Raw genomic sequence first — 144,179 nt, 5'->3', positions numbered from 1 at the left:
AGGAAGATCGCCAGGCATTCCAGCATCTGCTCGCATCGGCGGAGGCCTCAAGTGCCACTGCAGTGGACCCTCCCCACATCACCCTCATGAAGATGGGTCCACATGATTATCTGGAAGCTTTTATCGCTCTCTTTGAGCAAGCAGCTGAAGCATAGGGGTGGCTGCTCAAGCAGCGCATGGTGCACCTACTCCCGCTCCTGACTGGTGAGGCACAGCTAGCAGTGCAGCAGCTCCCCGCTGACAGCTGGTTTGTATACGCTGACCTGAAGAGAGCCATCCTGCAGCGTGTTGCCGCTTCCCAGAACCACATTGCCAGTGCTTCCGGACACTGACGTTGGAGGAGGTCGGCTGGCCATTCGCATTCGGCCAACAGTTCAAAGCATTGTTCTTGCTCCTTCCGGAGAGCTATCAGTGCTTGATGCTGGTTCTGCTGGGTGGTAGTGAGGGCATGGATGAGATCCTTAAATGGGGAGGACTCCATGTGGTGGTTCCCTTCTATACTCCCAGCTTTCTGCACCACTGTAATATGTCCCTGATGTGGGTCGAGTACAGAAGCATGGCAGGCAAGAGATGATGTTCACACACCTGCTGGTGGTGGCTGAGGGTGGATGACCGGAACTCCAATGGGATCATTGATCTGGTGACATTGGAACAGTTTATTGCTCGACTTCCAGAAGTAACAGCAGAGTGGATCCAGTGTCATCTCCCGGCATTGCTGGAGCAAGCCATCGAGTTGGTGGAGGGCCATCTGGCAGTGGTTCTGATGGCAGGCGGACAGGTCACTGCTTTTTGTTTCTTCTCTCTCCCCCCCCTTCCCCTCCACTGCCCTTCCCTGCCCCTTTCCCCCACCATGGAGGTAGGGGCCAGCTCATCCCCAGCTGGCTTGTCACACCCGTGATGTCCTCCCATCTACCTCTTCCATGTCTGTGTCTTCTCCCCCTCAAGTGAGTGACACCCATAATGCAGGTGCAGAGGGGAAGCCTGGGCTGGTGTGCTGGCACTGCAGGAAGCCGGGGCATCTCTAGAGTCAGTGCTCTGCGATGGAGGTGGGAGCTGTGGTTCAGATCCCCAATGTGCCAGAGACTGCCCCCAATCAGGCCGGAGCATATTGTATACCGGTAAGTGTCCAAGGGGAAATGTATCAAGCATTGGTGGATTCCGGTTCTACAGCCCCGATTCCAAAAAAGTTGGGACAAAGTACAAATTGTAAATAAAAACAGAATGCAATGATGTGGAAGTTTCAAAATTCCATATTTTATTCAGAATAGAACATAGATGACATATCAAATGTTTAAACTGAGAAAATGTATCATTTAAAGAGAAAAATTAGGTGATTTTAAATTTCATGACAACAACACATCTCAAAAAAGTTGGGACAAGGCCATGTTTCCCACTGTGAGACATCCCCTTTTCTCTTTACAACAATCTGTAAATGTCTGGGGACTGAGGAGACAAGTTGCTCAAGTTTAGGGATAGGAATGTTAACCCATTCTTGTCTAATGTAGGATTCTAGTTGCTCAACTGTCTTGGGTCTTTTTTGTCGTATCTTCCATTTTATGATGCGCCAAATGTTTTCTATGGGTGAAAGATCTGGACTGCAGGCTGGCCAGTTCAGTACCCGGACCCTTCTTCTACGCAGCCATGATGCTGTAATTGATGCAGTATGTGGTTTGGCATTGTCATGTTGGAAAATGCAAGGTCTTCCCTGAAAGAGACGTCGTCTGGATGGGAGCATATGTTGCTCTAGAACCTGGATATACCTTTTAGCATTCATGGTGTCTTTCCAGATGTGTAAGCTGCCCATGCCACACGCACTAATGCAACCCCATACCATCAGAGATGCAGGCTTCTGAACTAAGCGCTGATAACAACTTGGGTCGTCCTTCTTCTCTTTAGTCCGAATGACACGGCGTCCCTGATTTCCATAAAGAACTTCAAATTTTGATTTGTCTGACCACAGAACAGTTTTCCACTTTGCCACAGTCCATTTTAAATGAGCCTTGGCCCAGAGAAGACGTCTGCGCATCTGGATCATGTTTAGATACAGCTTCTTCTTTGAACTATAGAGTTTTAGCTGGCAATGGCGGATGGCACGGTGAATTGTGTTCACAGATAATGTTCTCTGGAAATATTCCTGAGCCTATTTTGTGATTTCCAATACAGAAGCATGCCTGTATGTGATGCAGTGCCATCTAAGGGCCTGAAGATCATGGGCACCCAGTATGGTTTTCCGGCCTTGACCCTTACGCACAGAGATTCTTCCAGATTCTCTGAATCTTTTTTTTTTTTTAAAGATATTTTTTTGGGCTTTTTGCACCTTTATTGGATAGGACAATGTAGAGACAGGAAATGAGCAAGAGAGAGAGAGAGAGAGAGAGACGGGAAGGGATCGGGAAATGACCTCGGGCCGGAATCGAACTCGGGTCGCCCGCATTCATGGTATGGCGCCTTAACCACCTGAGCCACGACGCCCCCGATTCTCTGAATCTTTTGATGATATTGTAGGTATCATGCGCCATCTTGTGTCTAAGAACTACAACTCCCAGCCAACTTCCGCGTTGACTACGTCACGCCTGGGCGGGATCACTTACATTCCATCTTTCAGCATTCTAAGAAAAGGAGTTGGAACCCAACCATCTTTGCTCTTTCGTGTCCGACTCTCAGCAAGACGGGCTGAATGAAGAGTACTCACCATCAGACGTCTAAACAGCGTGTTTCCTTTCTTATCTACTTCTGATCAAAGTAGATCTCGGAAACATGCGATCATCAACTCAAGCGAGTTATTAAACCAGTTCGCAAGTATTATTTTTCTTTTAAAGCGTATGCAACTGCAAGCAAAAGGCAGTTTTCTAAAAAGTGGCTGGCCTTCTCTTCTTTTCTTTTCTTTCTTTTAAATCCATGCACGGTGTTGAACAAAGACTTTTCGTCTTATCAACTATGAAGATCACCAAAGAAAGCTTCAGAACTTCTCTCTTTCTCTCCGATGCGCAGCCTTCCGCCTTGAATTTCTTCAGACAGAAGACGAGACTTTTTGCAGTAAGAACAGGCATTGGGCAAACAGAAGTTTAAGTCTTAGGAATTAGTTATTCACTTAATGTGAAGTTATATGAAGTTAAATGAAGTGTATACACTGAAGTTTGGTTCTCTATTATTTGTTTGTTGATTTAAAATTGGTTAATCCATAAGTTTTGCATGTTCTCTCTCCTTTTAACATTTTAATTTTACTACTCACCCATATTTTGACCTCATTAAGACTTCAGCAAATTTAATAATACTAAAACTAGGGGGTTAGCTGTTTGGAAAATCTTTGTCTCCAAGGAGGGCTTTCAACACGTGTTCACAGGCCCAAACAGGCCCTGACCACATGCTTAAGCTAGCAAGGCAGAGCTAACTGTTTGTTCTAGAAAGGAAACACGTGGCAAACCCCTCCTCCTCCCCCTTGTTCCAAGAGATCCTTATCTCAACTTTAGATATCATCCTGAGTCCTGATTCAATTCAACCTTTATAGCAAATTCTCCTGTGCCTACATTTAAAGCCATATATATATATATATATATATATATATATATATATATATATATATATATATATATATATATATATCTATATATATATATATCACGGATGACCATTTGAATGTATTTTAATTGTTAACTTTAATTTTATCACACACACTAGGCGGGAAAGGCACATGCTAGATAGCATCCTTTTGTCCAGCTAGCCTACAAGCTAACCACTAGGCTGGAAGCACATGGCTAGCTAGAAATTCTTTTGTTCAGTTAGCTCACAAGCTAAAACTGCTTACACACACACACACACACACACTCTGTTTACAGACGATTTCAATTCTGCTGCTATTAAATTGTTCAATTTTTCCTTTTCTTTTTATTTAAATTGTTATTATCTTTGTTATAATAAACTCCATTATTATTGAAATTGTGTGTGGTGTCTATCTGCTGTTTCGATACTTTGAAGTTGCCCAATCGCAAAGAATTCAAGGAAAGGTGTAGACAATTTATGTAATATGGTAAGTGATCAATAATGATATACCATAATTTAGCTGTTTGGTAATTTAACCAGGATTAATGGTATGATTCACTAAATGATTCACTGATTCACTAAATGATTCACTGATTCGATTCACTGAATGATTCACTTCAAACGATTCAAATCAGACTGATTCTATGGTATGATTCAATTCAAATGAGTCAAATTAAACGATTCAATAGGATTGATTCATTTTAATTATTAACCTTCAAATTTAATGAGACTGATTTCATGTAATTATTAAAGATTGATCACTTATCCAATCCTAAATACACAAAATCATTAATTACACCTACAATATTATGCACTGTAGATGATGATATGTTCAAACTCTTTGCAATTTTACACTGTCGACCTCCTTTCTGATATTGCTCCTCTATTTGTCAGTGCAGAATTAGGGGGATTGGTGATCCTCTTTCCATCTTTACTTCTGAGAGCCGCTGCCACTTCAAGATGCTCTTTTTATACCCAGTCATGTTAATGACCTATTGCCAACTGACCTAATGAGTTGTAATTTGGTCCTCCAGCTGTTCCTTTTTTGTACCTTTAACTTTTCCAGCCTCTTATTGCCCCTGTCCCAACTTTTTTGAGATGTGTTGCTGTCATGAAATTTCAAATGAGCCAATATTTGGCATGAAATTTCAAAATGTCTCACTTTCGACATTTGATATGTTGTCTATGTTCTATTGTGAATACAATATCATTTTTTGAGATTTGTAAATTATTGCATTTCATTTTTATTTACAATTTGTACTTTGTCCCAATTTTTTTGGAATCGGGGTTGTAATCAGACCTCAATCCATCAAAGCCTGGTGCAAGGTGAGGCATTGGGGAGAGCACAAGTGGTGAAGGATTTGTGTGTGCATGGGGATGTTCACCATTATTCTCTAGTGTCTATCCATATTCGATTCCAGGGACAAAAGCATAGAATAAAGGTGGTGGTTAATCCTTGTCTCACCCACCCACTGATTTTGAGGACAGATTGGCTGGGGTTTAAAAACTTAAAGGAACACATAGTAGGGGGTGGGTCCTGCAATGATGCATCACAGGGGGATCCCGGTGTAGCATTGACTAGGGAAGCTGTCACAGAGCCATCTATGTCAGCAACATATTAGGGCGATGCGAGAAGTGAGGAGCAGCTCGCCCCTCCTCCCTCTCTCAGGGATTCCCTTGAGGATTTCCTGTTAGATTAATCACGAGACTCGACTCTGCGTCATGTGTCTGACCAAGTGAGAGTAATCGATGGTCAAACTCTTCAGCCAAATGTGACACTCTCCTTCCTATACTTTGCTATCATTAAAGATTAGGCTGTATCAAGTGACAGAGGACACTGAAACAGGAGAACAGATAACAGAAACAATTGTTAATCTTTAAGAGCCATAGAGACCTCTTGTTCCATGCAGCTCACTTTAATCCTATGGCCAGACACTTAGGGCAGGATAAAATGCTAGCCCGAATAATGGCCCAGTTCTATTGGACAGAGACTTGTGGGGACATTTGTCGGTGGTGTGCAGTGTTCCGCGAATGCCAATTAGTAAATCCTGTGGCCACTCCAAAAGTGCCTTTGCGCCCGCTCCCTCTAATCGAGACCCTCTTCAAAAGAATTGCCATGGATCTCATTGGGCCATTAGATGTCAGCAAGAGGATAGCACTTTATTTTAGTTCTGGTGGACTATGCAATGCAATATCCAGAAGCAGTGCCTCTCCACAATATCTCCATATCCAGTATTGTGGAAGCTCTTTTCCATGTTATCTCCCAGGTCAGGATTTCTTTCGAAATCCTGACCTGGGAGATAACATGGAAAAGAGCTTTCCATGCCTTGGTCTGTCAGGATTTTGAAAGAAATCCTGACAGACCAAGGCACTTTGTTTATGTCACACACTCTGTGTGAACTGTATGAGCTATTGGGAATGAATTCTATCTGCACCAGCATCTGTCACCCACAAACAGATGGTTTGGTGGAGAGGTTTAATCAAACACTTAAAATTTTAATTCAGAAATTTGTAAGTAAAAATGCATGTAATTGGGATAAATGGCTCAAGACCCTGTTATTCACAGTATGAGAGGTCCCGCAAGCCTCCACGGGATTTTCCCCTTTTTAATTATTATATGGGCGAAAGCCATGTGACATTTTGGAAATGCTGCAGGAAAGTTGGGAGGAGGGACCTTTACCTAGTAAGAACAAAATTCAATACGTTCTTGATCTGCATGCAAAGCTCCACACCCTCACACACTTAATCCAGGAGAATTTGCGGCAGGCACAAGAACGTCAAGCCTGGCTGTATGATGGGTGCATGCGCCTAATGGGAGTTCATTTTGGGAGACAAAGTACTTGTGTTATTGCTCATGTTGAGCTCCAAATTAGTCACCAAGTGGCAAGGGCCCTTCGAGGTCACATAGCGAATCGGGGATGTCGACTATGAGGTGATTGGATAGGGCGGGGCCCTGCAAATATACCACCTTAACCTATTAAAATGTTGGAATGAGGGGGTCCCTGTGGTGTTGGCATCAGTAGTTCCAGAGAGGGCAGAGCAGGGGCCAGAGGTAAAAAACAAAACAACCCAAACTGCTCCGGTCCGGTCCCTTGTGGAGACCACCTTTCACCAGCCCAACTCAGACCAGTTGCCAAGTTGCAAGAGGAATTTTCTGATGTGTTCTCACCCCTTCCCAGCTGCACCCACCTCATAGAACACCACATTGAAATGCCCCCAGGGGTGGTGGTGCATAGCCGCACTCACCGCTTACCCGAACACAAAAAAAGGTGGTTTGGGATGAACCCAAGGCCATGCTTGACATGGACATAATCAAGGAGTCACATAGTGACTGAAGCAGCCCGGTGGTCCTGGTTTCCAAGACCGATGGGTCTGTCTGGCTTACCCGAACACAAAAAAAAGGTAGTTTGGGTTGCACTCAAGGCCATGCTCAACATGGGCATAATCAAGGTTATTTGGGGCTCCTGCCATGTTCCAGCCATGATCCTCCATCCCCATGCCACCTATGCAACAGCGTACCTTGACGACATCATTGTGTACAGCACTGATTGTCCATGGTACCTTGAAAACTTTAGAGCTGTCCTAGAGTCACTGAGGCATGTGGATCTCACAGCTAACCTGAAAAAGTGTGCAATTGGGTGGGTGGAAGTACGGTATCTGGGTTTCCACTTGGGTCATGGGCAGGTGTGTCCCCAAATTGACAAAACTGCAGTGATTGCGGCCTGCCCAAGGCCCAAGACCAAAAAGGGGGTGAGACAGTTCCAGGGTTTGGCTGGCTACTATCGTAGGTTTATACCTAATTATTCAGATGTCAACAGCCCGCTGACCGATCTCACTAAAAAGGGAGCACCAAATCTGGTCCAGTGGATGGAACAGTGCCAACAGGCTTTCACCAAGGTAAAAACTGCACTGTGTGGGGGGCCACTTTTACACTCCCCCTGCCTTCTCTCTCCCCTTTATTTTGCAGACGGACGCATCAGACAGAGGGCTGGGGGCTGTTTTGTCCCAGAAGGTGGAGAATGAGGAATATCCCATGCTGTACATCAGCCGCAAGCTCTTGATGTGTGAAAGTAAGTACAGCACCATCAAAAAGAAATGCCTGGCCATCAAGTGGATGATCCTCACCCTCGGATACTACTTGCTGGGGCGCTTTTTCACCCTCTGTTTGTACCACACGCCCCTCTAGTGGCTCTACCACATGAAATATGCCAATGCGCGGATCCCCCATTGGTATCTCACCCTCCAGCTGTTTAAATTCGAGGTGGTCCACAGGCCGGGGGTGCAGATGGTGGTGGCAGACTTCCTGTCCCATCGGGGGGGGGAGTCCACTGCAGGCCGGACGGCTCCTTGGCCTGAGTCAGGAGGTGGGAGTATGTGGCAGTGGGGCATGGCCTAGCATCAGTTTGTGAATGGAGGGCAGGGCCAGGGAAGTTGAGTGGCAAAATCAATGCATCTCTTATCAATTAATGGTGTGTGTGTGTGTGTGTGTGTGTGTGTGTGTGTTGCAATGATGGAGGAGGATAGAAAAGGAGGGAGAGAGCAGAGAGAAGGGATCTCCCCAGACCAGAACACAGCTGTGTGTGTGCTTGTATCTGTGTGTGGCTAAACAAACATTAAAGCTGAAAAGTGAAAGAAAAATAAAAGTGTGTGAGAACTTCATCTCTCGCCTGCCATGCTTCTGTATTCCACCCACATCAGGGACATATTGCAGATGGGTTCAGGAGTTCCTCAAAGTGCTCCTTCCCCTGCCCAACAATATCCCCAGTTCAAGTCAGCAGTTCTCCTCCCTAGCTGTGCACAGTCTGAGGCAAGCCCTGCTTCCCCTTCCCGAGTCACCGAATGGTTTGCCAGAACTTCCTTCTGGCCAACCAAAAGTCCTTCTCCATGGCCTCTCTGAACTCCTCCCACACCTTGTTTTTGCTTGAGCAACTGCCAAAGTCTCAGCCCTTCTGGCCTCCTGGTACCTGTCTGCTGCCTCAAGGGACCCCTGGGCCAACCAAGCCCAAAAGGCCTCTCTCTTCAGCTTGATGGCTTCCTTCACCACTGGTGTCCACCAGCAGGTTCTTAGGTTACTGCCATGACAGGCACTGACAACCTTTTGGCCACAGCTCCTACCAGCTGTCTCTACAATGGAGGTTTTTAACATGGTCCACTTGGATTCCACATCCCCACCCTCCCCCGGGATGCACGAAAAGCTCTTCTGAAGGTGTAAATTGAAGAGCTCATGAACAGAGGACTCCACCAGACATTCCCAGTTCACCCTCACTACATGCTTGGGTTTGGAGGTCTGTCCAGCAGCCATCCCTGCCATCTGATCCAACTCACCACCAGGTGGTGATCAGTTGACAGCTCTGCTCCTCCCTTTACCTGAGTGTCCAAGACATATGGCCACAGATCTGATGATACAACCACAAAGTCAATCATCGATCTTTGGCCTAAGGTGTTGTAGTACCAAGTACACTTATGAACCACCTTATGTCTGAACATGGTGTTTGTTATGGCCAATCCATAACAAGCACAGAAGTCCAACAACTAAACTCCAAGAAGGCTGAACATGCTGCAGCACTGTTTGGTGCATAAGCGCAAACAAGAGTCAGAGTGTTCCTCTCAGTGACTTGCAGTTGCATAGAGATGACCCTCTTGTTCTCTGGGGAGAACTCCAACACAGTGGCGCTCAGCTGGGGGCTTGTGAGTATCCTAACACTAGGATACTCACAAGGCTAATACCTCCAATGATACGGTTCCCAGGATCACTGGAACACACAAACCCCTCCACCACATTAAGGTGCTGATTCGTTGGAGGGGCATCAAGGACTATCATTCATCTATAGCTGATAGAACTACATAGGCTTGGGATTACTTTGCCAAACCTTTCTCAAGCATTACAATACAGAGTTGCATCCAAAAATACAAGTTAAAACTTTATTACGCAAAAAGAAAGCCTTATGTTTATTGTGTCCAGAAGCGCCATCGACTTCTCTGAGTTCAGAGGCATCTGGAATGGACCATCACACAGTGGAAATGTGTATTGTGGTCAGACGAATCAGTATTCTAGGTCTTTTTTGGAAGAAATGGATGCAGTGTGCTCCAGACCAAAGACTAAAAGGACCATCCAGATTGTTACCAGGAACAAGTCCAAAAGCCAGGGTGTATCATGGTACTGTAAGGGGTTGTGTCAGTGCCCTTGGCAAAGGTAACTTACACTTCTGTGATGGAGCACTAATGCAGAAAAGTACATTGAGATATTGGAACAACATATGCTGCCTTCAAGACAACATCTTTTCCAGGGAGATTTCAACAAGACAATTCAAAACCACATTCTGTTCACATTACAAAAGCATGGCTGTAATACTTATTATAAACTTTTATTGTCATTAGTTATATTAGCCCTAAAACCATAAATGTCAGATGATCCATGAATTATATCAGCCAGCCATAACATTATGACCCCTGACAGGTGAAAAGTTCATGCTTGCACCTTTCTGTTTTAGCCAGCATTAAATTTTTTCAGCCATTTGTGCTACAGTAGCTCTTCTGTGGGATTGGACCATATGGGCTAGCCTTCATGCTCCATGCAAATCAATGTGCCTTTGACACCCATAACTCTGTCACTGGTTCACCAGTTGTCCTTCCTTGGACAAGTTTTGGTAGGTACTAACCACTGCATACTGGGAACACCCCAGAAGATGTGCCATTTTGGAGATGCTCAGACCTAGTCATCTAGCCATCACAATTTGACCCTTGTCAAAGTCACTCAGATCCTTCACTTGCCCATTTTTCCTGTTTGACAGGAACCATTGTAATGAGATAATCAATGATATTCACTTCACCTGTCAGTGGTTATAATGTTATGGCTGATTGGTGTGTGTGTGTGTGTGTGTGTGTGTGTGTGTGTAATATTACAGTGGTATGCAAAAGTTTGGGCACCCCTGGTCAAAATTGCTGTTACTGTGAACAGTTAAGCAAGTTGAAGATGAAATGATCTCCAAAAAGCATAATGTTAAAGATGACTCATTCCCTTTGTTTTAAGCAAAAACAATTTTTTATTTTCATCTTTTACATTTTTAAAATGAGAAAAAACGAAAAGGGCCCAAAGCAAAAGTTTGGGCACCCTGCATGGTCAGTACTTAGTCACACCCCCTTTGGCAAGTGTCACAGCTTGTAAACACTTTTTGTAACCAGCTAATAATCTTTCAGTTCTTGCCTGGTGGATTTTCACACATTTGTCCTTGCAAAAGGCTTCCAGTTCTACAAGTTTCTTGGGCTGTCGTGCATGCACTGCTCTTCTAAGATCTATACACAGATTTTCAATGATGTTTAGGTCAGGGGACTGTGAAGGCCATGGCAAAACCTTCAGCTTGTGCCTCTTGAGGTATTCCATTGTAGATTTTGAGGTGTGTTTTGGATCATCATCTTATTGTAGGACCCATCCTCTTTTTAACTTCAACTTTTTTACAGATGGTGTGATGTTTGCTTCCAGAATTTGCTGGTATTTGTCATGGTCCTACCTGTGGGCTTCTCTCTTCAGGTAACATCTCCACTCAGCATTACCGGCCACGCCCGCACTCACTTCCTCTTATTAACTTTCAGTGACTGTCATTGGCTGTTGCCGATCACCTGCTTTCCCCCTGTGTGTATTTATACTGCAGTTCTCCCAAGCTTCTTTGTCAGATCATCTGCAACTCTCAGCATGATAACCTGCTCTGTGTTCCTACTACTCTGACTCCTGAAGATATTCTGTTCCATCTGACTCTGTCTGCTCTCCAGCCCCGGTAACCTGATCTGCCTTCTGTCCTGTCGACTCTGCCTCTTGCCTGCCTCTCCTGTACCTTTGCCTGATCTCCAGCTCGCCCAGCCCTGCTGCTCAACTGCCTCTCCATCTGCCTGGTGTGAGCAGCCCTGCCTGGAGCCCTACTCTTCTGCCCTGGTAACCTGACCCTGCATTTCTGTCCCCTTTCTTGCTACCTGATTTGTGACTCTGTGTTCCAGCCTGCTCTCTATCTCCTGCCTGCTGAGGGACTGCTTGCTGGGAGACTGCCTGAAACCCAAGAGCTGTCAGCCTACAGCCACACCTCTCTGACTACGCCTGATCCCGTCTGATCTCAGCTGCTAAGCAGGGTCAAGCATGGTCAGTACTTGGATGGGAGACTTCAGACGTCACCACCATGCTCCCACCAGCCATCCCTGCCTCTCAGTCCTCTTGCCACTGAACTTCACACACACATTCTCCCAACTCCCTTTTCCCCTGTTATTAATAAGCTGTGGTTCGAGTGCATTTGATCTCCTCTCCTGTCCGGTCTTTGACAGAACGATCTGACATGGAGTCAGTGCCCAAACCCTAGACCAGCTGCAGCGCACCGAAGGAGATGTCAGTCGGATGTCTGCCGACATTGCAGCCCTGATCCAGCTTGGGCAGCAGCAACAACGACTGGACCAAGCACTCCAGCTGCTCACTGCCCTAGCACCCCCAGCTCCTCCGAGTCAACCACCGCCGCCCCTCGTTGCATCAGCCCCTGTCATACCCGCCACTGACGTGCCAGCTCCGGGAGGTGCTCCTGCTGCACTCGATGCCCCAGAACCCAAGGTCGGCAGTCTGGAGCGTTTTGATGGTGACCCCTCCCAAGTCCGTGCTTTCCTGACCAGCTGCCGGTTGCTGTTCGACCTGCAGTCCAGAACCTTCGTGGCGAAGGTGGCCTTCATCATCACTCGTCTGACTGGCCACGCCCACCTGTGGGGGACTGCTGAGTATGAATGCCGGACACCGGCGTGTGCCTCCTTCTCCCTGTTTGCAGCGGAGATGACTAAGGTCTTCGACCTGGGTTCATCATCAGTAGAGGCATCCGGAGGACTGATGAGTATTCGCCAAGGCAGACGAACAGTGGCTGACTACTCGATCGATTTCTGGACCTTGGCCCAGCACAGCAAGTGGAACATGCAGGCGCTGGTGGACGCCTTTCTGCACAGCCTGGCCAACTACATGAAGGATGAATTGGTCTCGCACGAACAACCATTGACACTCGATGAGGCCATTGCCCTGGCCGTCTGCATTGACCGCTGGGTCCAGACCAGTCAACGAGAGAGGGCCCACCAGACTCAGCCAGTCACCAGCACACGGAGTAACCCAGCCCCTTCTACATCTCCTGCTGTTTCTCCGCCGAGCCTTCTGGACCAGTCAGAGCTCATGGAGATCGGCCGTGCTTCCCTCAGCCCGGCTGAGCGCCAGCGTCAGATCACCTCCAATCTGTGCCTGTACTGTGGGGGTGACGGTCACTGTGCTGCCTCTTGCCCAGTAAAAGCCCGAGCTCACCAGACATAGGAGGGGCCCGGCTGAGCTCAATGACCATCCATTCCTCCACCAGCCAGAAACCTATGCTCCAAGTTTGTCTTCGTCTGTCGGATTCCACCCACACCCTGGCCACCCTGGTTGACTCTGGCGCTGAGGCTAACATCATGGACACCAAGCTTGCATGCCAGTTGGGTCTGCAAAGCCATCACTTATCCTCTCCTGTTCCAGCCAGGGTGCTAGATGGCCATCTCCTTGGCACCATCACCTGCCTCACTGCCCCTGTTCCGATGACTCTGTCAGGCAACCACCACGAAACCATCCAGTTTCACCTGCTCCGTTCCCCCGGCCAACCTCTCATCCTGGGCTATCCATGGCTCCGCCAGCACAGTCCTCACATCGACTGGGCCACTGGAGCGATAAGAGAATGGGGCAAGGACTGCCACCGGACCTGCTTACGAGCCGCCACTCTACACCCCCGTACTCCACCTGCCAGCTCAGCCCCTGACCTCACTAATGTCCCAGTGTGTTATCACAGCCTTCGGGAGGTATTCAGCAAAGCCAAGGCCACTTCCTTGCCTCTTCACCGGCCCTACGACTGTGCCATTGATCTCCTCCCAGGCACTGCACCACCTAAGGGCCGTCTCTACTCTCTGTCCACCCTGGAAAGGAAGGTGATGGAGGACTACATCAGTGACTCTCTGGCTGCCAGCCTCATCCGTCCATCCTCCTCTCCCGCCGGCACTGGGTTCTTCTTCGTGCGAAAGAAGGATGGATCCCTGTGCCCCTGCATCAATTACAGGGGTCTCAATGACATCACCGTCAAGAACCGATACCCTCTCCCACTGCTCACCTCCACCTTTGAGCTGCTCCAGGGAGCCACGGTCTTCACCAAACTCGATCTCCGGAATGCCTACCACCTGGTTCGGATAAGGGAGGGAGACGAGTGGAAGACCGCATTCAACACCCCCACCAGTCATTATGAATACCGGGTGATGCCGTTTGGCCTTACCAACGTGCCAGCGGTGTTCCAGGCTCTGGTGAATGATGTCCTGCGAGATATGTTGAACAAGTTCATGTTCGTTTTTCTCGACGACATCCTGATCTTCTCCCAAACCCTGTCCGAACACACCCAGCATGTCCAGCAAGTGCTCCGTTGTCTCCTTGAAAACTCCCTCTTCATCAAGGCGGAGAAGTGTGTGTTTCATGCCAAGTCTGTGGGGTTCCTGGGGTACATCGTGGCAGAGGGGAGCATCCAGATGGACCCTGCCAAAGTCTCAGCAGTGACTTCATGGCCAGTACCAGAGAGCAGGAAGAAGCTTCAGCAGTTCCTGGGCTTTGCAAATTTCTACAGGAAATTCATTTGTAATTACAGCATCATTGCATCACCCCTCACCGCCTTGACCAGCACCAAACAGCCCTTTGCCTGGACTCCGGCTGCCAACGAAGCCTTTGCCACCCTCAAGGCTCGGTTCACCACTGCTCCCGTCCTCCGGATGCCAGATGCGGAGCAGCAATTCATTATAGAGGTGGACGCCTCGGATGTGGGAGTCGGGGCAGTGCTCTCACAGAGGTCAGCGGATGACAACAAACTCCACACCTGTGCATTCTTCTCCCGCCGGCTATCGCGGGCCGAACGCAATTACAACATAGGCAACCGGGAACTGCTGGCGGTCAAGCTCGCCCTGGAGGAATGGCGTCACTGGCTGGAGGGGTGCGTAGTCCCATTCCTGGTCTGGACAGACCATAAGAATCTGGAATACATCCGCACCGCCAAACGACTCAACCCCAGACAGGCCCGCTGGGCTCTCTTTTTCACCAGATTCAATTTCACCCTTTCGTACCGGCCCGGATCTCGCAACACCAAGCCTGACGCACTCTCCCGCCAGTTCCAGAAGGATGATGCCCCCTCCAAGGATCCGGCTCCCATCCTACCTGACCCCTGTATCGTTGCTGCTCTGACCTGGGACATCGAAGAACGAGTGCGGGAAGCCTTCCGTGACCAACCCAGCCCCAGTGCATGCCCCGCTAGTCGCCTCTTTGTTCCTGAAGACCTGCGATCCCAGGTTATACAATGGGGACACAACTCCCATCTAGCCTGTCACCCTGGTTCCACTCGCACCTACCACCTGCTCGCCCAACGGTTCTGGTGGCCTACTATGAGCAGGGATGTGCGAGACTTTGTCTGAGCCTGCCCTACCTGTAATCAAAATAAGTCCTCCAGCCGGCCTCCTGCCGGTTTGCTCCAGTCTCTGCCCATGCCAATGCGACCCTGGTCCCACATTTCCCTGGATTTTGTTACGGGTCTGCCCCCTTCTAACGGGATGATGGTCATACTCACCATCGTGGACCGCTTTAGCAAGATAGCACACTTTGTTCCCCTCCCAAAACTACTGTCGGCCAAAGAGACCACCCAGATCATCCTGCAGCATGTCTTCCGCATCCATGGGCTGCCCAAGGACATCGTTTCAGACCGGGGGCCGCAATTTGCCTCCTCTTTCTGGAAGGAGTTCTGTCACCTACTCAGGGCCACCGTCAGCCTCACCTCCAGATTCCGACCCCAGTCCAACGGCCAGTCAGAGCGGACTAACCAGGAGTTGGAGAAGGCACTTCGGTGCATGGCGTCACGCAACCCTAGGGCCTGGTGCGAGCACCTGCTGTGGGTGGAATACTCTCACAACTCCCTCACCAGCTCAGCCACTGGGCTGTCCCCATTCCACTGCATGTATGGCTACCAACCCCCCCCTGTTCCCCAGCCAGGATGGAGAGGTCACCTGCCCGGCCGCCCTCACCTATGCACGCCGATGCCGCCGCACCTGGTCTCAAGCCCGCGCTGCACTCTTCAAGTCAGTCACCAGCTACTCTACTGGAGCCAACCGGCGGAGGACGCCTGCGCCCACCTACCGGGTGGGCCAGGTGGTGTGGTTATCAGCCAAGGATATCAGCCAAGGTGGTTATCCACCCTCCAGGTGGAGTCTCGTAACCTGGCACCTTGGTTTGTCGGACCATTCCTGATCCAGAGGATAATCAGCCAGTCTGCTGTTCGGCTCCGACTGCCCAAGTCAATGAGAGTGCACCCCAGTTTCCATGTCTCTAAGATTAAGCCAGTGCATGAAAGCCTGCTGGTCCCAGCTGCACCTTCTCCTCCTCCTCCTCGTCTCATCGATGGTGGCCTGGTCTACTCCGTCCGGCAACTGCTGAAGTCACGGCGCAGGGGCAGGGGCCTCCAATACCTGGTGGATTGGGAGGGCTATGGTCCTGAGGAGAGGATGTGGGTCCCTGCTAGGAGAATTGTAGACGTACCCTCATCAGCACCTTTCATCGCCTGCATCCGGACCAGCTGACCAACCGGAGGGGTCGACCAAAGGGTCCTTATCGGAATGACGATGCGCCAACCGCTACTGTCCCCGAGTCCGATTCTGAACCAGATCCTGAGGCCTTGGACACTGACCGGTCAGAGGAGATCTGACCCTCCTCCCACCCGTCTTTGTGGATCTGTGGCTAGGGACTTCAGGAGCCGTCCCTTGAGGGGGGGGTTCTGTCATGGTCCTACCTGTGGGCTTCTCTCTTCAGGTAACATCTCCACTCAGCATTACTGGCCACGCCCGCACTCACTTCCTCTTATTAACTTTCGGTGACTGTCATTGGCTGTTGACGATCACCTGCTTTCCCCCGTGTGTATTTATACTGCAGTTCTCCCATGCTTCTTTGTCAGATCGTCTGCAACTCTCAGTGTGATAACCTGCTCTGTGTTCCTACTACTCTGACTCCTGAAGATATTCTGTTCCGTCTGACTCTGTCTGCTCTCCAGCCCCGGTAACCTGATCTGCCTTCTGTCCTGTCGACTCTGCCTCTTGCCTGCCTCTCCTGTACCTTCGCCTGATCTCCAGCTCGCCCAGCCTTGCTGCTCGCCTGCCTCTCCATCTGCCTGGTGTGAGCAGCCCTGCCTGGAGCCCTACTCTTCTGCCCTGGTAACCTGACCCTGCATTTCTGTCCCCTTTCTTGCTACCTGATTTGTGACTCTGTGTTCCAGCCTGCTCTCTATCTCCTGCCTGCTGAGGGACTGCTTGCTGGGAGACTGCCTGAAACCCAAGAGCTGTCAGCCTACAGCCACACCTCTCTGACTATGCCTGATCCTGTCTGATCTCAGAAGCTAAGTAGGGTCAGGCCTGGTCAGTTCTTGGATGGGAGACTTCAGACATCACCTGCCTCTCAGTCCTCCTGCCACTGAACTTCACACACATTCTCCCAACTCCCTTTTCCCCTGTTATTAATAAACTGTGGTTCGAGTGCATTTGATCTCCTCTCCTGTCTGGTCTTTGACAGGTATTTATTTGAATCCATGCTTCCCTCAAACAATGAAATGTGCCCTGTGCCACTGGCTGCAACACAACCCCAAAACATGGTCAATCCACACCCATGCTTCAGAGTTGGAGAGGTGTTCTTTTCCTGGAATTTGGCACCCTTTTTTATCTAAACATACCTTTGCACATTGTGGCCAAAAAGTTCTATTTTGATTTCATCAATCCACAGGATTTGTTTACAAAATGCATCAGGCTTATTTAGATGTTCATTTGCAAACTTTAGATGCTGAATTTTGTGGTGAGGATGCAGGAAAGGTTTTCTTCTGATGACTCTCCCATGAAGGTCATATTTGTTCAGGTGTCACTGCATAGTAGAACAGTGCCCCACCACTCCAGGGTCTGCTAAATCTTTCTGAAGGTCTTTTACAGTCAAACAGGGTTTTTTAAAATTTGCCTTTCTAGCAATCCAATGAGCAGTTCTTTCAGAAAGTTTTCTTCATCTTCCAGACCTCACCTTGATCTCCACTGTTTCTGTTAACTGCCATTTCTTAATAACATTACAATCTGAGGAAACAGCTACCTGAAAACACTTTGCTATGTTCTTGTAGACTTCTCCTGCTTTGAGAGCATCAATTATTTTGTTATTCACAATGCGAGGGAGTTGCTTAGAGGAACCCATGGCTGTTGATTTTAGGGACAAGTTTGAGGAGTCAGAGAATTTATACAGCTTTGAAATCTGCATCATTTGACCTTTCCTAATGAAGAATTTGAACAAGCCACAGCTCAATAAGCTAATTAAGGTCTGGAACCTTGGTAAAAGTTACCTGAGAACTCAAATGTGCCAAAACTTTCACATTGTGTTCCTTTTCTTTTTTCACTCTCCAATTGTACAAAACAAAAATAACACACAAATCTTGCAGAAAACGCTGAAGACAAATGTCATCTTTACCTTTATGCTTTTTGGTGATCAGTTCATCTTCCGCTCATTTAACAGACATTTTCAGTAAGGGCGCCCAAACTTTTGCATACCACTGTGATATATGCGCTGCATTGTGAAAATGTTTATTTCTAAAAGTGCTATACAAATAAAAATGGAATTATCAGAGCTTATGTAAGTTTTTAGTTATTACAGTGGTAGGAATCACAACTCGATCAAAGGTATTATATTTATAATTGAGTTCTTATAATCATTAGCCTGTTTAACAGCTCACTTGAAAATGGGTTTAATTCAAATTCCAACAACTTAAGCAAGTAGGCTTTAAATAATGTCAGCATAGGCCTAACAGGTTCTGTGATTGAACCTTCAACAGTAGAAGATCTATGGCACCAATAAATAGTCAGAATATTACTGTACACATTTACTAATGTGTTTAATATTTGAATAGTTTTTGAATTGGATGAGGTTCATGAAATAAGTTTGTGCTGAGTTTTTTTTTAAATTTATTTTATTGCTAAAGGAATCCCCTGCTGCAAAAGTTCGAGAATCTTCATTGTAACTCTTGAATAACTTGTATTATCTTGTTGGTAATAAATGTTTTGCAGTATGTTATAGACTGAAACAGTACTGTCACTCATATCACCAAGGCAGCAACCTTCAGTCAGGGAAATAAAACAGGAATGATCTTGTTGTATCAGACCAGGTGGGTGGAGCACAGAAGCACGGCAGGCCAGAAGTGAGTTCTCAAAAATTATTTTATTTTCAGCTTTTCAGCTTTGCCTTTCACACTCTCCCAGCCACACATGCACACACACAAGTGTTCTGGTTGGGGAGAGAGCTCCCTTTCTCTGCTCTCTCTCTCCTTTTAAAGGGTGCAGTCACTGGGGAAGACACACAAACACAGGTTAATTCCCATCAGGTGCAGTGATTCCACCACTTACCTTCCCTAACTCCGCCCTCCATTCACAGACCGACGCTTGGCCACGCCCCTGCTGCCACATACCCCCACCGCCCCCCCGATGGGAGAGGAAATCTGCCACGACCATCTGTGCCCCCGGCCTGTGGACCACCTCGAACTTAAATGGCTGGAGTGCCAGATACCAATGGGTGATCCGCGGGTTGGCATCCTTCATGTGGTGGAGCCACTGCAGGGGTGTGTGGTCCGAACAGAGGGTGAAAGGGTGCCCCAGCAGGTAGTAGCGGAGGGCAAGGACTGCCCACTTGATGGTGAGGCATTCCTTATTGATTGTGCTGTACCTGCCCTCAGGCACCGACAGCTTCCGGCTGATGTACAGCACTGGACATTCCTCCCCCTCCACCTCCTGGGACAGAACAGCCCCCAGCCCTCTGTCTGACATGTCTGTCTGCAAAATAAAGGGGAGAGAAAAGTCAGGGGAGTGTAACAGTGGCCCCCCACACAGTGCAGCCTTTACCTCCGAGAAAGCCTGCTGGCATTGCTTTATCCACTGGACTGGATCTGGTGCTCCCTTGTTAGTGAGATCAGTCAGTGGGCTGGTGATGTCCATATAATTAGGTATAAACCTATGATAGTAGCCAGCCAGCCCCAGGAACTGTCTCACCCCCTTTTTGGTCTTGGGCCTTGGGCAGGCCGCAATCACTGCTCTTATTAATTTGGGGATGCACCTGCCCATTGCCCAAGTGGAAACCCAGATACCGTACTTCCACTCGCCCAATCGCACACTTCTTTGGGTTGGCTGTGAGACCCGCTTGCCTCAGCGACCTAAGAATGGCCCTTAGGTGTTCTAAGTGCCGCGGCCAGTCATTATTGTAAATAATAATACTGTATACTGTAAATAATATCATCCAAGTAGGTGGCCGCGTATGTGGCGTGGGGGCAGAGGACCCTATCCATAAGCTGCTGGAACATAGCAGGTGCCCCAAACAGCCCAAAAGGAAGTGTGATGAACTGGTGTAAGCCAAACGGTGTGGAAAAGGCCATTTTCTCTCAGGATAGCTGGGTTAAGGGGATCTGCCAATATCCCTTTGTCAAATCCAGTGTCAAATAAAAATGAGCTGTGCCTAGTCGATCGAGCAACTCATCAATACGAGGCATTGGGTACGTGTCAAATTTAGACACCGCGTTGACTTTTCTATAGTCCGTACAGAACAGGACCAACCCTTTGGCCTTGGGAACCAAGACCACCGGGCTGCTCCAGTCACTGTGGGACTCCTCGACGATGCCCATTTTGGGCATGGCCTCGAGTTCTTCCCAAACCACCTTTTGTGTTTGGGCAGTCTGTAAGGGTGGCTGTGCACTACTACCCCCGGGGGCATCTCAATGTGGTGTTCTATGAGGTGGGTGTGGCCAGGCAGGGGCGAGAACATGTCAGAAAATTCTGTTTGCAACTTGTCAACCTCCGTGAGCTGGGTCAGGGAGAGGTGGTCTCCACAGGGGACTGGAGCGGTGGGCGATGCCAACTCTCTTTTTTTAACCTCTGGCCCCAGCTCCGCCTTCTCTGAAACCACCGACACCAATGCCACAGGGACCTCCTCATTTCAAAGTTTTAGTAGGTTGAGGTGGTAAATCTGTAACGCCCCACCCCTGTCCGTTCGCCTCACCTCATAGTCGATGTCCCTGACTCGCCGTGTGACCTCAAAGGGTCCTTGCCACCTGGTGATCAATTTGGAGCTCGACATGGGCAACAACATGAGTACTTTATCTCCCAGTGTGAATTCCCTAAGGCGCGTGCCCCTGTCGTACAGGTGGACTTGACGTCCTTGGGCCGGCTGCAAATTCTCCTGGGTTAGGTGCATGAGTGTGTGGAGTTTGGCACGTAGATCAATAATGTATTGAATTTCATTTTTACTGGTTGAAGGTCCCTCCTCCCAGTTTTCCCATAGCACATCCAGAATGCCACGTGGCTTACACCCATATAATAATTCGAACAGGGAGAACCCCGTGGAGGCTTGCGGGACCTCTCACCCTGTGAATAACAGGGGCTCGAGCCATTTATCCCAGTTGTGTGTGTCTTCGCTTACAAATTTTCTAATTATGTTTTTGAGGGTGTGATTAAACTGTTCAACTAAGACATTAATTTGTGGGTGATAAAGGCTGGTGCGGATAGCCTTAATTCCCAGTAACCCATACAGTTTGCGCAGTGTGCGTGACATAAAAATAGTGCCTTGATCAGTCAGAATCTTTTTGGGGATTCCAACTCGGGAGATGATGCAGAAGAGTGCTTCTGCAATACTACATGCTGACATATTGCGAAGAGGAACTGCTTCCGGATATTGCATTGCATAGTCCACCAGAACTAAAATAAAGCAATATCCTCATGTTGACCAATCTAATGGCCCAACGAGATCCATCCCAATTCTTTCGAATGGGGTCTTGATTAATGGCAGAGGGCGCAAAGGCACTTTTGGAGTGGCCATGGGATTTACTACCTGGCATTCGTGGCATGCCTTACACCACCTACAGACATCGCTGCGAATCCCTGGCCAATAGAACTGGGCCATTATTCGGGCTAGTGTCTTATCCTGCCCCAAGTGTCTGGCCATGGGATTAAAGTGAGTCATCAGAAATATAAATTCCTTGTGGCTCTTTGGGATTAAAAGCTGTGTTATTTGTTCCTTAGTCTGAATGACCTGTGTCACTCGGTATAATCTATCCTTAATAATGGAAAAATAGGGGAAGGGCGGGGTGGCGTTTGGCTGGAGAGTTTGACCATCGATTACTCTCACTTGGTCAAACACATGCCGCAGAGTCCTGTCTCATGACTGCTGTAATGGGAAATCTGCAAGGGAATCCCTGAGAGAGGGAGGAGGAGCATGCTGCTCCTCACTCTGACACGGTGATGATGTAGATGGCTCTGTGACAGCTGCTCCCGCCAATGCCACTCTGGGATCTCTCCCTGCTGAACTATGGCAGGCCCCACTCTTCACTAAATGTGTCATTAATTCCTGAAATCAGTACCCAGAATTATCGAGTGGGTAAGGCGAGGATTACTGCCACCTTTACTCTAAATTTTTCCCCTCGAAATAGAATGTGGACCAACACTAAAGGGTAGTTGTGAACATCCCTGTGCACACACAACACCTTCACCAATTGTGCTCTTCCCAATGCCTTGTCTTGCACCAGGCTTTGGTGGATTGAGGTCTGATTACAGCCGGAGTCCACCAAAGCCTGATACATATCCCCTTGGATACTCACCGGTATGCGATACACTCCGGCCAGATCGAGGGCGGTCCCTGGCGCATCAGGGATCCGGACCATTGCACCCACCTCCATCGCCAAGCACTGATGCTGGAGGTGCCCCAGTTCCCCGCAGCGCCAGCATACCGGCCCAGGCTCTCTCCCTGCACCGGTGTTCTGGAGATCACTCACCTGAGGGGGGGAAGACACAGACAAGGAAGTAGGAAACGGTAGGGCACCGCAGGTGCAGCGGGCCGGCTGGGGTGGAGCCGCCCCCTCCCCCCATGGTGGGGGAATGGGGTGAGGACAAGGAATAGAGGGAGAGACAGAAGAGAGGGAAGAAGGGGAGACATGTTGTCCTGCCATCGGAATGGCTGCCATATGGTCCTCCGCCAGCTCGATGGCCTGATCCAGCGATGCCAGGTAATGGCATTGGACCCACTCTACTGTTCCTTCCAGAAGTCTGGTGACAAATTGTTCTATCACCACCAGATCGATGATTCCCTTGGCGTCACGGTTGTCGACCCTCAGCCACCGCCAGCAGGCGTCCCGGAGTTGTTGGCCAAACACGAACAGCTGGCCGACCTCCTCCAGGCACAGCATGCAGAAGCACTGCCATTGCTGTTCCGGGGTGTGACCCACGCATTGGAGGATGGCCCTGTGGAGGTCGACGTAGACCAACCAGCTGTTGGCAGGGAGCTGTAGCGCGGCCAGTTATGCCTTGCCCGTTAGCATGGGGAGGAGGTGCGCCGCATGCTGTTCCACCGGCCTACCCCATGCCTCTGCTGCCTGCTCAAAAAGAGCGAGGAAGGCTTCGTGGTCATCATGCGGACCCATCTTCATTAGGGTGAGGTGGGGAGGGTCCGCGGTGGTGGTGATCGTGGACCCCGCCAACTCGAACAGGTGCCGGAACACCTGGTGATCTTCCTGTTGGGACGTGGCGAGTGCATGGACCAGGTCCTTGAAGGGGGAGGACTCCATGTGGCTGTTCCCTTTTGCACTCTGTCCCAGGTTTCAGCACCACTGTTGTATCTGACCAGGTGGGTGGAGCACAGAAGCACGGCAGGCCAGAACTGAGTTCTCAAAAACTCTTTTATTTTCAGCTTTTCAGCTTTGCCTTTCACACTCTCCCAGCCACTCATGCACACACACACACACACACACACACACACACACACACACACACACACACACACAAGTGTTCTGGTTGGGGAGAGGGCTCCCTTTCTCTGCTCTCTCTCTCTCTCCTTTTAAAGGGCATGGTCACTGGGGAAGACACACAAACACAGGTTAATTCCCATCAGGTGCAGTGATTCCACAACTTACCTTCCCTGACTCCGCCCTCCATTCACAGACCGACACTTGGCCACACACCCGCTGCCACAGATCTTATAAACCTCTACATTTATTCAGTGTGCAACAATGTCTAAGCTTGTACTGTATACTGTATTCAAATTTGGCTCTTTTTATTTCAACTAAAATCAATTTTATTTAAGGTTGACCCTTTACATTTCTTTAAAAGTTTATTTTTTTTATTTAAAGTTGACTTTTTCTTGTTAAAAAACACCTGGTGGAACATATCACAACTAATTAGATTAATTGCCAACAGGTCAGTAACATGATTGGGTATAAAAAGAGCATCCCAGAGAGGCTGAGTCTCTCAGAAGTAAAGATGGGGAGGGGTTCACCGCTGTGTGAAAGACTACATGGGCACACAGTGCAACAATTTAAGAATAACAATGTAAATTTAAAATGTAAAATTACAAAGAATTTGGGGCTCAAATCATTTATGGTACATAATATCATTAAAAGATTCAGAGAATCTGGGGAAATCTCTGTATGCAAGATACAAGGATGAAAACCAACATTGGATGCCTGTGATCTTCAGGCCCTCAGGAGAAACTGCATTAAAAGCAGACATCATTTTGTAGTGGAAATCACTGTATGGGCTCAGGAACACTTCAGAAAACTATCATCTGTGAAAACAGTTTATTGCTGCATCCACAAATGCAAGTTAAACCCATATATAAACAATATCCAGAAAAACTGCCACCTGCTCTGTGCCCAAGCTCTTTTACCATGGACTGAGGTGAAGTGGAAAACTCTCCTGTGGTCTGTTGAATCAAAATTGAAATCCTCTGGGCTAAAAAGTAGAGGGATCATCCATCTGGCTTGTTATCAGAGCACAATGCCAAAGACAGCATCTGTGATGGTACCCATGCCATGTGCCATTAGTGCACATGGCATGGGTAGCTTGCACATCTGGGAAGGCTCCATTAATGCTTAATGATACATACAGGTTTTGCAGCAACATGCTGCCATCTAGACGGTGTCCTTTTCAGTGAAGGCCTTGCTTATTTCAGCAAGACAATGCAAAACTGCATTCTGCATGTATTACAACTGCAAGGCTCCATGGTAAAAGAGTCCAGGTTCTGAACTGCAGGCAGGCCAGTTTAACACCTGGACTCTTTTACTATGGAGCCTTGCAGTTGTAATACATGCAGAATGCAGTTTGGGATTGTCTTGCTGAAATAAGCAAGGCCGTCACTGAAAAGGATACTGTCTGGATGGCAGCATGATGCTGCAAAACCTGTATATATCATTAAGCATTAATGGAGCCTTCCCAGATTGTTACCAGGAAAGTACATTGAGATATTAGAGCAACATATGGAATTTGGAATTTATTTTATTGCTAAAGGAATCCCCTGCTGCAAAATATCTAAAAATATCAAAATATCTTTCTAATATCTAAAAACATTTAAAAGCATTACAAAGCACAAAATATGACAAAGGAGACCCTAAACTGTTGAGCAGCTGAATTGTATATCAGCTTAGAATGGGACAATATTTCACTTTCAAAAGTACAGTAACTGGTCCCCTGAGTTTCCAATAGATCCATTGTATGCAAACATACCATGTTACAGCACTATACTAATATATCTCAGAATTCAGCTGAGAAGGAAAAAGAATTTCATCTCATCTCATTATCTCTAGCCACTTTATCCTGTTCTACAGGGTCGCAGGCAAGCTGGAGCCTATCCCAGCTGACTACGGGTGAAAGGCGGGGTACACCCTGGACAAGTCGCCAGGTTATCACAGGGCTAGAAAAAGAATTTCTTCAGGAAAAATAGAAAGACAATGGCTGTCTGGAGCGAAGCTGGTTGTTGCAGCAGTGCTAAAATGTATTAGAAATCGTTTCAACATTTCTGATTTATCATGATTACGAATATGGCTAAGATCAGACCTTGAAGGAACAGTCTGATATAGTCCTTTACAATAAAAGCTCCACCAAGCATCACCACCTCCAATGAAAATTAAATAAAGTCACCATAAAGAAAGACAAAAAAGAGACAGAGGTCATAGCATCATTGCATCATGTATTTCCTTATGGGGAATACATTTTGCATAAATAAACAGGGTGTGCACTTCAGACATTTTGATGAGCTTTGAATCCATACGCTTTAAACATCACATCTTACCAACAGCACACTGAAAGCATAACTGCAAATGACAATTTTTTCTGATCTACTTCCAAGAATGTGTTGAGTTAAGCTTATCCTCTAAACGTTATTAGGTAGTAAACTAAGTTCCAGTGTTTTGAGATACTGCATATGATCATATTTCCATGTTTGAATGATTTGATCATTCGCAATAAAATGCTAAATGCATAATAAATAGCATAAATCAATATTGTTTTTAGTAAGTTTATGTGAAGTGATTCAGTTTATATTGTTTGCGAGTTGATAAATTATACTACAATCTTTTGATTTTTCAGTTGATTCATTGGTGTGGAAAAAAATAAGCTTGCTCTCAACATTAAATCATTCAATATTTGTAGTTTCCTTTATTTATGTACAAAATCTCATTTTAAAGGGAGTATTTTTCTATTCTTTCTAATATTTTCTAAATGTGTGTGTATATATGTATGTGTTTGACAATATAATTGGAACACATGGCATTAAAACACATTATGATCATTAGATTCATACAAAACATTACTGCACTGTTATTCTATCATCAAACCTGATTTGCATTTTCAAACTGATAACAGCTCCAGAGATACTTTACATAAGGTAGGATGTCAACGTATGATGTTCTGGGCAATAAAAACAGTAAATACATAAAATGATATCCATCCATACATCCATACATCCATTGTCTGTCCCGCAAGGGTGTGTTGGAGCCAACCCCAGCTGATATTGGGTGAGAGGCAGGGTACACCCTGGACAGGTCATCAGTTTATCACAGATCTAACACAGTGGTGGGCGGCACAGTGGTGTAGTGGTTAGCACCGTCACCTCACAGCAAGAAGGTTCTGGGTTTGAGCCCAGTGGCCAACAGGGGCCTTTCTGTGTGGTGTTTGCATGTTCTCCCTGTGTCTGCATGGGTATCCTCTGGGTGCTCCAGTTCCCCTTGTCAAAGATGTGTGGTTAGGTTTATAAGGGGCAGCCATGACCAACCCATGATTGGGCTGAAGTGCCCTTGAGCAAGGCACCTAACCCCCAACTGCTCCCTGGGTGCTGTAGCATAGCTGCCCACTGCACTGGGTATTTGTGTGTGTTCATTGCTCACTTGTGTGTGCATTCACTGCTTCACATGGGTTAAATGCAGAGGAGGAATTTCACTGTGTGCTTAAGTCTGTGCTTGACTGTACATGTGACAAATAAAGCCTTCTTCTTCTCTTCACAGACAGACAGTCATTTACACTCACATTTACACTGACAGGCAATTTAGACTAGCCAGTAGTGTTGTAGTCAAGGCCATCTAAACCAAGACCGAGTCATGACCAAGAACAGAGTGTATTGAGACTGAGACAAAACCAAGACTTTGAGGCGTTGAGATTAAGTCAAGACCAAGACTAAAGCAGGGCGAGACCGAGTCAAGACCAGAACCAGACCAGTGTGTGTGAAGAGGGCGGGGAGGGGTGACGGTCTTTCACAGTAATGATCATTTCAAATTAGCAGTGAGTCCCATTATTGGTTGCATTTGAAGCAGGAAGTTTTACATCCAATCACAGTAATGATGTTAACAAATAAATCAAACAATACACAGGCAATTTAGTGAAATCCCCACAGTTGTGATCTTGGCCATTCTTGAAATAAAATCCCAAGTCCTCTATGTCTGGGACCAAGACAAAACCAAGTGAAAATTAAACAATGATTTTTATGATTTTTCAACACTACTCTCAGGTCACCACAAGTAGCTCAAGGCCAATTTATACTTCTGTGTCAAATCTATGCCATAAGGTACGGCATAGCTGTTGCAAGTAAAATCCATTCTCAGGTTAAACCTGTATTCAACCTAGGTATAATTGGTGAACCACATTTCACCTAGGTTAAGTATATAGACAGCATTCAATTTAGGTTAAATTTTATAATTTTTGTATGTTTTGAGACAGTTAGCTATTTGTTAGGGTTTGGGTTACTTTTATTTTAGGCTTTGGGTTAGCTTTTTGTTCAGGTTTGGATTAGCTTTTTCTTTGGGTTTGGGTGACATTGTAGCTTTTTGTTGAGGTTAGGGGTTAGTACTTAACATTATCATTGAAAGTTCAATAAAAGAAGCATTCATTGTGGTCTCAAGTGTAGTTTATTTTTGGCACTGGATATAATTCTAATGATAAAATGTGCTCCCATAATTTGGAATTTTATATTACTGACTAATTGCTTGTTTGCTTACACAACACATGCGCAAAATAGTAATGGTAGAGTGGGGCCTGGTACCCTCTAAAGATATTGGCTGAGGTGAATCTGGTGTCATGATCCACCCCGGACTTCCACTCCGGAGATTTATTATCTCCCAGCTCAGTGCAATATGGATCCAGGACGGGACTTCCATCTTGCTGGCATTCACTACCTGGTCTGCTCTGCTGTGTATAAATAGACCATTCTCAGAAGGGGACTTTGCCAGAACGTCTTGTCTGTTTCTCATGTCGTGTCTGTGCCATTTTGCTTCTTGGATTTTTGCTCTCTGTTTTTGCTTATTCTTTGCCACAGTTTTTGCGCTCTCGTCTTGCCATTTTTTCATGTTTTTGTGCTACATTTTTTGTTTATAGGTTTTTTTTTTGTCTGGACTATTTTTGCTGTTTTTGTTTGTTTATTCTCTTGGACTTAAATTAAATCTTTTTTTTATTCATTGGATTTTCTGGTTTGTGTTTCTGCTTTTGGATCCTACTCACCACATCTCGTCACCCATAATAGTACGTTCTGGCCAACATGGATCCAGAGGAACTGAACCATATGAGAATGGCTATGACACGTTCCTACATGGCTTATCCGATGCCATCAAGGATGAACTTGTCTCGTGGGAACTGCTGTCGGACCTCTCCAGCCTGATGGACCTTGCCAATTGTATTGACGCGCGGGTCCAACAACGGAGGAGAGAGAGGAGCTGCCACGACTTCAACCCCTCTCCACCACCCGCCTCATCTGTTGAACCCATGTAGGTAGATTGGGTATGGGTGTCAGCAGAGGAACGACTGCACCGACGGAGCACGGGGGCTTGCTTCTACTGCGGTCAGCAAGGACACATCTGCCGAGCCTGCCCACTAAAAGGATGAGCCCACCAGTGAATCGAGGGGCCCTGGTGGGCAATGCTCGGAACCAGTCCCCTGCCAACCGCCCGTTGCTCCCCATTATCATCACTCTCAACAACCGGCATCACCATCTTCAGGCGCTCATCGACTCATGGGTGGACAGGAACCTGATCTGCTCTGCCACCGCCAAGGATCTCAGAATCCCATTACTTGCCCTCGAGGTCCCTCTCACCATCCTGACACTTAATGGCACTGGCTTGACCACCATCACTCACCTCACCACCCCGCTCACCCTAAGGATTTCAGGTAATCACTCCAAAACTATATAACTTCACGTCATGAACAACCCCCATTTAAACTGGACTGACCACACCATCTTAGGCTGGAGTCCTTCCTGCCTGGCCTGAACTCTGCTCTGCCTCCCACCAAACCACTTCTGCCCTCAGCCAGCGAGTTTCCCAATCTTTCTCATGTGCCTCCAGAGCATCTGGACCTCAAGCCTGTCTTCAGTAAGACCTGAGCAGTGTCCCTTCTCCCTCATAGGCCTTATGACTGCTGTATCAACCTCCTGCCAGGGACGGCACCACCCAAGGGACGTCTCTACTCTCTTTCCCCCGCCAAGAGACAGGCCATGGAGAAATACATCACTGAGTCTCTGGCAGCTGGGATTATCTGCCATTCCTCCTCCTCGGCAGGGGCGGGATTCTTGTTCGTGGAGAAGAAAGACAAGTCACTCCATCCCTGCATTGACTATCAAGGTCTCAACGCCATCACAGTCAAGTACCGCTACCCACTACCACTTATGACTACAGCCTTCGAACTACTCCAGGGAGCCAAGGTGTCCACTAAACTGGACTTACGCAATGCCTAGTTAGGATCAAGGAAGAGGACAAGTGGAAGACGGCCTTCAACACCACCACAGGCCGCTATGAGTACCTCGTAGTCCCTTTCGGCCTGACTAATGCGCCCGCAGTATTCCAGGCATTGATTAATGATGTCTTGAAAGACTTTAACACCTTTTGTCTTTGTTTACATGGATGATATCTTGATTTTCTCTCACTCCCTGGAGGAATATCAGGGTCACGTCCGGCAGGTTCTTCAACGTCTGCTGGAGAATAAGCTGTTCATTAAGGCAGAGAAGAGCGAGTTCCACCAAGGCTCTGTCTTGTTCCTGGGGTTCATTGTTTCACCAGCCAAGATCCAGATGGACCCCCTCAAGCTGGAGGCAGTTGCTGACTGGCCCACCCCATCTTCAAGACGAGAGTTCCAGCACTTCCAGGGGTTTGCCAGCTTTTACAGGCGTTTCATCCCCAACTACAGCATGGTGGCCCGACCTCTCTCAGCCCTGAACTCGACCAAGACCAAGTTCAAGTGGGGGGAGGAAGCAGAGAAAGCCTTTTCCAGTCTCAAGCACAGGTTTACCACAGCACCCATTCTCACCATACCCGATTCTACCAAGCAGTTTATCGTCGAGGTCGACACCTCCGAGTCAGGGGTTGGAGTCATCCTATCCCAGAGGGCCAACAACAACAAAGTCCACCCATTCTCCTTCTTCTCCTGCCGGCTATCCTCAGCCGAATGAAACTACGACATCGGTGACTGTGAACTACTGGCTGTGAAACAAGCCTTGTTGGAGTGGAGGCACTGGCTTGAGGGGTCTGATCTCCTGTTCCTAGTCTGGACCGACCATAAAAACCTGGAGTATCTCAAGTCTTCCAAACATCTCAACTCCCGTCAAGCCCGTTGGCCTCTTTTCTTCTCCTGATTCAACTTTGCGCTCTCCTACCGCCCAGGCTCCAAGAACAGCAAACCCGACGCCCTGTCCAGGATCTTCTCCTCCCACCAAGAGGAGTCCAAGCCACCCGAGACTATTCTTCCTCCACGCTGCCTGGTGGGAGCTGCTATTCTAAAGGTTGAGACGCTCATGCAGAAGGCCCTGGAGCAGGACCCCGGTGAAGGTAACTCCAACAATATTCCTCATAACCATCTGTTTGTTGCCCATCATGTGCGAACTCAGGTGCTGCAGTGGAGTCATGGTTCCAAGTTGGCCTGTCATCCGGGAGCTGCCCGAACCCTGGCTCTCATTCAGCAGCACTTTTGGTGACCATTTTTCTAAGACCGTCCACTTCATTCCTCTGCCCAAGCTCCTGCAGAAGTACTCATCCACAACGTTTTCTGCCTACATGGTCTGCCTACCAACATAGTTTCTGACCGGATTCCTCAGTTCACTGCACAGTTCTGGAGAGCCTTCTGCAAACTCATTGGGGCCATCTGTCGTCTCTCCTCAGGCTTCCACCCACAGACCAATGGCCAGGCAGAACAGGCCAACCAGGCTTTGGAGGTTGCACTCAGGTGCATGGTGTCCAGGGATTCCAGTTCTTGGAGCAAGTACCTACCTTGGATTGAATACGCACATAACACTCTCCCTTCCTCTGCCACAGGTCTCTCTCCATTCCAGTGCTCACTAGGGTACCAACCACCACTGTTCCCCAGCCAGGAGGAGGAGGTCACCGTACCATCAGCCCAGGCCTTTATACACTGCTGCAGGAGGACATGGGCATTGGCCCGGAGAAGACTCATTCGCTCCACACTCGCATCCAAGAAGCAGGCTAACAAACATCACTCCAAGGCACCCACCTACTGAGTGGGCCAACAAGTTATGCTGTCCACGCACCACCTGCCACTTAGGGCCGTCTCTCACAAGCTGGCCCCCAGGTTTCTTGGACCCTTCCTCCTCAAGAAGGTAATCAACCCATGTTCTGTTAGACTGGCATTACCACTCACCATGTGACATGTTCACCCTACCTTTCATGTATCACAGCTTAAACCTCTGGTTTCCAGTCCTTTCAAACCCTCCCCCCCCAAAAAAGCACCTATTTTTTTATGACACCCCATTAAAAAAAATTGAATGTGGCACCTTGAATACCCCTGTAGCTCTTATCAGTCTAAAAAAGAAAGTGGAGATTCATATTACAGTAGCAGTGCCCAAATGCATTTCATGCTTCATATATTATTATCATAGTGTTGCAATTGGCTGTCGTGACTGAGATACATACATGTACATTTACTTACAGCATAGAGAAATATCTGCTTTCAAATGATATCCTGTATGGATGCAACTCCATACCACACTGATTATATGATTTTATGTGCAGTAATAATAAGTGTGTGTGTGTGTGTGTGTGATAACCTTTCTTACTGTAGGCATCCAACTGTTTGAATATTGTCACTCTACTTCTGATACACTACCCCTCACCCATGTATGCTGCAGAGTTTGCCGTTGGCTTCTTCGGCAACCTGGCTGTGATCCTTGGCTATGTGTTCTGCCTGCTTTTGTGAAAATCTATAAATGTGTACATGTTTAATGTGGGGCGGCACGGTGGTGTAGTGGTTAGCGCTGTCGCCTCACAGCAAGAAGGTCCTGGGTTCGAGCCCCGGGGCCGGCGAGGGCCTTTCTGTGTGGAGTTTGCATGTTCTCCCCGTGTCCGCGTGGGTTTCCTCCGGGTGCTCCGGTTTCCCCCACAGTCCAAAGACATGCAGGTTAGGTTGACTGGTGACTCTAAATTGACCGTAGGTGTGAGTGTGAATGGTTGTCTGTGTCTATGTGTCAGCCCTGTGATGACCTGGCGACTTGTCCAGGGTGTACCCCGCCTTTCGCCCGTAGTCAGCTGGGATAGGCTCCAGCTTGCCTGCGACCCTGTAGAAGGATAAAGCGGCTAGAGATAATGTGATGTGATGTGATCCTGTTCTTGGTGATGTCACTGTGATGTGCCAATTTCTCCATTTGTTGATACCATCATTTGGAAATTCTTGCGTACCCCTCTTCTGATGGATAAGTTTTAACATTGATATTCCATCCATTCTTTGTAAGTGCTTTGCAGTCCAGATCAGAATCACTATCATAACACGTGGATAATAATCACCTTTGAATGTGATTCAAATGAATTCTGAGCACACACCAACCAAAACATTTTGGTTGCTGTATCATGTTATAGGTCTAACATGATTGATCACAGAAATCTGCCAGTTTAAGGGTGTGTAGACTTTTTTTATTTTCTTTTGTAATGAATATAGAGTACATTTTTAAAGAATTATAATTACTAATAATTGATACAGAGATACAATCCATGCATGCGGCTGAATGGTTGCTATGGAGCAATTTACAGGTACGGTATATTCAGGTTCATGTCATGGTGTATGGGTCAAGTCCAGGGGCAGTTACCACCCTACAGGTATGTCTTTCCCTGATCATATAACACTAATTTACTTTGAACACTGGTTCATAATACTGTATTAGCATACATGCAGTGTGGTTTAAAGTGAATGACTATAATTCAGACAGACTGATCTTTCCTGTTTAAGCCACATGTGTAATCTGCAGTTATGAAATTCCTGGTTAATGATTTTCAGTGATAATTAACTTGGGCTCTTAACCTCAGAGATTTCTCTGTTCTGACTGAACTGAAAACATTAATTCATGTTGAGTTACTGCACAGAGTACAATGAAAGTTTGAATACTTTGCTGTATTCGAGCAAAGTTTGCTCCAAGGGCAAATTATCTGTTATTTCTCATTTCATTAAATACATACTGTATACATTCACAACCATATACCAAACATTAACCCATAGTCTGTTCAGTGAAAGATCATTGTTATGCCTTACTTCACAATGTTCCACCTCTAGATCAATACTTTGACACAGAATTTCACATGAAACCAGTTAATTTAGCTTTAAGTGGAGTTACATGATAAATTCATGTTATAACAAATAAAATGACATTAAAAGGCACACTTTATCAGAGCAATGTGATAATACCACTTTGGAGTCTTTTGGCTTGAGTCCAAGCTTCTGAGTTGAAGAAGAACGTGCAGTTGATGGTACTCTATCACTCGGGACCAAAAATATTTCAATTTGATTTCCTGTTGTAAAAATAGTAAAAGTGCTGATGTTTTTCAAATCTGTACCACAATAACATGGCAAGGAACATGTCAGACGTGGGAACTCAGATCCCTTATCAAATTCCCCTAGTGAAAAAAGGCAAGTTGCTAAAAGAAAGAAAGAAAAACAAACAAACAAACAAACAAATACATAAATTAAAAACAACAACAACAAAAACATCTTTACTATTCCCATCAACAGGTGTTTTCTGGTGTTTTCTACACCCTTCATATTTTTATTCAGTATGTTTGTGTGTATGGGCGGCACGGTGGTGTAGTGGTTAGCGCTGTTGTCTCATAGTAAGAAGGTCCGGGTTCGAGCCCCGTGGCCGGCGAGGGTCTTTCTGTGCGGAGTTTGCATGTTGTCCGCGTGGGTTTCCTCTGGATGCTCCGGTTTCCCCCACAGTCCAAAGACATGCAGGTTAGGTTAACTGGTGACTCTAAATTGACCGTAGGTGTGAGTGTGAATGGTTGTCTGTGCCTATGTGTCAGCCCTGTGATGACCTGGCGACTTGTCCAGGGTGTACCCCGCCTTTCGCCCATAGTCAGTTGGGATAGGCTCCAGCTTGCCTGCGACCCTGTAGAACAGGATAAAGCGGCTAGAGATAATGAGATGAGATGTTTGTGTGTATACAAAATATCCTTTTACTTATAAACTAGGAATTGCACTACACAATCACAACGTGACCTTTTAGGGTTCTGAATATTAAAAAAAGTATTTTATTATCAAAAATATTAATTAATTAATTTAACAAACTATATATACATATTTGATACATGTGTAATAAGATACAGCAATCAGCAGAGCACCGAAGTCCAACTTAAAAAATACAATTACAATAAAATACAATTTCACACATTCTAAACCATGTATGAAGTGTACGATATACACTCACCAGCCACTTTAATAGGAACTTGTTCTTGATTCTAAAATTCCTGTACTTACTGTAGCTGGCAGGAGTGGAACCCAATGTGGTGTTCTGCTGTTGCATAATTAGATGCTTTTCTGCTCACCACTGTTGTAAAGAGTGATTATATGAGTTACTATAACCTTCCTGGCAGATCTAACCAATCTGGCCATTTTCCTCTGACCTCTCTTATCAGCAAGGCATTGTTTCCATCCACAGAACTGTTGCTCACTCAATGTTTTTGTTTTTCGCACCATTCTACTTAAACTCTAGAGACTGTTGTGTGTGAAAACCCTAGGAGATCAGCAGTTTCTGAAATACTCGAACCAGTCCATCTGGCTCAAATCAACACCCATTTCACAGTGAAAGTCACACTTTGAGATAACAATTTTTCCCATTCTGATGTTTGAAGTGAACATTTGAATGAACACATTTTTCGAACAATGTGCGGTGTATTGTAATGTATTAGCTCTTTATATTATTTTATTTATTCTTTTTTTGTCACTTTTTTCATTTTCTTTCTTTTGTATGTATAAATAGTTACATACATTTTTATACATGTTCGAAATAAATAAATTCATTCATTCATTCATTCATTCATTCATTCATTAACTGAAGCTCTTCATTTGTATCTGCATGATTTTATGCACTGTGCTGCTGTCAAGGGATTGGCTGATTAAAGAACTGCATAAAACAGCAAGTGAAACCCCCAGGAGATCAGCAGTTTATGAAATACTCAAACCAGTCCATCTGGCTCAAACCAACACCCATGCCACAGTGAAAGTCACACTTTGAGATAGCAATTTTTCCTAATAAAGGTTTTCCTAATAAAGTGGCTGGTGAGTGTAAATAATAGTCAAGTCAAGTTTATTTTTATAGTGCTTTTAACAATAGATATTGTTGCAAAGCAGCTTTACAGACTTTTAGTAACTTTAAACATGAGCGAATTTTATCCCTAATCTATCCACAATGAGCAAGCCTGTGGCAACGGTGGCAAGGAAAAACTCCCTCAGACGACATGAGGAAGACACCTCGAGAGGAACCAGACTCAAAAGGGAACCCATCCTCATTTGGGTGATAATAGATAGCGTGATTATAACATTTTTAACAGTTTTAACATGAAGTCTGTTTTATTGATGTTTTAAACTGTTCATTGATGGAAACTTAAGTACAAAACTGTTGCATATGTACTCACTTTCAGACATTAATAATACCCGGGAGACAGGAGTAGGCTCGAACGTGCCGCTTTACTGAATCGTACATGCTACACACCACCAAGATCCGGGTTACCCAATATTCCCAGACTAAAACTACGGCAAGTGGGTGTGGACAAATATAACAAACATAACATTTCCTTCCCCCTTAGAATAGAAGTCCCCCATACACAAAAATGACAAATAAAACCAAAATCATATTTTAGAAAAATGTAGTAAACAGCAGCAAGGGGGGGTTGAACCATAAATGAGAACCTTTTTATATACACACACATATATATATATATATATATATATATATATATATATATATATATATATATATATATATACATATATACATATATATATATATATATATATACATATACATACACACACATACACATATACATACATATACATACATACACATACAAACACACACTCACAGACAATATAGAACCTACGGGGTGAGGGTAGACTGCCTCACCCCGTGACGGCATCCCTGGGTATTATTCTGACCCAGATGGTTGGGTATGCCGTACTAAATTCACAAGTCCATTCGCTTGGGTGGACGTCGCTCCCTTTCCGGATATCGGCGCTCCCGGGAAAAGCCTGGTGTAACGCCCTTTTGGGACGTTGACCCCACTGCCGGAGATGGGGGTGGCAACCCCACCTGCGTCTCTGGCGGAAGCTCAGGTACAGCTACCTCAGGAACGGGAGCCCCCCCAGGGGCTGCCATGGTTTCAGTACCGTCATCCTCCAATAGATCCCCACTGCCAACCATGGAGGGCTGTGTGGGTGCTGGTGCTGCACTCAGTAGGATTTGGTCGACATGCCTCTTCCACATACGACCATCAGCAGTCTGGAGGGTGTACAAGACCAGACCTGTCTTTGCCACTATGGTCGCCTGCACCCACTGTGAACCTGCACTGTAATTCCTGGCCAGCACGTAGTCACCAGGTGCGAAGTTCCTTTCCTTGGTCTGTCGGCACTGCTGTATCTGTTTCTCTTGTTGCTTTTGAACAGTGTCTTTCACAGCAGCAGGTTTAAGCAGATCAAAGTGAGACCGCAGGTCCCTCTTGAACATCAGGGATGCTGGAGAAGACTTAGTTGTAGCATGAGGTGTATTTCTGTAAGTTAACAGAAATCGGTGCAGCCGCTGATGAAAGGACCCCTGGCCCTGAGACGTCTTCAGTGCATGTTTAAGGGTTTGCACAAACCTTTCAGCTAACCCGTTAGTAGCTGGATGAAAAGGTGCTGATTTGATGTGCTGCACCCCGTTCACTTGCAAGAAGGTGCTCATTTCTTCTGACACTAGCTGGGGCCCATTGTCAGAGACCAATTGCACGGGACATCCAAAACGGCTGAACATTTCCCCAATTTTCTCAATGGTTTTAGCTGCTGTGGTGGATTTCATAACCGCCACCTCAGGCCATTTGCTATGGGCATCCACTGCAACCAGAAGCATCTGGCCTTCCACTGGACCCGCGAAATCTACATGGACTCGCTGCCATGGTTCTTCTGGGAACTCCCAGGGGTGTAAGGGCGCTAGCTGGGGAATGTTCCGGACCCTCTGGCACGTGTGGCAACACTTAGCCACACTCTCGATCTCTCGGTCCACTCCTGGCCACCAAAAGAAACTCCTTGCCAATTCCTTCATGCGCACAATTCCGCTATGGCCTGCATGCAGTTGTTGGAGAACAGTCTTGCGTAGTGTTGGTGGAATGACCACCCTCCTTCCCCACAGCAAACATCCCGACTGTATTGACAGCTCCGTCTTCCTTGACAGGTAAGGCTGAAAACCTGGAATATTGCTAATGGAGTGCCCCTTTGTTACCATATCCATGACTCTCGCCAACACAGGGTCAGTGCGAGTTGCCCTCTTCACCTGTACAGCTGTGACCGGTGCCCCCTCTACCTGGCTAAAGTAGAAAATCTCTACACTGTTGTCAGGTTTGGTAACAGGCAACGGAAGCCTAGATAAACCATCCGCATTTTGGTGTCGGTCTGCCTTGCGATATTTTATCTCGTATGAATGGGCGGATAACAGCATGGCCCAACGCTGCATGCGGCTCGCTGCCAATGATGGTATGCCGGAGTGTGGCCCCAGGATTGTGGTGAGAGGCCTGTGATCAGTGAGGAGGGTGAACCGCCACCCATATAGATATTGATGAAAACGCCGAACACCAAAGACAATGCTCAGGGCTTCTCTCTCTATCTGTGCATAATTAGACTCCGCTTTATTTAATGTTCGTGATGCGAAGGCAATAGGTTTTTCTTCCCCATTCGGCAATATGTGGGAAATGACAGCTCCTACTCCATAGGGAGAGGCATCACAGGCGAGTTGTATGGGCAGAGAGGGGTCAAAGTGTGTGAGCACCCCCGACTTCAACAGTGTATCCTTAGCTTGCTGAAAAGCCTGCTGACATGCTTCATTCCATTTCCAGGCTTTTCCTTTACAGAGCAAGCTGTGCAACGGTTTCAGTGTGGATGCTAAGTTGGGTATAAACCGGCCATAGTAGTTTAGTAATCCCAGGAAGGAGCGTAATTGACCCACATTTTCGGGTGGCGGCGCATCTGCAATGGCACGGCTCTTGGACGGTGCAGTGTGCAACCCACTGGCATCGATAACATGCCCCAGATATTCGACTGACGGCTTGAAGAATTCGCACTTGTCCTTACGCACTCTAAGGCCATAATCCTGCAAGCACTGAAGGACCGCGTCGAGGTTGCGCAGGTGTTCTTCATCGGTGGCTCCTGTGCAGAGGATGTCGTCAAGGTAGCATTGTATGCCAGGGAGACCATTGAGGATCTGGTCCATGGCATGCTGGAAATGGGCAGGGGCTGATGTGATTCCAAAAGGAAGTCGACAAAATCTGAACAGGCCCTTTTGTGTCGTAATGGTGAGTAGCTCTCGAGACTCCTCTTCGACAGCCATCTGCAAGTAGGCTTGATTTAGATCTATTTTGCTAAACTTTTGTCCGTGACTGAGTCCAGCAAACAAATCATCAATGTGTGGCAAAGGATATTGTTCTGGAGCAAGTACAGGATTCAACGTCACCTTGAAATCCCCACAAATTCGGATATCCCCATTTCTCTTTGACACCGGGACGATAGGCGTTGCCCACTTGCTAATTGCTACTGGCTCCAGCACGCCACTGGCGACCAGGGCATCCAGTTCAGCATCGACCTTCGAGCGTATGGCGTAGGGCACAGGCCTAGCTTTCAAGAATTTCGGCCTCGCATCTGTTTTGAGGCTCAGTTTAACAGTAATGTCTTTCATTAGGCCCAGCTCATTTTTGAAGACCTGTTGGTGTCTCAGTAAAACAGTTTCTAGTTTTCTGGCGCTGGGAGACAGCATCTTTACGGTTTGCCAGTTTAGTTGCAGGCTCTCTAACCAGACTCTGCCCAAGATAGAGGGGCAATTACCCATAGCTACATAGACGGGGAGTTTCCTCACTTGGTTTTCGGTTTGAACGGTGACGTCAGTCATACCAGCCATTGGCACTGGTTCACCGAGGTAAGTGCTAAATCTGGTGTCTGAGGGTCGCAAAGGCAAATGTTGTAGGTGCCTCCTATACACCTTTTTAGAGAGGATGGACGCTTTGGATCCAGTTTCAATCTGCATATTTATGGGGTGTCCTTCTAACAGGGGTTTTGCCCAGTAACCCTCATCATCTGCATCCACTTTATATATTTTCAGAGAATGCACACTCACCTCTGATTCTTCATCAGACTCGCTAGACTGTTCATTTTGTCTCACTGTGTGGACTGGCCTCTTTTTCTTTTCCTTCCGGTAGTCTTGCCTGTTTGCAAACATTTTGTCATTACCCTCATTTTTGGTAACTTTCCCTGCGATTCTTTTGCTTTGACACACTCGCTCTATGTGGCCTCGTTTTCCACAGTGACGGCAATCCATATCCTTGCATCTGCATGTCGTGGCTAGGTGCCCCATTCTGCCGCAACGGTAACATGGCCCCTGCATTTTGTCTGAGCTCACTGTGTGCACTTTGGTGGTTGCGTGAAGCTGTTGAGCTTCCTTTGATGCCATTTCCATGGATAGACTAATGCTAATCGCCTTATCCAGTGTTAGATTTTTAGTGGTGAGCAACTTTTTCTGTGCTGCTTCATCTTTAAGGCCGCACACTAGCCTGTCTCTTAACGTGTCGTTTAGAACATTCCCAAACTCACAATGTTCCGACAATTTTCTCAGCGCTGCCACAAACAAAGAAACCGACTCTCCTTCTTCTTGGTCACGCTTATGAAATCTGAACCTTTCAGCGATTAACAGTGGTTTCGGTGAATAATGTTCTGACAAGACCTTGACTATTTCCGCATATGTCTTTTCCCCAGGTTTTGTGGGTTGAAGCAGGTCACGTAACAGGTTGAATGTTTTAGGTCCCATCACGGCTAGGAAGGTGGGTACAATTTTGTGATTAGCAATGCCGTTTGCCAGGACAAAGTAATCAAAACGTTCGGAGTACGAGCTCCATTGTTCAACATTCTCATCAAAAGGGCCGATATTACCGACAACTCCAGCCATTGTTGGGGTTGGTTCCCTCTGTTCAGCTTGACTCGTTGGGCGCGAATTAACACTGGCGTGTCCGCCGTCGGATCCCGCCGCAGCGCAGTGTATTTCCTCCTCAGAAGAAGAGCTGGACATAATCAAGCATCCCTTCCCCGTTAAAAAAGAAATACCGCCTCAGTGACTGTCACGTAATCAGCTCGCGTGGAGTGATGATATCCTCGTCGCCACTTGTTGCATATGTACTCACTTTCAGACATTAATAATACCCGGGAGACAGGAGTAGGCTCGAACGTGCCGCTTTACTGAATCGTACATGCTACACACCACCAAGATCCGGGTTACCCAATATTCCCAGACTAAAACTACGGCAAGTGGGTGTGGACAAATATAACAAACATAACAAAAACTGTTCATGACAACTGCAGTTGCAGTTGCAACTAAAAGGGGAGAGCCAGAAGGTAACACAGGCATGAGGGCACCCTGGGACATAAAGCAGCCAGCCACCACACCGTCAACAAACTTGAGTGAGCAAGTGAGTGGGGGACTGACAGCATCCATACATCCCAGTTTACCAAAACACTCTATACCTGAGGACCCTCCAGATCTACTCCTTTACCTCATAAACACTATTAACAAAAGGCTTGACTAAACAGATACAGTGGTGCTTGAAAGTTTGTGAACCCTTTAGAATTTTCTATACTTCTGCATAAATATGACCTAAAACACCGCCAGATTTTCACACAAGTCCTAAAAGTAGATAAAGAGAACCCAGTTAAACAAATGAGACAAAAAATATTATACTTGGTCATTTATTTATTGGGGAAAATGATCCAATATTGCATATCTGTGAGTGGCAAAAGTATGTGAACCTTTGCTTTCAATATCTGGTGTGACCCCCTTGTGCAGCAATAACTGCAACTAAACGTTTCCGGTAACTGTTGATCAGTCCTGCACACCAGCTTGGAGGAATTTTAGCCCATTCCTCCGTAAAGAACAGCTTAAACTCTGGGATGTTGTGGGTTTCCTCACATGAACTCGCTTCAGGTCCTTCCATAACATTTCAATTGGATTAAGGTCAGGACTTTGACTTGGCCATTCCAAAACATTAACTTTATTCTTCTTTAACCATTCTTTGGTAGAACAACTTGTGTGCTTAGGGTCATTGTCTTGCTGCATGACCCACCTTCTCTTGAGATTCAGTTCATGGATAGATGTCCTGACATTTTCCTTTAGGATTTGCTGGTATAATTCAGAATTCATTGTTCCATCAATGATGGCAAGCCGTCCTGGCCCAGATGCAGCAAAACAGGCCCAAATCATGATACTACCACCACCATGTTTCACAGATGGGATAAGGTTCTTATGCTGGAATGCAGTGTTTTCCTTTCTCCAAACGTAACGCTTCACATTTAAACCAAAAAGTCCTATTTTGGTCTCATCTGTCCACAAAATATTTTTCCAGTAGCCTTCTGGCTTGTCCACATGATCTTTAGCAAACTGCAGACGAGCAGTAATGTTCTTTTTGGAGAGCAGTGGCTTTCTCCTTGCAACCCTGCCATGCAGACCATTATTGTTCAGTGTTCTTCTGATGGTGGACTCATGAACATTAACATTAGCCAATGTAAGAGAGGCCTTCAGTTGCTTAGAAGTTACCCTGGGGTCCTTTGTGACCTCACCGACTATTACGCGCCTTGCTCTTGGAGTGATCTTTGTTGGTCGACCACTCCTGGGGAGGGTAACAGTGATCTTGAATTTCCTCCATTTGTACACAATCTGTCTGACTGTGGATTGGTGGAGTCCAAGCTCTTTAGAGATGGTTTTGTAACCTTTTCCAGCCTGATGAGCATCAACAATGCTTTTTTTGAGGTCCTCAGAAATCTCCTTTGTTTGTGCCATGATACACTTCCACAGACATATGTTGTGAAGATCAGACTTTGATAGATCCCTGTTCTTTAAATAAAACAGGGTGCCCACTCACACCTGATTGTCATCCCATTGATTAAAAACACCTGACTCTAATTTCACCTTCAAATTAACTGCTAATCCTAGAGGTTCACATATTTTTGCCACTCACAGATATGTAATATTGGATCATTTTCCTCAATAAATAAATGATCAAGTATAATATTTTTGTCTCATTTGTTTAACTGGGCTCTCTTTATCTACTTTTAGGACTTATGTGAAAATCTGATGATGTTTTAGGTCATATTTATGCAGAAATATAGAAAATTCTAAAGGGTTCACAAACTTTCAAGCACCACTGTATGTTTTCAGCCTAGACTTAAATGTTGAGACTGTGTCTGATTCCCAAACACTACTTGGAAGGCTGTTTCATAACTGTGGGGTTTTGTAAGAAAAGGCTCTGCCCCCTGATGTAGCCTTCACTATATGAGGTACCAGCAGGTAGCCTGCACCTTTTGATGTAAGTAGGCATGGCAGGTCATAAAGGACAAGAAGTTTGCTCAGGTATTGTGGTGCAAGACCATTCAGTGCTTTAAAGGTCAATAGTAGTATTTTATAAGCAATACAAAATTTGATTGGGAGTCAATGCAGTGTAAATAATAAGACTTGCCAAACTGAAATATTCGTTTATTTATAATATAATGCCATGGGGGGGAAAAAAACGTACACTGTTTGTTTGTCCAGAACTGCAGACATGCTTGCTGTGAGTTTGGAATGAACTGGTGTCATTGCTGACATCAGTGATATCTTTAGGCCCCACCTCTCGGGGCTATACCTCTGGGTACTTTTGCCCTAAAAAAAAACAAAAAAAACAAACAAACTGTAAGAATAGAATGGAAAATATAGAACAACAGAAAACAGTGGACTGAAACAGATCAGAACTTGGCTTGCAGCGTCCGAAGATGGGGGGGGCATAATTGTGTGCTGCACATTCAAAATTTTGGTAACCGCCAACAGAAGAAAACCATTCAGAACTGGTTAAAAAAACAAAAAAACAATCCACTATTGTTTGATTTTTCAATTTGAAAACAGATGGTAAGTCATTGACTGTGGGTGTGTATATAGAATGTATCAACAGTATAACCTATTGAATTATCTTGATGCACAAAAACCGCTCAGTGTAGCCTGGTTATGTTGAATTTACAGTGTCGGGTCTGTATGATTAGTATGCCAGGTGAGCTCAAAAGTTTGAGTGGTTTCATGATTATCTACAGTAGCTGTCTATTTGCCCTGACTAAGTTTATTGGACAGGTCAACAACAATTTGTATTCATGTCGACGCCAACAGTTGTCCTGACATAATTTAATCATATATTTTCATGCTACATGTAGCACCAGCCCATAGCCAGCCTTTGGCATATTAGTCACATATAGGGATAGGGTTTTTTTTGCCATGCAATATTAATGTCAACACAAATTTGTGTTGTCCAGATACTACAAATGAGCTGCTGCAGTCAACTGAGCCTGGATTCAATGGGGAAAATGGTATTTATGTGTGCATGTGTGAGAGAACCTTGGAAGATATATTTATATGTATGATCAGTCTTGTGAGATGGGATGTCATCTGGGATTTTGAATGTTGAATGTTGTAATATTATAATTTAGCTTAGAATTTGTCATTATGGTCCTAAAGGAGGGATATGTCAGTGAGAAATTATATATTTTTATAAACTTATACATTTTACTAGTGATATTTAAGAGTCAGTTGACACACGCCTCAATTTCCTGAGACATTATGGATGTTGATGATAATAACTTAATAATAAGGAGACAGAAACTGAAGTGAAGTACATACATTTAAAAAGAGCAGTGCAAAAATCACTAATAAAGATGTCATAAACTTTAAATATGTGTGTGATAATATTTCTTGTAAAGTTAGATATAACCTCCCCAACCTATTTATGCCAAACTCCTTTAAAAAAATACAAGCCACAGGAAAACTTGACTTAGCCCCTGGTCTTTTCAATACCTAGAAATGCCTCTGGCTGACATTTTGGTTTAAATGTCAGTAAAGATTTTTCTTTATTTTTCTCCTGGATCAAAGACACAGAGCGCTGGGTTAGAGCTGTATGATGGCCTTCATACAGTCCAGTGTGGTGGAAATACTGCAGTATAACACTCAATCCTTATTTACAGTACCAGAGTACCAGCCCAAAATTTGTACACCCCTACTCTAGTCATTCATAGGTTTACCCAAACAGCAAACAGTAAATAATAAACATACAGTAAATAGCCTTATTCCACAATCCATGTTATGCCAAGAATCGCTCGACTAAGTAAAGAAACAACATCCATCATTACTTTAAGACATGAAATGTCCCTTAATTAATAAAAAAAGAAACAAAGAAAAAATATAAAGAACATAAAAAAGGTGTGTCCAAATTTTGACTAATACTGCAGATCTTATTTTATATTTTATAAAGATAGGAATATCCTGACTGGTTTGGCCTTCAGGAGACATTTAGCGGTTCCTTGCAAAGAAAACTGTTTTTTAATTTTATATTTTAAAAAATTGAAAGAGCTAAAAAGTTTCTTTTATTCCTTGAAATTGAGGCTAATGTGAGATTCACAGTTGGTGTAGCATCACATTCATTTGCTGCATAAATAATTATATCAGTGGAAAGTCCTCAGAGAATAATAAGCAGTTCATTTGAAACTTTGAGTAAGAATTGTAGTGTAGTTAAAGTTTCTAGAAACAGGACATTTCAGACAAATGTCCTTCATCAGCTTTGCAAGCAAAGCTCTTCAGAGAGAGTATGAGTTTGATGAATCAGGGGATATTTGACACTTCGGTGTGTTTCAGGATCACTGAAAGATCACTGTGTTAAATAAATAAGCAGCCAAATGTCCAATCTAAATATTCAATTTAGTCCACACTGAGATATAAAAACATGCCCCCTAAGCCCACCCTATTTATAAAGAAATCTAGGACATTGAGAGGGACAATCACCATCTTATTATTAGGCCCTGTGTCTTTCTCTCTCCATCTGTCTCTCTCTCTCGCATTCCATCCCTCACTCCTTTTTTCTATTTCATTTCTTTTTTCATCACCCCTCCCTCTCTTTTTTAAAATCCCCCACTGTCCCCTTCTTGATCATCTTTCCCTCTTTTGGTCTCTCTTGCTGACACCCCTCCAGTTTTCTCCTCTCACAGCATCTCTCTCTCTCTCTCTCTCTCTCGGGGAGTGAAAGACATATTACTCCACAACGTGGAGTGTGTCAGAGCAAGAGAAATAGAGGTCTGCTTGAACACGCGGAAAAGAACATAGCTGGTCAGTTGTAAATGCTCAGCAAAGGGACGTGGAGAAACACAGGACTGAAGCTGCTTTCTGATCTCAGGACGCCATCGAAAGAGCGGTTTATTAGAGAGGGAAAATAACCAGATCTGTTTTGAACCATTTGAGATGGAGAGAGAGATAAAAGAAGGGAGGAAGATCCAGTTTTCTGTTCCCTCGGCAGGTCCGATTCAACTCGACCCCAGACAAGTAGAGATGGTAAGAAAAACCGCTAAGTCGGTTTGAATTGCACCAAGTCTGAAATTCTGATATGAAAACAGTGGGATCTCATGACGTGATTATGATAGTGACCTGAAAGCACATTTTCTGTTAGATAAAAACAAAAGGCTTGCTTACAGTTGGCATGGCGTGGCTAAAAATAGCAGCAGATTCGCTTGTGTGAGCGTGAAAATGTGTGTGTGAATTCCGGGACCATATTCTCCATAATGAGAATAATGGTGTTTGTTTGTTTGTTTGTTTAACAACTGTGCCTCTATATTTGTTTTATTCCTATTATTTTGCTTTCTTTTTTAATTACTAATTAAATTGCAAGAAAAATACTCTTGATAATATTGTATATGAATACCTTGGATTACCTTTCTCCTTAATTGACCCATCATGTTCCTGAAAGTTAAACCTGTATTGATGGATCAATTAGTCATTAAGTCGTGCATTCAAACCCAATTCATGCCATAGTTACTATAGTCACTATAGATCACTGATTCTTGGGATTTTGGATAAAACAGGTTTTAATTTTGAAAATAAAAAGTTACTTAAATTACAAAATCTAAAGGTATATCATAATAGGACAAGGCCTTGGCTGTTCAGCAATGTACCGATGCAAGCTCCTCATTTTGTATTTTTTTTCATAAAATAGGCATTTTTTCAGCTGTTACTTTGTTTTTGTCAACACCGTCAGACAATAAAAAGCAAATTATTTTGTATATATTTGGTCTAATATATATTTAGAGTTTTTAAATCATTATCTGGCATTCTTAGCACACATATACACTGTTAAAAGTTTAATATTCACTTTTATTCAATTTTTATACAGTTTCACGTGTACTCCTTTAAAGATCTAATATTATACAATATTTACTTTCAGCCTAAGGAGACAAAGTAATGTTTTTTTTAATTTAAAAAACTTATTTTTGCATTAAAAGAGACTATTACTTTCATAACTCAACAGCACTGAAGAAACATGTTGTACCGTAAGCATATTCATTTAAAACAAATAAAACTCCCTCTGACGGTGGCGATTTTAGAACTGACGGTGGTGACAGTGGCCTCATTACAACATATAATTCCAAATTTCAATTCCAAAGTCAATGGCTTTTTGCTTAACTTTAACTATTTGGTCCAAAAAAATAACAATCCTGAGCAATGTAATTACATTTTTTCAAGGAATATAGGCCTAACGTACAATTAAGCAATATCATTTTTAAAAGTACTCCATCCCCATATCATCAAATATCAAATCATCATAGTAAGAAATAATATTATTACCAGTGGGAATAATGTACAATGCATCACTAACATCTTAAACTGTCATCAAAGTTGAGTGTAATGACTATGAAATTGAGGGAGATGTTATGAATGTTGGATTTGGTTAAAGGTCATTCCATTAACATTTGGCTTTAGTCATTGGAGAAGGGACACCGTATACTATGTGCTATATAGGTAGGTAGTAGGTGCCCTATGTGCATCCCAAATGACATAAGCCAAATGAACATGGCATAATAGTGAATTGAGAGAGAGAGAGAGAGAGAGAGAGAGAGAGAGAGAGAGGAAAGGCACACTACATCCCCTAAGTGTTGGACAATAGAGAAGAAATATAGGATGAATTACATAAATATAAAAGAGGTTAATGAAACATCACGTCATATTGGTATTTATTGTGATCAACAATTATGTTCTAGCCTCCGTTGAGGGCCATTTGGAGGTTTTTGTCACCACCGTCAGACAGAAAACCTGATGGTGGTGACGTCTGATGGTGGTGACAAAAACCTACTATTTCACGTGATATGCAGGAGTTGTTCACATTAGCCATCTTGTTTTCCCTCTGTTGCTAGCTACTTCAGACCACTTCTTAAAAAGTATACATTTATGCCATAATCTAATCTAATATTTTTTATACAAAAGTGACGGTGTTGACATGCTATGGTTGTGACTGTAGCAGTGTCCAAAAATATGAACAAGTTTAAGAGAAAATACCAAACTTACAGGAGCTTGAGTAATCTGGAAGCATGCAGTAGAGCTGAAGGTTTGAAAAGAGGGTCCTCGGGAATATAGTTGACCTTGTAGTTGCCTGATTTTATTGCTTTTTGTAAATATCTGACGGTGGTGACGAATATGTGGGACACATTTTGAGCAACCACAAAATAATAGTAAACATTGTTCAAAACTCACTGTTTGCAGTTTTAAATACATATAACAATGTATTCTTTCATGTATTAAAGGTATTATTCAATTAAATTATTACTTTTTGTTTTTTTAATCAAATTGAAATGATTAGCTCCTGTAGGTATATGTATGTGCAATTGGTGTTAAGTGATCAATCTCATTAAATCAGTCTCATTAAATCATTAAATCAGTCTCATTAAATCAGTCTCATTAATAATACCATTAATTTTGGCGCTTAATAATAAATTACCAAACAGCTAAATTATGGTATATTCCAAGTTGTCAATGATCACTACCAATGCAGCAATAATGCATCACATAAATGCTACAGCCAATAGCACACTGAAGGTAATTTGGAGGTCTTTTAGATTGTGTGACTTCAAGTATATTAGGAGCAACAAATAAACACACAGTTTCAATAATAATTAAATTTATTATAACAATGATAAAATGAGTAATAGCAGTTGAATACATTCAAATATGATATGGTCATATACTTGATGAGCGTGTGTGTGTGTGTGTGTGTGTGTGTGTGTGTGTGTGTGTGTGCGAGGGGAGAGAGAGAGCAAAGGGGTGTGTGTGTGTGTGTGTGTGTCCCGTACGCGACTGCGCAGTATGGGGAGGAGGAGACACAAAGGGTTTGAATGTGAGCGTGGGAAAATGTGCTGTAAAGGTTGAAATGAATCAGGGCTTGGAATGTTATCTGAGCCCATGTTTACATTAGACCGTATCAGCGGATCATCAGATTAACGTTTTTAAAACGATTAGTGTGCACACAGCAACACCAATACACGATTTGCGTGCACACAGCAATACCAATACACGGATACGCTCGGCTCTGCAGGCATCCTGCGCTCCAAATCACTCCGCCCTGAACAGCGAGTGCCCTCTGGAGGGTGCGCACTCCGGCCTTGCGCAGCTCACAGAGCACGCGAGTGAAGTGAACAAGCTGTGATTCGGGACTGAGCCACTGTGTGTGTGATCCCAGCGCACATCACTTACCACTTTCAAGTGGAAGGATGGCAAGCCTAAAGACAATCATAACTACACAATGGGCAGTATTTGCATCAGTATTTGCAGTATTTTCATACTTTTATACTCTTTAATGAAAGGTGATACAAGGTGGAAGTCCGCGCCGTTTTTCAGCAGTCGCGTCACATGACCAACGCCAGCAAATCAGGAAGGTGGATGTCACAGTGACGTTGTCCAATGAGACGCCAGCTAGAGCTCAGCACAGCGTATCCGCGTATTCTGAATGTTTACACAGCACCGGAGCTGACACGATCTGGATTGAATACGTGGACGCTGGCGGATTCCCATTTCCCGGCGTTTCCAGGCGGTTTAATGTAAACGGACAGTGCATCCGTGAAGAAAACGAGACAGATACGGTCTAATGTAAATGTAGCCTAAGGTGTGTGTGTGTGTGTGTGTGTGTGTGTGTGTGTGTGTGTGTGTGTGTGTGTGTTGGGGGAGGGTGACAACCTCGTGGTCCCTTGAGACAATACAATTAGCCCTGGATGCTAATGAGACAAAAGAATTAGCCATAGCAGCTAATTCCACTAGCTTATAACATTACTAAATCCACTGAAAACTTGATGAGGTCAAAATATGTGTAATGATGAAATTAAAGGTTAGAAAGGATAGCAAGAGCATGCAAAAGCCTATCTATTAACAATTGAGAGGACAAAAATAGAACAATAATTAATTCAACACTCTGAGTGTCTACGGTGTACACAATTAAACCGTTCCTGAGTTTAAATTCACACTACTTCATAAAGCTAATTCCTAAGACTAGTCTTTGTGCCCAAAATGCCAGTCTTACTTCCAGTATCTTGCTTATGCAAGATTATAGAGATGTTCCAAAACTTCTGAGTCCACCGGAGCACGTGGGTCGTTTCCATGGAAAAGCAGAGGAGGATCTTTGGTCTGAACTTCAGCGTTCGTGAGGAAAAGTCTCTGATCAAACAATGTGCACAGCGCTTTAGTCAGAAGGAATCCGGTCGCTTCTAACTTTAAATTAATTGCTTTGGGCTGCAGTCATAACATTACTTATAATGAACAAATGAAAAACCGGTTGTAACTCAATCTGAGTTAAATCGTGCGATTCTGGAGTTCTACCGTGGCCAGTGGTAAACAAAAGAAAATGTGCTAAATCTCTTCTACGTCTTTATCGTGGATGTTCTGAGAGCAGATGCCTCCTTTGTCTGTTACCATGTGGTTCACAGAGCCGAAGAGATAGTGTCTCTTTATGTCTACGGATCCAAGTCCCAGAGCCAAAGAGAAAGACGGAAGTGTGCCTTAGTTACTTATGCCTTCAGGCGGAAGTGACATAGGTGATCCCGCCCAGGTGTGACGTAGGTCAACGCGGAAGTTGGTTGATGGGATCTGTAGTTCTTAGATGGACTGTACCTACATTCCCCCTTTTGGTCTCAGGGGTATGACGGAGTTGTAGCACTGAGAGCACAGTACCGTACAGTCCACATGTCCGTAGTGCTTTAGGCAGCATCCTCTGTACAGTTCATGGTGTCCTGTGAAAACTGTGTAAACTCATGAGTCCCAGTAAGACAGTTGGAGGCAGAGGCATTTGGGCATATAATCAGGCTATAGGCATTTGGGCATATAATCACACTATCTAACTAGGTCAAAATCACATCTATAAAAAAAATTAAACATGAAACATGTAGTGTTTAATTTCCTATGCATAAAAAACAAGAGAAGAGAAGGAATGAAGGAAAGAAAGAAGTATTACTGCTTGGATTAGTAAGCCTAATCTTCTGGAAAGGTATTGGGTTGGTGAATGTGACTGGGAATGTCAGTGTATGCTTATGGGTGAGTGAGGCGTACAAGCTAGGTGGACAGGATGGGCCTAGCTATCGTCCCCCCCTTTTTGGAGTGAAAACTGTTCGAAGGGCTTGATTTGATGGCTATGGATACATCGATATGAGGGCGTTTGATTAGGCCTGGATGTCCTAATGCGATACGCGACGGGGGACAGTTTTCCACGATCGAAAGGTCCCGATCAGTGTGGTAGGAACTTTTTTTTTTAAACTCCTACCGGCTTGGTAAAGTTAAAATATAGGACTTTGTCGCCTATTTGATATTCGTGATGGGAGGCTTTTCGGTCGTAGTAGGCCTTTTGTCCTTTTACGCTTGTTTCGATTTATCTGTTGAGGGGTCTGACCTCTCCTGTAACAGTCCTTTAATCTCAGCCAACTGGGCTTTCAAAGAGTCCAGCTCTGAGCGGAACTCACCAGGTTGGTCTGAGTCACTGTGTCGGTCATCTCTACCCCTACGTTTAGAGCTACAGTCGGAGTGCTCCTGCCGTCTCTGGCCAGAGCGGGGATGACGGTCTTGCTGCCAACCACCTTGTTCCCTATGACCCTTTTCACATGATGGGCGGTTGCCATGGTCATTGTGACCTTGCCTTCGGTCTCTCCTGGCCTTACCTTGCCGATTCTTCCACTCACCCTGGTGATGGCTCGGCAAGGGGCGATTCAGACCAGGATTTCTCCAGGGGGGTCCCCCTTTTGGAGCTTCACCTCCTTCTAAGGCTAGTGGGGGCCTGTCTGCATCCTGGAGACTAAGGACTCTGGGTTCATCATTGTTCCTGTCTGTGGGTTTGACAATGGTCTCCCAGGTCATTTGGGCTAGTTGCCTAATTTCCGTCATCGAGTAGAACCCTTGTCGACACGCCAGTGTGACTTGAGTCCGCATGCTTGGGTGGAGGTTATGTAAGAAGAGGGATTTGAAACCTCTATCTTCTTCCAAGCCTGGTGCGCTACTACCCTGGAACTAGGCAGTACGTAGCCATCTATAATATTCACGAGGCACCTCAGACCATTTCTGTTTAATCTGTATTGCACACAATGTCGCGGAGGTTTCATCCGTGTACGGCGCATATTCTTCCCTCATGTAATTGCGAAGTTTCGAATAACTATCGTGAACGTTTGGGGTAGCGTCTCTAAAAAGGCATGAACGCTGCTACTGGAGGTCTTCCAGATCAGTTTAAGTTTCTCTCGCGTTGTGGCTTTCGGTAGGTCCATCAGGCATCGGTCAATTTCTCGCAAATAATCATTTACATTTGTTCTTTTATTCTCAGGATCGAATTGCTCAGCATCTTTGGCAAGTAGGTCAATTTGCCGTAAGCGGAGGGTTTGGTGCACGTCCTTGTGTGACCTCCTTGGCTCTCCTGAGTACTCACTATCTAAGCTACTCTGGTATTGCTCCCATTTCACACTAGATTCGTAGCCTGATTCATCCGAAGATGGATCAGGGATACTGTAGCACACTGACCGGGTTGTGCTATGGTTCTGGGCTCGGGATGATCACAGTATGGCTCCACCCTGGCTAAACGACGATGGAGTCGTGTAGCGAGTTGATGGAGTTTGGCGGGGCTTTTGGTCCTCGACCAGGCAATCCACGGTGTCTGGTTCGGACGCCTCTTCCCGCTCTGAGCTTTGGCACATTGCCAGGGGTCTTTCACGCCCCTCGCACCCTTCTTGGGGGGTCTGCTCCTTGGCAGCCCTCTTGGCAGCCTTTTCCGCTTTCTCTACTCTTTCGGCGCAATCATCAAGGGAGTTTTTCAAGAACTCACGCTCCCTATGTAAATCATTATTATCAGCTGCCAGCTCAGCATTGCTGGTGGTCAGCCTGTCAACCTCTCCGTGGAGGTATCTGATTTCTGAATCAGTATTTTGGAAGTATGACAGGAATAGCTTACCTAGTGCCTCTTGGACACTAATAGTTGTTCCTTTTGGATCTCTCATATGTTTATTCGAGTTATCTATGTTATTTTGGCACTCACCCTTACTCATGCTCCTAATGTTTGCTTTTTCGGAGGCAGAGCAGTAAATGAGGTCTGCGATGACGTCAAAGAGAGACACGTCTTGAGCGTTGTCTTCAATTTCTGAGACACGAGGGGATGCCATTTTGCTTAGGTTGGATATTGGATAATTACTTAATCAATGAGTTAATTAATTAATTATTATTAATTAATATTAACTATGTAATTAAGTAATCAATAAAGTTTGTTTTTGTTTGGAAATGCTATCTCTTATCCTAAGTTTTGAATAGGTTATTAGTATTTTGTGATATGGTTATCACACTACTGTTAACCGTTTAACACACCTGGGGATATAGCCTAGCAGTTGCTTAAACAAACTGATAATTTATCTGTTGTTGCAACAATATTCAAGAAGTCAACAAACCAATCTCCTCACACGGGGCACCAATAATGTAGGTATATGTATGTGCAATTGGTGTTAAGTGATCAATCTCATTAAATCAGTGTCATTAAATCAGTGTCATTCAATCATTAAATCAGTCTCATTAATAATACCATTAATTTTGGTGCTTAATAATAAATTACCAAACAGCTAATTTATGGTATATTCCAAGTTGTTAATGATCACTACCAATGCAGCAATAATGTATCACATAAATGCTACAGCCAATAGCACACTGAAGGTAATTTGGAGGTCTTTTAAATTGTGAGACTTCAAGTATATTAGGAGCAACAAATAAACACACAGTTTCAATAATAATTGAATTTATTATAACAATGATAAAATGAGTAATAGCAGTTGAATACATTCAAATATGATATGGTCATATACTCGATGAGCGTGTGTGTGTGTGTGTGTGTGTGTGTGTGTGTGTCTGTGTGTGTGTGTGTGTGTGTGTGTGTGTGTGTGAAGGGAGAGAGGGAGCAAAGGGGCATGTGTGTGTGTGTGTGTGTCCCGTACGCGACTGCGCAGTATGGGGAGGAGGAGACACAAAGGGTTTGAATGTGAGCGTGGGAAAATGTGCTGTAAAGGTTGAAATGAATCAGGGCTTGGAATGTTATCTAAGGTGTGTGTGTGTGTGTGTGTGTGTGTGTGTGTGTGTGTGTGTGTGTGTGTGTGTGTGTGTGTTGGGGGAGGGTGACAACCTCGTGGTCCCTTGAGACAATACAATTAGCCCTGGATGCTAATGAGACAAAAGAATTAGCCGTAGCAGCTAATTCCACTAGCTTATAACATTACTAAATCCACTGAAATCTTGATGAAGTCAAAATATGTGTAATGATGAAATTAAAGGTTAGAAAGGATAGCAAGAGCATGCAAAAGCCTATCTATTAACAATTGAGAGGACAAAAATAGAACAATAATGAATTCAACACCCTGAATGTCTACAGTGTACACAATTAAACCGTTCCTGAGTTTAAATTCACACTACTTCATAAAGCTAATTCCTAAGACTAGTCTTTGTGCCCAAAATGCCAGTCTTACTTCCAGTATCTTGCTTATGCAAGATTATAGAGATGTTCCAAAACTTCTGAGTCCACCGGAGCACGTGGGTCGTTTCCATGGAAAAGCAGAGGAGGATCTTTGGTCCGAACTTCAGTGTTCATGAGGAAAAGTCTCTGATCAAACAATGTGCACAGCGCTTTAGTCAGAAGGAATCCGGTCGCTTCTAACTTTAAATTAACTGCTTTGGGCTGCAGTCATAACGTTATTTATAATGAGCCAATGAAAAACCGGTTGTAACTCAATCTGAGTTAAATCGTGCGATTCTGGAGTTCTATTGTGGCCAGTGGTAAACAAAAGAAAATGTGCTAAATCTCTTCTATGTCTTTATCATGGATGTTCTGAGAGCAGATGTCTCCTTTGTCTGTTACCATGTGGTTCACAGAGCCGAAGAGATAGCGTCTCTTTATGTCTACGGATCCAAGTCCCAGAGCCAAAGAGAAAGACGGAAGTGTGCCTTAGTTACTTATGCCTTCAGGGAGGAAGTGACATAGGTGATCCCGCCCAGGCGTGACGTAGGTCAACGCGGAAGTTGGTTGATGGGATCTGTAATTCTTAGATGGACTGTACCTACACTCCTATCCGAGGACAACTGATTTTGTAGGCAGTGGCCAGCATATAATCATTAAATTAATAAAAAATAAAAACAATCCTATAAAAGAACCTTACATATGTGCAAAGGACCCCCTGATTATAACTTTAATTTTTTTAATTTATGAAAATGTTATTAATTTCCAACAGACTTGGCACTTTTCTTAGTGGGACACGTTTTTGCCAAAGTTTCAAGAATCAGTGAGTTACCAAAGTCAAGTCTATGCACTTTAATACAAATTAATGTGACAAAAGAAATCATGCAAAAGCACTTCATGCTAAGCCTGCTGCTCATCCCTGTGGAAAGTAAAAAAAAAACAAAAAAACATACTTAATAATTGTTTGAGGTTTTCAAATTGCATTACTGTTGTGTTGTTTTCTTAAAAATATCGTAATTTGTCTCTGGGTTAGCAAGTGGCACAACAGAAAAGCATTCCGGTGGCTGGAAGTCTGACAGAGCAAACTTGGCTGTGCTCCGTGTGTGGGAGGGATCTCATACTCTCACTTGCCTGTCAATCGGAGTGACACTAAATAATCATGGACATCTTTATGCAGAAGGGTTCAGATAATGCTTTCCTTCGAGTGTGTTACATTGCCCTGTGACAGCATAAGCAAAAAAACAAAAACAAAACAAAAAAACCTTTACACCTTTGCATGTCTCAGAAGAAGAATGTTTTTTCTACCCTCCCTGGATAGTGGGTGGGAATTGGGAAATTACCAAATTGGTGGACAAAATGTATGCAGTATGTAGCATTATACCAGAGGACTAGCCCCCCCCACTATAACCCTAGCTGTATAGGCGAGAGGCCGAGGGCTATCGAAACAGAGATTGGCGCTGCAACCATATGCCTTAGAGTTGGTTAATACTGGGACAGGAGACTGCCTGGGAAGACCAGATTCTGGTGTGAGAGGGACTTTGTCTTTGGTGTAGTATTAGCAGATGTAATTCAGAAATGGTTTAACTTCTACCAGAACTTACCAGCTGTCAAAAGGGTCAAAAGAGTCAGCAGGGATGTTAACCCCATCCTCACATTAATCCCCACCCTTGTATTAACCCAGCCCCACACATTAATCTCCATCCTTGTGTTAACCCTGCCCCTCACATTAATCACCATCCTCATATTAACCCTTCCCATCACATTAATGTCCATGCTTGTATTAACCTCACCCCTCACATTAATCCTCATCCTTGTGTTAACCTGGCCCCTCACATTAATCCCCATCCTCATGTTAACCCTGCCCCTCAGATTAATCCCCATCCTCTTGTTAACGCCACCCCTCACAATAATCCCCATCCTCGTGTGAACCCTGCCCCTCACATTAATCCCACCCTCGTGTTAACTCTGCCCCTCACATTAACCCCCATCCTCATGCTAAACCCATCCCTCACATTAATCCCCATCCTCGTGTTAACCTGCCCCTCACATTAATCCCCATCCTAATGGCTCCGCATGATGACCTCGAAGCTTTCCTCGCTCTTTTTGAGCAGGCAGCAGAGGCATGGGGTTGGCCGGTGGAAAAGCATGCGGCATGCCTCCTCCCCCTGCTAACGGGTGAGGCGCAGCTGGCTGCGCTACAGCTCCCCACTGACAGCCGGCTGGTCTATGCTGACCTCTGTAGGGCCATCCTCCAACGTGTGGGGCTCACCCCGGAGCAGCAACGGCAGTGCTTCCGCACGCTGCGCCTGGAGGAGGTCAGCCGGCTGTTCGCGTTTGGCCAGCAACTCCGGGACACCTGCCGGCAGTGACTGAGGCCCGACAACCGTGATGCCGAGGGAATCATCGACCTGATGGCGCTGGAACAATTCATCGCCCGACTTCCGGAAGGAACAGTGGAGTGGGTCCAGTGCCATCGCCCAGCGTCACTGGATCAGGCCATTGGGCTGGCGGAGGACCATATGGCGGCTGTTCCGATGGCAGGACAGCATGTCTCCTCTTCTCTCTCTCTCTCCCCTTCTGTTTCTTGTCCTCACCCCATTCCCCCACCGTGGAGGCGGGGGCCGGCTCCACCTCAGCCGGCCCGCTGCACCCGTGGTGCTCTACCGTTTCCTACTTCCATGTCTGTGTCTCCCACCCCTCAGGTGAGTGAGCTCTGAAACACCGGTGCAGAGGGAAAACCTGGGCTGGTATGCTGGCGCTGCAGGGAGCCGGGGCACCTCCAGCATCAGTGCTCAGTGATGGAGGTGGGCGCGGTGGTCCGGATCCCCGACTCGCCAGGGATCGCCCTTGATTGGGCCGGAGCGTATCGCATACCGGTGAGTATCCAAGGGGATACATATCAGGCTTTGGTGGATTCCGGCTGTAATCAGACATCAATCCACCAAAGCCTGGTGCAAGATGAGGCATTGGGGAGAGCACAATTGGTGAAGGTGTTGTGTGTGCATGGGGATGTTCACAGCTACCCTTTAGTGTTGGTCCACATTCTATTTTGAGGGGAAAAATTTAGAGTATAGGCGGCGGTTAATCCTCGCCTTACCCACTTGATAATTTTGGGAACTGATTGGCCAGGATTTAGGGAATTAATGTCACATTTAGTGAAGACTGGGGCCTGCCATAATTTAGTGGGGTGAGGTCCCGGTGTGGCATTGGCGGGAGCAGCTGTCAGAGCCGTCTACGTCATCACCGCGTCAGAGTGAGGAGCAGCATGCTCCTCCTCCCTCTCTCGGGGAATCCTTTGCTGATTTCCTGTTAGAGCAGTCGCGAGACGAGACTCTGCAGCATGCGTTTGACCAAGTGAGAGTAATCGATGGTCAAACGCTCCAGCCAAACGCCACCCCATCCTTCCCCTATTTCTCCATTACTAAGGATAGGGTATACCGAGTGATGCAGGACACTCAGATTAAGGAACCGATAACACAGCTTTTAATCCCAAAGATCATTTTAATCCCATGGCCGGACACTTGGGGTAGAATAAGACACTAGACCGAATAATGGCCCAGTTCTATTGGCCAGGGATTCGCGGCGATGTCCGTAGGTGGTGTACGGCGTGCCGCGAATGCCAGTTACTAAATCCCGCAGCCATTCCAAAAGCACCTTTGCGCCCTCTGCCATTAATCAAGACCCCATTCGAAAGAATTGGGATGGATTTCGTCGGGCCATTAGATCAGTCAACATGAGGATATTGCTTTATTTTAGTTCTGGTGGACTATGCAACGCGATATCTGGAAGCAGTGCCTCTTCGCAATATCTCAGCACGTAGTATTGCAGAAGCGCTCTTCCACGTCATCTCCCGAGTTGGAATCCCCAAAGAGATTCTGACTGATCAAGGCACTACATTTACGTCACGCACACTGCACGAACTGTATGGGTTACAGAATTAAGCCTATCCGCACCAGCGTTTATCACCCACAAACAGATGGCTTAGTTGAACGGTTCAATCGCACCCTCAAGAACATAATTCGGAAATTTGTAAGTGAGGACGCACGCAACTGGGATAAATGGCTCGAGTCCCTGTTATTCGCAGTGCGAGATGTCCCACAAGCCTCCACAGGGTTCTCTCCATTTGAATTATTATACGGGCGTAAGCCGCATGGCATTCTAGATGTGCTGCGTGAAAATTGGGAGGCGGGACCTTCAACAAGTAAAAATGAAATTCAATACGTTATCGACCTGCACGCCAAACTCCACACATTCACGCACCTAACCCAGGAGAATTTGCGGCAGGCCCAAGAACGTCAAGTCCGTCTGTATGACAGGGGCACGCGCCTTAGGGAATTCACACCGGGAAATAAAGTACTCATGTTGTTGCCCACATCGAGCTCCAAATTGATCGCCAGGTGGCAAGGACCCTTTGAGGTCACACGGCGAGTCGGGGACGTCGACTATGAGGTGCGCCAAATGGACAGAGGTGGGGCGTTACAGAATTACCACCTCAATCTGTTAAAACTATGGAACAAGGAGGTCCCCGTGGCATTGGTGTCAGTGGTTCCAGAGAAGGTGGAGCTAGGGCCGGAGGTTCAAAAAGGAAAATTGACATCGCCCACCACTCTGGTCCCCTGAGACCACCTCTCCCCAACCCAACTCACAGAGGTCGCCCAGTTGCAGACAGAATTTTCTGACATATTCTTGCCCCTGCCCGGCCGCACCCACCTCATAGAACACCACATTGAGACGCCTCCAGGGGTGGTAGTGTGCAGCCACCTGTACAGACTGCCCGAACACAAAAAAAAGGTGGTTCGGGAAGAACTCGAGGCCATGCTCGAAATGGGCATCATCAAGGAGTCCCACAGTGACTGGAGCAGCCCGCTGGTCTTGGTTCCCAAGGCCGACGGGTCGGTCTGGTTCTGTGTGGACTATAGAAAAGTCAATGCGGTGTCTAAATTCAATGTGTACCCAATGCCTCGTATTGACGAGTTGCTTGATTGACTAGGCACGGCTCGTTTTTATTCGACACTGAATTTGACAAAGAGATATTGGCAGATCCCCTTGACTCCACTATCGCAAAACAAAATGGCCTTTTCCACACCGTTTGGCTTACACCAATTTGTCACACTTCCTTTTGGGCTGTTTGGGGCACCTGCTACATTCCAGCAGCTTATGGATAGGGTCCTCCGCCCCCACGCCACCTACGTGGCCACATACTTGGATGACATCATTATTTATAGTAACGACTGGCCACGACACCTAGAACACCTAAAGGCCGTCCTTAGGCTGCTGAGGCGAGCGGGTCTCACAGCCAACCTGAAGAAGTGTGCGATTGGGCGGGTGGAAGTATGGTATCTGGGCTTCCACTTGGGCAATGGGCAGGTGCGTCCCCAAATCAATAAGACAGCATTGATTGCGGCCTGCCCGAGGCCCAAGACCAAAAAGGGGGTGAGACAGTTCCTGGGGCTGGCTGGCTACTATCGTAGGTTTATACCTAATTATTCGGATGTCACCAGCCCACTGACTGATCTCACTAAAAATGGGGCACCAGATCCGGTCCAGTGGACAGAGCAATGCCAGCAGGCTTTCTCAGAGGTAAAGGCTGCACTGTGTGGGGGGCCACTGTTACACTCCTCTGACTTTTCTCTCCCCTTTGTTTTGCAGACGGACGCGTCGGACAGAGGGCTGGGGGCTGTTCTGTCCCAGGAGGTGGAGGGGAAAGAACGTCCAGTGCTGTACATCAGCTGGAAGCTGTCGGTGCGCGAGGGCCGGTACAGCACCATAGAAAAGGAATCCCTCACCATGGTCCTCACCCTCCGCTACTACCTTCTGGGGCGCCCTTTCACCCTCTGTTCGGAACACGCGCTCCTGCAGTGGCTCCACCGCATGTAGGATGCCAACGCGTGGATCACCCGTTGGTATCTGGCACTCCAGCCGTTTAAGTTTGAGGTGGTCCACAGGCCGGGGGCACAGATGGTCATGGTGGATTTCCTCTCCCGTCGGGGGAGGGGGAGTCAGCTGCAGGCCGGACGGCTCCCCGGCCTGAGTCGGGTGGTGGGGCTATGTGGCAGCGGGGGCGTGGCCAAGCATCAGTCTGTGAATGGAGGGTGGAATCAGGGAAGGTAAGTAGCAGAATCACTGCACCTGACGTGAATTAACCTGTGTTTGTGTGTCTTCCCCAGTGACCGCTCCCTATCAAAGGAGAGAGAGAGCAGAGAAAGGGGGCTCTCTCCCGACCAGAATGCATGTGTGAGAGAGTGAATGAGCTGAAAAGCCACATATACAATGAAAAAATAAGTTTCTGAGAACTCAGTTCTGGCCTGCCGTGCTTCTGTGCTCCACCCACTTGCTCTGGTTCTACAATGAGCTTATATGAATTCACTATAAAATAAGTTTTACAAAGCACCTTAAAGCACCTACTAAACCAGTTCTATGAAATACATTTTCGAGTGGCAGCCAGGCTGGCCAATCAGAGATCCAGGGTGAGCAGAAACCATGGCCTCCCCTTTCCCTCTGACACAGCACCAGTTATTGCTTTTAAAGCGTATATTTCAGTAACTGTTATAGGAAATGTATGTGTAGTGTGAAGTCTGAAACACCACCAACTCCCTTTAGCTGAAGGGATTAAAAACAGGATGTAAAGTAATGAAAAATCAATGTCATTTTTAGCAGTTTTCCTTTCCTAACCCAATTAAATGGTAATATGAATAATATTTTACAGCTCTCTTTCACACAGGCCTTAAACGCAGAACTTCTCTTATGTTTAATAGCAGTGATCAATTTATGTCTTATTAATCAATGTTGTTAGGATAGAAATGTGATTAAAATTAGTTTTTTTTTTAACTGTCTTCAGTATTTTGCGTTGTCAGTTTTGGCATCAAAATAGTATAAAAATATCTTTAGACTGACAAGCTAGAAAACTTGTGACCCAGTAATACAATAAAACCTTTAGGACATTATATAATGTGCAAGTGGATTTGAAAAAAACCCCAACGGGTGATCCGTGAGTTGGCATCCTTCATGCAGTGGAGCCACTGGAGGGGTGCGTGGTCTGAACAGAGGGTGAAAGGGCACCCCAGCAGGTAGTATCGGAGGGCAAGGACTGCCCACTTGATGACCAGACACTCCTTTTTGATGGTGCTGTACTTGCTTTCACGCATTGAGAGCTTGCGGCTGATGTACAGCATGGGGCACTTCTCACCCTCCACCTTCTGGGACAAAATGGCCCCCAGCCCTCTGTCCAATGCGTCCGTCTGTAAAATAAAGGGGAGAGAGAAGTCAGGGGAGTGTAAAAGTGGCCCTTTACTCTAGTGAAAGCCTGTTGGCACTGCTCTGTCCACTAGACCAGATCTGGTGCTACCTTTTTAGTGAGATCAGTTAGTGGGCTGGTGACGTCTGAATAATTAGGCATGAACTTACGACAGTAGCCAGCCAGCCCCAGGAACTCTCTCACCCCCTTTTTGGTCTTGGGCCTTGGGCAGGCCGCAATCACTGCAGTCTTGTCAATTTCGGGACGCATCTGCCAATGACCCAAGTGGAAACCCAGATACTGTACTTCTACCTGCCCAATTGCACACTTTTTTGGGTTAGCTGTGAGTCCCACATGCCTCAGTGACTCTAGGATGGCCCTAAGGTGTTCCAGGTGCCGCGGCCAATCATTGCTATACATGATAATGTTGTCAAGGTATGCTGCTGCATAGGCAGTGTGGGGATGGAGGATCTTGTCCATGAGCCGCTGGAATGTAGCAGGAGCCCCAAATAACCCAAAAGGAAGCATGACAAACTGGTGTAATCCAAATGGTGTGGAAAAGGCCATTATCTCTTGGGACAGAGGAGTCAAGGGGATCTGCTGATATCCCTTTGTTAAATCCAGTGTCGAATAAAAGCAAGCAGCACCTAACCGATCGAGCAACTCATCAATGCGAGGCATTGGGTATGCGTCAAATTTAGACACTGCGTTGATTTTCCTGTAGTCCACACAAAACCGGACTGATCCATTGGTCTTGGACCACCGGGCTGCTCCAGTCACTGTGTGACTCCTCAATTATGCCCATGTTGAGCATGGCCTTGAATTCATCCCGAACCACCTTTTTTTGTGTTCGGGTAAGCGGTAAGGGCAGCTACGCACCACCATTCCCGGGGGTGTTTCAGTGTGGTGTTTTATGAGGTGGGTGTGGCCGGGAAGGGGCGAGAACACATTGGAAAATTCCTCTTGCAACTTGGCAACCTCTGTGAGTTGGGCTGGTGAGAGGTGGTGTCCACAAGGGACCAGAGTGGTTTGAGATGTTACTTTTTTAACCTCTGGCCCCAGCTCTGCCTTCTGTGGAACTACTGACACCAATGCCATGGGCACCCCCTTGTTCCAATGTTTTAACAGGTTGAAGTGGTAGATTTGCAGTGCCATGCCTCTATCCATTTGCCTCACCTCATAGTCGACGTCCCTGACTCACCGTGTGACCTCGAAGGGCACTTGCCACTTGATGATTAATTTGTAGCTTGACATGCGCAATAAGATGAGTACCTTGTCTCCTGGTGTGAACTCTCTAAGGCGCATGCCCCTGTTGTACAGCCGGACGTCACATTCTTGTGCCTGCTGTAAATTCTCCTGGGTTAAGTGCTTGAGGGTGTGGAGTTTTGCGCGCAGGTCGAGAATGTACTGAATTTTGTTCTTGCTAGGTGAGGGTCCCTCCTCCCAGTTTTCTCGTAGCACATCCAAAATGCCACGTGGTGTATGCCTATATAATAACTCAAACAGTGAAAAACCTGTGGAGGCTTGCAGGACCTCCAGGATAGGTGGCCCCTGTGCGAGGGATCCCAGAGATGGGTGAAGCACAAGTGTGTGGGGCACCCTGGTATGGGAGTGTGCCTCCTGAAGGGGAGGGCAGTGTAACAGAGTGCCCATCACTACAGTTGAGTATGTGCTCTGACTGCCATACCAACAAGCCTGGCTCTTTGGTGTTGTGGTCAGGGTGCAGGTTCAGCACCACTGTAACACTTTCCTTGATGTAGGTGGAGTACAGAAGCACAGCAGATGGGAGATAACATTTACATACACATTTATTTAAGCTTTTCAGCTTTACTTGCTCACTCTAGGACACGCACATACACACACAGTCGTGTTCTGGTCCCGGGGGTCCTCTTCTCTGCTCTCCCCCTCCTTTTATGCTCCACCATCACTACAACAAACACACACACATTAATTTACAACAGGTATAATGACTTGGCCACTCACCTTCCCCGATCCCACCCTCCATTCACAGACACTTGGCCATGCCCCCACTGCCACAGTTATGTACAAGACACTTTTCAGACAAAAAACAAACAAAAATAAAACAAACAAACAAACAAACAAACAAAAAACCCAAAGGCTGCTGGGTGTCAGATACAAAAATAAGTGTGACAGTCAAAGTCTCCAGAAGAACTGGAGCTGGTGTTGCAACAGGCTTAAAGGGGCCAGCTCATGGCCATATCCATGGATATTTTACTGTTTGAAAAATAATCCACAACAATGCAGCGGCATCCTAAGCCATAGATCCTTAATTGCAATATGAAATTGAAGATATTTTATCAAAGTATTTACAACCCCAAATCATAAAAAGTTGGGACGGTATGTTGAAATTAAAACAGAAAACATCCATCCATCCATTATCTGTAGCCGCTTATCCTGTTCTACAGGGTCTCAGACAAGCTGGAGCCTATCCCAGCTGACTATGGGTGAGAGGCGGGGTACATCCTGGACAAGTTGCCAGGTCATCGCAGGGCTGAAAACTGAAAACAATGAATTGTAAATAATTTTTGGCCTGTATTGCACTCAAAACCATAGAACAGCACATTATTTGATGTTTTATGTCATGAATTTTACTGTTTTTTTTCCAAAATAAACACATTTAAAATTTGATTCTTGCAAAATCTTAAAAAAGTCGGGATGGTAAAACATTTACCACTTTATAATATTTCCATTCCTTCTCACAACACTTAAAAGATATTTAGGGACTGAAGACACCAAGTGATGAAGAGTTTCAGGTGTTATTTTGTCCCAGTCTTCCTGCAAACAGGTCTTAAAGCATATATGCAGAACCATGGCCTCACTTTCATTTATAAATGCCTTGAGACCTTATGAATGGCACAGGAATAGTTTTAAGTGTTAACAATAAATCTAATATAGTAATTATTACAATTAAAGTGATTCCCATTAAATCCACAGTGAAGGCAAAGTCAAGCATCCAATCAGGATCTTTAAGTTCTGGAAAGTCACTAGTCTTCCCGACATTCTTGAGAAACAACCCTATCTCACCTCTCAGGTCCCACACATGGTGCAGCACTTTGCTCAGGCTCAGCCAGCGAACGTTCGAGTGGTATGGCACATCGGTGTGTTCTGTCTCACACTCCTCCAACAACTGAATAAACTGGCGGTGGTTAAGCGCCCGGGCCCTGATGAAATTGACAAGTTTAGTCACAGTTTTGGTGATGTGGTCAAGCTTTAACACCGATTTAGACAAGACCTCCTGATGAATGATGCAGTGCAAGAAAATCAGAGTTGAGTTGGGGTCATCCTCTCTCACCCTGTCCTGTATCCTACGCAATAGCCCAGATTTCTTGCCAGTGAGGTTTGGCGAGCCATCAGTAGTCACGTTCAGTAACTTTGTCCACGGCAGGTTTAATCTCTGCATACATCCTGACACCATGTCGTAGAGGTCTGAACCTCTTGTTGTGCCTTTCATTGATTCCATCGCAAGAAACTCCTCCACTGTTTCAAATGTGTCAGTAATTCCTCGGATGAATATAAGCAGCTGGGCAGTGTCTTTGATGTCAGTGCTTTCATCCAGCGCTATCAAAAAGTAAGTGAAATCGGAGGCCCTTTTTAACAATGCAGGTTCCAGCTCATCATCAGTTACTTCAATGCGATGTGTAACTGTACGTCGAGACAGGCTCACATTTTCGAAGTGACTTTTGCTGTCAGGGCACAGTACGCTAGCTGCCTCAACCATACAGTCTTTTATAAATTCACCATCTGAAAATGGTTTTCTGTGTTTGGCGATTTTGTGTGACAGCATATAGCTCACTTTTGTTGATGACTCCTGTACAGTAGACTGCTTTGTAAAAATATTCTACCTGGCTGTTAAGTTGGAGGACAATTTCATGGCTTTTTCTTCCCTCTCCCGTGCGGACAAATTTATGGCATAATTAGCATGTCTTGTATTGAAGTGCCTGCCAATATTATATTCTTTGAAGACTGAGACACTTTCCTGACATATCAAACAGATCACCTTTGAGCCGACGTTCGTAACGAAATATTTTGGTGTCCATTCTTTGTTAAATACTCGACATTCAGCGTCAACTTTTCTCTTTTTTGCTCCACTCATCTTGACAAATTGTTTAGCAGCTGCCTGGCCATTTAGAGTTTGTTACTTTGAGGAGTGAAGAAGAGAATGAACCAAATTGTAATTTCACACAGCGACATCTGTTGGATTGGTTTTAATAGCAGGGTCAGTTCGGATAAAGAGGGCGTTTTTTGTTTTTTTTCCCTCCAAATTCCGAGGGCATCATGGGGGCCAGATTGAAGCACTATGGGGGCCGGATCCAGCCTGCGGGCCGTATGATGCCCATGTGTGGTCTGGATGGTCCTTTTCGTCTTTGGTTCAGAGCACACGGTGTCCATTTCTTACAAAAAAAGTCCTGGAATACTGATTCCTCTAACCACAATACATGTTTCCACTGTGTGATGGTCCATCCCAGATGCCTGCGAGCCCAGAAAAGTCAACGGCGCTTCTGCGCACAGTTAACATAAGGATTCCTTTTTGCACAGTAAAGTTTTAACTGGTGTTTGTGGATGTAAGGCCATCCTTAAAAAAAAATCCGTTTCCTGTCCACCGGGTGAGCAAAAAAAATTTCAGTTGGGAGGGAGGGATTTTTTTTTATATATGGATGGATAAGAAATCGCATCGCTGTGTTTGCTTTTTCTTTCAGTACTTTTTTATTACAAAAGCAGACATTTAATAAAATATGACAGTTTAATCAACTGAAACTTGTACAAAAACTTTAAGTTAGCATTTTAAATGCTGACTGCAACATTTGCAAAACTTTTACAAAGGTACTTAAAATGTCCGACACACAGACTTTTTGTAGTTCTAAATCGACCGTTAGGCCTAGTTCAGATGAAATTACACTATTAAAATGATCACTGAATGATTTGTTTTTCTGAATCTTTATTATTTTGTTGTTCGCTAGAATACCATTTTGCGATTTCACACTTAAGCAAATGTTTGAAAACTCCGGATCTCCTTCCTTCATGGTGGCTGCCATTTTTTTGTGCTGCACGGCGCATGCGCAGAGCTGATTCAATTCTATATTCTGCGCGGAATGCAGGGCTTTCCACAAGTGCCGGCTGCCGGCCATACAGCCGACTACACAATTAAGTCCAGCCGGCTACTTTAATGACTATTATTTTTGTAGCCCACAGGCTCTAAATATTAATTTTCGATTTTAATAAAATTAACTGTTTATCTAACGGACTGACAATGTCAAACTGAACCGCACTCATTTAAGTTGTGATTCGCGCTGTTTGTACCTATAATAACCACAAATTCCCCGCCGACTTCGTTGATCAAGGGAGAGTAACTCATCCGCAGCCCCGACATGCGGTGTGTGTGTGCGTGCACTCGGCGGAGGCAGTAGTGTGTCGGAGGCAACATCGGATGGAACAGAAGCAGAGATAACGCTTATTTTGTCTCCGGTAAACCAGTCTTCTCTTGTTCAATTACGTGCTGGCATCAAAAGACACCGTTGGTTGTAAATGAAACCAAACTGAGTCATTGGAGTGTATTTTCATACACAAATGGAGAAATGTTCGCTGAGTGTTTGTGTAGCCACCACTGCAGACCGTTGTCGTTGTTAATTCATAGCATGCTCAGCTGCGTGAATGTGTCATGCACCGAAAATAAGAGATTTACAAGCCAGGAACGCCTCATGATGCAATACGCAAGAAAAGAAAGAAGATTTACTGCCATTTTACTTTGTATTTGAGTAAAGTGAATAAATAAATGGTCTGTGGAAAATACATTTAATCCTGGGAACTGCGTGCACAGGAGTTTATTTTGTGTTTACTCCCCCACCCGGCTGGCTACTTATTTGTCATGGCTGGCTAGTATGAGCCTTAGTGGAAAGCCCTGGGAATGTGTAAATGTCAAGTTCGATTTTAGATTTATGAACCCGAAAAAAAAAAAAAGTCAAAAAACCCAGGGGCGTCGTGGCTCAGGTGGATAAGGCGCCACACCATAAATCCGGGGACCCGGGTTCGATTCCGACCTGAGGTCATTTCCTGATCCCTCCCCGTCTCTCTCTCTCTCTCTCCTGCTCATTTCCTGTCTCTACACTGTCCTATCCAATAAAGGTGAAAAAAGCTCAAAAAATATCTTTAAAAAAAAATGTCGAAAAAACGGCGTTAAAAAAAAAAATTTCAACCGCACAAACGGCACTCACCCGGCCGGTGGACTGGAAACAGAACATTTTTAATAATGGCCTAACTCCGTATTGTAGTTTGACAAAGGTTTCCCAAAGTAATCCGGAACCCATGAGGTTATATCAACTATAGATGAATGACAGTTCTTGATGCAGTGCCATCTGAGGGATTGGAGATCATGGGTGTTCAGCTTAGGCTTGTGCCCTTGCCCTTTACACACCAAAATTCCTCCAGATTCCTTGAATTGTTTAATGATATTATACACAATAGAGTTTGAAATATCCAAATCCCTTCCTATATTTCTTTGAGGAACATTGTTTTTAAACATTTCAGTCATTTTTTCACTCATTTGTGGACAAACTGGAGATACTGATTTCGTACCAAATCATGATTACAGTAACCTGTTGACATTACCTGTTTCAAACTATATCATTATTTCATTGTTTTACCTCATTACTAGCCCTAAATTGACTCCAACCCAACTTTTTTTGGAATGTGTTGCAGGCCTGAAATGCAGGAATGGATGTATACTAACAAATGAAATGAAGTTGACCAAGAAAACATGAAATATGTATCTTGGGTACATTCTGTCTGCAATGAAATACAAGTCAAAGTCAATTTAGAAATCACTGCGTTCTTTCCTAGTTGCATTTTCCATACCATACCAACTTTTTCTGATTTGGGGTTTTATAGATTAAATTCTTTCAACTGATCTATTCTGTTTTCAGATTGTTATCCCATTGTAATGGATCAGAACCAGCCTTGTCCATCTCACAGGTCACCATAAGAGAAAGAAAATATTAGGCATATTCTATTCATAGCTTACATGTATAACACACAGATGAAGAAAAGGTTTGAGCTGGCTTTCGAAGGGATCCCTAACAGTGAATTTGCAGAGGTTTTGATGCACAGACAGCTAGCAGAATAGCAGTCATGTGCTTTCAAAACAAAAACAACAAACTGGATTCAGGGAAAGGCGAGTTAGCCCCTTTAAGCAGTAAAACTTACTTTAAACTACTGCACAAATTGTACCTGAGACTACATTTTTTAAAGCAATGGATTATCACATCAAATATTGAATATTGAATTTCACGATTTTTGGCATCTTTGCTCTCCATCTTTTCTTTATATGTATCTCAGACATTTGCACAGTAACATATACTGTATTTATATATTTGACTATTCTATAAGTTAGTAAAAGTATTTGTACCACAAATCTGAGGGTGTTAATTATTTTTCTGTATCAGCCCTGACAGTACTGGCTATAATTCACATCACATGCTCATGGGAATTTGCTCCTTCTGGTTTTTAAGTAACATGACAAGCTGTTTTTTTTTTTTCTTGTGTTTTTGTTTAAAATGCAAAGTATGACTTTCTAGTCACTGAGAAGTTGCTGTGATATAAAAGTAATAAAACACTTTGGGATGTGCAATCATTGTAAAATAATCTACTTCAGGTTGAAAACAGTAGCTAAGCTTTGTGTTGGGCTGCATCTGCTTCTGTACATGGATATATCAAAAATATCATAAACTGTGATGAAAAACTACTCCGATATTGATAGAGAATGATCTAGAAATTTAATGCTGAATTGTGCCTATTAACAAAAATTTTTTTTTGGTCATACAGTGAACTCTGTAAACTCCATCACAAGTAAAAGAAGATTATGTATCAATCTGCCTGACAACAATATGTGTGTGAGGTGAGAACCTAGTTCAGCACCAAGTGCTGCGTCACGTTATGAGCCAATTGTCTGAGAGGCAAGGAGAGGAACAGTGAAGAAGAGGAGGAGCTGAGAAAGAGAAGAATGGATATGAGGGATTGGAGGATGGAGGATAAGAAAAGAGAAAAGGTGGATGAGTGGAGGATAGATGAGGCTCGAGTGATTACATAATGAAAAAAGCTGCCGTCATTAGAAAATGTGAAATACAGAAGATAATTTTGGCAAATGTGTGTGTGATTAAACACACATGATCATGATGAAAAAGCTGAAACTAAGCAAATTGATTAAAATTGTGATTGGTGACTCATTTCCCCATCAGTAAACAACCAGTTCAAGTGGATGGGGGAAGACATGAGTTCTGTTTCAAAGTGGATGTTCTGTGAATATTAATGGCTTTGTTAAGCTGCTAAGTGACCCACACACCACATTATGGGTAAATGGTATGTGTGTGTGTGTGTGTAAGAGAGCAAGAGAGAGAGCTTAAAAAAAAGTAGTATTACCATATAAATGGGCTCAGCTGAAGAGGATGCCTATTAAAGAACTTTGAAAAGTGTGTGTGTGTGTGTGTGTGTGTGTGTGTGTAGAGTTAGAGAGCCTCCGCTCCCCTCAGTGATGGATTTCAAACTGAGAAAGCTGTTCATAGTGACTGTAAAATAATATCAGTAGCTTCATGTGTCTCAAATGTTACACCTAATACTAATGAGCTCAAGGCCCAATGGAGCACTTGCATGTGACGTCACAGCCAATCCAGATTGTGACAGACGCCATCTTGTAGGTCAAACGCCATATTTCCGCCTTCTACTTCTGGTTCTACTTCTGCTTTTACTTCTACCTTTTCTTCTGGAAAACCCTACTATATACAATTCTACTACAACGGCTGCGGCTACAAGCTCTCCCTACCTGTGCATGTTTTTTATGTTTTTTTGTGTGTATTTTTGCGTGTTGTTCGTCTGTACCGGACTTCAATATCCACTACAACCGTATGGACTTACTGGACATTGGCTTCCAGCAGAAAATGACGGTTTGTAGCGATTTCCATCGCATGCACAACATTCCGGACGAGATAGCGAAACCAGCGGGGTCTCTGTGGATTGTTATCGGAAGCAAAGCGAAGGAGGTGGCGCCGGGAGAGGAAGCAAAAGCGAGGCTGCAGAGCCGGCCTGTTGACTAAGCTCAGAAAACAGCCACTCAAATCTCCACTGCTAAGCCTCTATCTCTCCAACGCCAGATCCATGGTAAACAAGACAGACGATTTGGAATTACAGCTGGAATTACCTTATTCTATTCTACAGTGGTGCTTGAAAGTTTGTGAACCCTTTAGAATTTTCTATATTTCTGCATAAATATGACCTAAAACATCATCAGATTTTCACACAAGTCCTAAAAGTAGATAAAGAGAGCCCAGTTAAACAAATGAGACAAAAATATTATACTTGGTCATTTATTTATTGAGGAAAATGATCCAATATTACATATCTGTGAGTGGCAAAAATATGTGAACCTCTAGGATTAGCAGTTAATTTGAAGGTGAAATTAGAGTCAGGTGTTTTTAATCAATGGGATGACAATCAGGTGTGAGTGGGCACCCTGTTTTATTTAAAGAACAGGGATCTATCAAAGTCTGATCTTCACAACATATGTCTGTGGAAGTGTATCATGGCACAAACAAAGGAGATTTCTGAGGACCTCAAAAAAAGCGTTGTTGATGCTCATCAGGCTGGAAAAGGTTACAAAACCATCTCTAAAGAGCTTGGACTCCACCAATCCACAGTCAGACAGATTGTGTACAAATGGAGGAAATTCAAGATCACTGTTACCCTCCCCAGGAATGGTTGACCAACAAAGATCACTCCAAGAGCAAGGCGCGTAATAGTCGGTGAGGTCACAAAGGACCCCAGGGTAACTTCTAAGCAACTGAAGGCCTCTCTCACATTGGCTAATGTTAATGTTCATGAGTCCACCATCAGAAGAACACTGAACAATAATGGTCTGCATGGCAGGGTTGCAAGGAGAAAGCCACTGCTCTCCAAAAAGAACATTACTGCTCGTCTGCAGTTTGCTAAAGATCATGTGGACAAGCCAGAAGGCTACTGGAAAAATATTTTGTGGACAGATGAGACCAAAATAGGACTTTTTGGTTTAAATGTGAAGCGTTACGTTTGGAGAAAGGAAAACACTGCATTCCAGCATAAGAACCTTATCCCATCTGTGAAACATGGTGGTGGTAGTATCATGGTTTGGGCCTGTTTTGCTGCATCTGGGCCAGGACGGCTTGCCATCATTGATGGAACAATGAATTCTGAATTATACCAGCGAATCCTAAAGGAAAATGTCAGGACATCTGTCCATGAACTGAATCTCAAGAGAGGGTGGGTCATACAGCAAGACAATGACCCTAAGCACACAAGTTGTTCTACCAAAGAATGGTTAAAGAAGAATAAAGTTAATGTTTTGGAATGGCCAAGTCAAAGTCCTGACCTTAATCCAATCGAAATGTTATGGAAGGACCTGAAGCGAGCAGTTCATGTGAGGAAACCCACCAACATCCCAGAGTTTAAGCTGTTCTTTACAGAGGAATGGGCTAAAATTCCTCCAAGCTGGTGTGCAGGACTGATCAACAGTTACCGGAAACATTTAGTTGCAGTTATTGCTGCACAAGGGGGTCACACCAGATATTGAAAGCAAAGGTTCACATACTTTTGCCACTCACAGATATGCAATATTGGATCATTTTCCTCAATAAATAAATGACCAAGTATAATATTTTTTGTCTCATTTGTTTAACTGGGTTCTCTTGATCTACTTTTAGGACTTGTGTGAAAATCTGGCGGTGTTTTAGGTCATATTTATGCAGAAGTATAGAAAATTCTAAAGGGTTCACAAACTTTCAAGCACCACTGTATAATCGGCTGGTCAGTGCTATACTCAATACTTAAGTGACTTACCCGTCCAATTAGGATTGTTTTTTTCTTGTTTACAAGATGCCACATCTGAGTCGCTGACAAATCCTGAATTTCTGTAAAGATAACTGTCCAGAGATTTATAAGCACGCAGTGCTTCACCACTGAACAGCGAGGGAAAGTTAATGAGGTAATTATACACGTCTGGGTATTCCACCTCTGGCAGTTCCATATCCACTGACACGGTCGTGAAAACTCCGTCCGGTAAGCCATAAGGGTCACTAATCTGTAGATCGTTTATTTTAGACATATATCTAGTTATCTGTTCATTAGAAAAATGAGCCGTGTAGTCCGTCGGTTGAAATTTATCCATTCTGTACACGAGTGCAGCAGTATTCAGCTGTGTTTTTTACCGACAAGATGGCGGCTGTGTACTTTCCGGTCACGTGACTGCAAGATCTCTATTGCCCACAAGTACTCATCCTAAAATCTACTTCTAGTAGCTTGTGTAAAAGTACTCAGAGTAGTGAGTAATTTTTCTTTTATATTCTGAGTGCCCCTTCTCCTTATAACACGCCAGATGTTCACTCATTTTAGGTAAGAGGCCACATTAGTCTTAATCCAATGTCAACTGGGCTGAACCAACAAAACACTTAAGTTAGTTCTTTTGGAAAGAGACATGGTTACAGCATCGAAGAATACCACAATGAAATGAATGAATGAATGAATGAATACCGCAATGACTAGAAGGGCACTCGGTAGAGTTCATACCTCCACCAAGCCATGTATTGTCAACATCAAAATCAAATCACTTAAACCTAGGATAATACTAAAGCTGTACACCAAATTTCATCACAATGCATTCACTACTTTTGGAGTTACGTTGGGAAAAGACCAAAAAAACTTACATACATATACACATTCAAAATACACTGGACTCAGAGTTCCAGATGACCAATCTGTAACAACTTTATGGGAGTGGTCAGTGAAGAACTGGAAGCAGGCACTGTAATTCAAGTTATGCTTGAACTTTATTGGCACTTTTCAGTGACTTCTGCTACTCTGTAGGTGCACTCGACACACACGCATGCGCGCGCGCGCACACACACACGAAGAGGTGTCACAGCTGTCTCACTCTTGCTCTCATTCCTGGCTGTCTGAAAGACACACAGAGACACACATTAATAGACAGCCAGTAATTAGACACAGGTGTACCTCATCTTGCGTTACCTACTGGTTCAACCTGACTCCTTGCTGTTCAAAGCCAAAGCCACACCCTCACTGCCACATACCCCCACCGCCCAACTCAGGCCAGAGAGCTGTCTGGCCTGCAGCTGACTCCCCCCCCCCCCCCCAGTGGGAGAGGTAACTTGCCATCACCATCTATGCCTCCGGTCTATGGACCACCTCAAATTTAAAGGGTTGAAGAGCCAGATACCAACGAGCGATCTGCACATTGGCATTGTTCATGTGGTGCAGCCACTGGAGCGGAGCATGGTCAGAACAGAGGGTGAATGGACATCCAAGCAGGTAGTACCAGAGAGTGAGGACCACCCACTTGATTGCCAGACACTCCTTTTCCATGGTGCTGTACTTTGACTCTCGAGCTTTGCACTTTGAGCTTGTGGCTGATGTACAGCACCGGGTGCTTCTCCCCCTCCACCACCTTGGACAAAATGGCCCCCAGCCCTCTGGCTGACGCATCACAAAACAAAAGAGAGAGAAAGGTCAGGAGAGTGCAACAGCGGGCCCCCACCCAAAACTGCTTTTACTTGAGCAACAGCCTGTTCACATGGCTCCGTCCACTGGACCAGATCTGGCGCCCCCTTTTTAGTGAGGTCAGTCAGTGGGCTGGTGAGGTCTGAAAAGTTAGGCTTGAACCGCCTATAATAGCCAGCCAGCCCCAGGAACTGCCTCACCCCCTTTTTAGTCTTAGGTCTTGGGCAGGCCGCAATCACTGCAGTCTTATCAATTTGAGGACACACCTGCCCATGACCCAAATGGAATTCCAGATACTATACTTCCACCCATTCCATTGCACACTTCTTCAGGTTTGCTGTGAGCCCAGTGCACCTCAGCAACCTCAAGACCACCCTGAGATGTTGTAGATGCTGTTGTAGATGCTGTTCCCAATCATTACTATAAATGATTATGTCATTTAGATAGGCTGCCTATGCATTGTGGCGATGGAGAATTCGGTCCATGAGATGCTGAAATGTCGCTGTGGCCCCAAGCAACCCAAAAGGAAGGGTGACAAATTGGTGCAAACCAAATGGAGTGGAAAAGGCCATTTTCTCATGGGATAATGGAGACAAGGGAATCTGCCAATATCCCTTTGTTAAATCCAGTGTCGAGTAAAAGCGAGCCGCGCCTAGCCGATTGAGCAGTTCATCAATGTGAAACATCGGATATGCATCAAATTTAGACATTGTGTTGACTTTTCTATAGTCAACACAGAATTGGACCGACCCATTGGTCTCGGGAACCAAGACCACCGGGCTGCTCCAGTCACTGTGTGACTCCTCCATTACCCCCATCTTAAGCATAGCATAGAGTTCATCCTGAACCATGTTTTTCTTGTGTTTGGGGAGCTGATATGGGCGGCTGCGCACCACCACACCTGGGGGAGTCTCAATTTGGTGTTCTGTGAGGTCAGTGTGACCAGGGAGGGGCACATCGAAGAATTCCTCCTGCAACCTAATAACCTGTACTCTCTGGGACAGTGAGAGGTGGTCTCCACAGGGGACTGGGGTGAATTGGGCCGCACTTTTTGGACTTACCTCCGGTCCTAGCTCCACCCTCTCCAGAACTACCATCGCCAGAGCCACATGAACCTCCTCTCTCTATGGTTTCAGGAGATTGAGGTGGTAAATTTGACGTGTCACCTCTATCTGAATGCTTGACTTCATAGTCAACCTCCCCAATTTGTCATGTGACCTCAAAGGGCCCTTGCCACTTGGTGAGTAATTTTGAGCTTGAGGTGGGCAGTAAAATGAGGACTTTATCTCCCAGTGCAAATTCCCTTAGCCGTGTCCCTCTGTTGTACAGGCGAGATTGATGTTCTTGGGCCTGTAGCACATTTTCCTGGGTTATGTGACTCAGTGCATGGAGTTTTGCTCTAAGCCATGGCCTACAGTGCCTTGCAAAAGTATTCATCCCCCTTGGTGTTTGTCCTGTTTTGTTGCATTACAAGCTGGAATTAAAATTGATTTTTGGAGGGTTAGCACCATTTGATTTACACAACATACCTACCACTTTAAAGGTGCACATTGTTTTTTTATTGTGACATAAGCAATAATTAAGGTGAAAAAACAGAAATCTGGAGTGTGCATAGGTATTCATCCCCCAAAGTCAATACTTTATAGAGCCACTTTTTGCTGCAGTTACAGCTGCAAGTCTCTTGGGGTATGTCTCTGTTAGCTTAGCACATCTAGCCACTGGGATTTTGCCCATTCCTCAAGGTAAAACTGCTTCAACTCCTTCAAATTAGATTGAGGTCTGGGCTTTGATAAGGCCATTCCAAGACATTTAAATGTTTCCCTTTAAACCACTCCAGTGTAGTTTTGGCAGTATGTTTAGGGTCATTGTCCTGCTGGACTATGAACCTTCGTTCAAGTCTCAAACCTCTGGCTGACTCAAACAGGTTTTCCTCCAGAATTGCCTTGTATTTAGTGCCATCCATCTTTCCTTCAGCCTTGACCAGCTGTCCTGTCCCTGCAGATGCAAAACATCCCCACAGCATGATGATGCTACCACCATGCTTCATTGTAGGGATGATGTTCTCAGGGTGTTGGGTTTGTGCCACACATGGCATTTTCCATGATGGCCAAAAAGTTCAGTTTTAGTCTCATTTGACCAGAGAATCTTCTTCCATGTGTTTGGAGAGTCTGCCACATGCTGTTGGGCAGACTCCAAATGTGTTTTCTGAAGCAATGGCTTTTTCTGGCCACTCTTCCATAAAGCCCCACTCTGTGGAGTGTACAGCTTAAAGTGGTCCGATGGACAAATACTCCCATCTCTGCTGTGGACCTTTGCAGCTCCTTCAGTGTTATCTTTGGTGTCTTTGTTGCATCTCTGATTAATGTCTTCCTTGCCTGGTCTGTGAGTTTTGGTGGATGGTCTTCTCTTGTCAGGTTTGTAGTGATGACATATTCTTTCCATTTAGCTATAATGGATTTAATGGTGGCAGCACGGTGGTGTGGTGGTTAGCACTGTTGCCTCACAGCAAGAAAGTCCTGGATTCGAGCCCAGCAGACGGCGAGGACCTTTCTGTGTGGAGTTTGCATGTTCTCCCCGTGTCTGTGTGGTTTTCCTCCAAAGAAATGCAGGTTACAGTGCTCAGTGTAAATGAGTACACCCCTTTTGAAAAGTAACATTTTAAACAATATCTCAATGAACACAAATAATTTCCAAAATGTTGAAAAGACAAAGTTTAATATAACATCTGTTTAACTTATAACTTGAAAGTAAGGTTAATAATATAAACTTAAATTACACATTTTTCAGTTTTACTCAAATTAGGGTGGTGCAAAAATGAGTACACCCCACAACAAAAACTACTCCATCTAGTACTTTGTATGGCCTCCATGATTTTTAATGACAGCACCAAGTCTTCTAGGCATGGAATGAACAAGTTGGCAACATTTTACAACATTAGTCCTTTTCCACTCTTCAATACTGACCTCTTTGAGTGACTGGATGCTGGATGGAGAGTGATGCTCAACTTGTCTCTTCAGAATTCCCCGAAGAAAACTTTACACCACAAAGGTGAAGGCTACAAGAAGATCAGCAAAGCTTTACTTATCAGTCAGAATACTGTAGCAAAAGTGGTACAAAAATTTAAGAAAGATGGAACTGCAACCATCTCACAGAGACGTCCAGGTCGTCCACGGAAGTTAACACCTCGACAGGAGCGCCTTCTGATGAGAAGGGTTGAACAAAATCGACATGCAAGTTCACTGCAGTTATCTAAAGAAATAGAAAGCCAAACTGGGGTGACTATTTCCCGTGACGCAATACGGCGTACACTGCAGAGGAATGGCATGCATGGATGCCGTCCACGAAAGAAGCCTCTCCTACAGCCCAGGCACAAAAAAGCCCGCCTAGATTTTGCCAGGGCCCATGCTGACAAAAATGAAGACTACTGGGACTCTATACGCTGGAGTGATGAGACCAAGATAAATGTTTTTGGAACTGATGGCTTCAAAACTGTATGGCGTCGCAAAGGTGAGGAATACAAAGAAAAATGCATGGTGCCTCCAGTGAAACATGGTGGTGGCAGTGTCCTTATGTGGGGCTGCATGAGTGCTGCTGGTGTCGGGGAGCTGCATTTCATTGATGGCATCATGAATTCACAGATGTATTGCTCCATACTGAAAGAGAAGATGCTACCATCACTCCATGCCCTTGGTTGTCGTGCACTTTTCCAACATGACAATGATCCTAAACACACATCTAAGGCCACTGTTTGATTTCTGAAGAAGAACAGGGTGAAAGTGATTCAGTGGCCAAGTATGTCTCCTGATCTGAACCCAATCGAACACCTATGAGGAATTCTGAAGAGACAAGTTGAGCATCACTCTCCATACAGCATCCAGTCACTAAAAGAGATCATTGTTGAAGAATGGAAAAAGATTGATGTTGCAGAATGTTGCCAACTTGTTCATTCCATGCCTAGAAGACTTGGTGCAGTCATTAAAAATCATGGAGGCCATATAAAGTACTAGATGGAGTAGTTTTTGTTGTGGGGTGTACTCATTTTTGCACCACCCTAATTTGAGTAAAACTGAAAAATGTGTAATTTAAGTTTATATTATTAACCTTATTTTCACGTTACAAGTTAAACAAATGTTATATTAAACTTTGTCTTTTCCACATTTTGGAAATTGTTTGTGTTCATTGAGATATTGTTTAAAATGTTACTTTTCAAAGGGGGTGTACTCATTTACCTTGAGCACTGTAGGTTAATTGGTGGCTCTAAATTGACCATTGGTGTGAATGTGAGTGTGAATGGTTGTTTGTCTCTGTGTCAGCCCTGCGATAACCTGGCGACTTGTCCAGGGTATACCCTGTCCATAGACAGCTGGGATAGGCTCCAGCTTGCCTGCGACCCTGTAGAACAGGATAAGTGGCTATGTATAATGGATGGCTGGCTGGATGGATTTAATGGTGCTCCCTGGGATATTCAAAGTTTTGGATATTTTTTATAACTCAATCCTGATCTATACTTCTCCACGACTTTGTTTCTGACCTGTTTGGAGTGCTCTTTGGTTTTCATGTTGCTTGCTTTGGAGTGTTGCAGAGTCAGAGTCCTTCTAGAACAGGTTGATTTACTGTATAAAGACATCATGTGACAGATTATGTGACACTTTGATTGCACACAGGTGGATCTCAATTAACTAATTATGTGACTTATGAAGTGAATTCATTGGCCCAGCTCTTATTTAGGGGTTTCATACGAAAGGGGGTGAATACCTATGCACACTTCAGATTTCTGTTTTTTCATCTTAATTATTGTTTGTGTCACAATGAAACAACAATTTTCACCTTTAAAGTGGTAGGCATGTAGTGTAAATCAAAATGGTGCTAACCCTCCAAACATCCATTTTAATTCCTGCTTGTAATGTGACAAAACAAGACAAACACCAAGAGGGATGAATACTTTTGCAAAGCATTGTAATGGTTAGAGAAGCAGCTTTGGGACCAAAGCGTTGGTGGTTCAATTCTCTGGACCAGCAGGAATGGCTGAAGTGCCCTTGAGCAAGGCACCTTACCCCCAACTGCTCCCCAGGCTGCTCTAGGTACATTGTACATCACTCTGGATTGGAGTGTCTGCTAAATGTCTGTAATGTAATGTAATTTCATTTTTGCTTTGAGAAGGGTCCTCCTCTCAATTCTCTCTAATTGCACCCATACAGCAATTCAAATTGGGAAAACTTGGTGGAGGCTTGTGGGACCTCGCGCACTGTAAACAAAAGAGGGTCTAGCCACCTGTCCCAGTTTTTAGCGTCCCTGTGAATGAACTTACGAATCATGTTTTTAAGTGTTTGGTTATATTGTTTGACCAGCCTGTCCGTTTGCAGATCATAAACGCTAGTACAAATCAATTTAATCCCCAATAATTCATACAATTTACGTAGTGTGCGTGACATAAACATAGTGCCTTGATCAGTCAGGATTTTTTTCGGAACCCTGACTTGGGAGCTAATGCAGAAGAGTGCCTCTGCAACACTGCATGCTGAAATATTGTAAAGAGGCACTGCCTCCAGGTATCATGTTGCATAATCCACTATGACTAACAGAAAGTGATACCCACGTGCAGATCGATCTCATGGCCCAATGAGATCCATGCTAACTCTTTCAAAGGGGATCTCAGTTAACAGTAATGGGCACAATGGCCCTTTTGATGTGGCTGCTGGATTTACCAGCTGGCATTCACAACAAGCTGCACACCACCTGTTGACATCGGCATGAATCCCTAATCAATAGAAGCTAGCGATGAGACTATTTAGTGTTTTATCCTGACCCAAGTACCAAGTCATAGGATTATGATGAGCCACATGGAATAAAAGTTCCCTACAGCTCTTTGGGACCAACAACTGTGTCATATCTTCTTTTGTTTGAGTGTCCTGCGTCACCTGATATAGCCTATCCTTCATAATACAAAAATACAGGAAGGAAAGCGCAATGTTAGGTTGGAGGATTTGGCCATCAAATACATTCACTTGGTCAAAAGCATGTCTCAGAGACTTGTCACACGTCTGCTCCAATGGTAAATCTCCTAAGGGATTCCCCAAAGAGAGAGACCTCCCCACTCTCTGTGTTGTCATGATGTGAAGCTGACATGGATGGCCCTGGGACTGCCTCCCCAGCTAACGCTATGGTGGGATTGCCCTGTGACGAATTACTGCAGGACCCACCCACTACTAACCATTTCATTAATGTTTTAAACCTTGGCCAATCTGCTCCCAGGATAAGTGGATGGGTGAGGCATAACTGCCGCCTCCACGCTATACTTTTCTCCCCCAGAATTGAAAAGTGATGGATCTCAGTAGATATCTGTGAATGTCACTGTGCACACACCTGACCTTCACCAATTGTGCATTTCCTGCTGCCCCACATTGAATCAGGCTTTGATGCATGGAGGTCTGATTACAACCAGAATCCACCAAAGCCTCATGTGTACCCCCTTGAATACTCACAGCAACTCTGTATGCTCCTGCTCAATCAGGGGAAGCCTGCAGTGCTTCAGGAATGCGAATCAGTAGCCCCAGCTCCTTGTGGAAGCACTGATGCCCCACCTTCCCTCCATGCCGACAGACCTGCCCAGGCTCACTCCCAGTTCTGGTGGGCGTGGATGAGTCCACCTGTGGAGAGAGAGAGGGGGTTAATGGCAGCACAGACACAGAAGGAGAAAGGAGAGAAGAAACACAAGGACAGACATGCACAAGTGCGGGGAGCAGGTTTCAGGGAAATTGGCCTCCATTTCCAAAGTGCTGGGGTAGGGGAGGGGCTAGGAGAGCAAGAGGGAGAGGGAGAAAGTGAAAGTGAGAGAGAGAGAGGAAGGGAAGCTATGGGAGTGCCTGCTCCCGGAAATGTCGACAGGTGGTCCTCTGACAGCCGGATCACCTCCTCCAGTGACACCGCTCGGTGACACTGGACCTGTGTTGAGGTCTCACTCGGCAGTTGGGTGACGGACTGTTCCAGCATCACACGGTCGATGATGTCCTCCACGCTGCACTCGCCTGCCTGTAACCACTGTCAGCAGGCATCTGAGAGCTGCTGTGCAAATGCAAACAGCCAGCCGACTTTGCTGTAGGCCAGCCCATGGAACTGATGGTGATGCCCTTCTGGGCCATAGCCAGCTTGTTGCAGTATAGCCCGCTTCAGGTCCAGATACTCCAGTATGCTGGTGGTGGGGTGCTGCCAAGCTGCAAGCTGTGCTTTCCCTGACAGGAGTGGCAATAGGCAAATTGCCTACTGTGAGGCAGGCCACAAGCTTGCATCCACAACATGCTCCAACAGCTCGAGGAGGGCTTCCATGTCATCCTGCGGCCCCATCTTAAGCAGCTGCACAGGAACACTGGCGACAGGAGTGTCTGCTGGAGTACCCACTGACTGGACCCAGCTCCACATCACCTACTGGTCGTTTGCCTGGACTTTGAGCAGGGCCTGGAGGTGCTGCACCTGCTCATTGGACAGGGCGAGCAGCTCTTGGTGCTAGGGTTGGAAGTTAACCGTGAGGGTCTGGAGGAGCTCCCTGACTGGTGTGGACTCCATGGCGGCATTTGTTCCTCAGTCCTGGGTTTTGGCACCAGTGTAACAACTTTGTGGGAATGGTCAATGAGGAACTGGAAGCAGGCGCTGTAATTCAAGGTATGCTTGAACTTTTTTGCCACATTTCAGTGACTTCTACTACTCTGTAGGTGCACTCTACACACACACACACGCAAAGGGGTGTCACAGCTCTCTTTCTGTCTCGTTCCTGGCTGTCTGAAAGACACATAGAGAAACATGTTAATAGACAGCCGGTAAGTAGACACAGGTGTATCTCATCACACATGACCTACTGGTTCAACCTGACTCCTCACTGTTCACAGCTGATGCTTGACCACACCCTCACTGCCACACAATACTTACTACTAATCCTTGTAATACTAATCTCCAGTACTACTAATATTAATTGTATCTAAACTTCATGACAACTAATCCCCACTATTGTCAATTAAATTACTAATCCCATTAATAATAATAATAATAATAATAATAATAATAATGGGGCAGCGCAGTGGTGTAGTGGTTAGCGCTGTCGCCTCACAGCAAGAAGGTCTGGGTTCGAGCCCTGTGGCTGATGAGGGGCCTTTCTGTGTGGAGTTTGCATGTTCTCCCCGTGTCCACGTGGGTTTCCTCTGGGTGCTCCAGTTTCCCCCACAGTCCAAAGACATGCAGGTTAGGTTAACTGGTGACTCTAAATTGATTGTAGGTGTGAATGTGAGTGTGAATGGTTGTCTGTGTCTATGTGTCAGCCCTGTGATGACCTGGCGACTTGTCCAGGGTGTACCCCGCCTTTCGCCCATAGTCAGCTGGGATGGGCTCCAGCTTGCCTGCGACCCTGTAGAAGGATGAAGCGGCTAGAGATAATGAGATGAGATGAATGAGATTCACATTACAACCAAATTCAGTTACCACTAACCCTGATTACAATGAACCCTCGTTGCTACTAATCCCCATTACTAATAATAATCATGAACACTATTCCTCACCACTACTAAACTTCATTATCACTAATATTCTTTTACTCCTCTTCCCTGTTGCTACTGATCTCCATTACTACTAAGCATTAGTACTCACTTGCATTAATTCCCTTAACTAATAATGCCTGTTACTCTTATTTATCATTATTACTAATCACCTTTTCTACTAGGATGATAATTTCTACCAAATGCTACTAATATTCAGGACTAATCCCTATTACTACCAATGCACACTAATAATGCTACTAATGATCAACTCCAATTAATAATCTCCATGACTACTAATCCTCATAACTGCTAATCCTGATTATCATATTATCCTCATTGTGACCATCTCATCTCATCTCATCTCATCTCATCTCATCTCGAGCCGCTTTATCCTTCTACAGGGTCGCAGGCAAGCTGGAGCCTATCTCAGCTGACTATGGGCGAAAGGCGGGGTACACCCTGGACAAGTCGCCAGGTCATCACAGGGCTGACACATAGACACAGACAACCATTCACACTCACACCTACGGTCAATTTAGAGTCACCAGTTAACCTAACCTGCATGTCTTTGGACTGTGGGGGAAACCGGAGCACCCGGAGGAAACCCACGCGGGCACGGGGAGAACATGCAAACTCCACACAGAAAGGCCCTCGCCGGCCATGGGGCTCGAACCCAGGACCTTCTTGCTGTGAGGCGACAGCGCTAACCACTACACCACCGTGCCGCCCTCATTGTGACCAATTTACCATTTATCCACACTGCCAATAATCTTCATTGCCACTAATCCCCTTTAATACAAATAATTATTCCTACCAATTCTCATCTCATCTCATCATCTCTAGCCACTTTATCCTGTTCTACAGGGTCGTAGGCAAGCTGGAGCCTATCCAAGCTGACTACGGGTGAAAGGCGGGGTACGCCCTGGACAAGTCACCAGGTCATCACGGGGCTGACACATAGACACAGACAACCATTCACACTCACACCTATGGTCAATTTAGAGTCACCAGTTAACCTAACCTGCATGTCTTTGGACTGTGGGGCAAACCGGAGCACCCAGAGGAAACCCACGTGGAGAACATGCAAACTCCGCACAGAAAGGCCCTCGTTGGCCACGGGGCTCGAACCCGGACCTGCTTGCTGTGAGGCGACAGCGCTAACTACTACACCACTGTGCCGCCCCTACCAATTCTCATTATTACTAATTCAAACTATTACTCTGCATAAGTATGAGTTTGTAGTCGTGACTTGTTTTATAGGGATAAAGAGCTGTGGGATTTTTTTTTATTTTACTGCAGAGCACAAGAGCTGCTTAATATCTCCCACCACTACAACTGCCTACAGTGATGTAAATCACTGTCAAGTCAAGTTTATTTGTATAGCACTTTTAACAATAAACATTGTCGCAAAGCAGCTTTACAGAATTTGAACGACTTAAAACATGAGCTAATTTTATCCCTAATCTATCCCCAATGAGCAAGCCTGTGGCAACAGTGGCAAGGAAAAACTCCCTCAGACGACATGAGGAAGAAACCTCGAGAGGAACCAGACTCAAAAGGGAACCCATCCTCATTTGGGCAACAACAGACAGCCTGACTATAATATTAACAGTTTTAACATGAGGACAGTTTCATTGATGTTATAACTCTTCATTGATGGAAACTTGAGTGCAAAACTGTTCATGATAACTGCAGTCCTAAAGTTAGCAAGACAACTGTAGTCCTTAGCCATAAAAGCATTACTGTAAGAGTCCAGAGCATCCTCCAGGTATAACCCTCAACTGTCCTCATGAGGCCGTCCTTCACAGGAGCGGTGCGATAAAACTCCGACCAGACACAGGGCACCAGGATGGATCAAGCAGGTCTGAGGGGCAGAAGAGGCCAGCATCTCAATCCCAGGACCAACATGTAACTCAGAGGGACAGATTGGGGGGGGAAGAAAGAGAGAAAGAAAACACATGTTGTTAGGTATGCCCTAAAAATGACAAGTATTAAATCTGTGTGGTAGGCTCGCAGAGACGAGAGTCTTTACATCAGGCATAACACACAACAATGGCATGTTAATATGGTAAAAAATATATCATGACCTGCTCTGGCTGGATGCTTGATTGGGTGATGGGAGCACACTCCTCAGCAATGATGAGATGCAGATGGGACCCTTAGGGCTGGCCAAGACAATTCAGTTACATTTCACCGGGTCTGGGACATGTGACAGAAAGTCTGACGGCCGATTCCCTGCAGGCTACGATAGCCAGTCGAGGTCTCCACCCTCTCCACCAAAAGATTTCCTGTTGACTCCATGTAACTCAGAGGGACAGATTTGGGGTGGGGGGGGAGGGAAAGAAAACACAGGTTGTTAGGTATGCCCAATGTCACCTGAATAAGTAGGAGCAGTATACATATTGGACCGAGTACAAGCAGGGACTCCGGCAACTAACTATGACAGCATAACTAAAAGGAGAGAGCCAGAAGGTAACACAGGCATGAGGGTGCCCCAGGACATAAAGCAGCCAGCCACTGCTTTATGTGTGCATGCACACACACAGACACAGACACACAGTATATCCATGCCTATTTTTAATAGCGCAAAATGTGTATCAAACTTTGCTGTACCATTTGAGATCAGTCATGACATCATTGTAGATTATGATTTTAAATAAAACCACAATGTGTAGGACATACCCTTATCTATTTTAAGTGGACATCTAAGGAGTTTACTTTTCACTCATTTGTGACAGGGAAAAAAAGAAAAAAAAAAGTCAAGTCAATTCAAGTTTATTTTTATAGCACTTTTAACAATAGACGTCGCAAAGCAGTTTTACAGAATTTTAATGACTTTAAACATGAGCTAATTTTATCTCTAATCTATCCCCAATGAGCAAGCTTGTGGCGACAGTGGCAAGGTAAAACTCACCCAGACGACATGATGAAGAAAGCTCGAGAGGAACCAGAGTCAAAAGGGAACCCATCCTCATTTGGGAGATAACAGACAACTTGGTTATAACATTTTTAACAGTTTTAACATGATGTCTGTTTCATTGATGTTATAACTCTTCAATGATGGAAACGTAAGTGCAAAACTGTTTATGATAAATGCAGTCCTAAAGTTAGCAAGTCACCTATAGTGTTCAGCCATAAAAGCATTACTGTAAGTGTGCAGGTCATCTTCCAAGTGTGACTTTCAACTGTCCATATGGGGCCGTCATCCACAGGAGCAATGCAATGAGACTCCAGCCAGATATAGGGCATCAGGATGGATCAGGCAGGTCTGAGGAGCAGAAGAGGTCAGCATCTCGATCTCAGGATAGACATGTAACTCAGAGGGACAAACAGAGTGGGGGGAGGGAAGAGAAAGAGAGAAAACACAGGTTGGTAGGTATGCCCAATGTCACCTGATGACGAGGAACAGTATACATTTTGCATTGAGTGCAAGCAGGGACTCCGGCAAAACTAACTATGACAGCATAACTAAAAGGGGAGAGCCAGAAGGTAACACAGGCATGAGGGCGCCCCAGGACATAAAGCAGCCAGCCACTACACTGTCAACAAACTCGAGTGAGCAAGTGAGTGGAGGACTGACAGCATCCATACATCCCAGTTTACCAAAACGCTCTATATCTGAGGGTCCTCCAGACCTACTCCTTTACCTCATAAACACTATTAGCAAAAGGCTTGACTAAACAGATATGTTTTCAGCCTAGACTTAAATGCTGATATTGTGTCTGATTCCTGAACACTACTTGGAAGGCTGTTCCATAACTGTGGAGCTTTGTAAGAAAAGGCTTTGCCCCCTGATGTAGCCTTCACGAGACGAGGTACCAGCAGGTAGCCTGCACCTTTTGATGTAAGTAGGCATGGCGGTTCATAAGGGACCAGAAGTTCACTCAGGTACTGTGGTGCGAGACCATTCAGTGCTTTAAAGGTCAATAGTAGTATTTTATAAACAACACAAAATTTGATTGGGAGCCAGTGCAGTTTGAATATGACAGCGGTGATTTGGTCATATTTTCTAGTTCTAGTAAGGACTCTTGCTGCTACATTTTGAACTAACTGGAGCTTGTTTTTGCACTTATTGGAACATCCAGACAGTAAGGCATTACAATAATCCAACTTGGAGGAAACAAAAGCATGAACTAGTTTTTCTGCAGTGTAGTGACATTAAATTTCTTATCTTAGCAATATTTCTGAGATGAAAGAAAGCAATCCGGGTAATGTTATCAATATGAGTTTCAAATGAAAGACTGAGGTCAATAATCACCCCGACTGCTGCAAGTAAGAAACAGAAAGGTAATCCAGAGTTACTGTGTAATCAGAAAACTTATTTCTAGCTGCATGTGGTCCAAGTACAAGTACTTCTATCTTGTCAGAGTTAAGCAGAAGGAAGTTAATAAGCATCCAGTGTCTAATGTCCTTTACTCAATTCTATTAAACTGATGTCTTTCACCTGGTTTTGCAGAAACATACAACTGTGTGTCATCAGCATAACAGTAGAAACTAATACCAGGCTTACGAATAATATTACCCAGAGGTAACATATATAAAGAAAAAAGCAGTGGACCTAAGACAGAACCTTGTGGAACACCGAACTTTACCTCAGTATGTCTAGAAAAATCACCATTTACATCAACATACTGATAGCGATCAGTTAAATAAGAGCTGAGCCAGGTGAGGGACATTTCCTTAATTCCCACAACATGTTCTAGTCTATCCCAAAGAATGGAATGATCAATGGTATCAAATGCTGCACTAAGATCAAGCAACACAAGCAGCGAGACACAGCCCTGATCAGACACCAACAGTTACTGTGTAATCCAGGGGTGTCCAAACTGATCCAATAAAGGGCCGTGTGGCTGCAGGTTTTCATTCCAGCCATGCAGCAGCACACCTGATTTGGCTTATTCAATCAACTGACACACCCACCCTTTAATCAAGGGTGGGTGTGGCTGCAAGTATTTGACTGTGTGAAGACAGTTCAGTTGATTGAATGAGCCAAGTCAGGTGTGCTGCTGCATGGCTGGAATGAAAACCTGCAGCCACACGGCCCTTTATGGATCAGTTTGGACACCCCTGGTGTAATCAGAAAACCTATTTCTAGCTGCATGTGGTCCTTGTACAAGTATTTCAGTCTTGTATGAGTTAAGCTGGACAAGACTTCAGTCTTGTACATAACTGCTGTGCAACAGCTTTTTCTAGGATCTTGGAGATAAAGGGGAGGTTTGATATTGGCCAATAATTGGACAGCTGACAGGGATCAAGGTCAGGTTTTTTTAATCAGGGGTTTGATAACTGCAAGTTTAAAGGATTTGGGTACATAGCCAATCCTAAGAGAAAAATTTATTAGTTTTAGAAGCGGTTCAATTACTTCAGGCATTATCTGTTTGAATAGACGTGAAGGTAAGGGATCTAGTACACAAGTTGAGGATTTTGATGCGGAGATTAATGAAAGTAGTTTGATTTCTCTAAGGGGAGTAAAACATTCTAATTGATGATCTGATACAGTTATATTGTTAACTACAGGGTTACTTAAATTGTCACTTAAGTTGTCTGACCTTAAATTAGTAGTTTGAAATTTTTGTCGGATATTTTCAATTTTGTCATTGAAAAAATTCATGAAATCGTTGCTACTACATACTGCACGTGTGCATGTATCTATAGTGGTCTTTTTCCAAGTTAATTCTGCTACAGTATTAAATAGGAATCGAGGATCATTTTTGTTATCTTCTATTAGGGAAGAGAGATATGTTGATCTAGCACTTGGCTGGCCAACCCGCGGCTCGCGAGCCGCATGCGGCTCTTTGCCCGGTGTCATGCGGCTCTTACATTCATATCGAAGTTTGTGTTTGTGTTTTTTTTTATGTGCGTGTGCGCTTTGCTTGAGTTCAGTATGGTATTTTCATCAAATGCATCTTCGCTTTGCTTGGGTATATTACGGTATTTTCAGGTCATGTCAAATGCGCATGTGCGTGAGATAATCGCTAAGTTTTTGGGCAAGGTGTATCTTGTGTCAAGTAGCCTCTCAAAATGGCAATGAAAAAATGCACAGCAAAACGAAAATATGAAGACGAACATAGGACATTTTTAACAGAGTGGGAGAGTTTATACTTTTTTGTTGAACGTAATGGCAAGCCATTCTGCCTTATATGTCAGTCGTCATTAGCTCATTTCAAAGCTTCCCACCTCCCTGAATAAGCAAGGAGCCAGATATGCAACACTAATTGAAAACCTGCACGCAAGCTTTGTAACCCGGTTCCGTGATATACAACTGAAAAGGCCACAGGTTACGTTCCTCATCGACCCATTCAATGCAGAGATGGACTGTTTGAAAGCCCCGCTTGTCACAGATGAGGCTGCGGCTGAGTTGGAGATGATCGATCTTCGTGAGGAAGACCAACTGAAACCTGTTTTGAGGGAAGGCACCATTGAGTTTTGGAAAAGTGTGCCATTGGAAAAATACCCGAATGTAAAACGGGCTGCGCTTAAGATACTGTCAATGTTTGGGTCAACATATGTCTGCGAGTCTGTGTTCTCTACCATGAAACACGTGAAGTCAAAGCATCGTTCTGTTCTGACTGAAACCCATGTGAAAGAACTGCTTCGAGTGGCAATGACGGAATACAAGCCAGATTTGAAGAGGATTGTTCAAGGCAAGGAATGTCAGAAGTCCCACTAAGCAACAGGCATAGTAAGTGCACACAATATTGATTGCTGTAAATGACTGGCCTGTGGTATTAGTACTGACTGAAGGAGTAAATTTCTCATGTTGGCGTGTGATATTTACTATTAATCTGGCTGAGCAGAGATGTGCTTGAGCGTGTGCGTCTGTGGGGGGGGGCGATGTTCATGTGTGGTCATGTGTATGGTGCGGCTTTTTTTGGTAATGCCATGAGTCCCACTAAGCAGCATGCATAGTAAGCAGACGCGCAGCTTATGAACAGGCAAGGCAGGCAGCTGCTTGGGGCCCCCTCGAGAGTCGGGGCCCAAGGGCTTGCTTATTTTGTTTTTTATTGTTTTTATTGTTTACCATTTGTATTTTCACATTTGGAATTTAAAAAAACTTTGGTTTCATACATTTTTTCATTGGTGTCAGATTTATTTATAACATCTTGGTGATGAACACTGGTCAGAAAGGCCCCCTGGAAATTTTTGCTTGGGGCCACAACAGACTCTAGAATCGCCTCTGATAGTAAGTGCACACAATGTTCATTGTTAAAAATGACTGGCCTCAGCCTGTGGTCTTAGTACTGTAGGGGTAAATATGTTGGTGTGTGACATTTACTATTAATCTGGCTGAGCAGAGGTGTGTGTGTGTGTGTGTGTGTGTGTGTGTGTGTGTGTGTGTGTGTGTGTGTGTGAGAGAGAGAGAGGAAGGGATGGGTGATGTTCGTGTGCCCATGTGTATGATGTGGCTCTTTGCGGTAATACAATAAAAAAATGTGGCTCTTGGTCTCCAACTGCTTGGCCACCCCTGATCTAGCAGCACTAAGAGCTTTTCTATACTTCAGGAAGCTCTCCTTCCAAGCTAATTTGAACACTTTTTTTATTTTGTTTGACACCATTTACAGTGATGCTTGAAAGTTTTGAACCCTTTAGAATTTTCTATATTTCTGCATACCGTAAAATACCAAATAATAGCCCGGGCGATTATTTGTCTCAATCACGTAAGAGACCCGGCGCGTATTAGAGACTAGGCGGCTATTTGGAACAGGCGATTAATTCCTTCTTCACAAACACCTTCCCCAAAATCTACCTCAAAACGGGGAAAAAAAATCATTCTCAGATAGGCCTACTTTTAACCAGTATAACTTACAGTTTGTTTAGAGTTAGATTACAGATAGCACGGTGCCGACTTCGGGGAATTTTGAAGACGCAGAATGCATCTTCGCATGGCACAGTCGGGGTGGATAAAGGATAAATCACACACCTTTTCCTGTTAATGACTAGTTAAGCGCATGCTTTACAAAATAATCAAGAAACCACACCATTGTCTGTGCGCAGCACTGTGATTTAATTACTCTGCAAAGTTATGGTCACTTGCTATCACCCTCACCCATGCAGCCTCCACCCTTTGCGCTTCGCGATGTCTGTCAATCTGAAATTGCATGGAGGGCGCGACGTTGAAGCAACATAATTAGGGTGCGAAGTGTCAAACCAAAGGGTTTTTTCTTATGCTGAAAAATAAGTGACCTGCAGTGGCTACATACTGTCATCTTGCATTCTCACGTTTCTCTCCAAGACGTCTCCCTATTTGGCCGATATGAGCCTATTCCCCGAGTGAGTTGGTACGGTGGCTCGACCCCGTAGAAAACTTAAAGTTCGGATGAAAGTTAGTTGAATAGGTTACTGACTTGTAGGCCTACATGTTGCCTGCCTGCCTGACGCGTGCTTCTGCCCAACTTGCACGACAGATTACTTGTTGAAAAGGCCGCTTGGATTAGATTGGCCGCGAGCAGACTGAAATGCATGTTAGAACGCTCTCACCTTTTTTGTAAAGCGTCTTCCAGATCCGAATGGGTAAGGGCAAGTGAAATGGTATAAGGTCTTTAATAAAACTCAGTGTGTGCTTTGACGCATGCATTCGGCAATTTAGGTCGTTTAACAGAAGCAGCAGTCCAACCTTGGAAACCCGCAGTCCTCAATGTCACCACACACGCTGGCTTTCGTTGGGTATACCCAAAGGGGTGGCTAAGACATCTGTCAAAAGTTACGGAGTTGCATTCCTCAAGAAATATTACGGTAGACCAAGATTATAACATTGAAATGGCATGTTTATTATCACGTAACAAAATGTTGTAAACAGTATTATAGAAATAATTTCATTCATTCATTCATATTGTTTCGGTAGAAAACTATGCAATGCAAAATCGTTTAAACACCAGAAAACCAGAAAAGTGCTGGGCCTCAAGATTCTAGATAGAACGTTCGGACGCTTTTTTTTTTTTAGACCCCGGCGAGTATTCGGAACCGGCCTTTATTTGTCACAACACACGCGTACACCCGGCCGTTAAAGGGAACTCGGCGGTTAATTGGAACTCGGCTATTATTTGGTATTTTACGGTAAATATGACCTAAAACATCATCAGATTTTCACACATCCTAAATGTAGATAAAGAGAACCCAGTTAAACAAATGAGACAAAATTATTATATTTGGTCATTTATTTATTGGGGAAAATGATCCAATATTACATATCTGTGAGTGGCAAAAGTATGTGAACCTCTAGGATTAGCAGTTAATTTGAAGGTGAAATTAGAGTCAGGTGTTTTCAATCAATGGGATGACAATCAGGTGTGAGTGGGCACCCTCTGTGTTTAAAGAACAGGGATCTATCAAAGTCTGATCTTCACAACATATGTCTGTGGAAGTGTATCATGGCACAAACAAAGAAGATTTCTGAGGACCTCAGAAAAATTGTTGTTGATGTTCATCAGGCTGGAAAAGTTTACACCAATCCACAGTCACAGATTGTGTACAAATGGAGGAAATTCAAGACCATTTTTACCCTCCCCAGGAGTGGTCGACCAACAAAGATCACTCCAAGAGCAAGGCATGTAATAGTCGGCGAGGTCACAAAGGACCCCAGGGTAACTTCTCAGCAAATGAAGGCCTCTCTCACATTGGCTAATGTTAATGTTCATGAGTCCACCATCAGGAGAATATGAACAACAATGGTGTGCATGGCAGGGTTGCAAGGAGAAAGCCACTGCTCTCCAAAAAGAACAATGCTGCTCATCTGCAGTTTGCTAAAGATCACATGGACAAGCCAGAAGGCTATTGGAATAATGTTTTGTGAACGGATGAGACCAAAATAGAACATTTTGGTTTAAATGAGAAGCATTATGTTTGGAGAAAGGAAAACACTGCATTCCAGCATAAGAACCTTATCCTATCTGTGAAACATTGTGGTGGTAGTATCATGGTTTGGGCCTGTTTTGCTGCATCTGGACCAGGACGGCTTGCCATCATTGATGGAACAATGAATTCTGAATTATACCAGCGAATTCTAAAGGAAAATGTCAGGACATCTGTCCATGAACTGAATCTCAAGAGAAGGTGGGTCATGCAGCAAGACAACGACCCTAAGCACACAAGCCGTTCTACCAAAGAATGGTTAAAGAAGAATAAAGTTAATGTGTTGGAATGGCCAAGTCAAAGTCCTGACCTTAATCTAATCGAAATTTTGTGGAAGGACCTGAACTGAGCAGTTCATGTGAGGAAACCCACCAACATCCCAGAGTCAAAGCTGTTCTGTACAGAGGAATGGGCTAAAATTCCTCCAAGCCAGTGTGCAGGACTGATCAACAGTTACCAGAAACATTTAGCTGCAGTTATTTCTGCATAAGCGGGTCACACCAGATACTGAAAGCAAAGGTTCACATACTTTTGCCACTCACAAATATGTAATATTGGATCATTTTCCTCAATAAATAAATGACCAAGTATAATTTTGTCTCATTTGTTTAACTGGATTCTCTTTATCTACTTTTTGGACTTGTGTGAAAATCTGATGATGTTTTAGGTCATATTTATGCAGAAATATAGAAAATTCTAAAGGGTTCACAAACTTTCAAGCACCACTGTATGTTCCAATTTTCAAGTGGTCTGTTTTAAAGTGCAAGTGTTATCGTTATACCAGGGTGCTAATTTTTTCTCTCTGATTATTTTCCTTTTAAGTGGAGCTACATTACCTAAAGTCTAGTGGAACGTTGGCTTGAAGCATTCGATTGCCTGATCAAGTTCTGCGGGGCCTGACAGTGACCCAATCAAAGTTGATAACTCTTGGAGATCATTTATAAAACTGTGCAGTAGTTGACGTGAATGTATGTTGAATACAGTAGTGTGGTGAGGTGCATATATTATTACTCAGATATATTTTGAATGAGATGAGATAATGATCTGAGATAATTTCAGACTATAGAAGTGTTACTATATTTTCTATGCTTCACCCGAATTCTAGTCTTAGATTGAGAGTGTGACCACCATTATGGGTCGGTCCTGTGACATTCTGATTACCTCTACTGAATCTAAAATGGACACAAAATGCTGTTTTCAAAGGGTCTTCTGGGTTATCGAAGTGAATATTAAAATCTCTGACAACTAAAGCTTTGTCTAAGGAAATAACCAGGTCTGAGATAAAATCTGCAAATTCAGAAAGAAACTCATAATTTGACCCCTGAAGCCTGTAAATAATAAGTAATGGAATTAACTGCGTAGTCTTATTTTTTGAGGCTACAAAAATTATATTCATATGAAGAACGTCAAATGTATTAAATTTATAACCAGGTTTTTGTGTTACACCTAGATAATCATTATAAATAACCACAATGCCTCCTCTGCCAGATAGACAAGGCTGGTGTATATAACTGTATCCAGGAGGACTTGCTTCATTTACTGCTTCAGATTGGTTAAATGCAGAGAGGAAATTTCACAAGTGTGTGATGAATAAAGTTGTGCTTTCTTTCTTTCTTTCTTTTTTTCTTTCTTTCTTTCTTTTTTTGAACTGCTCGCTTCAGGTCCTTCTACAACATTTCGATTGGATTAAGGTCAGAACTTTGACTTGTCCATTCTAAAACATGAACTGTATTCTTCTATAACCATTCTTTGGTAGAATGACTTGTGTGCTTAGGGTCGTTGTCTTGCTGCATGACCCACCTTCTCTTGAGATTCAGTTCATGGACAGATGTCCTGACATTTTCCTTTAGAATTCGCTGGTATAATTCAGAATTCATTGTTCCATCAATGATGGCAAGCCGTCCTGGTCCAGATGCAGCAAAACAGGCCCAAACCATGGTACTACCACCACAATGTTTCACAGATGGGATAAGGTTCTTATGCTGGAATGCAGTGTTTTCCTTTCTCCAAACATAATGCTTCTCATTTAAACCAAAATGTTCTATTTTGGTCTCATCCGTTCACAAAACATTTTCCCAATAGCCTTCTGGCTTGTCCACGTGATCTTTAGCAAACTGCAGATGAGCAGCAATGTTCTTTTTGAGAGTAGTGGCTTTCTCCTTGCAACCCTGCCATGCACACCATTGTTGTTCAGTGTTCTCCTGATGGTGGACTCATGAACATTAACATTAGCCAATGTGAGAGAGGCCTTCAGTTGCTTAGACATTACCCTGGGGCTCCTTTGTGACCTCGCCGAATATTACACACCTTGCTCTTGGAGTGATCTTTGTTGGTCGACCACTTCTGGGAGGGCAATAATGGTCTTGAATTTCCTCCATTTGTACACAATCTCTGATTGTGGTTTGGTGGAGTCCAAACTCTTTAGAGATGGCTTTGTAACCTTTTCCAGTCTGATGAGCATCAACAATGCTTTTTCTGAGGTCCTCAGAAATCTCCTTTGTTCGTGCCATGATACACTTCCACAAACATGTATTGTAAAGATCAGACTTTGATAGATCCCTGTTCTTTAAATCAAACAGGATGCCCACTCACACCTGATTGTCATCCCATTGATTGAAAACACCTGACTCTAATTTCACCTTCAAATTAACTGCTTATCCTATAGGTTCATATACTTTTGACATTCACAGATCTGTAATATTGGATAATTTTCCTCACTAAATAAATGACCAAGTATAATATTTTTGTCTTATTTGTTTAACTGGGTTCTCTTTATCTACATTTAGGACTTGTGTGAAAATCTGATGTTTTAGGTCATATTTATGCAGAAATATAGAAAATTCTAAAGGGTTCACAAACTTTCAAGCACCACTGTATGCTTCAAGAAATGAGAGCAGCACCTTTCTGAGTGGGATGGATACTGTTCCACCCTAACAGGCCAGCAGAGCCCTCAAAATTAGCCCAATTATGTATAAAGCCCACACTGTTTTCAGAGAACCACCTGGACAACCAGCAGTTCAGTGACCATAACCTGCTATAAGCTATATTGCCACACCGCATTGCGATGGGGCCAGAGCATACTACAGCATCAGACATTGCCTTCGCTAATTTAAACACCTCTACAAAGTTACTCTTTGTAACCTCAGACTGACTAAGGAGTCTATCATTAGCTCCTACGTGGATAACTATCTTTGAGAACCTGTGCTTGCCTCAGACCCCAAGATTACCTGCTTTGTCCGGCACCCTGGCTCCTGGTATACACCTGACTAAGGCTGCTGGTGCCCCTAAAGGCCTAGCTAATTTCACGTGCCGTATGATAGAGTCTCCTATAACCAGAGTTCTGTCAGGTTTCTCAGTGGGTGCATCACTGAGGACAAACCTGTTTGACACTTGAAGTGGAGAGGAGTGGTACTCCCATGGGCGAGCCTCAGCGGTAGCTTTAGCTCTACGCTTATGCCGCTGAGTCATCACCAATTCACCCCACTGTGAGGGCTCTAATGCCAGAGTTTGGGGATTACTACCTCCACCTAGGGCATCCAGACTTTCCCCTGCAGAAACTACACTGTTCTCATTTTCACTATTCCCAAAGCTGCAATCTTCTCTGTCAGGGAGCTAACTAATCTGCACTCATCACGAATAAAACTATCACTAGCGATGAAGTAAGAATGACTAAACATCCTACACTCATCACACTGAACAAGCTGATGGTGTGCCATGATGAAAGGATTCATGTACCTTAATTGAGGATCTGTTGATATTAAAGCAGATCCGATGTGGATGGCCTCCACTTGTGGTCTTTACACTGGAGGAGAAAAAAAAGAAACCTTCCATTCTTGGCATTCTTCCGAAAAAAATTAAAATGCGGAAAAAGGAAAGTGAACATACAATAAAAAATGAAAAGGATGGTGGAAAATGATTTGTAGAGAAAATAAAAAGATTAGTGATTAATGCCAACACTTGCAGAAAAAAGATTTGTCACAAACAACTCGGAAACCAGGAAGTAACTTCCTCCAGAAGGTAACACAAAGGCAGTGTGATGAGCATCTCGATCCACAAGCCCAGGGATCTGACAATATCCCTCCAGAATTCCTGATCCATTGTGGGCCACGATGCCTTGACTGGCTCAAGGAGTTCTACTCCAACTGCCTCTTAAATTTATTAATACCCAAGCTTTGGCGGAAGGCAACTATCATCACCTGACCCAAACCGAACAAGCTAATGGACGACCCAAAGAGCTACTGCCCTATCTCACTCCTGTGTGTTCATTTTAAACTCCTCAAAAGACTCCTTCTTGCCTGGTTGGAACCAATCGTCGACCCCCAACTACCTGACAAGCAAGCAGGCTTCCGCCGTGGATGAAGCACTGTCCATCAAATTGTTAAGCTGACGAATGACATCAAGGTCAGCTTCGAAAAAGACCACAAGGTGGGCACCATCCTGGTGGATCTCACTGTGTGGCACTACGTTCTCACCCTGAAGCTTCTCTGGACCATCCCTGATTGACACCTAGCGTGGTTCATCACCACCATCCTCTCCAACCACAACTTTGTTTTAAAGACCAGCGATGGACAGTCTAGCCGGCTGCATCGTCTCAAAAATGGTGTCCCTCAAGGCTTTGTATTAGCTCCCATGCTATTCACCATATACATTAGTGATCTCCCATGCACATCTGGATCCACACTGGCCACGTATTAAAGATCACCTGAATCAATGGTGGTGTTTGAATGTGGTCTACACAATGTTTCATGTGACATTTAACTATAAATTGATTTAAAAAGGGCAATGTGTCATTGAAGGCAGTGCTTGACAAATTGCTGCAGTATCAGATGAACAGAACACTTATGGACATGCTGTTACAAAAAAAAAAAATCAACTCCTGGGGGCTCACAGTAACTCTGCTTCATCACACCACCCTGTCTCTCAGTATGTTTCTATCACAGCATGACACATTGTGTTTCTTACTTATTGCCTCATGAGTGCCAACTCAGAATGAATCATCATTCCTATAATATAAATCATAATTTGAGTTTAATGATTTAAGTTGTATATCACAGGACTTGTGGGCTGTGAGCTGTGACTGTGGCTATAAATGGACTTGCTGGACATACTTAGTGGTCAGTGTGGGAATATGTGTTGGCGAGGAGTTACATAAACATAGAAGAGTGTGTTACATAATTGATATACTGCATGTAAAAAAGAAAACCAAAAGTTCTTATTTTGAATGTGGCTCAGGAAATGTGCCGTTATGTCTAAAACAAGCATAGTATGACTGAACATGCAGGTGGGCTTAAAAACACTCAGGATAGTTTTGTGTTTCAGCAGGTTTAAGGAGTGTGGAGACAATGGACAAGGTCAAATAAAAGTCACATGGAGTAAAACTCACACAGGAGTAAAATAACAGCACAAGTAATCCTTCTATTCTTTCATTCCACACTGCAGTTACACAAGATGTCATTAGAGATTTAGGACATTTTTTTAGCACTGATTAAATGCATCAGTCACTTTTTTTAATTTTCTGTTATTCTTCTCTCTGATGGATGGACATGTTGATTGGATTTTGTCCATTCTTGTGGGATTACTTGGGATGTGCATATGCATATTTGATGGCGTTTACGCATCAGCTGATACCTTCTTACTTCTGTTATATACCAGGTTACAGCCGAGCCCCTGACCACAAAGACTGTATTTTTACCTTATAAAATTGAACTTGTGCTATGATAAAGTGAAACACTGTAAATTATTTCTGTTTTGAAATCAGATTCGGCGTCGAAGGCCGACACCCGCCACGCTGTTCCGCATGACAGATCACCCGTCCCCGGAGGAAGAAAATCCCACCTTTCCGGTGAAGTGGAACCATAAAAAACTACATTTGTCTACAGTACATCTAGCAGCAAACGTAGAAAGGAAATAATGTTTTGATGAAATGTTAACAATGACAGATTTTAAAATGTACATTTCAAGAAATTTTTATTTTAAATATATTTTATATATTTAACTCGTGATAGCACCTGTATCTGGAGGAGCAGGCAAATCTTAACAAAACTATGCTGTAGTTTTATTTAATTTTTTAAATTAAATATATCAGTTGTGTTATATTTTTGTGTAAGAAATGTGAGGAATATTTAATTATAGCCTTTACACTGCCTGGTAAAAAAAAAAAAGTCACCATCTGGATTTAAATAAATAAATACTTAAGAGCGTTTGATTGGATAATTACTGCAGTGATTAATGTTTCAGCTGGGAACAATTATTTTAACCCTAACTGAGGCAGTGAATCAGAATCAGAAAAAGATTTATTGCCAAGAAATTGTTGCAATTGCAAGGCATTTGGCTTGGAGTTAAGGTGCTCAATAAATAAATGCTAAATAAAGGCAGTCTATTCTAAGATGTTAAGAAATAGGAATTAAATAAACAAGATAAAGATAAGATAAAATAAACAACTGTGCAGGTAAACAAATGTGAAAATTAGGTAAACAATAAGATAAAGTAAACAACTGGGGGGAGAGTAAATGGGGTCACTGGTCTTGTTTATTGAGGTGAGGGGGCAGAGTGGGTCAGGAGTTTGAAGTATGATACTGGCGGGGGGGAGCAGAGTAAGTGGGGGTCACTGGTCATGTTTATGAGGCCAGCAGCGGTAGGAAAGAAACTGTTTCTGTGGCCTGAGGTTTTGGTCTTGATGGACCGCAGCCTCCTTCCGGAGGGGAGTATCTCGAAGAGTTTATGTCCAGGATGGGAGGGATCAACCACAATCTTTCCTGCCCATGTCTGTGTCCTGGAGGCAAACAGGTCCTCAAGTGAAGGCAGGCTGCAGCTGATCACCTTCTCTGCCGAGCAAATGATACTCTGCAGTCTACCCTTGTCCCTGGCAGTGGCGGCAGCATACCAGATGGTGGAGGAGGTGAGGATGGACTCAATGATAGCTGTGTAGAAGTGCACCATCATTGTCTTTGGCAGGTTGAACTTCTTTAACTGACACAGGAAGTACATCCTCTGCTGTGGTTTTGAGAGGAGGGAGCTGATGTTCAGTTCCCACTTCAGGTCCTGGGTGATTATGGTGCCCAGGAAGCGGAAGGACTCCACAGTATCGACTGGTGAGCTACGCAGGGTGATGGGAAGAGGAGAGGCTGGGCTCTTCCTGAAGTCCACAATTATTTCCACTGTTTTTGCAGCATTTAGCTCCAGGTTGTTTTGGCTGCACCAGGTCACCAGATGGTCGATCTCCCACCTGTAGGCGGACTTGTGCTCACCAGAGATGAGTCCAATGAGGGTGGTGTCATCTGCGAACTTCAGGAGCTTGACGGACTGGTGGGTGGAGGTGCAGCTGTTTGTTGAGTAGCTTTTCATTTCTTAAACAAATGTCAGAAGATGTATCCCACTACGTGGTTGTGGAAAAGATGTTACTGTGTTTCAGAAGGTCAAATTATTGACTTGTATTGAGGAAATAAAACAACTAATGAGATTGGTGAAATGACTGAAATTAGGTTAAGAACTGTCCAATACATCATTATTAAAACCCTGAAGGATAGTGATGAACTGTCAACTTCATGGAAGAAATGTGGTCAGAAAAAAAATCCTGACTGAGTGTCGTCATCAGGGATGACTTAAACACTTGGTGAAGACAAATCATAAAATATCGACAGTAGAACTCACGGCTATGCTTAAAAGTGAAATTAAGAGCATTTCCACATTCACAGTGTGATGAGAACTCACATGATTGGGACTAAACAGCTGTGTGTCTCTAAGACAAACACTTGTTAGTGAAACTAATCAGGAGAAAAGGCTTCATAAAGCATAAAGATTGGACTCTGGAGCAGTGGAAAAAGATCATGTGGTCTAATGAGTCCAGATTGACCCTATTCCTGAGTGATGGGCATGTCAGGGTAAGAAGGGAAGCACAGGAAGCGATGCAGCCATCATGCATAGTATCCACTGTACAAGCCTCTTGAGGCAGTGTTATGATCTGGGGTTGATTCAGTTGGTCAGATTGATACTCAGCAACATTATGGGGCAATAAAATGAAGTCAGCTGATGACCTGAATGCACTGAATGACCAGGTTCACATGACATCAATAGATTTTTTTTCCCCCTGATGGCATGGGCATAAAATTAGAACTCAGATAGTGAAAGAGTGATTCAGGGAGCATGAGGAATCATTTTCACACATGAATTAACCACCACAGAGTCCTGACTTTAACCCCATTGAAAGTCTTTGGGATGCTGGAGAAGACTTTACAGAGTGGTTTGACTCTCCTGTTGTCAATACAAGATCTCTGCAAAAATTTAATGCAACTCTGGATGGATAAACATTGCATAAGATTACTGAATGTGCACCATAATCAAAGCGAAATGTAGTCCAATGAAATATTCGAGTTTGTGACTGTTTTTTGCCAGGTGGTGTATTAATAATGTGGCTATTGAATGAAACAAGGTGATGTTAATATGTCATTTTCATTTTTAACTTTTATATTTTAGTTGTTTGTTTGTGAAAATGGAGTTTCAAAGCCCAAGAATATAGACATGACCATTTATCAGCCTCCTTCTCTCAAAGGTAAGAAAATATATATTTATGGAATTTCATTGATGGTTTAATGAACTCATCTCATCTCATTATCTCTAGCCATTTTATCCTGTTCTGCAGGGTCGCAGGCAAGCTGGAGCCTATCCCAGCTGACTATGGGCGAAAGGCGGGGTACACCCTGGACAAGTCGCCAGGTCATCACAGGGCTGACACATAGACACAGACAACCATTCACACTCACACCTACGGTCAATTTAGAGTCACCAGTTAACCTAACCTGCATGTCTTTGGACTGTGGGGGAAACTGGAGCACCCAGAGGAAACCCACGTGGACATGGGGAGAACATGCAAACTCCACACAGAAAGGCCCCTCATCAGCCACAGGGCTCGAACCCAGACCTTCTTGCTGTGAGGCGATAGCGCTAACCACTACACCACCATGCCGCCCCGGTTTAATTAACTCTTGAATGAAAAAAATTATACATTAAATTATTCTTAACTACATTAAAAACAAAAATTAAAACCATGATAACACTGCTTTGAGGTGGGGCATGGCCAGCTGTGTCATTAAAATATCACCGACACACAAACATACACACACTAATTTCTTTGTTCTTTCCTCATCACCTGATGATGAAGAAAGGTGACCTTTCACTGAGAGATTGAAAAAATGGAGAAGGGGAAAAAGGTGATTTTGCTAAATGAAAGCGATGACAGACTCAATATGAGACTTCCCCATAAGAAACTGAGTTAATGAGAAATTGGAGGAACACACACACGTGTGCCTTATTGTCCGCATAACTGTGTTGTGCAGGTGTTCTGCTTGACATGTGAGACTGTGAGAATGACCGAACCCAGGAAAGAAACTTGACCTGAAGCAAATTTTATTTACTTTTTGGCATTTGACCAAAGGACATGATGGTAGACAATATGGTATTGATTTTGCTCCACAGTGCAAACATAGTATAACTTAGTTTTACATCTAGTTACAATTTTGCTGCAAACACCTTTACAGTGGTGCTTGAAAGTTTGTGAACCCTTTAGAATTTTCTATATTTCTGCATAAATATGACCTAAAACAACATCAGATTTTCACACAAGTCTGAAAAGTAGATAAAGAGGACCCAGATAAACAAATGAGACAAAAATATTATACTTGGTCATTTATTTATTGAGGAAAATGATCCAGTATTACATATCTGTGAGTGGTAAAAGTATGTGAGCCTCTAGGATTAGCAGTTAATTTGAAGGTGAAATTAGAGTCAGGTGTTTTCAATCAATGGGATGACAATCAGGTGTGAGTGGGCACCCTGTTTTATTTAAAGAACAAGGATCTATCAAAGTCTGATCTTCACAACACGTTTGTGGAAGTGTATCATGGCACGATGTTTTAGGTCATATTTATGCAGAAATGTAGAAAATTCTAAAGGGTTCACAAACTTTCAAGCACCACTGTAAGTCTGTAAGGGTTCCAACCAGCTCTGCACACTGTTTTGGAGTGATTTTTGCCCATTCTTCCTGGCAGATTAAATTCATGTTTGACTGAATATTATTTGTTAATTGCAAACAAATGTATAATTTTCATATAAATGTTTTCAAACAATGCGACAAATTCTCAAAGGGATACAAATTTGGACTTTGACTTGGCCACTGTAGACCATTCACATTTTTGTTTTTTTTTTTACCAGTTCTGTACTGCTTTGGCCTTATTTTTGGGGCCATTTTCCTGCTGAAATGTGAAGTTTCTTTCGAGCTTTAGGTTTTGTTTGTTTGTTTTTACACAGAATGAAACAGGTTCTCTTGTAATAGCTCCCTGTATATTTTGCTCCATCCATTCTGCTTTCAATTTAAACAAGTTACCCAGGTTCTGAGGATGTTACCTATCCCCAAAGCATGATGCTACTGCCACCATATATCACTGTAGGTTTGTTGTTAATCAAAACATGGCCTGTGTTATGTTTGCACCACAAATAGCACTTTGCCCAAACACAGTTGTCCTCATTTACAAAACGAATGTATGACCGAAATCCTGGTGTTCGGTCATTTCCATACAAATTTAAGTATTTATCAAATTGTTTTGATAAGTAGCACTGTTGCCTCACAGCAAGAAGGTTCTGGGTTCAAGCCCAGCGGCTGGCGGGGGCCTTTCTGTGTGGAATTTGCATGTTCTCCCCGTGTCAGTGTGGGTTTCCTCCGGGTGCTCCAGTTTCCCCCACAGTTCAAAGACATGCAGTTAGGTTAACGTGGGGCAGCTTTGGGCTGAAGTGCCCTTGAGCAAGGTACTTAACCCCTGACTGCTCCCCGGGCACTGTAGTGTGGCTGCCCACTGCTCTGGGTGTGTGTGCACATGTATTCACTGCTTCAGATGGGTTAAATGCAGAGGATGAATCTCACTGTGCTTGAAGTGTGCATGTGACAAAGGTTTCTTCTTCTTCAGTTAACGGGGATTTACAATTAACAGGGTTAACAGTTGTTTGTTGTAAATTTAATTTATTTCATTTTGAGACCACCTACTTGATAGGCTAGGCTACTAGTGACATAGTTACAAATAAAATTAAGCAGTTAAAACCAGTGGCTAGGCTAAATAATTTGCAGTATGATAGATTAGATGCTTATTCAGTCACCTGTTTAAACCAAAGCTTTGCCATTCATCAAATCTTAGCAATGACTCCTCTGGCTCTGTTAGAAGACCTCTACACATTTGTAAGATTCAAGAGGGTTTTTCAGGAGTGCAGGCATTTTTTATGTAGAGTGATGAATGACTATTGACTGTTGAGTCCTGTTGTTGACGGTAATGCTGTTGACCAAAGCAATGATTGCTTTCCATACTGCATTTTTCTGACTTCCTATGATGCTATTTTTCAGGCTGCTAAATAGAAATTATTAATTCAATTGGATGTTCAAGCTTCTTTTTCAAAGGCAAACTTCCTCTTTTTGGCCATATTACACCTCTCCATGTCATAAAGTCTAAACCGAGAATATTTAAGGCTAGCCTCAACACCAGACATTGCCCGAATGCCCGATTTACCTGACCAAGACGTTCAGGCAGAAATATTTTAGCGAGTTAGGCCTGTTCAGGCACACCTATGGCCGGCTTCTTTAAGCACAAAAATTATTTTTGAGCGAGTACATTACAAAAAATGACATATTAACCAGCATCCTCACCTCCCCTGTGATCATCATTGTTTTTTTCTTCCCAATTTGTAATGGCGATTCTGATTGGCTCGCTTCAGGTGCACGTGCGCATTTGTGTGCATGTTCTTAAGGTGGTGCATGTAGTGTTTACCATCCCCCTATCAAGTAGCATCTGTGATTGAGGATTCTCAGCAGCCAAAAGAATCAAAAGTGACTGGAGATTGCATGCATACACACAGACACACACAGACACACATGCACGTACACAGAGAGAGAGAGATGTTTGTGAGTAATTATATGGATCTGTGATGCCTGCTGGAAGAGAAGAGCAAGGAGGATTGGGAATCGAGCGGAAGTCGTTTGTTTACACCTCATCTCATCTCTTTATCTCCATCGTTTGTTTACACCCGATACCAAAACTTATAGTGTCCTAGCAACCATTGCAAAGACACGGACAAAAAGCCCAGAAACACTTTATTTACCCAGGCAAAAACGATATAGGATTTATCTTGTAGTGTCCTGATCCCCAGATCTTTAACCCAGCCACATATAAAAAGTTGACACATATAAAGAGATGTCGGGGAACTCAATGGATGGATAATTTCCAACTCCTAATGAATGAATTAATAACTTTATTTAAACACAAAAAGTTGATCAGCAGAGCTGGTAGGGTCGTGCATGTACAGATACAAATAATTACAAATACAAAAGACTAAAATATACACAATCTTTAAAAAAAACCTTAAAATCTGTTGATTATCTGTTAATTATCTTCACATTAAGTTAATTAATAATATGCATAACTATTGTCTTTATATTTAGTTATGGCTACAATGCAATCAAATTTTATTCTACTAATGTCAAATTTAGGTGGTAAATTTTTCTTTCATAGGAAAAATCCTTCTTTGTTAACATGTAAGGCTCTATCCCACTGAGTGGTTTCTATATCCACTTCTTTTGAGTGTACTTATTGGTTTTAATAACCTGCTTGTTTGCTGTATACAAACATGGCAATGAGTTCCTGTGTTAATTGATCAGACTCCACTGGATCATTAATCCCTTTTGACTGAGAATGCCTGCATGCATGGTTTGGCTTCTGGCACATCCATACAGTTTTAAATACAATACCTACAATCTAAAAAAATGTTTTTATTACATTTATTTAAATTCCCATCTGTAACAGGGAGTGATGCTGCATCCTGTTAATACACTTTACAATAAATTATTAGATTCTAATAGAATACATAAGCTAAAATAATTGGAGATCTTTTTTAATGGGCCCTGACTCGGTACAAGTATAAATAAGTGGGCCTTAAAGCAGAAAAGGTTGAGAACCCCTGCTCTTCAGGGCCTGGGTCTTGCTGCATATAATGCTGAGAGCACAGTCCACCTATGGTGGACAGAGGGACAGTATGAACGGCACCCACAATTTGCATAGGCTGCACAGGAAGCCGATGTACATGAGGAGGACAGGTTGTTTCATTTCCTCCTAAATGCAATGGCAAACTGAATGATGAGACAGTACTGCAGCACAGGCTCATTTTATGATGCTTTTAGTTTTATAATTCATCTTTGCAATATTGCTAGTCATTGTTATAGGCAAAACAAAGTGTCTTTTGTGTCCTAAACTCTATATAAAAAGATGTATTATGTACTCATGCCATAAGCAAGTCTTACATATATGATATTGATTTATGTTTCATGTTTTCAGGACTTGTCTTGTTCTTCTGTTGCAGAAGTAAATGTTGTTTTTAAAAATGAATGGGTTTTTTTTAAACATGTATTTTTGTCTAAATAACTCAATTATACTCCTGGAAAACACATCAGTATTGCCTTGAACTGTGTACTTGAAAACTTGCCGAAATACTGCAAAATTTTTAGGGAAAAAGGAACTTCAAGGGGGGCAAAAATTTTTTTTAGGCTATTTGCCCTGCAGGGCAAAAGGCATCAAAAGTTAACACTGAGGCATGATACTTAACACTAGAATGCTGGAGATTTTCATCCCAAGCCAAAGGGGGTGCCCCTTCTCTTTCTCCCCACACAAGCTCACCCCTCCCTTTTAAGCACAGTTGTCACATATGAAATTTTATATTGTAATGCAAATGTTGCCTGCAAGTCAGTTTGAGTGAAGCAGCACCTGACAAAGAGGAAAAAAAGTGTGTGCGTTTGACATAACTGCAATACACACATTAGTGCAGAATGTGCTTTTTTTATATTGTGATATGAAATACTATATCTCAGGATTGCATCTTGGAAAATTATTACATGACCTTCTTGATTTTCTCACTCATTGCTTGTCTTGACCAATGTTGTTTTATGGTGATGTGCTCTAATGCGTTGGTCATGACACTACTGATTTAGTTATATGTCAATAAAGTAGACTCCAAGAACGTTATGGTAGGTGAAATTTGATATTTTAATTGCTGATCAAAAATTTCACATTGGATTCAGTGCAGCTCATTAAAAAAATTGGAAGAAATGAACGTGAACTATGTTTGTTTGTTTTAGGTATTGTGAACTATGAACGTGAATTAGTTCATTTTAATCTGTGTGAACTGAACTTGGAGCAAGTTCTTGTTAAGTGTGAACTTGCATAACATTAAAAAATAAGTGTGCTTTTTTCCAAAAATTATTTTTCTTCTCTCAAACTGACGAGTGTTCAACATTTGCATAACAATGTAAAGCTGCACAGGTGAAGAGAGAGGGGTGAGCTTGTGTGGGGAGAAAGAGGAGGGATACCCCTTTTGGCTTGGGACAAAAATTCTTGCAGCCCTCCTGAATTCTAGTGTTAAATGACAATGGTTTTCAGCCACCACATTTATCAATGGCTGATCATTCATACACTGTGATTGGTGAGATATTTCGTGAATTACATGTGAATCCTGTTGTAAGATGATTTCTACACTCACATCTTGCATTGGTTTCTACATTAGACTGATAAATGAGGGAATACCTATCATGACTTGATCACTCTCCTCTTTTTGTCAGAAATGGCAAGCTGAGGTGAAGTGAGGACCCAAGAGCAGACTCAAAACAGGCAGTGTTCAGAAAAAAAAAAACTTCTTTAATGAAGTAGAGGGCAGAGATACAAGAGGGCTCAGGCAAAAATCAGTGGTCAAATAACAGGCCAAGAGGTCAAAAACACAGTGGAGCAAGCAGGCACGATCAGGGACAAAAACAAGACAGAAAAATCTTCACAAAAAAAAAAAACCAAAGAACACAGGGACAAGGGAAATCCTGGCAGAGGAAGTGAAAACTCAATCCAAAAGAACAGGCAGGTACAACAGGGGCAAAAAAACTGGACAGAAAACTAGACAAGAAAAAACAAGGAACAATTCAGGCAGGGGGAATCAAGAAGGCACAATATCAAAAGGCTGTAGTGAGGCAAGGAAAGTCTACAGGAGACAGTCTGGCAACTGGAGTGGCTTCAAACAGTTCTTAAAAAGGCCCTGGCTGATGGGAGAGGAGTGGTAGCAGGTGTGGGAGTGCCGCTTCAGGGAAGATGGCCTTCAGCAGGGCAGGGCTGAATTCCTGGCCCAGATCCGGTCTGGAGCCAGCGTGGGAGTCCCACAAACTTAGGCATGGATGGACCGGACTGTGACAGTACCCCCCCCAGGCGCCTTAGGAAGTGCCTCAGGGTGGTGTTGGTGGAAGTCCATGATGAGGGTGGGATCCATGATGAACCTAGTAGGAACCCAGCTCCTCTCCTCAGGACCATACCCCTCCCAATCAACCAGGTACTGGAGTCCTCTGCCTCGGCGTTGTACCTTCAGCAATCTCCTGACCGTGAAGACCTCACCACCATCTATGAACCTGGGAGGAGGAAGGGGTTTGGAGAGTAGGGACAGGGAACTGGAGACAAGGGCTTTGACTTGGGAGACATGGAAAGTTGGGTGAATATGGCACATGGTTACGGGCAGAGACAGTTTTACAGAGCAGGGATTAATTACCTTGGAAACGGGGAAAGGTCCTATGAACCGGGGAGCCAATTTGCAGGAGACCATCTTGAGGGGTAGGTGGCAAGTGGAGAGCATTACCCACTGCCCCACCCGATAGATGGGAGCTGCCGAGCAGTGTTTGTCAGCTTGCTCTTTAAACATCTTGACAGAACGTAGGAGCTTCTTCCTGGTCAATGCCCATGTTCTCCTGCACAAACACCTGGGCAGAGGGCACGGCGATGACATCTTCTTGTACAGGGAAGAGTGGTGGCTGGTAACCCAGAGAGCACTGGAAGGGGGAAAGACCTGTAGCAGAGGTGGGTAAGGAGTTGTGAACGTACTCTATCCAAGGAAGGGTCTTGCTCCAGGAGGCAGCATCCTTGGACACCATGCACCTTAGAGCTACTTCCAGCTCCTGGGTGGCCCATTCCATCTGTCCATTGGTCTGAGGGTGAAAACCTGAAGACAGACTGCAAGAAGCACCAATGAGTTTACAGAAAGCCTTCCAGAATTGGGCAGAGAACTGGGGTCCACGGTCAGATATGATATCTGAGGGGAGTCTGTGTAGATAGACAACATGGAGTATCAGCAATTCGGCGGTCTCCTTGGCAGTGGGAAGCTTGGGCAGAGGGATAAAATGAACAGCTTTAGAAAAATGGTCAACAATAGTGAGGATACAAGTATTGCCACCTGAATTAGGGAGTCCTGTGATGAAATCCAGGGCTATATGTGACCAGGGCAGGTGGGGAACAGGAAGGGGTCTCAGCAGGCTGGCAGGGGGTCTGTTGCCAGTCTTGTTCCTGGTGCAGATGTCGCAGGCTGCCACAGACTTCTGGATGTCCTCCTTGATGGATGGCCACCAAAAATGTTGTCAGATGAGTGCCAGAGTCTGGGCTGCTCCTGAGTGGCATGCCACTCTGGAACCATAACCCCACTGCAACATCTGTGCCTGCACAGAAACAGGAACAAAAAGATGGTTAGGAGGTGCATTACTGGGCCCTGGGTCCTGCTCATGGGCCTTCTGGACCAGGATTTCCACCTCTAACAGAGCTGCCCCCACCAAGCACCGTGGAGGAAGGATGGTCTCAGGGGAGGTCGACAACTCCTGGAGGGGAGAAAACATTCTGGACAAGGCATCGGGCTTACCATTCTTAGAGCCTGGGCTGAAGGAAAGTGTGAACTTGAAGCACGAAAAGAAGAGACCATCGGGCCTGATGAGAATTGAGGCGCTTGGCAGTCCTGAGGTATTCAAGGTTCTTGTGATCTGTCCATACGATGAAGGGAAGGTCTGACCCCTCCAACCAATGTCTCCATTCTTCCAAGGCCAGTTTAATGGCCAACAGCTCCCTATTGCCAATGTCGTAGTTTCTCTCAAAGGGGGAAGCCAATGAGAGAAGAAGGAGCAAGGATGAAGTGTGCTGTCACTAGCCGATCTTTGGGACAATATGGCCCCGACCCCTGACGCCGAAGCATCGACCTCAACCACAAACTGCCGGGACGGATCTGGAATGGTGAGTATGGGTGCTGACGTGAACCTTCATTTGAGCTCAGAGAACGCCTTCTCGGCCCCTTCCCCCCAGCTGAAAGGGACCTTGGTGGAAGTTAGATCTGTGAGGGGCCCAGCCACCATACTAAAGTTCCTGATGAATCGCCTGTAGAAATTCACAAACCCAAGAAACTGCTGAAGTTCTCACTGAGAGGACGGGGTGGGCTAGTCAGCAACTGTCTTGAGTTTCAGGGGGTCCATCTGAATCTGTGCAGGGGAGATAATGAAACCCAGAAAGGAGACAGAACTCCTATGGAACTCACATTTCTCGGCCTTAACAAAGAGTTTACCGTAAATCCTCTAATACTGGCCTGTATTCCATTACTGGCCGGGACTCTAATATTGGCCGGTCTCGCTGTCGGAGGAGGTAAATAATGGCCGGACTCTAATACAGGCCGGGGCTATAACCAACGATGTTTCTGAGATCATAGTGGCCTTACACAATCGTTCCGATCTGAAAGACAATTGTGATCAGTGGCGCCGCCAGGCGTATGGCCGTACGCACTAGGCGTACCTTGGGGAGAGAGATTTTTTTTTTAATTATAATTGTTACCTGAATGCTTTGGCAATGCAACATAATTTGAGAGAGAGAGAGAGAGAGAGAGAGAGAGACACGTGTGTGCCGGCGCATTTGTGTGCTTCAGGAGTGGGCGGGGTGTGCGTGACCGAGAAAGCTCATTGGTCAATGCAGATATACTTTTCTTGCACCACTGAGATTCTCTCCAGTTTTGAGAAACGGAGACAGACAATCGTCAGCAGTCAGAGCTTGTGCGAGAATTTATTGAGAAGCGAGTCAAAAATGAGTAAACGAACCCTGAAACAAACGAGCTTGTTTCAGACTTTTACGAAAAAGTCCAAAAGCAGTGATCCAGGGGTGTCATCTGCTTGCCAGTCCTCTCCAGTATCAGCTAGTAACACGGCACCGGCAGCTTCCACTCCTCCGCAACCTAGCAGCAGTACGCTGCAGCTGGATGCTGCTCAGTTCCTTTGAGGGAATTGCCTTCATCTACCTCTGAGTTTGAAACTAGCCATACATCCAGTGAATTTCATATAAGAACACCTACATCTCCCCATGTCCCTTACGATCAGAAGTAGATGGTTGCTCCACCTTGCTGACAAATGAGCCATCAGATCGCTTTACTAATGAGCCACGAGTCAGCCCGCTATCACTGACATCAGATTTATCAGACATAGGTAAACTTCAACCAGATGCCTTAAAATGTGCACCGGACTCTGTAAAGCTCAATGTCCTACAGAACCGCTTCAAACCAGACAGAGGGTGGGTGGCTCCTTCTACTCTGATTTTCGGTAAACTCAGAAAAATACCCGAGGAGTTTTTCAGCGAGTCTCTGTACCCCACGTTGCGCTACAGTGTGTGTCAGAGTCGTGCGTGTGGTAGTGCTGAGCAAGTTCACTAGATTCTAATCGAGGCTATAAAGAGGTTATTGTTTATTGTCGTGTGTAGTTCACATATGTTGTTCAAATATCAGCCTGTGTTCATGGAAGGCTATTGTTCAATTTCAAGTTAAAGTTCTATCGTTGTTTTGTGTATAAGCCTATAGATCGACTCTTCATAGAAACTGCAGCACGCAAGCGGTTTTTTTTTTTTTGGAGTGGGGGGGGGGGGGGGGATTACACCGCTAGTGCGTACCTTACAGTTCAACCCTGCAGGCGCCCCTGATTGTGATTACCGGTAGGTCTGGTGGTAACCAGGCAACCAAGCATCAACCTATTTTATAGGTTCAAATAGACACAAAATCTCGTTTTTATTCATTCCACTGGTAGTCTGTTTTGCTCAAATAGAAATAGAGGCCTGCCTCTAATTCTGGCCTCCTTCCAATAATGGCCTGGACCAAGATGCACTTGAGTGAAATAAAGGCCCCGGCCTATATTAGAGGATTTACGGTATCTTCCAGGAGTCATTGAAGGACCTGCCTGATGTGGATGCGGTGTTCATCAAGGGAGTGGGAAAAAAATCAATATATCATCCAGATAAACAAAAAGGTTAAGGTAGTCCCTCAGGACATCATTAATGAGGGCCTGGAAAACCTCAGGAGCATTAGTCAGGCCGAACGGAACCACGAGATATTCGTAGTGGCCCATGGGGGTGTTGAACGCCATCTTCCATTCGTCCCCTTCCCTGATCCTCACAAGATGGTAAGCATTACACAGATCTAGCTTGGTGAAAATCTGGGCTCCCTGGAGTAACTCAAACACCGTAGACATGAGCGGTAGGGGGTAATGGTTCTTGATGGTGATGTCATTTAGCCCATGGTAATCAATGCAAGGGTGCAAGGATTTGTTCTTCTCCACAAAAAAGAATCCTGGCCCTGCAGGAGAAGAGGTGGGACAAATAATTCCAGCTGCTAAGGACTCGGTGATGTATTTATCCATGGCTTGCCTTTCAGAAGGAGAGAGAAAGTAAAGTCGCCCCTTAGGTGGTGTAGTCCCAGGGAGAAGGTCAATTCCACAGTCATAGGGCCTATGGGGAGGAAGGGAAACAGCTTGAGACTTGCTGAACACAGGTTTTAAGTCATTATACTCAGGAGGCACATTAGAGAGGTCAAGATATTCACCAATGGTGGGCTGGAGCAGCTTGGCGTGAAGGAGGGCAGATCTCAGGCATGAAGATAAACAGAATTGACTCCATCCTAAAATGGTGGTGTTAGTCCAGTTGACATGGGGGTTATGTAGAGTTAGCCAGGGCAGACCAAGAACTATGGGCACATGGGGATTGCTCATGACAAAAAACTGAATGGATTCAGAGTAGTTGCCAGAAATTCTTAAGGTGACAGGGGCTGTTTTATGAGTGATAGTGGTCAGACCAGTACCGTTAAGGGTCATGACAGTGAGGGACGGGTTCAGAGCCAGTAGTGGAATCCCCAGGCGCTTGGCGGTGGTCAAGCAGATCAGGTTTCTGTCAGCCCCTGAATCAAGGAGTGCCTGGAGGTCGTGGGGTTGATTGCCATGGATAACGACCACTGGGAGTAGCGGTCGACCGGTAGGGGGCTGATTCTGGACATTGCCCACCAGGGCCCCTAAACTCATTGGTGGACTCTTCCTTTTAGAGAGCAAGATTGGCAGAAATGTCCCAGCTGTCCACAATAAAAACATGCCCTCATAACCCGACGGCACTGTCGTTCCTCAGGTGAGATGCAGGCTCGGTCTACCTGCATTGGCTCAGCGGGAGGCTGAGGGGGAGCAAGACTAGTCCAAGTTCTCTCTTTAACCTGCCATCTGATCCGGGAGTCAATACAACTGGCGAGATCCATGAGACCGGGGAGATCAGGTGGCAGTTCTCGGGAGACCAGCTCATCCTGACAGCCCGTTCAAAAATGCGTCGAACAAGGCACTCATTCCAGCCACAAGATGTCATCAAGGTGCGAAACTCAATCGCATAGTCAAAAGTGGACCGGGCACCCTACTGCAGCCCCATGATTTCTCTAGCTGCCTCTCTGCCAGACAGAGAGCGATCAAAGGTTCGCCTAATCTTCTCTGTGAAATTCTTGAAGCTGGCACAGCATGGTGCATTGGTGTCCCACATAGCTGTTCCCCACTCCCTAGCTTTGCCAGTGAGGAGAGTGATGGTGTTGGCCACTCGGGAACGCTCTGTAGGGAAGGCCAGCTATTGAAGCTCAAGGGTTAGTGAGCACTGAGAGAAAAATTATCGGCAGGTACCTGGTTCTCCATCATATGGCTGTGGGGTGGGAAGTCTCAGCTCTCTGAAGAGGGCTGGAGCAGGAGCTGGGGGAGCAGTAGGCGGAGGGGGTTGTGTAGGAGCAGACATTACTTGAAACTGTTGTAGCTGAGTGGCAAGAAGATGGAGAGTGTTAGAGATGGTGACAAGGTTTTGGTTCACCCGTTGGATGTCCTGTTGGTGGGTCCCAAGGAGAGCTCCCTGTTTTGGCACCACTGCTCTTAGCTGGGCGAAATCTGCTAGGTCCATGTTGGCCAGACTGTGCTGTCAGAAATGGCGAGCTGAGGTGAAGTGAGGACCCAAGAGCAGACTCAAAACAGGCAGTGTTCAGAGAAAAACTTCTTTAATGAAGTAGAGGGCAGAGGTACAATAGGGCTCAGGCAAAAATCAGTGGTCAAAGAACAGGCCAAGAGGTCAAAAACACAGTGGAGCAGGCAGGCACGGTCAGGGACAAAAACAGGACAGAAGAATCTTCACAAAAAACAAAGAACACAGGGACAAGGGAAATCCAGGCAGAGGAAGTGAAAACACAATCCAAAAGAACAGGCAGGTACAACAGGGGCAAAAAACTGGACAGAAAACTAGACAAGAAAAAACAAGGAACAATTCAGGCAGGGGGAATCAAGAAGGCACAATATTAAAAGGCTGTAGCGAGGTGAGGAAAGTCTACAGGAGACAGTCTGGCAACTGGAGTGGCTCCAAACAGTTCTTAAAAAGGCCCTGGCTGATGGGAGAGGAGTGGTAGCAGGTGTGGGAGTGCCGCTTCAGGGAAGATGGCCTTCAGCAAGGCAGGACTGAATTCCTGGCCCGGATCCGGCCTGGAGCTGGCATGGGAGTCCCACAAACTTAGGCATGGATGGACCGGACTGTGACACTTTTTTAGATGGTGCTTCTTGAACAATAGTTTCTTTCGAGCCACCCAAAAATACAGTCCTCAGTTATGCAGAGCTCCTGAAAAGGTACACCTTTACTCCACTTTCAGTCTTCTGTGACTGTTGGCTTCATTGTGGACTCCCTCACTAGTCTCTGTCTTGTTTTTCTGCGAAGTGTCATGGAATGGCCTTGTCTCGGTAGTGCTTTTGTAACCGAATTTTGGCTTTTACAGCACTAAAGTCCAACAACGTCACCCTGGGGATTTCCCCCAGGGAATAGTCATTTAAATGATTTAAAAAAAAAAACTGTTGTAATTGAATCCAAATCATAAAATAAAGCCAAAGGGTTCCCACACAGGTAAGTTCACAAAAGAACAGAGACGTGGTTCACAACAAAATTGAGTTTAATTTCACCTCCAAAAAAAACATCAGAATTTTTAACATCGGAATTTCCATTGAGTTTCTCTGTGTCGCTCACAAACTACGGTAGTCACGCCCTTCCCCTACTCAGTTCTGTTCGCTTTGTTTTGAGTGGAAGTGAGTAGGGGGAGGGGTGTACGGTCTGACTGTAGAGCTACTGTCATTGGTCAATAGCCTTTTCTGTGGGCTAATCATTTAATTGGTCAGTGTGCACCTCAGTAGCACGCCACGAGCTTCCTTGTTTATCAAAGAGAGCACATGTACCCGGCATCAGACGTAAATGTAAGTTCATGGATGAACTAAAAAAGAAATTTCCATGCTTTCGTCTTGGTCGGGATCCATACGAAGCTGAGTGTCTGACGTGTAAAGCAGGCACTTACGTGTCAGTGGCAAATAAAGGTGCCAACGACTTACAAGCACACAAGTTCAGCCAAGCATACAATGGCAGCGAGGGGTGAGAGCTCAACATCCAAACTCACTGAGTTTTTTGGAAGTAAATCCGAGAGTGCAGCTGTCACTGCAGCAGAGGGTGCCTATGCTTTTCACACGGTTAAGCATCACGAAAGCTACAGGTCAATGGACTGCACATCTGGCTTGTTAAAAAAGGTTTTCATAGATTTCCCAACAGCTCAAAAATTCTCAAGTGCTCGAACAAAGACAGAAGCAATTGTAAACGCCGTGATAGCCCCACATTCTGTTGACTTTGCTCTAGAAGCACTTCAAGATATTCCCTACTGTGGTGTGTCTACTGATGGCAGCAGTCACGGAGCAGTGAAAATATTCCCTCTGCTCATTCAGTATTTTGATCGGAAGAACGGTGGTGTGCAAAGTAAATTACTTGAAATTAAAAGCACCCCAAATGCTGACACTATTGCACAGTACATAAAAGACACACTGGAAAAGAATGGGATATTTTCTAAATGCATTGCATTTACTGGTGACAACTGCAGTACAATGTTTGGAGGAATCTGGCGTAATGAGGACGGGAAGAATGTGTTTGCCAATTTAAAAAAGTCCTTGCAGAACATGGCTCTTATTGGTGTAGGCTGTCCAGCACATATTCTGAACAATTGTGTTCACCATGGAGCAGACACACTGGATGTTGACATTGAGCACATTTTCAAAATTTATCAACATTTCCACATCTACAGTGTGTGCACAGAGAGTCTGAAGGAGTACTGTGAGTTTGCTGAAGTTGAATTTAGAACTCTCCAATCTCACAGCAAGACACGATGGCTGTCATTATTCCCGGGGATTGAGAGATTGCTACAGATGTATCCAGCTTTGAAAGCATTATTTTTTATCACAGGAAAAGCCACCAATGCAGATATGGAAGTTTTTTGAAGACGAGTTCAGTGAGATTTACCTCTGGCAAATGCATTCACTCGTGTGTATTTCAGTCGCATATCTAAGAGAGGGAGAGTGTGGCAGCGGGGGCATGGTCAAGCGCCGGTCTGTGACAGGAGGGCGGAGTCAGGGAAGGTAAGTGGCAGAATCACTACACCTGACGTCAATTAACCTGTGTTTGTGTGTGTCTTCCCAGTGACTGCACCCTATTTAAAGAGAGAGAGCAGAGGAGAGCTCATCCCCGAACAAGATGCCAGTCGTGGGTGTGTCTATTTGAGTAAAGATTGTTAGGCTGAAAAGTGTAGCAATAAACGCTATTTTGAACCTGCTCTCTGTCCTGCTGTCCTCTGTGCTCCACCCACCCACCCTGAACCGCCACAGTGGTGCTGAAACCCGGGATTGGAGCACCAATGCCGAACCGCCCCATGGAGTTTTCCCCATTCGCCCACCTGATCCACGCCCTCGCCACGGCCCAGCAAAGCCAGCACCAGGCGCTAGTCACACTCCGTAAGGAGCAGGAGCAGCGCTTCGAGGCCCTGGTGTTGGCCCAGCAAGAGGACCGACAGGCGTTCCGGTACCTCCTCGCGTCAGCGGGGACAACCGCCTCTTCCACTGCGGGCCCGTCCCCCCTCACCCTGACAAAGATGGGCTTGCAGGATGACCCCGAGGCTGTCATCACACTCTTTGAGCAAGTCACGGAGACCTCGGGGTGGCCAATGGATCAGCGTGCGGCACGCCTCCTCCCCCTGCTAACGGGAGAGGCACAGCTGGCCACACTACAGCTCCCTGCCGACCACTGGCTGGCCTACGCCGACCTTCACCGGGCCATCCTCCAGCGTGTGGGGCGCACCCCCAAACAGCAGCGCCAGTGCTTCCACGCTCTGCGCTTGGAGGAAGTCAGCCGGCCATTCGCGTTTGGCCAGCAACTCCGGGATGCCTGCTGGTGGTGGCTGAGGGCCAACAACCGCAACGCTGAGGAGATCATCGATCAGGTGGTGCTGGAGCAGTTCATCGCGTGCTTGCCAACAGGAACCGCGGAGTGGGTCCAGTGCCACCGCCCGGCATCGCTGGATCAGGCCATCGAGCTGGCGGAGGACCATTTGGTGGCTGTTCCGGCAGCAGGACAGCAGACAGCCTATTCTCTTCTCTCCTCTTCTCTCTCTCTCTCCCCCTCCTCCTGTGTTCCATCCTCGCCCCATTCCCCCACCGCGGAGGTGGGGGCCAACACCACCCCAGCCGGCCCGCCACACCCGCGGTGCCCTCCCGTTTCTCCCTTCTGTGTCTGTCTCCCCCCCCTCAGGTGAGTGAGACCCAGAACACCGGTGCAGAGAGGAAGTCCGGGCTGGTTTGCTGGTGCTGTGGGGAACCGGGCCACCTCCAACAGCAGTGCACGGCAATGGAGGTGGGCGCGGTGGTTCGGATCCCCAACGCGCCAGAAGCCGCCCTCGATTGGGCCGGAGCGTATCGCATACCAGTGAGTATTCAAGGGGATACATATCAGGCGTTGGTGGATTCTGGTTGTAATCAGACCTCAATTCACCAAAGCCTGGTGCAAAACGATGCATTGGGGGGAGCACAGGGGGTGAAGGTGTTGTGTGTGCACCGGGACGTTCACAGCTACCCTTTGGTGTCGGTCCACATTTTTTTCCGAGGGGAAAACTTTATAGTGAAGGCGGCAGTTAATCCTCACCTTACCCACTCTTTAATTTTGGGGACTGATTGGCCGGGATTTCGGGATTTAATGACACGCTTAGTAAAGAGTGGGTCCTGCCATTTAACAGGGGGAGGTCCCGGTGTCACTTTGACGGGAGCAGCTGTCACAGAGCTGTCTACATCATCTCCGCGTCAGAGTGAGGAGCCACCGGCCCCTCCTCTCTCTATTGGGGAATCCCTCGCAGATTTCCCATTGGAGCAGTCGCGGGACGAGACTCTGCGACATGCGTTTGACCAAGTGAGAGTAATCGATGGTCAAACGCTCCAGCCAAACACGACCTCGTCCTTCCCCTACTTCGCGATTATAAAGGATAGGTTATACCGAGTGACGCAGGACACTCAAACTAAAGAGCAAGTCACGCAACTTCTAATTCCAAAGAGCTGCCGGGAATTGGTATTCCAGGCAGCTCACTTTAATCCCATGGCTGGACACATAGGGCAGGATAAGACACTAGCCCGAATAATGGCCCGATTCTATTGGCCGGGGATTCGCAGCGATGTTCGTAGGTGGTGTACGGCGTGCCGCGAATGCCAATTAGTGAATCCAGTGGCCATTCCAAAAGCGCCTTTGCGCCCTCTGCCATTAATCGAGACCCTGTTCGAAAGGATTGGGATGGATCTCGTTGGGCCATTAGATCGGTCAGCACGAGGGTACCGCTTTATATTAGTTCTTGTGGACTATGCAACGCGATACCTGGAAGCAGTGCCTCTGCGCAATATCTTAGCACGTAGTATTGCAGAGGCGCTCTTCCGCGTTATCTCCCGAGTTGGAATCCCGAAAGAGATTCTGACTGATCAAGGCACCACATTTATGTCACGGACACTGTGCAAACTGTATGGGTTATTGGGGATTAAGCCGATCCGCACCAGCATGTATCACCCACAAACGGACGGTTTAGTGGAACTGTAAAATATGTGTAGGTAAAATGAATGCTGGCTACTAATCTGTTAGCAAGCTCTACAGGTTGTCCGATCAGAACAATGATGAGGAAGAAGTATTTCCAAGCAAAGGTCTTCTTTATTAATCCTTACACCCACAACACACATGAATAAATTCTTCTTTATATCAAAATAAACATTGTCTCTGTGCATGTATGTGTGGTTCTGAAATAAAGGAATGGATACAATTTTCTTTACCCTCATGGTAATAATTACTGCCTACATGTAACAGTACTAGCTAGCTAGCATGACACAGCAAGAATTACCAATCAATATCAATTTGACAAACCCAGATTAATTTGGTACTTACAAGACTCATACATAACTGGTGCAATTTAAACACCCAACAAATTTCTAATATTAATAAAGGCACTCACCAGTAGATGCACGCACACAAAACTATGAAACATCTGTGAAAGACTACAGATATGATCCAACTGCTGTTACCACCTTGACCTTGCCTTCTGCTACTAACAAATACAAAAGGGGGCCTAAAGGGGTCCTAAAGTCTAAAGGGTGGCCAATTAACTGCCTGACTAAAATAGGAAACTGAATAATTGGCATAACATAAAAGGATATCAGATGGGCTTTTGTACAGCCGCCCCCAAATCTGCTATGCAGATTTGCTTCTGGAAGGCCATCTATCCTGGGTCTTCTGGGAGTGCAGGAAGTCGGATGAGTCTTGCCACTGGTCGCAAGTAGGTCCGGTCCTTCACCAATACTTCAGCTGTCCTTACTCTCCCATCTGAACCAGGATGAACTGTCTTAACTATACCGACAAGCCAGAGGGCCCTTGGGGCTTGAGGATCCACAATCATCACCACTGTGCCAACAGTCAGATCTTCCTTTTCCTTTTGCCACTTCTGACGAATCTGTTGACTTGGTAGGTAATGACGGATATACCTGGCCCAAAACTGATCAGCCAGTACTTGACTGTGTCTCCATCTCCTGCGGCTTAGCAACTCTGATTCTGGGTAGATCACCTGGGGTAGAGAAGCATCGGTCCTCCCCATCAGAAGAGAATTTGGAGTCACAGGGTCAGGATCTGAGATATCCGAGGACACATAACCCAAAGGTTTGGAATTGAGTATTCCTTCAATCTCTACCAGGACTGTCCGTAGTACCTCTTCTGGGACAGTTTGTGCTCCAAGAACTGTAGCCAGTGCTGCCTTGATAGACCGTATCTGTCTCTCCCAGGAGCCACCAAAGTGCGGTGCACTAGGTGGGTTATAACAGAAGTAAATCTGCTGGGCAGCAAGCTTCTCTTTCAAGGCAGGTTGGAGGGCCTGAAATGCCTCCTTCAGTTCAGCATCACCACCTCTGAAATTTGTCCCTCTGTCACATAAAATCTCGTGTGGCTTACCTCTTCTGGACACAAAACGACGTAGTGACATAAGGAATGAATCAGAGTCTATGCTTGACAGGAGATCTATATAGACGGCCTTGGTGGTAAGACACTTGTACAAGATACCCCAGCGCTTGTCATTACGCCTTCCCATTCGGATCTGGAAAGGGCCAAAGCAATCTATTCCAGTTGAATGAAAGGCGGGCTTGTAAAGCCTTAGGCTGGAGGGAGGCAAATCGGCCATCCGTGGAATGTCTGGTGTGCCACGCCACTTACGGCATTCAGGGCATTTGTACTGGAACTTACGGATTGCTTGTCTACCTCTCAGGATCCAAAAGCGTCGCCTAACTTCAGCGAAGACTCGCTCTGGCCCAGGATGATGCAGCTCCTCGTCATACCGTTGGATGATCAGCCTTGTGATATTATGAGTGGGGTCAAGGACAACTGGATGTTGAGTGTCTTGACTTATATCATCACATCTACGTAGGCGGCCTCCAACGCGTATTAACCGGGTGCTGGAATCGAACTCGGGGGCCAGTGTAGCTAATCTACTGGTTGACGCTACTGGTTTTCCAGATTGAAGCTGAATCAGATCGTCTTCAAAGCACTCTGCCTGGGCTTGGCGAAGAATATCCAGCTCAGCATTCCTGAAGTCGTCGGCTGACAAGCTGCTGGAATCTGAAGCCGCCCCGTGTGCTAAATGGGCTACAGCCTCCAGAAATTCCTGAAATGTACTGTATTGACTCGCATCAATCCGCAGTGAACCACTATGGACTGCTGTAACTCCACAAAAGGCTTGCTTCCGCAGCTCCTCTGGAATGTTCGATATGCACTCAGGTGGTCGCTCAGGCCAGGAAGTCTCCGGTTGCCAAAGGAAAGCTGGGCCTTGAAGCCATCGACTGTCATCAATCAGCTGAGACAGGGTCTTTCCCCTTGTGATGTAATCCGCAGGATTTCTTTGTGAGTCTACGTAGCGCCATGTCCCTGAGTCGGTTAGCTCCTGAATTTCGGCGATCCGAGTTCCCACAAAAACTTTGAACTTGCAGGATTCTGATTGCAGCCAGGTAAGTACTGTCATAGAATCTGTCCAGTAGATGTAATGGTGGGCATTCAGAGTTAACTCTCTCTTCAGAACTGATGCCAGTTGGGCACCTGTTAAGGCAGCAGACAGCTCCAGTCTTGGGATTGACAATTGCCGTTTGGGGGCCACTCTTGAGCGGGCAGCAACAAAGGCAACTTGAGCACATCCACTGGTGTCTTCTGTGCGAAGATATGCTACCGAGCCATATGCCCTTTCAGAAGCATCGCAAAATATGTGGACACTATATCTGCAGGTGTTGATGTCCAGCTCAGGGGTGGTGTAGCACCTTGGCACAGTAAGACGCAATAACTGGGGAAGTTCCTCCACCCAGGAATGCCATTCTTGTAAAAGATCAGAAGGTAGGTTGGGATCATCCCATTCGCGCTTCCGATCCCAGAGCTTCTGCACTATGACCTTGGCTCTGGTGGTAAAAGGCACAATGAATCCGAGTGGATCGTACTGCCTGGCAAGGATGCTATAGATACTACGCATTGTAGGCTGTGCATCAAGCTCAAGCTGCCCATGCTTAAAGCCTAAGGTGTCTGATTGGCAGTGCCAAATCAAGCCGAGGGTGCTTTCTTCTGGGTCGCTTGCATTCTGGGTGAGCCAGAGTTCAGCACTTTCAGACCTACTCTCTGATGGCAAATGGCTGATGATACTTGGGCAGTTACTGCTCCATTGTCTCAGGTCAAATCCACCTTCGGCCAGGAGATGGCGCAGTTTATCGACAAGATCTCTACCCTCATGAGCTGACTGCAGACTCTGTAGACAATTGTCTACGTAAAAACACTGTTCCACTGATGTGCGCAGTTTGTCTCCATCTTCAGTGTGGTCCACCACATGCTTTTGAAGAGCAAAAGTGGCACAGCAAGGGCTTGAAGTTGTTCCAAATGGCAGAACTTGCCACTGGTAAACATCTGGGGGGGTCATTCCTTCGCATTTCTCTCCACAGGAACCTCAACAGTGGCTGGTCCTCTGGGAGGAGGCGGACTTGGTGAAACATGCCCTTTATATCAGAACTGATTGCAAAGGCATGTTCTCGGAAGCGGAGGAGAACCCCAAGCAGAGTGGCACCCAGCACAGGTCCAGGGAGAAGATAATCGTTCAAACTAATGCCTCTATGAACAAAGGAGCAATTAAAGACGATTCTGTTCTTCCCATTATGGTGGACCATATGATGGGGGATATACCACCCAAGACTGTTGGTTGCTTCCTCTAGTGGGATCTTGCTCACATAGCCTGCCTCGACTAGCTTGCTGATCTCTTGATTGTAGGTGGCAGCCTTGTCCGGATCAGCAGCAAGCCTCTTCTCTGTACCACGCAGGTGGGCCATCACAGCTTCCTTTGGAGCAACCAACGGAGGTAGATCAGTTTTCCACAACAGCGGTGTGGCATATCGCAAAACTCCGTCCACCTCCACTCTGATGGTCTTCTCCTCGAGGATTTGGATGGCCTTTACATCCTGTCTTGAGCGCGTCACAAATTTCTCACTACGATAGGGCAAAGTATCCAATTGCCACAGCTTCTCGACATGTTGTAGTAACTCAGAGTTGCTCAAGGTGATAGATGTTAAAAGGCATTGCTGAGTGGTGAGGCTATGCTTCACGAACTTAGAAGGCCCCTGGAGTGACCATCCCAGCTGGGTCTTAATGGCAGCAGGCCCTCCCGGCGGACCAAGACGCACAGGCTCCGTTGGTATGATGAGATGCGGATAGTCTGATCCTATAAGGAGTAAGGGCTGCGCACAGTCAATAGGCTGTAGAGGTACATTCTTCAAGTGCCGATATGACTTCTTGAGTGCAGCAATTGGGTAAGTATGGGATGTCAAACCAAGCTCTTTAGCTGTAAATGCCCTTTGAATGAGGAACATCTTCCCAGGTTGGTGAGCAGGTGACACTGAAAACGACACTGTGGCTCCCTTGATGACGTGCATCTCTTGGCGTACTGTGCGTAAAGACAGTTCTTCAGACGTACCTTGAAGACCAAGTTGCTGTGCTGCCTCATCCAGCAAAATAGTACGCTCAGAGCCGTCATCTAGCAGTGCATATGTGTCTAGTGAGTTGTCACCATTCCTCAAGATGACTCGGCTAATCTTCAGTAGCACCTTACTACTACCAGCAGGTCTGTCCACATAGAGGGTTTGAGCAGTAGAGCTAGTTGGTTTGGAATTCTCCATTAACCCAATCATGTTCTTCACAGAAGTAGTCGTCTTACTATTACTCCCCGCGTTCACTTCATGAAGGATCTCTAGATGCCGCTTGTCACATTTCTTACACTTAGCCTTAAGAGTACACTCTGCACTTAAGTGTTCACGCCCACACTTCCAGCACCTCTGATTGCACCGGATCCACTTCTCAATTTGTTCCTTAGTAAGGATTTGGAAGTTTGCACACTGGTTCAGATAGTGCTTTGTGGTGTTACAAAAGGGACAGAATTTCTTTGGCTTTTCCCTAGGCTGGTCTGAACTACCCAACTGTGGTTCAGACAGGGAACTGTCCTGCTCTGTGCTGTGAAGAACGGTCGTGGACTTAAGCTGTGACTTGCGGTCCTTGCGTTGCTCCTTGGGGCCCTGACGTTCCTTACTAGGCTCAACAATTGGCTGTGAATTATCCACTTGAATCATCACTTCATATTCCAGCCATTTCGCCAGGTCAAGTAGAGTGGGAATGGGAGTCCTCTTGGGATCCACAAACGTCCTGAAGTTCGCTCTTAAATCATAAGGCAACTTTCCTATGATACGGGAAACATGAGATCCACATCGTAGCTCTGTATCCCCAGCATAGCCAAGCTGGTCTAACATGCCTACTAATGCTCGCACTTTGAGCGCAAATCGCTTGAATGCCTTGGTGTCGCCCATCTTAACATTTGGCTCCTCCATTAACTTTGAGATACGCTGAAGTGCAAGTTGATGTGGTTGCCCATATAACTCAGTCAGAGCATCCATTGTATCAGAGTAGGGATAACGGCTATTACTGTAAGAATCAGCAACTAGCAACGCGTCCTCCAACTTCAGATGATCCGTTAAAATGTGAAATTTAAATTGCTCCGTTGCATCTGGGGGAAGGAGGTTGTCTAGAGCAACTTTGAGCCTGTTGAACTCACGTGGATCTTCACGCTGGAAGTCAGGGATCTTTGCCTTTGGACCTCGATAGAAAAACTCTGTCTCTACAGGACGCGGTGGTGAGGAGCATCGAGATGAGCGAGAGCTCGAACGCTGAGGTGAGTAGGATGGTTCAATACATCGAGAACCATAATGCCAACCTGGGTCATAGCCCCTCTCAGAGTTATATCTATACTGCCTGGTATAGCCCTCAGCAGGTGGGCTACGATGATAATGCACATAGAATGATCTACGGAAACGTTGTGACATACCCCAGGTTGAATCATGACGGGAGCCTGTAGGTGAGTAATGGCTACGGTGAGGAGGTGACTGAGGATAGCAGCTTGGGTTTCGGCTTGAGTGGTCTCTAGTTGATGGCCCATGATGGCATAGTAACCCATCAAAACCACTAGTGAGCTCATCAATATCCTCTCCTTTTAGTGCATGCGGTTGCTTGCTCTCAGTGGCTGCCAATTCAGCTACAGGTTGTGGAGGACGTGGATCCTGATGATATCTTTGAAGCGTCTCCCCTTCCTGTGACAGCGATGAGCTTGATCTAGAGCGTGAAGCTCGATGCCTTGGGAGTGAGTGATATTCATGTCTCATACACCGAGACCTCTGTTGCTCCTCCATCTCCTCTATATAGCATCTCAGCCTAGCATTCTCTTCAGCAAGTTGATATGCATGCATCCTCAGCTCTGGAGTATGTGCGCTCTCAGCTTGAGGTGCTTCTTGTGTTGTGGGTGACTGATGGGTGTCACCTTCTGCTTGCTTCAACATTGGTTAGCTATAGAACTTGCTGTATCTGGCTCGAAGGACCATGTAAAATATGTGTAGGTAAAATGAATGCTGGCTACTAATCCGTTAGCAAGCTCTACAGGTTGTCCGATCAGAACAATGATGAGGAAGAAGTATTTCCAAGCAAAGGTCTTCTTTATTAATCCTTACACCCACAACACACATGAATAAATTCTTCTTTATATCAAAATAAACATTGTCTCTGTGCATGTATGTGTGGTTCTGAAATAAAGGAATGGATACAATTTTCTTTACCCTCATGGTAATAATTACTGCCTACATGTAACAGTACTAGCTAGCTAGCATGACACAGCAAGAATTACCAATCAATATCAATTTGACAAACCCAGATTAATTTGGTACTTACAAGACTCATACATAACTGGTGCAATTTAAACACCCAACAAATTTCTAATATTAATAAAGGCACTCACCAGTAGATGCACGCACACAAAACTATGAAACATCTGTGAAAGACTACAGATATGATCCAACTGCTGTTACCACCTTGACCTTGCCTTCTGCTACTAACAAATACAAAAGGGGGCCTAAAGGGGTCCTAAAGTCTAAAGGGTGGCCAATTAACTGCCTGACTAAAATAGGAAACTGAATAATTGGCATAACATAAAAGGATATCAGATGGGCTTTTGTACAGGAACGGTTCAATCGCACCCTCAAGAATATCATTAAAAAATTTGTATGTGAGGACGCGCGTAATTGGGATTAGTGGCTCGAGCCCTTGTTGTTTTCAGTGCGAGAGGTCCCCCAAGCCTCCACGGGGTTCTCCCCGTTCGAATTATTATATGGGCATAAGCCACGCGACATTCTAGACGTGCTGCGGGAAAATTGGGAGGAGGGACCTTCACAAAGTAAGAACGAAATTCAATACATTATGGACCTGCGCACAAAACTCCACACGCTCACCCACCTAACCCAGGAGAATTTGCGGCAGGCCCAAGAACGGCAAGCCCGCCTGTACAACAAGGGTACGCGCCTTAGGGAGTTCACACTGGGAGATAAGGTACTCATACTGTTGCCCACATAGAGCTCCAAATTGATCGCCAAGTGGCAAGGACCCTTTGAGGTCACACGGCGAGTCGGGGATGTCGACTACGAGGTGAGGTGAATGGACAGGGGTGGGGCGCTACAGATTTACCACCTCAATCTGCTTAAACTCTGGAATGAGGAGGTCCCCGTGGCATTGGTGTCGGTGGTTCCGGAGAAGGCGGAGCTGGGGCCGGAGGTTCAAAAAGGGGCATTGGCATCACGTACCTCTCCGGTCCCCTGTGAAGACCATCTCTCCCTGACCCAACTCACGGAGGTCGCCCAGTTGCAGACCGAGTTTTCGGATGTGTTCTCGCCCCTGCCCGGTCGCACTAACCTCATAGAGCACCATATAGAGACGCCCCCAAGGGTGGTAGTGCATAGCCGCCCTTACAGACTACCTGAACACAAAAAAAGGTGGTTCGGGAAGAACTTGAGACCATGCTCAAAATGGGCATCGTCGAGGAGTCCCACAGTGACTGGAGCAGCCCGGTGGTCTTGGTACCCAAGGCCGACAGGTCGGTCCGGTTCTGTGTGGACTATAGAAAAGTCAACGCGGTGTCTAAATTCGATGCGTACCCAATGCCTCATATTGATGAGTTGCTCGATCGACTCGGCACTGCTCGCTTTTATTCGACACTGGATTTGACGAAGGGATATTGGCAGATCCCCTTGACTCCACTCTCCCAAGAAAAAACGGCCTTTTCCACACCATTTGGTTTACACCAATTCATCACACTTCCATTTGGGCTGTTTGGGGAGCCTGCTACGTTTCAGCGACTGATGGACAGGGTCCTCTGCCCCCACGCCACCTATGCAGCCGCCTATCTCGACAACATCATCGTCTATAGTAATGACTGGCCGAGGCACCTAAGGGCCGTCCTTAGGTCGCTGAGGCGAGTGGGTCTCACAGCCAACCTGAAGAAGTGTGCGATTGGGCGGGTGTAAGTACGGTATCTGGGCTTCCACTTGGGTAACGGGCAGGCGCGTCCCCAAATTAACAAGACCGCAGCAATTGCGGCCTGCCCAAGGCCCAAGACCAAAAAGGGGGTGAGACAGTTCCTGGGGCTGGCTGGCTATTATCGCAGGTTTATACCCAATTATTCGGACGTCACCAGCCCGCTGACTGATCTCACTAAAAAGGGGGCACCAGATCCGGTCCAGTGGACGGAGCAGTGCCAGCGGGCTTTTTCTGAGGTAAAGGCTGCACTGTGTGGGGGGCCACTTTTACACTCCCCTGACTTTTCTCTCCCCTTTATGTTGCAGACCGATGCGTCGGACAGAGGGCTGGGGGCGGTTTTGTCCCAGGAGGTGGAGGGGGAGGACCGCCCCGTCCTGTACATCAGCAGGAAACTGTTGGTGCGTGAGGGGCGCTACAGCACCATAGAGAAAGAGTGTCTGGCCATCAAGTGGGCGGTCCTCGCCCTCCGGTACTACCTGCTGGGGCGCCCTTTCACCCTCTGTTCGGACCACGCGCCCCTCCACTGGCTCCACCGCATGAAGGATGCCAACGTGCGGATCACCCGTTGGTATCTGGCACTCCAACCTTTCAATTTCAAGGTAGTCCACAGGCCGGGGGCGCAGATGGTCGTGGCAGACTTCCTCTCCCGTCAAGGGGGGGGGGAATTGGCTGCAGGCCGGACAACCGCCCGGCCTGAGTCGGGCGGTGGGGGTATGTGGCAGCGGGGGCATGGTCAAGTGCCGGTCTGTGACAGGAGGGCGGAGTCAGGGAAGGTAAGTGGCAGAATCACTACACCTGACGTCAATTAACCTGTGTTTGTGTGTCTCTTCCCAGTGACCGCGCCCTATTTAAAGAGGGAGCGCAGAGAGCAGAGGAGAGCTCATCCCCGAACAAGGCGCCAGTCGTGGGTGTGTCTATTTGAGTAAAGATTGTTAGGCTGAAAAGTGTAGCAATAAACGCTATTTTGAACCTGATCTCTGTCTTGCCGTCCTCTGTGCTCCACCCACCCACCTTGAACCGCCACAGAGAGCAATTCAGTTGTGGAAGTAAAGAGGATTCTGAACAGGGTCCAGAGCATGCATCATGAACGCAAGATGAACAACTTCATGCCTCTTAAAGTCAAGAGTATGCTGGCACAAAAGCAGAAGGATGGATATGGACAAAGGTGTGATCATTTCAGTGCTCAAGTACAGGACCTGTTCAGTTCATGTTCTGACTATCTAGAGAGATGGATGCCACCCATGGAGAAGTTTTCCACTTTTATGTGGATGGATCTGAGTGAAATTCCTGACTGGAATGATGTAGAGGGCTGCATCAGGCATCTAGCTGGGAAAGGGGTAGAAATTTATGATTCAAAGTGCTTTGATTAGGTCACCAATCTAAAGAAATTAATTGAGAGAAGTAACAATGATGCAGACTTCAGTGATCTACTAGCACACCAGAAGTGGACCAAATTCTTTGAAAGATCCAAAAGTGTCGATTTTCATTTAGAGCTGCTTAAGATGGCACAGTTTTTTTGCCATACCTGCTCACCAGGGCAGGAATTTCACGGGGGCCATGGCCCTCATGCCCTCTCAATTTGGCCTTGTGCCCTTGGAAAAAAATATCTGCCGTAAGGTCACAGTGGCCTTGATGCCCTGCGGTTTTGTAGTCTGCCTCGTGACTGCCAATAGGCTTTAACATCACCTGCGTCTATTGAGAAAAAAATACGTCTTTTGATGACATTCTGGATTCTTATTGGGCAACTCGTCAGTGGTGGATCGGACTCGAGCCTGGCATGAACCGCTCTGATGTGCTATAACGACACCAATCTATCACCAGCCAACCAGGAGACTTAATCAAACGCATCCCCCGCCCACTTGTGTCCGCATCTGAGACGTTGAATTTTCACAGAAGGAGGGAAGAAGTTGACTGAGGTAAGACTGTGTGATAAATTAACGAACAAATAAGATAGGAATTTCAACATATAGGGCTTAAGTTTGTTACCGTTAAATAAGCATTGCTTGTACTGTAACGTTATGTCGTTACAACGTTGACCCACTTTTAACGTGCCGAGTACCGACTGTGGCCGGTAACAAATGCTAATTAGCTTGCTGTCAAGTTTTTCCTTTGTCGAGCTTTAAGCGTAAGGTCAGGGATGTTACTACTGCTTGTTCCTGCCGTAATATGATACGTGATATGTGCTGTTGTCTGTTCATAGCCACTTTTTTAATCTATGCAGTTAGCATTGTTTTGTTACTAGTATTGTATGTTTCTTTTTGCTGTTTAACCGAAGTGTAACTGCTGCCATCTTGACGAGATCACCATCGCAAGAGATTTTATCTCATTGTTAAAAACAGAAAAATGTAGGCATATTGTCCAAGGAGCATGCAAAGTGCAAAGACCTTAAATTGCTCTGTGTAAATTAGAAAATGGTGCAACTTCCTCTGTAGCCGTCAACAGACAAGCACAAACTTGTCTTGAGTTTTGAGCCAATCACAACAGGGCAGCACTGTGGCCTGAGGTAAAACATGATAGTTTAAGTTTGTTTAAATTACAAAAATGAGTACACCCAATGACTGTTTCATATACCGTACTCTTCATATACTCATACTGTTTAAGTAATGCAATAAAACTAATCTTTAAAAGTGGTATTTACTCAAACTGTTTGCATAGAATGAACTTTTGGGTTAACAGTGTAATAGTGTTGCAGTGTTCTGCAAATTTGCAATTTAATATTTGAGATCTTGAGACATGAAAAGTGCTATTTAAAAAAAAAAAAAAGGTCAGAAATGTTTTCTTTGTCATCTATGTAGTTAATTTTATTTCCTCAATAATTTTCCTTGATTGAGAAATCGGTCTGGGCTCTTATGGGTTAATCAGTAGCCTGCATGCTAGTATACAGTTAGGTCATAAATATTTGGACAGAGACAACCTTTTTCTAATTTTGGTTCTGTACATTACCACAATGAATTTTGAACAAAACAATTCAGATGCAGTTGAAGTTCAGACTTTCAGCTTTAATTCAGTGGGTTGAACAAAATGATTGCATACAAATGTGAGGAACTAAAGCATTTTTTAAACACAATCCCTTCATTTCAGGGGCTCAAAAGTAATTGGACAAATTAAATAATTGTAAATAAAATGTTCATTTCTAATACTTGTGTGGCAGTTTGTAGGAGGGGGAGGAGCACAGAAAGACGGCAGGCCAGAACAAAGTTCCATAATGCTATTTACTTGTTCTTTTCAGAGACAAATATATCCAGTCACACAGAACACACCAGTTGACTGGTTCCAGAGAGAGCTGCCTTCCTCTGCTCTCTCTCTCTTTATATAGGGCGCGGTCACTGGGAAGACACACAAACACAGGTTAATTGACATCAGGTGTAGTGATTCTGCCACTTACCTTCCCTGACTCCGCCCTCCTGTCACAGACCGATGCTTGGCCATGCCCCCGCTGCCACAACTTGGTTGAAAACCCTTTGTTGGCAATGACAGTTTGGATCATAAATATTTGGACAGAGACATTTTTCTAATTTTGGTTCTGTACATTACCACAATGAATTGTGAACAAAACAATTCAGATGCAGTTGAAATTCAGACTTTCAGCTTTAATTCAGTGGGTTGAACAAAATGATTGCATAAAAATGTGAGGAACTAAAGCATTTTTTTAAACACAGTCCCTTCATTTCAGGGACTCAAAAGTAATTGGACAAATTAAATAATTGTAAATAAAATGTTCATTTCTCATACTTGGTTGAAAACCCTTTGGCAATGACTGCCTGAAGTCTTGAACTCATGTACATCACCAGACGCTGTGTTTCCTCCTTTTTAATGCTCTGCCAGGCCTTTACTGCAGCAGTTTTCAGTTGCTGTTTGTTTGTGGGCCTTTCTGTCTGAAGTTTAGTCTTTAACAAGTGAAATGCATGCTCAATTGGGTTGAGATCAGGTGACTGACTTGGCCATTCAAGAATATTCCACTTCTTTGCTTGAATAAACTCCTGGGTTGCTTTGGCTTTATGTTTTGGGTCACTGCCCATCTGTATTATGAAATGCCGACCAATCAGTTTGGCTGCATTTGGCTAGATTTGAGCACACAGTATTGGCCCTTTTCCACTACCCTTTTTCAGCTCACTTCAGCTTGCTTCAGCTCACTTCAGCCCGACACAGCTCGCGTTTCGACTACCAAAAAACAGCACGACTCAGCTCGCTTCAGCCCTGCTTAGCCCCTAAAACTCGCACTGTTTTGGTGTAGGGCTGAAGCGAGCCAAACCGTGCCGAGTGAGGCTGGGGGCGTGAGCAGACACTCCCCTGTGCACTGATTGGTGAGGAGGAGTATCCTCACATGCCCACACACGCCCCGCGAGCACGCTGGGATCTGTAAACACCGCAAACCCGGAAGAAGGAGAATTACGAGAATTATGAAGCCTTATGCGCCTCGCCTCATCTATACGCTCTTGCCAGTATCTGTTGGCGTTGTCGGTGACAACAAGCTACAGCACCAAGACCAGCAACGCTAACGACTCCATGTCCTCCATGTTTATTGTTTACTATCCGGGTCGTGAGACTACCGCTTAAAAGCTCACTGATGTCACTGTTTGCACCGCCTGACGACATCACGTGACGTCCACCCACTTTCGCTAACTCCACCCAATGTGTCCACCTACTTCCAGCCAGCACGGTTCAGCGCGGTTGTAGTCGAAATGCAACTCCAACAGCCCCGCTCAGCTCGACTCAGCCCGACTCAGCACGGCACGGCTCAGCCCGACTCAGCCGCGTTTGTAGTGGAAAAGCGGCATATGTCTCTGAATACCTCAGAATTCATCTGGCTGCTTCTGTCCTGTGTCACATCAATAAACACTAGTGACCCAGTGCCGCTGGCAGCCATGCATGCCTAAGCCATCACACTGCCTCCGCCGTGTTTTACAGATGATGCGGTATGCTTTGGATCATGAGTTGTACCACGCCTTCACCATACTTTTTTCTTTCCATCATTCTGGTAGAGGTTGAGCTTGGCTTCATCTGTCCAAAGAATGTTCTTCCAGAACTATGCTGGCTTTTTTAGATGTTTGTTAGCAAAGTCCAATCTAACCTTTTTATTCTTGAGGCTTATGAGTGTCTTGCACCATGCAGTGAACCCTCTGTATTTACTTTCATGCAGTCTTCTCTTTATGGTGGATTTGGATATTGATATGCCTACCTCCTGGAGAGTGTTGTTCACTTGGCTGGCTGTTGTGAAGGGGTTTCTCTTCACCATGGAAATTATTCTGCGATCATCCACCACTGTTGTCTTCTGTGGGCGTCCAGGTCTTTTTGCATTTGTTCAGCAGTGCTTTCTTTCTTTCTCAGGATGTACCAAACTGTAGATTTTGCCACTCCTAATATTGTAGCAATTTGTTGGATGTTTTTTTTTTCTGTTTTCACAGCTTAAGGATGGCTTGTTTCACCTGCATGGAGAGCTCCTTTGACCGCATGTTTTCTTCACAGCAAAATCTTCCAAATGCAAGCACCACACCTCAAATCAACTCCAGGTCTTTTATCTGCTTAATTGAGAATGACATAATGAAGGAATTGCCCACACTTGCCCATGACATAGCCTTTGAGTCAATTGTCCAATTACTTTTGGTCCATTTAAAAACAGGGTGGCACATGTTAAGGAGCTGAAACTCCTAAACCCTTCATCCAATTTTAATGTGGATACCCTCAAATGAAAGCTGAAAGTCTGGACTTTATGTCCATGTCCATTATATAACTATAACTTGAATATGTTTCAGTAAACAGGTAAAAAAACAAAATTTGTGTCAGTGTCCAAATATATATGGACCTAACTGTATGTTCCATTTACAGTCAAACATTTTGATGTACTCCAGGCTCAATTTTGATTAATCAAAAATCTGCGTAGTAGTACAGTCTGAAGATGCTCTTGCACATTCGGTGTCAATTGAACAAAAATTATGGGAGGCTATAGGTTTAATAAGTTTTACAATTTTTGAAGTGAGTGATGGATTGATAAGTTTAGATGTGTTCAATATTTTCTTATCTTCAGACATAATAGTGTAGGAGATGTTTCTTTACCTGCTTGATAGTTTCAACTGAGACTCCAATCTTCCTCAGAAGAGTCATTAGTCCTTAAATTAAATTCATTATAGACGTGAACTTAAGGGGCTCATTTCACCGAGTACAATCTGGAAAAATCACGCACGACTATGATCGCAGCTATGTTTTCCCGTAGTCACGGGCAAAATCTGTGTGACCTAAACCCATTATTTTCTGTGTACGCTCTATGTTCGATGTTATCTCGTTTGACCTTTGATGTGTACGCTCTACCTGCGTCCTATATGCTCTGTAGATGCTTTACATATGCTCTATTGCGTCTATCCACTCGATCTGATGTGATCTTAACATGACCAAGGCTCGTTCTGTTCAACCAATCTGCGACATAGCGTCGCTCTCTTGGCGATCTATCCTCGCAAGTGCGCGACCTCAGCCGATCAAGGCTCAATCTTGGCCGATCTAGCTACGTACGAGTTGCGACGTACCCTCGATCAATACGATTTAGCCTGTGATATAAACGTTCTAGCCTCACTCTGTACGCTCAATTCTCTAGCTTTTCTAGACAGATTTTTGCCTGAGCTACGCGCAAATTTGTCACGGTCACCTGGATTTGCGTGCGACCCACTGTGACCGTATAAAAAGGCCTGGTGATTGGTGGCCGACCATCAGTTTTTGACCAGCCTCCAAAGGGACAACATGGACCCAATCTCTCTGCATCATGCTATTGCGCCCTATTTATATGACGTTCAGTAGGCGTAGCTTATGCACCCTATTTATATGATATTCAGTACGCGTAGCTTTAATAGGATTAGGCGAAGGTAGGTCGCAACTTAAGCGATGGTCGATCTTTATTGGTTGAAGTAGGTTGCACCTTAATCCTCTTTAGAATCCAATCGTGGGAAGAATAGGGAGCGTACGGGTCTAGGGAAGGTCTAGGACAGGTTGCGCGGAGTGAGGCTTGATCGCATGGATCGAGTGCATGTCGAGGACGGGCCGAGCAGCACAACCATGCGCGCAATCAGTTCTCGCTCGAGAAGACTGAGCATCGCTCATCCTCATTCTAGCCTCGATTGTCTCTCGACCAATGCATCCTTTCCTCGACCTTGTTCACTCTTTCGACGATCTCTGCAACTTTTAGGTCGAGGCTCAGTTTTTTGACTTGTCAAAAAACCGAGCTACGATCTCTTTGTCAGGGAGACCATTCCTTGACCACATGCAACCACGGAAGACCAAGGCGTGACCAACGCTCGGTCAACCGTCGACTGCGGATGACCTGCGGTGATCAAGCCACGCTCTGAGATCGCAGCGCGGTCTTTCGGGAAGATTTCTCGTGAAATGACCCCCTAAAATCATTGTTTTATTTTATGGCCTTGGTGCCCTGGCCATAAAAAATTAACAGCACAAAAGGCCAAGTGGCCTTGCCCCTAAAATGATGAAATTCCAGGCCTGCTGCTCACAATCCAAATGTTGAGCGAATTTTTTCACTGATGCAAGCCCAATGGACCAAGGAGAGGATTCGCTTGTCTGTTGATTCACTGAAGGGGATTCTGTGCACACAGTACAATTTCAAGAACATGACCTGCAAAGATTTCCATTCCTATTTAATAGGCAATAGACAACTGTTGGGAAAGATTCAGTCATCTGAGAAATACGCCCCACGTGAGGAGGACTGAAAAGCCATAGGCCAGTGTAGCCTATTACTTTTTTTGAAGTGTTTTATTTTGTGCCCATACAAATAATTATGTTTATGTTAACAAATTATGTTTTATTTTGGGATTTTTTTAGGTTACCATTATTGTTTTTTTAGGTTACTGTTATTGACAAACATTGAAAACCTTTACTTTATATTTTATATATTACTTTATCACAGCACTGAATGGCACAGAAATGTTTAATTTTGTTTTTGCACATTTGAAGCAGTGTTTGCACATTTTGAGGCAATGGTTTTTTTCTACATTAGTGTTGTTAAGGGCCAATAAAGCTCATTTTCATATCTAGTCACCATTTCTGTGGACATATTTGTATTTGAACATGTGATACACTACCTAAAACTTCCATTAATGTTAAAACAAACAAAGCAGCAGTGGCAGGTTCAGCTGCTGAAGACAAAGTATGTTAATACAATGTTTTTTTTCAGGGTTGTTACTTCTTAAAAACAATAATCTATCCGTTAAAAGGAAACTAAAAATTACCATCGCTTGGAGCGGTCTTGATATCCACTGGCCAATGTTAAAAACACGAAGGAAACACCAGTGGCATTGTCTGGAACAGACACAACCAGTAAACAGTCTGACTGCACGAGGTGAAGAGAGACAAGCTCAGTATAGAGCGTGCAAATTCATTTAATTAATAAAAGGAAACAATACAAACATGGCCCTGCTATGGCGACAGCATATTACCAACGTACCTCAAACCAGAGCATGGACAGCAAATAGCAAAGCATGGAAGTGTAGCAGTAGTTGTACGACACGCTGGTACCTGCCTTTATACTCACGTCTAATATTAATGAGGTAACTCCTGCAACTGCCACACCGGAAATGATGGGGAAGACTGACTTTGCCTGCCAGTTACACTTAGATGGTGTAATGCAGCTTCCACTTCCTCACTATTGATCCACAAGTGCTTACTGGGATGTCCACCGTCTTAGATATGCAGTAATTTTACACCCTATTGCTAAGTTATGAAATTCTATTATCTTATCTTTAACGTCCTTAGAATGCAACTTTGTCTTCCCTTTAACTCCTTTCCTTCTGATTTGTTTTTTTTGTTGTTGTTGTTCAGAAAATGGGAGCTATTTTAATATTTCACAGGGGAGGACAATAAATCAATTTTGTTCTCATTAAGACAGCATCTTTCATCCAGAACATCTTCATATTGTAACCAGGTATTTCCACACTATTAACTAGTTGTTTACGTCTATTGTACAATGTGTATAATCTAGTTTGAATGTTCACCTATCACAACTGCTTGGCAGTTGATATTGCAGTCTCTATTGTCACTTTGCTGGCTGAGTCACACATCTGAGGCAACACTGGATTAGAGTCATTGTCACCTCAAAAACCACCCCTGTTCTCAATACCTGACTGTTTAGCTCAGATTTTGACATCATCAGGGGAAACATCCATCTATTCTAACATCTATTCTACTTATCAGTCAGGGTTGCAGGGGAAGCTGAAGCCAATTGCAGCTAACTTTGGGCAAGAGACAGGGTACAGCTTGAGCAGGTCACCAATCTATTGCAGAGCTATCACAGAGACATGCCCAAGTCCAAACCACTAAACTATGTTATGGCTGATATATATCTCCATCCATCCATTATCTGTAGCTGCTTATCCTGTTCTCCGGGGTCACAGGCAAGCTGGAGCCTATCTCAGCTGACTATGGGCGAGAGGCAGGATACACCCTGGACAAGTCGGCAGGTCATCACAGAGAGAGAGAGAGACAGACACACACACACACACACAGTGTCTTGCAAAAGTATTCACCCCCTTGGTGTTTGTCCTGTTTTGTTGCATTACAAGATGGAATTAAAATGGATTTGGGGGGGTTAGCGCCATTTGATTTACACAACATGCCTACCACTTTAAAGGTGAAAATTGTTGTTGCATTGTGACACAAACAATAATTAAGATGAAAAAACAGAAATCTGGAGTGTGCATAGGTATTCACCTCCTTTTGTATGAAACCCCTAAATAAGAGCTGGTCCAATCAATTCACTTCATAAGTCACATAATTAGTTGATTGAGATCCACCTACGTGCAATCAAAGTGTCGCATGATCTGTCACATGATGTCTGTATGAATCAACCTGTTCTGGCAGGACCCTGACTCTGCAACACTACTAAGCAAGCAACATGAAAACCAAGGAGCATTCCAAACATGTCAGAGACAAAGTTGTGAAGAAGTATGGATCAGGGCTGGGTTATAAAAATATCCCAAACTTTGAATATCCCAGGAAGCACCATTAAGTCCATTATAGCAAAATGGAAAGAATATGGCACCACTACCAACCTGACAAGAGAAGGCCACCCACCAAAACTCACAGACCAGGCAAGGAAGGCATTAATCAGAAATGCAACAAAGACACCAAAGATAACACTGAAGGAGCTGCAAAGATCCACAGCGGAGATGGAAGTATCTGCCCATAGGACCACTTTAAGCTGTACACTGCACAGAGTGGGGCTTTATAGAAGAGTGGCCAGAAAAAAGTAATTGCTTAAGCAAACCTAACACCTTGATAACACCATTCCTACATGGTGGTGGCAGCATCATACTGTGGGGATATTTTTCATCTGCAGGGACAGGAAAGCTGGTCAGGACTGAAGGAAAGATGGACAATTACAGGGCAATTCTGGAGGAAAACCTGTTTGAGTCAGCCAGAGGTTTGAGACTGGGATGAAGGTTCACATTCCAGCAGGACAATGACCCTAAACATACTGCTAAAGCTACACTGGAGTGGTTTAAAGGGAAACATTTAAATATCTTGGAATGGCCTAGTCAAAGCCCAGACCTCAATCCAATTGAGAATCTGTGGCATAACTTGAAGATTGCTGTACATCAATGCAACCCATCTAACTTGAAGGAGTTGGAGCAGTTTTACCTTGAGGAATGGGCAAAAATTCCAGTGGCTAGATGTCCTAAGCTAATAGAGACATACCCCAAGAGACTTGCAGCTGTAATTGCAGCAAAATGTGGCTCTACAAAGTATTGACTTTGGGGGGGTAAATACCTACGCACACTCCAGCTTTCTGTTTTTTTCATCTTAGTTATTGTTTGTGTCACAATAAAACAACAAATTTCACCTTTAAAGTTGTAGGCATGTTGTGTAAATCAAATGGTGCTAACCCCCCAAAAATCCATTTTAATTCCTGCTTGTAATGCGACATAACAGGACAAACACAAAGTGGGATTAATATTTTTGCAATGCACTAATATATATATATATGTGTGTGTGTGTGTGTGTGTGTGCAAAATGAAAGAGGTTTCTCCACAGCAGGAAAAATGGGCAAGCGTTAATGCTGACACCTTTCTCTTTTAGCCAGCATTAACTTTTCCACCAGTTTGTGCTACAGTAACTCTTCTTTGGGATTAGACCTTTTGAGCTAGCCTTTGTGCCCCATGTGAATCAGTGAGCCTTCAACACCCACGACTCTGTCGCTGGTTCACCGGCTGTTCTTCCTTGGACCACTTTTGGCAGGTACTAACCACTGCATACCGGGAACACCCCACAAGATGTGCCATTTTGGAGATGCTCAGACCCAGTCATCTAGCCATCACAATTTGGCCCTTGTCAAAGTTGTTCAGATCCTTACGCTTGCCCATTTTTCTTGCTTGACAGGTGTCATTGTAATATATACACTGGGTGCCTTGCTCAAGGACACTTTGGCCCAAAGCTGCCCCATGTTAATTTAACCACATGTCTTTGAACTGTGGGGGAAACCGGAGCACCCAGAGGAAACCCATGCAGACATGGGTAGAACATGCAAACTCCACACAGAAAGGCCCCATTGGCCTCTGGGCTTGAACCCAGAACCTTCTTGCTGTGAGGCAACAGTACTAACCACTACACCACCATGCCGTGTTTAGCTCAAATTTTACCAGATTATGACATTATTAAGGGAAACATCCATCCACTATCTATACTACTTCTCAGTCAGATTTGCAGGTAAGCTGAAATCATATTCACTCCATAATGAAATCATGAACACTCCAACATGAACACCAGAACAGCATATAACTTACTATAACTCACAGAATATTTTCTGTCATTCATTTCATAGCTGTTCAAAAGATGGCAGAAACTCACATCAAATCTCTTGACACTCCATCAGAATCATCCGACAATGAAGATGTTTCTTCAGATACTCCTAGAGGTGAGAATTTATTTATTTAAGCTATGGAAATCCAACATCATAAAAGCATGATTCCACCATTCTTCTCCAAAATGGTGAGTTCATATTGGCAGGAGATTTGCATTTTACAATCTGACACAAAAAAGATATCAAAATCGATTAAAAGGTTTTCAAATAGCCAGAAATTCCATGCCTCACCACTAAGAACTATAGTAATTACTATTCTGTGAGTAACCAAAGGGCAGTTAGTCTAGTATGCTTTAACACGACGATTTTTCTTCAACATAACTGTGAGAAGTTGATTAATCCAATCCTCCTAGTTGGCCAAAGAGCTATTAACCTGCAAAACTGAGAACAAACACACACACAGCTCATTAGAAATACCACAGAAATGGTATAAGTTACCATACAAGGGTATGTGCAGATTTGGAGGACATGTTCGCCTTGAGCATAGTTGTTACCAGATAATGCAAATATGAGACGAAAGAAAAGGGAGTATCTGCCATTACTGATGATTTTTTTTTATAGTATGGTCACCATGTAACTTTGTGTGAAGCGGTTCAACATGTGCACATATGCACCGTCCACATATCAAATACCACCCCCTGGTGGTTAGGAGTTCATCTCATCTCATCTCATTATCTCTAGCCGCTTTATCCTTCTACAGGGTCGCAGGCAAGCTGGAGCCTATCCCAGCTGACTACGGGCGAAAGGCGGGGTACACCCTGGACAAGTCGCCAGGTCATCACAGGGCTGACACATAGACACAGACAACCATTCACACTCACATTCACACCTACGGTCAATTTAGAGTCACCAGTTAACCTAACCTGCATGTCTTTGGACTGTGGGGGAAACCGGAGCACCCGGAGGAAACCCACGCGGACACGGGGAGAACATGCAAACTCCGCACAGAAAGGCCCTCGCCGGCCCCGGGGCTCGAACCCAGGACCTTCTTGCTGTGAGGCGACAGCGCTAACCACTACACCACCGTGCCGCCCCTGGTTAGGAGTTCTACAGGTAAATTGTTTAGAATACTTTACATGGTAATGAGGATGTGCACTTCTGCACAGAAATAAATTAATATACAAACAAGAAGGTACTGTCAAGAAGTTGTCCAGAGATTTCTTTTCTATTTGGCAAAATGATTTAAATTTGATGTTAGGCCACTTTGTGCTGCAGTTTATCCATCCAACATTCTACATTTTTTCATCTCCATTTTTCACAGTGCTAATATCAATTACTGAAACTTGGGGTTTTGGAAAAATGTGAAAATACTGCAGAAATAAATTTGGTCAATAATTTCTTCACAAAATCTGACATAATTTCTCCATCATTTACCTTCAGACTGCTGGATTCTGAATCAGGTGTCACTATTCTAATCAATCAATCAATCAATCAATCAATCAATCAATCAATCAGTCTTTTCTCTGAACTAAACTTGTACGTTTATCATTTGACACATTGGCATACTGAAGTAACCTTTTGGCCTAAATACTAAAATAAATAAATAAAAACCGAGAAAATTAACCCTGTAGACAAGCAGGTTGACTACATCGGGCCCAAATACATGGAGCCCTAGCCACAATGTGAGCCCTTACTGCATGGACCATCTCGTAATCAATTCTAATTTGGAGAAAATATCATTAAAAAACACTCATTCCTATATCAAACAAAACTTTTTTTAAACATTTTTTTTGATATATGAATTTAAATAACCTGTGTATATTTTCAAATAATAATCTATATATTGTTGAAGTTTCTTTAGGATTTTACCTTTGATTATTTTTTTTAACATTTTAATGAAAATCAACTCCTCCAGATACAGTTACAATTAGACATGTTTATACACAGACATGAATATCATGGCAGTATTGGACTTTCAATTATTTCTTTGAACTGTTCTTTTTCTGTACAATATGCATCTTTAATCGGAAAAAATAAGAACTTGGTGCACAAGTTTTAATTTATTTTGGCTTTTCTGAAATCAACACAATCAAAATTATGTATACAGCCACTTAATATTTGGTTAAATGTCCCTTAGTAAGTTTCACCTTCACCAGATGCTTTTGGTCCCCATCAACAAGCTTCTGTCAGAATTCTGGTTGGATATTTGTCCTGTCTTCTTGGCAGAATTGTTAGAGTTAAATTAAATTTGTGTGTTTCCTGGAAAATAAATTACTTTTAAACATAGTCCACATATTTTTGATAGGGTTGAGGTCAGGACTTGTTTGAGCTTAATGTTATCCTGCTTTATCCTCCACAACCAGCTTTGATGTGTGTTTGAGGTCATTGTGCTGTTGGAACACACAATTGTGTCCAAGTTTCAACTGACAGCTAACATGATGCCCCCACCACCATGCTTAACAATTGGTAAGAGTGTTCCTCTGTACCTCTGGTGATTGTGGCCAAACAACTCAATCTTTTTCCCATCTGACCATAAAACTTTCCTCTAGAAGGCTTTTCCTTTGTCCATGTGATCAGCTACAGACTTTAGTCATGCTTGAAGGTGTGGATTTTGGAGCAGGGGCTTCTTTCATGGACAGCAGCCTCTCAGTCCATGGTGATGTAAAACTTGCTTGACTGTAGACAGTGTTCCAGCAGCTTCCAGTTCATGGCAGGCCTGTGCCTTGATGGTCCCTGGGTTGTTCCTGACCATCTGAACTAATTTCCAGTGGTTTCCAGTGTGGGTCTTCTTCCAGCATAGTGGCTTGGCAAAGTGGCGACACCTCTCAATATCTTGTAATTTTGTACAGTTGTTTGAACTGATGATCCTGGAATCTGCATTTGTTTAGAAATGTCTCCAGGAGACATTCTTGAGTGTGTAAATCTATGATCTTCTTTCTCAGATTTGCACTGAGCTTCTTGGACTTTCCCAGTGTATTGTGTGTTGGTCAAACCTGTGAGTGCTGTCAAGGAAATCCTTTTTATGTTGTGCACAGAGAACCTACCAGCTGTGGTTCATCATCATCACTAAGAAGAAGTTAAGAGGTCTTGGCCCTGGCCAGTTAAAAGACATTTTGCAACCTTCAGCACCACTGAATTAATAATCGAAATGGATGTTTTTGACCATGTATGCATAATATTGACCATGTATTGATTTCTAACCCCCACCCCCCAAAAAAGAAACCAAACAAACTTGTGCACCAAATTCTTGTTTTCTTTCTATTAAGAATGTGTGTTGTCCAATTATTCTCCCACAAAAAAAAAGAACAGTTCAAAGACATCACTGAAAGGCCAATATTGCCATGACATTCATCTCTGTGTATGTAAACTTCTGTCCACAATTGTAAGAGCAGATCGGACCAATGAGATCATCAGTCGTTGTCAAAGTCAGAAGGAAGGGGCAGAAGAAAAGGATGAGGAAGGATCTCATCCTCCTGGAGAATTCACCCTGTGTGTGTATACACGTGCATGCGTTAGAAGCATGTGTGTGTTACTGGCACATGAAACGTTCCTGGTCTGAGTTCTGGGGCTACATCAGTATTGCTTACATTCATCATCACTGAGATGGGATTGTAGAGTTTGACCTGTGTGTGTGGTGTGTGTGTGTGTGTGTGTGTGTGTGTGTGTGTGTGTGTGTGTGTGTGTGTGTGTGTGTTGTATATTTCGCCTGCAGATCCACCAGATGAAATCAGATCTGCAAAATCAGAGTGTCCATCATCATCAGGAGGATTGGCTGAAGTGCAGAAAGGACAAGATGAAGCAGAGAATTTAAGAGCATAAAGCACAGAAAGCAAGGAGAGTGAGGAAGAAGGGGAAGAATAAAAGCAGATGAGGCAGAAACCATACAGAAAACCTAAAAAGAATTATATATGGGATGAAACATATTTTTATAAAATGAGGATCTCAAACAGACAAAGAGAGAAAGTGAGAGAGAGAATTTGTGTGACAGTGAGAAAGGTCATGTTGAATGTCAGTATATAAAGAAGTGAAGAAAGAGAAGCTGTTGAAGTTATTCATGTGTCATAATGAAGCATTAATCATTTTCTCAGACCAGAAATTTCAAGGTCATTGTACAATATTCACATGTTAATAAAATTTATATTAAGGCCATGATTTATTTGCTTTTATACACCCAGTCCAAAAGTCAAGAACTACTTTCGTTTCATCACAGATCAAACACAATATTACACATTCTTACAGAACATTATAGAGCAACAGAAAATGCTTCAGATTGTTTAATATTAATGTGTTTTTTTTAGTATTGATGCCTGAGGCCTTTATGTGTAAATCATTTATTTTATGACGTCCATAAAGTCTGTAATAAGTAACTGGATAAATTGAGCACAAAAAGTTTGACGTTTCTGTTCAGTGGCCTCAAAATTTTCACGTCATCTTCTATGTAGGATTTTTGACAAGTCCTCACACTCGCTCTAAATAGATCTGTCCTCCTTAGTCTATGGTTTGGTCCAGACTGCTGGGCTTCAGCCTCCTGAGGGTTTGTGGTATGAGGTTCAATTGATACACACAGAATACCCAGAATGCACACTCTCAGGAAAAGATACCCAACTGTACCTTTTAGTGCACAAACACTTCAGTGAGTAGGGTAGTACCCTCACGTAGACCTGTAAATAAAATTAAGGAATATAATTGTACCATATTCTACTTTGATAGACAATACTGCACCCTAAGGAAAAACCATGCAGGCTACTCCATCAATACCAGTGATAATAAATGGACAGTGTGAACATATTCAATTGAGTTAATCATGGATGCATTTTAATTAGACAGTTCAGTTTAACATGCTGATTTATATCTTAAAGAAACCATGTGTATGGTGATGTTCTTGTAAATACTGAGAGCTCTGGAAAGACAGGTCAGTCTTGAGGTCTTAACTGGTGGTCTGCTTGGTTCTTGTCATGGCTTTGAATGCTGTACTTCAGGTTTAACCGACCTCATTCTCAGCAGCAATATTTTTTGGTCTCCAGAAAACTGTCTAAAAATGGCACCGTCCTGAAGAGTTTCACAAAGTGTAAAATGTAAAAACAAAAATTATTTTCACAATCTTGGGTTAGTTCTGATTTTGTTTTTTAAATCAATTTTTAATGTTTTCATCAAACATTTATTTTGTAAATTGATAAAATAGCTATGTTACTTCAAAGCAACAGCATGCAACAGTGGACTGAGGACCCCATGTTGTCATGCTTGTTATTAAAATGACACCATGATGTCAGTAAATCAGCAATTATTTACTGTCATTACATACATTGTTTTTCAGATTAACATGATAAAGAATAATATTTATTGGTTTATTAAATAATATGTTTATTTGTTTAGCGATTGGTAGTCACTTGTTCAAGCCAGAAATACAGTACCAGTCAAAAGTTTGGACACACCTTCGAATTTCTAATTCAATGTTTTTTCTTTATTTTTATTAATTAAAAGTTACTTCATGTCAAAGTAATTATGGATGTTGTTTGTCTTAATTGAGCAGTTCTTGATATATGAATTACTACAGTTGTGGAT

At 44.6% G+C, this 144,179-nt stretch overlaps 1 protein-coding gene across 1 annotated transcript; it reads left to right on the top strand.

The window, feature by feature from the left end:
* The first annotated feature begins 45,547 nt into the window (after positions 1-45,547).
* LOC132897488 (protein phosphatase 1 regulatory subunit 1B-like) lies at positions 45,548-142,650 on the top strand. The gene is made up of 5 exons (XM_060938761.1): positions 45,548-45,778; positions 98,131-98,214; positions 100,845-100,920; positions 138,639-138,731; positions 142,330-142,650. The coding sequence occupies exons 1-5, from the start codon at positions 45,689-45,691 to the stop codon at positions 142,434-142,436; spliced, it is 450 nt and encodes a 149-aa protein (XP_060794744.1). The 5' UTR covers positions 45,548-45,688; the 3' UTR covers positions 142,437-142,650.
* The last annotated feature ends 1,529 nt before the right edge of the window (positions 142,651-144,179 follow it).

This window comes from Neoarius graeffei, chromosome 14 (assembly GCF_027579695.1).
Source record: "Neoarius graeffei isolate fNeoGra1 chromosome 14, fNeoGra1.pri, whole genome shotgun sequence".
Classification (NCBI taxonomy): domain Eukaryota; kingdom Metazoa; phylum Chordata; class Actinopteri; order Siluriformes; family Ariidae; genus Neoarius; species Neoarius graeffei.
This window is presented reverse-complemented; position numbering and strand designations above follow the sequence as displayed.

Excerpts from the sequence above, each read along its gene's own strand:
- LOC132897488 (XM_060938761.1), top strand. The coding sequence starts at position 45,689 with ATGGAGAGAGAGATAAAAGAAGGGAGGAAGATCCAGTTTTCTGTTCCC. Across the intron at positions 98,215-100,844 it reads AAGAAAATCCCACCTTTCCG|TTGTTTGTTTGTGAAAATGG; the intron begins GTGAAGTGGAAC and ends TTTATATTTTAG. Across the intron at positions 100,921-138,638 it reads TCAGCCTCCTTCTCTCAAAG|CTGTTCAAAAGATGGCAGAA; the intron begins GTAAGAAAATAT and ends TTCATTTCATAG.